General features: G+C 44.0%; 1 protein-coding gene across 4 annotated transcripts; it reads right to left on the reverse strand.

Annotated features, from left to right (window-relative positions):
- Window positions 1–16,784: 16,784 nt before the first annotated feature.
- Window positions 16,785–78,602, reverse strand: TNC (tenascin C). Of its 4 annotated transcripts, XM_090274629.1 has the most exons (28): window positions 78,013–78,602; window positions 74,084–75,493; window positions 72,540–72,803; window positions 71,447–71,562; window positions 70,582–70,738; window positions 66,920–67,189; window positions 65,995–66,180; window positions 65,665–65,754; window positions 62,250–62,513; window positions 55,890–56,162; window positions 55,068–55,340; window positions 54,194–54,466; window positions 50,884–51,156; window positions 48,292–48,564; window positions 44,033–44,308; window positions 40,696–40,968; window positions 38,846–39,118; window positions 33,956–34,078; window positions 32,717–32,860; window positions 30,535–30,654; window positions 28,745–28,888; window positions 27,882–28,012; window positions 24,564–24,696; window positions 22,841–22,992; window positions 21,966–22,062; window positions 21,079–21,240; window positions 18,665–18,828; window positions 16,785–17,515 (listed from the first exon to the last, which is right to left on the reverse strand). In XM_090274629.1, exons 1-28 carry the CDS (start codon window positions 78,467–78,469, stop codon window positions 17,405–17,407), a joined length of 6,882 nt encoding a protein of 2,293 aa, XP_090130755.1. In that variant the 5' UTR covers window positions 78,470–78,602; the 3' UTR covers window positions 16,785–17,404. The 4 variants fall into 4 exon arrangements, with proteins under 4 accessions (XP_090130755.1, XP_090130756.1, XP_090130757.1 ...); XM_090274630.1 differs by lacking the exons at window positions 40,696–40,968; window positions 44,033–44,308; XM_090274631.1 differs by lacking the exons at window positions 40,696–40,968; window positions 44,033–44,308; window positions 48,292–48,564; ... (2 more) ...; window positions 55,068–55,340; window positions 55,890–56,162.
- Between the last annotated feature and the right edge of the window lie 65,577 nt (window positions 78,603–144,179).

Raw genomic sequence — 144,179 nt, forward strand, 5'->3', positions numbered from 1 at the left:
CTTGCTGTCAAGGGAAGAAGTGATAGCGGGACATGAATTCCCACTCAGGAGGTGCGGAAGGTCAGGATTGCGGGCACCACTCATCTAGATTCTAGAATCACCCACACTTCAGAAAGAGCAGGAAATTATCTTACCAAAAGGAGGAACGTGAATTCTGGAAGGGGGATACGCCTCCGTGTCTCTCCTCCCCGCTTTCTCCTCCCACCAAGTTCTGAAGCCATCTCTCTAACTCCCAGGCCTGGTGGGTGACTTGTCAGCGCTTTCGCAGAGCTAGTATTTATTAGGCTGCCACCAGCAAATGCTCTCAGGAGAGGACTGGCAATGATTCATCTGTACTATTCCCTGTGTTTTCATCAGCCCTGCCTCTGTGTGAGGGGACAGCCCCACTGGCTCTTGTACAGCATCATCACTTTGGTTTCTCTCTACATGTTTGCTCAGAAAAAGCCCAGAGTTTGGCCTCAGTTTATTCTTGGCTTGCAGGGGAATTTCCCATCCTCCTCTGATGTTATGGGCGAAGTTGCTAGAACATTTGTTCCTTACCTGGCAGGGCAGAAGGTAAATCTGGTTTCAGCACAGATTTTTTTTTTTTTTTTAATCAAAGTCAAACTTACTAGGATCCCATTTTTTGGGACAAGAGATATAGGAAGAAGTAGCCATCATTGCTCTCTGTTTTTCAACTCTCATTCCACTGCCCCCAAATCACTGGTCTTGTCATAACTGACCACATGCTAGTCCCAGCTCTACCCTCCACCTAAATCTTATATCCCAGCCATGGTCAGGCCATCTCAAACTTATCTTGTGCACATCCACCCCATAGAACCCCAACTGTGGCTCCTAAACTCTGAGGTAATTAAAACCCACCTCTGCAAAACCACAGACTCCACCACTTACAATCCAGGTTTAACTTTGCATTCTGACTGCTGTGTGGTAGCATCTCTGAAAGTGAGTACTACTACTCTTAATGATAATAACTATATCTTGATTAGTTGAGCAACTTTGTGGGACAAACAGAAGCTCAGAGAAGTGAGAAGACTGGTCTAAGATCACATAGTATAATCGTAATAACATTTTTTAAAATAAACTTAAATTTCTCCCCTTTAGCCATGCTTTCCCTGCAGCCTCCTACCTCCTTCAGAGGACAGGTGCGTGACTTTCTAGGTAAGACCATAACCTTGCAAACTGGGCCTACAGAGAAGAAGATGACCTGCAGCCTAGAGACCCAAGGAAGAGTTAATGTCGTAGCTCGAGTATGAAGGCAGTTTTCTGTTCTTTGAATGGAGATCAGTCCTTTTCTTCAGGCCTTCAACTGATTGGATTAGGCCCACCCTCATTATGGAGGGCAATCTGCTTCACTCAAAGTCTACTAATTTAAATGTTAATCTCATTTAAAAAGCTTTTACAGCAACATGCAGACATGTTTGATCAAATATCTGGGTACCATGGCTCAGCCAAATTGACACATACATTTAACCATTTCACTAGCCTAGGGGTTTTTGAAAGAGGAAGACTGGGAGGGAAGAAAGGGAGGGGATTCAACCATCCTGTGAAGGCAGTTGACCAAGAAGAGGAAAGTACTTTAGATAAATGAAAGAAATATCAAGAACAGAAAGAGTGGTTATTGCTTCTACTCTCTGCTTGGGGAGCTGCCAGGCAGAGCTCCATCACAGAATGTCACATTAATGTCATGGGAGCTATCTCAAAATAAATGTGGCAGTGTAGCATCTATAAGGCTGAGGGAGGCTTTGAGGTTTAGCCCTCTCAGGATGCCCTAAGTTCCTGTGTGCTGTACACAGTGGGGTGCTGGGGTGAGGTATTGTTTAGAAGGTCCCTTATAGCAGGACCAAAATGGTTCTGTAGAGAAGGCAGCAGAGATAACAAACCATTTGGACTGAGGCTGAATGGATTCATAACAGCCCTCAGAAAGTTTTAGAGGTGGCGGGGCTGAGTCAGCCAGAGAGCACCTGGACTTTGCCCAAGCAGAGAAAGAGAGAGAGAAACTCAGTAGCCCTCCAGTTTCACCTGTTGTAGATTCACCTGAAGGACCAGCAGACCAGCCTGCAATTAGGTAGACGCAGGCGTTACTTCTGACACCAAAATCTAACCGGCTTTGTGTCTTGGGGCCTCAGTGTTTTGCTTCCGTTATAAGGTTGTATAAACCACACCCAGGCACCATCTTGGATTGGAGAGCAGATGGCAAGCAGGAAACCATCCTTTTGGAAACTGGACCTTTTCTTCTAGAGTGACTGAGACATTCCTAAAGGGTCTATTTAAATTATTGGCTCAAATTAAATATAAATTATATAGAACTTAGCGTCCACATTTAATCTACTAACTGGCATGGAGAACTGGATTCATTAGAGAAAGCATTACATTTCAGAGCTAATGTGTGGTTACATTTGTTCTATCAGTAAGTGGTGAATCCAGGAGGGAAAACCAGGTCTTCATTTCTTCAAAGTTTCATGCTGATTTCCAGACAGTGCCCATGTGATTAACTGACATGCTTTTTGATCCTCTACCACCATTGGCGAACTCCTACCAGCTTCAATCCTACCCTCAGACCGTGACCTTCGAACATTTACTCTTAAGGTCAGCTTAGGCCATTGATAGAAGGGCACTTTCATCATTCTTTGTACCACACATTGCTATACTTTTATTATGATAAATTTTTAAAATGCAGAAAGGGATTAAGAATAATATCACATATAATACCACTATCCAAGTTAATTTGTCGTATTTGTTTCTAGTCTTTTTTAAACATGACGGAAGTGTTACAGATAAAATTACTGTCTCTTTGCTCGTCTTCTCTAGGCCCATTTTCTTCCTGTCTTCCCCAGAAGTGGCCAGGTTCAAGAATCTGATGTGGATTCTGCTAGACCACCTAAAAAAATAGTTTTATACACATAAATGCACACATACATGAAAAATACAGCTTATTTTGCATGTGTTTTAAAATCTAATCAAATGTAGCCAACAGTATACATAATTTGATAACTGCATTTTCACTCAATGGGGTTACATGTTATAGTTTATTTGCTCTTTTATTGATGGGCAGTTAATTTTCCTCTAATTTTTACATTTATAGCCATCATTTCATTGGTCTTCTCTGTACATGTTTCCCTGAGCTTCTAAAAGAGGGAGTGCTGGCTTTTTTTTGTACTTGTGTGAGGTAGTTATCATGCTAGGGAATCTTTCCACTCCTACGCTGAATTCCCTAAGGTCAGGGGCTATGTTTTCTTCATCTCTGTATTGCCAGTGCTTGATGAAGAGTGTTGAGATAAATGAAAAGGTACATTAGTGAATTAAATGCCTTCATTCCTTCCCTGCTTTCCCAAACTAGCTTCCTCCCTCAGCCTAGTATGACGAGAGTCAAGGGAATTTCCTACCACAACTTACGATGTATATTAGCTGTATTTATCTCGTTTAATTACCACAACTTTCTGAGCTATAATGTTTTACAACTAATGGAATGAGGCTTAGAAAGGTCAAGTGAATTCCCATCATCACACATTTAGGAGTAAAGGTGGGATTTGACCGCAGGTGTGTGAAAATCCAGAGCCAAGGGCCACTCCACTCTTCTGCTACATCTCAGACAGTGGGATTTGCTAATATGGAACAGCCTGATCTTTTGCCTTCATAAACATGACATCAGCTTCGAACATTCTTTCCCCTTCAGTGAAATCTTTTTTTCCCTCAGAGTCTGGGGAAATCACCTTTGCTAATAATCCCACAGCTTTGACTTAATTAACCATATTTCTCAGGCCTTGAGTCTATACATTAGAATCCCGAAGTATTAGCAGGATGCTTTGTATCAGTGAGGTCAGTCCTATAATTCTAGAGATGGGAAAGCCAGACCAAGGAGCTGAAGATACGTGCTCAAGCTGCCATAGTGAAGCAGAAGCCCAGCTAAGCTCAGTACCAGGTCCAGGTCAGTACCAGGGCTCCTGCGAGCAGGTCTGGTGCCCTTCAATCTGGTTTTGGATTATCTGATGGGACTGGTTCTTCTCCAACAGGGAGGGAAGTTGAGTGGTGTATGGCTTTACTATCTCCCTGATTTCAGGGATAATGAAGAAGGAAACTGGCAAGACTTGGACCAGGAAGGGACATCCCAGAAACGAAGGCATGTGCATTCAGTGAAGTCTAGCTTGCATAACAGCACAAGGAAGCTCCAAGGGATGACTCTGTTGGACTGATGTCAGAGGAGAAAGCTGCCTTGACTGTAGAGGGACTGTTCTGACCAAGGTTGGCTGACTGCTGGAACAGACAACTCCATGTGCTCAGTGGAAAAACGCTAAAAAATAACTGCTTGCTCACATTACCATCCAGTGCTACCACTCGTGGGTCTGATCTCTGTTCTCTGGGGTGGTTCAGGGAGTCAGTTTCCTTCCACCTCTGATCTCTTGCCCCTCCAACATGCAGCCTTCAATGTCAGTCTCCAGGCTGGATAGGGAGCCCATTCTGAGTCAAGGTCAGTCAGGGGCAGAGCTTGGGCTAGAGCAGGCATTCCCAGCTCCATGGCCAGAGGCTGGGGTTTTTACCTACTGTCCTTCCTGTCCCTCAGCATCTCTGACCCTGTTTGCGCCTCTCTGAAATGGGAGTCACAAAGCCTGCTCTGCCCATCCTCAGCATCATGACTTCAAGCCCTGAAATATGTTTTGTAAGTGGGAACATGCCCTGCAGACTGCCCAGGCTAACCTGGAGTCCCTCCCCTACAGACCCTGAAGGTAGATGACAAGTCTGGGGACTGTTCTTCAGGAATGGAAGGATAGCTGCAATGTGACAGCATAGGACATAGTCACTGCTGCTCTGAGGCTAAGGCACAGGAAGTATCTCTCTCCAGACAGTACTGGGGAACCCAGGCTATGGGTGCACTTTGACACTGAGAATCAGTTCCTATCTCTCCCAGGCCCTTCTGCCTGCAGCCAGCAAGCCCACACCTGCAGGGTCAGTCGTTGACCTTGAATTTGAACTTGTGCTGCAGTACCGCTGAACCCTGGTAGGGTAGAAGGTTGGCCAGAGCATGGAATTTGGAATCCAATGACTCTGGATTTGAGTCTTGGTTCTGGTGCTTAGTGGGTTCACTTTCCTCCTCTATAAAATGGGGAGAATGACTTATGTGGTTGTTTTGAGAACTAAATGAGCTCATTATGAAAACTGCTTAGCAGATTGAAAATAAGCAGCACTCAGGAAAGCTGCGGTTATTTTCATGCCATATCCAATGCGCTAGAGATGACTTCTGGGCACTTACATAAGGGTTGAGTCAGAACTTCCCCTGTGGCTTCCCTGGTGGCCCCATTTTGACGAGAAGATTTTGCCTCAGTGTCCCTTTTCTGCCCATCCCGATTCCTTCCCTGAATCTTAGCCTGCTTAGCAGAGGCTCCAGGACTCCACATAGTCCCAGTGAGGCCAGATCTCCAGCCACCACTGCCTACTGAAGGTGTGGGTTGGGTGACCATCTTGAGCACCTAGGCAGTGAACTCTGAAATCTAAAGCTTTTCTGTGACTGTTCACCATCGGGGTGGTATCGATATCATGGACTTGATCTTATTGAAGCACTCCTGATTCTCACTATACGCACAGGAAGCTTCCTCTGCAGCTTATCAGGCCTAAAGCAGAGCCTGAGACAGGGACTTGGGAGGTGATCCCAGGATGCAGGAGCGAGGGCGTGGGCAGGCGGTGACAGGGACAACGGAAAGGCCACTATGTGCTATGTGTCAGGTTCTCACGGGAGCTGTGGGAATGGCATGGCCAACATGCTTCGGGGTTGTGCTGGGGAAGGAGAGGGGCCTGGGACCTTCGCCCAGTGCTCCCCTCCTTCACTGGTTGAGGGCCCCCAGGGACCTCCCTGCTCCCACTTTGGAAACGTCCCTGGGTTAGATCTGAGTGGTCTTCCCAGGCTCAGAAGAAAGTCCCGAGGCAGAGAAGTGGAGAGACTTGGAGGCCTGTGCTTGCAGGAGAATGGGTCTCCTCCAGCTGTACTGTCCTCAGAGGTGGTGACTGCTGAAGCCGTTTTACTGAGGAAGCTGTTTCCCACTTTGGATTGTGCCCTGGAGCAAATGAAAGGGCTAAGGTCCAAATGTCACCTTCTTGGAGGGGGCTTTTCTGGTGTCTTCTCTGAAGGAGCTGACCTGTGGTTACTCCATCCTATGATCTTTTGTCCCCATGACCTCTCCTCTGCAGCCTTGCCAGGGTAGCTTAAGACCTACCAGTCCATGAGTGTGTCTGAGCGTTGGGACCCAATCACATAAGACCTGCACCAGATTTGGACTGGTGTCATTGCAGAAAAAGAGTGTCAAATTCCAACACCAGTCCAGGAAAACAGGTGCCAAAGAAGTGCCAAAGCTTTGGGTGGCTACCAGGTATTGCGGTGGAAGATGTCGGAGTGAGGCACAGCAGGCAGGGTAAGCCACGAACAGAAGTTCATCAAGCAGCAGGAAGTGGGGACTCAGGAGGGGACCAGACGGTCCAGTGTGATTGCGGCAGACAATGTTAGGCTGGTGGGGGCTCTCTTGGGAGTAGACAAGATGCATATCCTCATCCCGCTTTGGCATTTTGGGGTACTTCTCTGTATTTGGTTTCCATTCCCTCATTATGGCCACACTGATGATGTCATTAAAGGCTGGGAGAAGTGACAATTTTAGTGCATACCTCAATAACGATACATTTTTATCTGGCTGCAGCCCATGCCAAAACTGACAGCAAAGGGATGTTAGGACCTAAAAGAGCCACCTTTTTGAGTCTTGATCCAAAGGGGAAGCAGCCTGCAGTGGATCCTGGGAATTCTGGAGGCTCTGGAATGAAGAACAGCTGGGAGGTACCTTCCATTGACCATAGTTTTTCCAGCCACAGGTGAGAGCAGCCACTTCTCCATCAGACCAGCTCAGCAGGACCAGCTTGTCCGAATACAGTGCAAGTCACCTTCCAGACTGGGGTCGGGAGCTGGGGCTGCAGGTTTTCCCTTCACAATGACATCACAATCCCTGTCCCAGTTCTCCACGCATTAGGTGAGGAAGAGCCAGCCCAGGGATGTGTCTGCCTTACAGTCAGAGAAAACAGTCTGTGTGCCCCTTTGCCTTATGGATCTGTTCTCCATGGACCCACTTACAACAATAACCTCTTGGCTTCCATGTTTCTATAGCCAGGTCCAGTAGTTCCTGATAGTGGACCTTTAATGGTGGAAGGAAAATTGGATTTATTCTTTATCATTCAAATCAGTGTCTGTATGGGGTGGCTGGCTCCGCTACCAGTATTTGCAGTGCATGGATTACACGGACAGCCGTCTTCCTGGTTCCCATATGATAGGGTTCTAAATAAAACATTTCATTTTAATCCTAATTGCATTAAATAAAGCACCTCCTCAATAGCGGGCTTTGAAGTTACCCAACCTTTCTGTGAGTCAGTTCCTCCTCTGTGTAATGGACATATGATAATGCTTCTGCCATAACTTTTTTGTGAGGGTTAAAGGAATTTCTACACAGGAAGCCCTTGTAACAGTGTCTGACATGTACCTGGAGCTGTTACAAGTGCTTCATGTTGTTATTTTTAGCATCACCACCCATTTAAAGATAGTGAATCTGAGGGAGGGAAGTCAGGTATTGTTTTCAAACTAGGGGAGTCCAATTTGGGAATCTATGTGCAATTTCATGTTTTTAAAGTTCTATCATCTTACCTTTCTGTAGAAAGGTTTGCCTTGGTTAATGGGTTAAACACAAAGTAAAACTGAACCAGTGGGGTGAAAAAAAGAGCAGAGAATGCTGGGAGGAACTAGAAGGAATAGATGGTGCCACAGACCTGTGCCATGATGGCTGGAGGGGTGACGAATTTGTCCTCATTCTCCTTGCATTGAAGGCAGGGAGAGAACGTATAGACAACGTGTATTTTGCTTCCTCATCGCAACATCAAGTACACATTCATTTGCAGCAATAAGCTCTTTGGGCACAGGAAGGGGGGCCTGGATGCAGTAGGGGTGCAGGAGGGGGGGTCCCTTGAGGCATAAGTCACTTTGAGTACAGTATACTGCGTCTGTATGTCCAGCTCTATGAATAAAAAGCTATTAAAGGTGTGACTTCAGTGAGTCCACTAGAAGATCTGGGGACTTTGCTTTCTGGAGCTGAAATGTCAATGAAGAAATTGTGGTGTGAACCACAAAAGACAAATACGAGCATTGGCTGCCTCTCACAGTTGGCAGAGATATACTTCAATTGTAGATTCCTTTCTTCCCTCTGCCTCCAGCTCTTCCATGGAGCAGCTAACCGAACACAACGCTCATGAATTCACATGTCTGTGCTTGTCTAAATTAACTGAGAGCATTCATCTTAGTTCTACTTATTGATCGTCCAGGCAAATGTTTACTGATCATTTACTTTGTGTGATGTATAGTTTTAGAGAGTAGAGAGGGCTCACCCCTCACTCAGCACCTATTCTATGCCAGATACTCTCTGGGACACTTTGCATACGTTATTGCATTTACTGTAATCAGGCGAGGTAGCTATTATTTCTGGTTTGTAAGTGGAAACAGTCTGATGCTCAGAGAAGTCCTGTAACTTAACCAAGGCAGCACTGCTGACTCTGGAACAGAGCCAGAGCTCGGAACCACCGAGTGATTAGTTCAATCATTGATTTAGCACGTTGCTGTCTTCCTTGCCAGGTGCTGCTGATACAGAGTTTGCTAAGAAATGATTCCTGCCCCCAACACCCCTACCCTCTGGTTGGAGAGTCAATTTCCTGACTCCATATTTAGTGGTCTTGTTATAATCATCCTCAAACCTTAGTAGTGAAGCATGTATTACACGCTGTACATAAAGCCATTTCAATTCCATTTGAATGCTCTTGGTATTTAGATGAAGTGGGAAAAGAATTAAGTGGTGACTGAGATTGGAACTGAATGATAACAGGACCTTTCTTTTTACCCTTGGAATCCCCTCTTTCTAGAGACTCCTGTACCTTCCTGAGGGAAGGTTAGAAAGTGAAATTTGGTTCCTGTAGCCCAGGAGGCAGCAAGATTCTCTGGCAGTATGTCTCCGAGGGGGCTGCAGATTTCTTTCTCTGTGAGGAGCTCACTTTGGAGAAACTAACTCACCCTACAATTTTTAGGAGGTTTAGGGTTTTGCTGACTGGCCAGGATGGCTCCTCCCCAGCACAGTTCCCTGTAGGAAAGGCTCTGTCTGGGCAGAGGAACATCAACACTTTTATTTCGCCTCCTGTCTCCCTAAGGGCTCACATTCTTCTTAAGAATAATGTCTGTGTTGCCTGGCATCTTAACTCTTTCATGATTTCCTTTCTTTTTGTTGTCTTTGCGTCTCAGGCTGGAGACTGAAAACCTGGAGCAGAAACGTTTTCGACATCTCGTATGAAACAAGTAATGGACCCAGAGGTGCAGAGCGAGTCCACTTTAGAGCTGGAAGGGACATTAATACATCAGCATCTCTTTCAATCACCAAGACCAAGGGTCTCTCCAATATCAGGTGCTCTCTGCTTCACCAAGAGCCTGGTTGTTCTGTGGATGGCTTTGGTCATTAGAAGTTCTTGTCTTACTTGAGTGCCATTTGTCCCCAGGTAGATTTCACCATTGAATCCAAGTTCTTCCTTCTGTCACCCAACAGAATAAGTCTTCTCTATTCCCTCCATGATAGACCTTCAGAGATTTTGTCCGTGCTTATTATCCCATTTTATTCTCTCCAGAAAAGTGGTATTTCTTGTCTTCTCACTATCCTGATCATGTAAGTATGTACAACTCTATTCTAAGGATAACAAATATATTACAAGTATATTAATAAGACATCTATTAATCGAGTACAACTCTGTGTGTGTGTGTCTTTCTCTTTCTCTTTTAATGGGCTTGCTTGTGACCTTGGAATCTTTCCCAATAACTTGCAGGCAGTTAGTATAAATTGACTTCTTAATGTAAAGGAATCCTAATTGTGCAGCTACTGTGTTCGAGCACTATGGACTGCAAGTAGCCCTGGAGAGGCAGTGTGAACACAGCAGAACCCTCTGTACCCTCGCGGTATTTGCAGTCTGCTCTGGAGCTACCCCTGTGTTGCACTGAATTTAAAGCTCTCCACCACCTAGGAGCTGGGCTTTCGGATGGAGATAGATGCCTTTCCCAACATGACTATGAGGCACCTGCAAGATGTCTAGGCGGAGTGTGGTCCTCAGCCTCCCCTGAGCTGAGACCACTGTGTGTCTCTCGCCCACCCCCCTTCCACACACCTGGGGCCTGCTGCGCTCTCCTCTGCTAACTGCTGAGAGGGCCTTGAGTGTGGGGAAATATAAACAGAGAGTAGCTGAATGCCGCTGGGGGTGATCCAGCCTCGTTTTATATATACCTGGAAAATGCTCTCTGAGTCTCTCTGTCCCTGTCATTTTTAGGAACCTTTTTAAAATTAGTGTATGTAAATAAAAGGCTTGGGAGATCAGCTAATTCTGCTCACCTCCCACCAGTCCTTGAGAAATGATGGTTTTCGGTAGGGTGGGGTGCTAGGGCCTCTGTCCAAAATTGGGAGGATGCTCTCCAAGAGACCGTGTGTGTAAAAAGTCCCTGGAGAAGTGGTTTTGGTTGAACATATACCACGCTCTGTCTTTTAAATGACTGATATTTATGGTGTTTTCCCCTCTAAATGTCCTGCTGGATTTCTCCCTCCTTGGCGGTAAGTCAGTCTCAGCCCAGAGCCTGTCCTAGGAGAGGCTGCTGACTGGGGCTCTCCAGAGAGCAATTCTTTTGTTGTTTCTCTAAATCACACCATTAGGTTCTGACCTGTTGAGGTAGTGATGTGGCTGAGCGGGACCTGAATTAGAATCCACACCGATGGCTCGGCAGCTTTGGGAATATTGTGTCCTCTCTGAGTTTGTGTGTTTCTGCTTAAAATGATGATCTAAGAACAGAGTTGACTCTCAAGAAATTAAATAAAAAGTAAAGGGAGGCTAATCAGGACTGCTTACCGCTCACCCCAGGCCTGGTCATGTCGTCAGTGACTATGTAATGTCTGAGCAGCGGAAGAGCAAGCTCTATTCCAGGTGCTGAGGACGTGGCAGAGAGGAAACATGTATGAAGTTCCTGTCGTCACGGAGCTTGATTCCTAGAAAACATCCACATAAGTAAGTAAACCGGTATTATATCCGGCGGAAACACGTGCTATGGAGAAAATCAGAGAAGAGCACTGGGCATCGGGCTTGTGTACTGCGTGGGTGTGTGCATGCCTTTCTGCCTGTCTGAGTGTAAACGTGGGTGCTTCTGTAGGGTGGCGAGAAGGTGACACTGGGAGGATGCCTGAAGGAAGTGGACGTGAGCCACTCCCACGTCAGGGGAAAGGCATCCCAGGTGGAGGGTCTGCAGTGGGAGAGGGCTTGCCGGGTTGGAAGGCGAGCGGGAAGGCCAGTGTGCCTAGAGCAGTGTGACAGTGGAGTCGAGGTCCCGGAAGTATGAGGGGGCAGATCGCTGAGGGCTTTGAGGCCACTGTCACACCTTGGGCTTTGCTCTAAGCCAGACAGGAAGCTCTGGAGGGGTTCAAGCAGCAGGATGACATGACTCAACTCAGCATTGGAAGAGGGTCACTCTGTAACTCTTTGGGGGTACAGACTGGCTCTAGGAGTGAGCGTTGGGACAACAGGGCCTTTGACTTTGTTTTCAGTGTTGCCCAAGCTGCTCAGGATAATCTGGGGTGGATCAGCATCTAACCAGGTTTTAGAGGTGAAGAGAAAGTAAAAGAATCGAGGGCCATTGGAACCTGTTCCTATCTCCAAGTGTGACTCACTCTGAGCTAAAGAGTTGAGCTGTAGGAAAGGCGAAGTTTTCTCTGAGGGCCCAGGCACAAGCCAAAGGATCTAGTGTAGACAGCAGGAAAGTGTGAGCTTGGCCTTCACTACCAACAGTAAAGGAGTAGAGGCAAAAGTAAATTAGTGGGGGGATGTTAATATAAGGGGACCATTAAACATGGCTCTCCTTGCCAGGACGTCCTTGCAGAATCTGAGTGGGGATTAAACATGTGCGCCAGAAACCCTGTCCCTATCCTCCCCCCGCCCCCACATTCCTATCCCCGACCCCAGTGTGGATTTGCAAGAGGTAATAAACCAGAGGGGTTTGTACAGAAGGGGAGACAAGAACAGAAGAAGCGGCTTGCCATGCCTTGGACAGAGTCTGAGCCCCTTATGGAGAGAGGGATTCCAGTGGAAGTGAAGGTGTTTCCTGAAAGTTCGGCTTAGGAGCCCAGCTGACCTTGCCTGTCCTCATCAACCCTTTCCCGAGGAGCTCAGTTAGTGTCTTCCTAAAGCCGGAGGCGACTGCCATCTGCCGGAAGAATGAAGTATTGTACCCAGACGCTCAGCTTGGGACCAAGGTCTTACAACTTCAGAGGGACAAACCTGTGTTGGAATTTTTCTCCCGGCCAGGCCCGGTCCATTTTCTCTTTTAAATCATCACACATTCTCTTCAGGGTAGGTTCCTCTTTGTTCTCATTTTTAGGAACACTCAGAAAAATTAAGCGAGTAGACCAAGATCATTCGGTAATTGTAAAACTTGGGATCCAAGCTCAGCTCTGACTACAAAAAGGCTTACTTCGAGAAGTTGCTATGACCACACCTGCTTTGCAAATTATACAGCGTTATGTGGGAACCGGCACATGGCAGGTGTCTCGTGTGTACTGAGTGCGAGAGTGGAGAGAGGAGTAGGTAGGCAGATGGTGCTCCTCTGGGCTCTGTGGCCAATGGGCTCAGAAGGCCTAGGTTTTCGTTCCTGCTCTGGCACGTCAAGGCCAAGTGAACCTGGAAGTCGTTTTACTGCTCTAAAACACATTTCTTAACCTATAACTACAAATATACTGGGGCAATGTGGTAGCTACTTATTTTCACGATGTGTTTGTGTGTGTGTTTCCTATCAAAAAACAGAATCAATTTTCCAGTCTTGGGATTAGAGCGATTATCAAGGACAGATCCCTTTTCCGCTTCCTTTCTGAGCTTCCAGTTCATTTTAGGGGCTCCCTGGGAAGGGAAAAGAATGAGGAGAGTGAGCCCTCTGCTGGCCACTGATATATCACACCCGTTTACCCCCGGCAGGGTGTGCCTTGGAGGATCCAGGTACCTACAGAGGCCAAGCGACACAGGTGGGGGGAGGTTGCTTTTCTAGTGGGCGAGGGACCCTGCAGCCCTTCCCGCTCCTGGAGTTAATGGGGCCTTGACTGTAGCTCCCCAGATCTCTAATTAGTGTGGCCTAACTGAAATGCCCTGTAGGAGTGGAGGGCCGCTCAGGAACAGGGGTGTGGACATGGAGACGCTCTCTGGATCCCCCAAATCCCGTGGTTTTTATCTTCTAAACCGCTCTTGGAGTCACATGCTCCACCTCCAGGACACCACGTTTACGCACGGCTTTTTCCCTGGACTCCTGTGCTGGCTTCCTCGTAGGCCTCTCCCATCTTGCGTCTCCTAGCCCAAACCCAAACTGTCACAAAAATATGTTAAGAAAAAACAAAACAGAGACGATCATAATATTTCCCTGCTTAGAATTCCTTAGTCACTTCCAGTTGCACTTACGCAAAAGACTCGAGTGCTTATTCTGGACCAAAGGAAACTGCGGGAGTGGGTGGCCCTGTTCCTTCTGGACCTCTGGCTTGGTTTCTGTGCAGCCTGGCAACCCGAGGCCTGTAGAGGCAGACACTCTGCCCTCTGCGTCTCCTGCCTCCTCCCCTGCTTAACTCCTCCTTATCATTTGGGTCATGATTCAAATGCCTTCCCAGCCAGGTCCCTGATGGACGTTCTCATGGTGTCTTGCACTTGCCTCCATAGCATGGTCTCAGTTTCCAGTTACCCACTGGTTTGTCTAATGCGGTGGCTGTAGTCATCCTGTCTCCAGTATGGAGGCTACACAAGGGTGGGGATGTGGTTATTTTATGCACTTAGTGCTGGGCCTACAGGGGTGCTCATTACTGACCTTGAATGGAAAGGGAAGTAAACTTGGGAGGAGAGATCCAATCAGTACAGCCCACATGGAGCTCTGAAACACTGGGGTTGGCAAGACATGGTGGGAAGGGGAGTGAGGCAAGCTGAGAAGGGGAGAAGGAGAGGTGATGGATCATAGTCCCAGAGGACGGGGGGCTGTGTGGTAGATACTGTGATGGTGGGTGTGGGCAAGCCAGCCTCCCGGGCTCCTTGGTTTACATTCCTTGCTCGAGGTTAAATAAAAGTCCCTCTGCAGGTATCCGATGGGCAAAGCCTAAATTATGTGCCTACCATCTGGCTGCCATGGAGAGGAGGAAAGAGTATTTTCTGCTTGGCTGCCATGGTGGGAGGTAGGGTCCTTGCCCAATGGGAAATGCTCCAAAACTGGAAAGGAGTTTGGCTGTTGGGAAGGCATTAGTTGACCAATGTCCGCTGCAGGGAGAGCGGCATGAATGCACAATGTAGGGTAAGGCAAGCAGGCAGTCTTGTGAATGGTACCGAGGCCGAGGTACTCACGAGAGTGGGTGTGCCCTGAGAAGAGGGCCTCTGTTTCTAGTGGTGTGGGCAGAATGGGAAAGAACCACATGGGCGAGCATGGTTCCCCAGGTCTAGCAGCAGCTGAAGAGCAGAGACTGTGCTGGGCCTGAGGGGCACGTGCAAAGAGCACTTATCTGAAACCTGATGAGGGACTTGCGTGGAGACACTATTGACTGGCCTGTACTTCTGTTATGAGGGTAACTGTCAACCCACCATGATGCTATAGAGATAGAGCTGGAAAATAAGTACCCTGACTACCCCCACCCCCAGGCAGGGAAGTGCATTGATGTAATTCACACATGTGGGCCTTGAAGGATATAATGCAGGGAGAAGGGAGGTGAGCAGAAGGGGCGGGACAAAGCGAAGACCAAACACCCTGGAAGTTAACTCTCAACGGAGAGCTACTGAGTGCTTCATGGGGGTGGGGGGTGGACGTGGGCTCGGATTCTGAGGGTGGCGTAGGATTTCAGGAGACCTTTCAGGATGGAGAAGGTTGCTTGAATGATGCCACAGAGTCAGCGACTGGACTGGAAATGGTGACCTCACGCTTTGGACCAGAACTTTTCCACCAGAGCTTGGGGTGTGTAGGCAGTTTGAAACCAGATGTGAAGCACGGAATGTCATGGCCTTGGGCCCTTCTGGGGGCACCTACAACCTTCCCAAGGCCACGATGAAAGATCCCTGTTTGATGTGACTTCTTCACCAATCAGAATTTGATTGTGTGGCTTCTGGGGAACACCTTACCAGCCTAGCTGTATCTGTCTTTCTCAAAAGGGGGTGGGACTGGAGTTCTGAGACCGCCAAGGCAGCAGGCAGGGGAGGGTTAAGCTCCCATAGGCCTGGGGAACGCAGGGCACCAGTTTGTTTGAGTTTATGGAGCAAGGCGAGTGTTGCTATGGCTGAATTGCAGACAAGTCTTATGATCTGGAACAGCAAATTGTATATATAACATGACAGTACTTATTAAAGCATGATAAACTCAGCAGCAAGGGGTCTGGCCAGAGCCATAAATTCCTCTGATCCTCACTTCTGAGCCATCACATTCCATCTGAATGAGGCCTATCAGCTCAAACAGTTTCATTAACTAAGTCAATTTGCTGAAGGTTCCTAAGGGAATGAACTGGCAATTGCTTTTCCCATCCTCCCAACACCCTTGTTTTAAAAGAGAAATGTATAATGTGTGGTTCTGACTCATATTCCCTGAGTACAGAGAGATCTGCTGTGCTCGGCAGGGAGCTCCCTCTGTAACTAGATGCATTCAGGGTGAGGCTGGGGGACACTGGACCTTCCCTTTTAGGGGGCTTTGAGTAGGGGACAAGGAGACACTTCTAACAGACATTCTTTTCAGTTCTAAGATCTGGGGATTGTAGGATCCCGATGAAGGATCCAGGTGACCTTTCTCATTCTGCAACCTATACACTGTCACCACGCCCCCCCTTTTCCTAGGGAAGGAGAGACTTTTATCAGGGGCCTGGGGAGAGCAGGGACACTGGGGCCAGAGGGCCAGAGTTTAATTATTAATTGGATAAGTAGCCACAGATAAGTCATTGCACTTCTACGAACCCCAATCCATCATATATAAGGTAATCATATGCTGTGATTGGAGAGCTGAGTTGGTTAGAGCATTGTCCTGATACGCCAATGTTGCGGGTTTGCTCCCTGGTCAGAGCACAGATAAGAATCAACCAGTGAATGAATAAATAAATGGAACAAAACATTTGACATTTCTCTCTCTCTCTCCCTTCCCTTCTCTTTTCTAAAATCAATAAATAAAATTTAAGAAGCAAGAGTATGATAACTAATGCTTATTAACACTTAATATATGCCAGGCAGCATGCGACGGGGCCTTCTATGGATAATATCCTTTGTTTTTCACAGAAACGCTTTGAATTGAAGAAGTGTGAGCATTCCCACGTCACTGAGGAGGAAACTGAGGCCTGGAGAGGTTAGGGACTGAGGGGGTGGAGGAGCCAAGATCTGAACTCAGGCGGTTCTGCTTCTGGGAATGTTAACGCTTGCATGATAACAATTCTCATCTTATTTAGGTCATAAAAGTGGTAGGAGGTTACATTAGAAAATGGGTGTAAAAACATCTTTTAAACCATTAACAGTTAGTCTTGGCAATACTGAGCAAGAAGCTGAATCTTAAGTTGTAAGCTTTTTCTGACCTTGTTCAACTTTGTCCAAAAAAGCGCTTCCCTCCCTTTCGGCCCTTGGCGTCCAGTTGACCCCTCCCCCCTTTCCTTTCCAGCGTCCCCCCTTTGTGCAAACACATTGGCATTTGTGGCATTCAAGCTCCACAATGAAAGGCAAAACAGCAGTCCGATTTAAAAGTACTTGTGCTTTTATTTAAAAAAAATACAATCAGGTACTGTCCACATGTGTTTCAGAAAGGAAAATCTCTTTAAAAAAATCCTTAGTTTTCATCATCATTATTATATTAATAACATTAATTATATCCTTAAAATGGAAACGGCATTACTTTTCTGGGTTCTGTAGTATGAAATGTAAAAAACAGGCATGGCTCCCAATGACACACATTGAATCACTGCTAACAAAAATAGTGACAATTAATTATACAGCTTTGTGTAAAATGCGGCTGGTTCTAAAACAAACTACCACTGTACAGCCCACCCCTCTTCCATTCCCAGAGCCACCCAAGAGAAGGAAAACCATTGTGCTGCTGCCCCTGGAGGAGTTTTGCTGATTCGAACAACAAAACAGAAACCTGTTGGAGACTGTTGTCTTTGGTGCGAAGGAAGGAAACGCAGAGTGCGGAGGCCACTGCTCCCGCCATTGGCCCTGATGCTCCATGGTCAATATGAACTCCTGCCAAATGCCCAGGTGTGGCTTGACGGTTGGATGGGTTGTACTGATACTTTGGTAAAATTCTTTTCTTCCTCTGGGCCCTACGCCGCTCTCACCCAGTTGTCCCTGAATTTTACGCCCGTTTGCGCCTGCCTTCGAGATTTCGGAAGTTGCTGGGTCTTACCTTCATCTCAGCAAACTGGATTGAATATTCGTGGCCCTTCCAGTGGAACCAGTTAACACCCTGCCAAAAAGAGAAGACCTCCAGATTGGTTTGCATTAGGTAAGGCGTTCATTGACCATTGCTATTTAGTTGACAGGAACGAGTTCTGGTTCAAGGTGACTTTTTGGTACTTCACAGCTGTCTCTTGACTCTGTCTATTGATCTGTGCAGTGAAGATTTTTCAAAGGGGCTGGTGGGATCTGACTCCGTTGTTTTACTTTAGTCCCAAGCCACCTGAGGTTTGGTCTGCCATCTTTAAACAAAGTGGCTGATGAAACCTGCCATCATTAGGAAGGGTGCTAAAGGAATTCAGATCCCCATTGGAGGTTACAGGGGAGCAGCTACCTGCCGGAGAGTCTATAATTCACAATATTCCTACAGAGTACTTTAACAGGGGTTGGTATGGAATGGCAGAAGGAACACAGGTGTAACTCAAATTTTGGAACCTGGCATATACGGTTAAATCTTAGTGCTCTTGCTTGAGAGATAACTTGACCAAGTTATCAAATATTTGTGGGCCTCGGTTTCAGTGTTTTTTTTTTTAAAGGTCTGATAATGCCAACCTTGAAAGGATGCTATGAAGATGAAAGAGGAAATGAATTTGTAAAGGATCTGTCACAGCAGCAGGAGCAGGGTCAGAGTTAGGACTTGGCTCCTGTCCCTCTTTGGTGCCCTTTTATATGAGCTCCTTCTTCTTCCAAAATTCATTGGGAGGATGGAAAAAGCAGTTTCCTTTTGGTGTGTAGCCTTTTTTTTTTTTTGATTTTTCAGGGAGACTGCATTACACTGTTGTGAGGGGAAAGGCAGCGAAGGTGATGCAATAATGCACAGAGTTGAAGTGCAATAGGCAATGTGATGAGATGCAGGAAACACCTGCTCTCACCCTGCTTCACTGGGGTGGCATCCACTCAATCTGCTCTCCTTTTGGGGTTCAAAGACGTTTGTCTGAGAAAAGCGTTCTATTTTGGAATGCACTTGACCAGTGGTTCCTCATGGGATCCTCAAGAGTTGACACGTGCTCTTTCTATGATTTTACCTGGCCTGCAGTGTCACTGAGGCTTCTCCTTGCTGTGCTGGGAAAAACATACCACCTACCTGAGGTTCCTGCCTCCTCGTCTCACCACCAATCAGCTTCCCAAGCCCGGTCCTGGGCCTTCACAATCCACTCACCTGACTGTGGTTATTGTCTCCGTATCTGCCCATCAGGTTGACACGGTGGCAGTTCTTATACCAGAAAGCCCCCTTGTAGGACAGAGCACAGTTGGTGATGGCTGAGTCTGTGTCCTTGTCGAAGGTGGAGAAGGACCTGCCATTGTGGTAGGCCATCGAGTCACCTGGGGGATAGAAAGTATGCACCTGAGAGATCCCAGCTGGAGTTTCCTGTGGGCTGTGAAGGGCAGAACCAAGGGCGACAGTGGAAAGGTCCTGGGGTGGGCCGGCCTTGAATATTGGACCCAGGTTTAGGATTGGATGGGCTATGAGTGTCACTCAAGGATGCATTGCTGATGGAAGCAGCCTAATGTGGTAGAAAGAAGACTATGGGTGGCTTTGGAGGATCCAGCTTCAAGTCCCCTCTCTTCCATTCCCTAGCCGTGACCTTGCACAAGTCAAGCCTGCTGCTGAACCTCAGTTTTCTCATCCATAAAATGGAACTAGCATATTGATTCTCTCTACGTCAGAGTGCTGTAGGGACCATATATGAAGGTATGTTCTAGAAAGGTAGAATGTTGAGCAAATAGTTAGGATTGTTGTTATTTTTATCATTTTTTTTGCATTCCCTTCCCATCAAGGAGCTCACTGAGTAATGTGAGAAATCTGCATTTAAGAATGCTTTCCCACAAATACAAATATTTAGGGCTATACTTAGAACCAAACCCTTCAGATATTAGAAGTCAGCAAATAGCCTGTGTAACATATAGTTATTTTTCAAAGTGTTTATGGGACTGGCTCTCCCTGATTCTTAGACAAAAAGCCCATTTATAGATAGTGCTCTTTGGGAATCTAGTATGTAATTTAACACACTGAATTTTGGGAACACTTCAGCGCCCTTTCTTTCTGTGTACCCTCACCCGTCCTCTGGTCAATGCTGTGCACAAAAATATGAAATGCCACCACGTACAAGCCTGATATTTTGGAGCGAGCTGACAGAGGGCGGAGATGCCCTTTTAAGCTGCCAAGAACATGAGCACAGCAGGTAGATGCTGATGAGCGAGATGCTCCCGGTGAGGTTGTCTTTACGGAGGGACACATCCCGGCTCATCGGCTCATGTTGGCTAGAAATAGAGAGATGGGCAGAGGCTCACTCTTCCCTGCTGCTCAGTCAGAGTCTTTGTCCGCCATGTAACTAGACCCTTTTAGCCTGAAGCCATCTCAACCAAAGTGGTATTCATTACCAGGTAATAAAATGTCAGAATTCTTTGAGGGATGCAAGAACTAAAACAATTTTCGCCCTTAGGTCTTTCTCATCTCTAAAGAGCTCTCTCTCTCCTTTGGCTGAGCCTAGCTTTTGGCAAACCTTTATCAGGAGACTTTTTGTTTCCACTATAGATGTTTTCTTGGAGGGCTCAGAGAGGCTGGATATGTACCACGGCATTTCTCTCTTCTGTTTTCATATGCATAACTGAGAGCCACCCAGAGTGGGCGTGGGTGACATGGGGTGGCCACACTCTCATACCTGACCCCCGTTGTTACCAAGAACAGCTTCTGCAGCCAGGCTTGTACCCTGGGCCCACCTGCTACAAGGTGTTTCACCTTGTGCAAATCACCACTTTTCTGAACCTTGGTTCTCTCCTCTGCGTCTTCCTGGAATGGTTTTTGTGAGCGCTAAATGGGGGTAATAGGTGGGGGATATCTGTGAAAGATGACATTCTTACCCGGCAGGCCTGAATGCATGTTTTTTCCTACTTATTTCTCCTCTAATGTGGAGCCAGAAAGCCATGCAAAGGTCATTTCCAATCAAAGAAATCTTCAAGATCTGAATTAGCTTACGGATGAGACGAGGAAGGAAAAGGCGGCTGGGGAGGGAGTGAGTCCCTGGTCAGGCTGAGGCCGGAGGACCACATGGCAGGGATGTCTTAGAAGAGATTCAAGCGGTTGGACAATAGAGTGGATTGTTTGCTACTCAACGCGCAATCCACAGACCAGCGACACCGCCCATGTGGGGCAGCATCACCGGGGAGCCTGTGAGACATGCTGACTCTCAGTCAGCAGCTGCACATTCACAGTATGCACTAGGGGGTCATATGCCCACAGTCAACTGAGAAGCACTGGCTTACATGGCTATTAAGGCCGCCGAGCGACTGTTTTTCCATCAGTCTAGAACTGATATCTAAAAATGGATAAGAAGACATGTTTTTAAGTGATGGCAGCTACAGATCAGTCCTGACTGCCCTGCTTCCCAGCCTCCTCTGTTTCAGTGACCAGAAGATCTATCTGCCCAACCCTGTTCAATAGCAGTTCTTCCAGATTAGCACCCAGTAGGGATTCACATATTTGTTGATCCGCCTTATGGATGGATTCATGAAAGAAGGGAGAATGAATGGAAGGACCGGCTGAAAACACATGCAGGCCCTGCGGTTTCCTACCCGCTGTGCCGCTGTACCCCTCCACCTTCAGCCTGTAGCGAGTCTTGGCGTCGCCCACGCTGAACCTGTCGTAGACGGCGTAGGCTGTCGTCCCGTGGTCCCGCAGGTCCACGCGGAGCTCGTACTGCCCTTGGGACGTGATTTTGTTCAGGTTGTCCAGCCCTGTGGAGGACAGGCGGGGGTTGACATCAAAGCACAAGTGACTGAGGCCGTGGCTGCTGCTCCACCGTGTCCGAGCAGCAGCTGTGTACGCTAGAGAGGGTCGTGCCTCACACAGACCTGGGCTTGCAGCTTGGTTTGCTCCTTGCTGGTGCAGCACCAGGCAAAACAGATGATGTTTCTGAGCCTCAGGTAAAATCAGGGGGACAGCTTTGCCCTGCCAACCACCCAGGGGACTGTGAAGATCAAAGGAGGTAAGGTGGCAAAAGCTCCTTTTTATAAACTCTGGGGGAAAGTGTCAGTTGTAATGTTGGCTTGAGGGGGATTTCAAATTGCAGCCCCAATGCTTACAGGATTGGCTAGATTCATGGGCAAGGTGGGGATTTTGTACCTTGGAGGGGTGCTCAGAGGTGATGGTTACACTGGGAGCCCAGGACAGAAGCAGTTACTGGTATCAGAGAGGACAGTTTCATAAACGGTTCAGTGAATGACTTAAGGCTAGGCTCATTCTTAAGGCCTGGCTGTTGGCTCTCCCTTGACCAGATTTTTATTTTTAATGACCCAGGGAATTTAAAATATTTTCCACTGAGAGGTTCAAATTCTGAGTCTGTTACCAGAACTGTTTCCTCCACGTCCATTTCTCTCGCATAGGTTACTACCGTAGGTTGGGACAGTGACAGGAAGGGCAGACATGGACTTTTGGGCACAAACATGCAGGGCTGCGTTACCGAGCCAGAATTCTTCTCTGCGGTCCCCAAACCCAGCAGCATAGGCCTTCCAGTTTCGATAGAAATCCTCACGTCCATTTTTGCGTCTCAAGAACACCTATAAACATAACCAGTGAGTCTAGGTGCACTTAAGCTATTGAAAGAGGGAGGAGGTATCTTCCTTAGAGGAAGAACACTGGACTATGGGAAAAGCCCAGTCCCCAGCTCTGCCTGTCACTAATTTGCCAGGTAACTCTGGGCAGGTGACCTCTTCTCTCTGAGCCTTGGTGTCCTCACCTGAAGAATAGGGACTAAAACTACCACTCAGCTCTGACTGGTAATGACATGTCCACGCAGTGCCATCACACGTAACAAATGCACCATCCTGGGGCAGGACGTTGGTACTGAGAGAGGCTGTGTGTGTGGGGACCAGGGTATATGGGCACTCACTGTATCATATGCTCAGTTTCATTGCCAACCTAAAACTGCTCTAAAAAATAAAGTTTATCAATTGAAAAAACATTACTCAGATTGCATGATAGGGACTGAACTAATTAATATAAAACTCTTAGCACAGTGCAGTGCTTGGTAGATAGCAGGTGCTAATTAATATACATAGTAGGTTTATGACCACTGTCATTTTTATGCATCACAGAACTGAGGATCAGATGAGATAAATTATAAGAACGTTATTTTCCTCTGTTTTTTAATCCCCAGCTTCTTTCCCATTCTTTGGTTTAACTGATAATCCCTGAACGTCTCTGTGTGACAGGCACTATCTTACAAAACCACATGCACCTTGGGGTCAGAGTGCAGGGAGAGGACCTCCACCCCTCCTGCCCCACCATGTGCCCTCTGCCCCCATCCGCCATGCCTGAAGTTTCAGTGATACTCACGATCCAACCACCGCCATCAGAGGTCATGTCACAGAAGACTTCCAGAGGCTGGGCCTTATCACTGTCCAGATAAATGGTGTAGAGGCCAGAGGTCGTGTCCCCATTCAGCATTGCTTGGGAGCAGTCCTTGGGGAATGGGTACAGGAGTCCGGCTACGGGAGAAGAGGAAAGAGTGATTGTCAGTGAAGGAAGACTGGGGTAGGAGCTTGTACATTTCAGTTCTACTATTTATTGGCTGGATGACTTACCCTTTCTGGGACAGTGTTCCCTTATAGGCAAGATGGGACAAAACCTATTTTGCAAGGGTGCAATGAGGCGTAGAGGTTTTGGCTGTAAGGGACACATCCATCTCGGTCCCTTATACTGATGGGAGCCGTCAGTGATGTCAGTGGGGGGAGGGCTAAGCCACGGTGATGGGCATGTGTGAGGTTGGCCTTGATCTACCTGGGGCAGCCAGGCAGCACCTGACAAGCACTCAGGTACTGGCCAGGAGGGCTGTGTTCCTAGCACCCTGTGGGTGGCTCGCTGAGGATCAGGGCACTCTCTTAGGCTGGATGCATCTTAGTGTCATCAGACAACTTAGAAGCCAAAGACAAGGGTTACAGTCCTGAACTTGCCACTTCCTTGCCTTAGGATGTCAGAGAAAGCATTTAACTACCCCGAGTCTGGGAATCTTGGGTGGGGGGGAAACAAGAATGCCTGGGGAATTTCCAAGTGCAATAATGTGATGCTAAAAATTAAACACATGATAGATACAGACAGTCTTGGGTCTGTGCTTAGCATGTGGCACAGGGAGTTGACGGCCAGAGCAGTTCTTTTTACTGCCCTGACTCCTCACTGTACCACCGTACTTCACCTTCCCCTTCCCCTGAGGTTGCAGCATTAGCTGTTTTCTTGTCTACTTCACAACCCTAGTCTGAGGTCATCTTTAGGGCACACTCATACTGTTGCATTCCCAGCACCTGGTGTAAGTTCAGGCAAAGAGGTCTGTTTGCCTGTGCACTTCTGTGAGCAGGTGTGTGCACCGTGACCAGAGTGAAGTGTGAAGGGCAGGTTCAAGGGTCCCCAAAGGTCAAGTCCTTCCTGCCTAGGAATAGCTGCTTCCTCTTATTCACCAGGGGAACACCTTGCGTATTTGCCACCTGCAGAAGACACTCAGTGGCAGGGTGTGGAGATGGGTCCCTGGTCCTGGAACATCTGAGCCCAAACCTGACTCTAACTCACGGGGTAGTCTTGAGCAGTTCATCGAGTCTCTGTTTCCCCACCAAAAACTGTGTGATTTTGAAGATGGACAGGCTTTGTAAATACTGACATCCTGAGAAAGAGGGGGACCCTAAGCTTAGAATGAGCCCTGAGAATGAACCACACAATGAGCTAGGAAGTCAAATACAATACAAGGACCCTCACAAAGATCTTGTGAAGAAGGGATGGTTATTAATCCCGTGGTATAGATGGCATAACTGAGGTGTGTAGAATGGCAGTGACTTTCCTGAGTCACACGGAGCAGGTGGTGGAGATGAGGATTGAATCCAGACGTTCTCACTCCTGACCCTCCTTCCCTTTCACCATGGGCCCTGTTATCCCTTGCACCCATATCCTTGGGCTTTCAGGCAGTGGCAGGGAATTGATCCTTTTTAGATCTGATAGAAAAGTTTAATGTAGCAGTCGGAGGAGAAGAGGAGGGTTGACTCAGCTCACAAAGTCTGGTCCCTGAGCTCCTTACTTGTGGTGAAGATGATCTGGACCAGCTTGCTCCTCAGGGGCCCGTTCAATGCCTGGATCTTTGCTGTGTAGTGAGTGGATGGGTTCATCTCTGCTAGGCTGTAGGAGGTGGTGTCTGGACCCACAATAACTTCCTAAGGGCAGAAGAAAGAATATGATAACTTTTGGCCACATAAATCCTCAGGATACAGATGATCCATTCATTTATCCACCAATCCAGTTTTTATTTTTTCCTTTTGTTTCCATTTATTTCTTCATTCAACAAGAATCTACTGACTCCCGATCTGTGCCAGGCTCCATGCTCACTTCTCAGATATCAGAGATGGGGTGAATGCAGCATGAGCAAAGGTCCCGGGGCCAGAAGAGGCAGAACTGATTAAAATAATGTGAAAAGGCAACAACCTACCTCACCCATCCTTGGTTGTCGGTGGGGGAGTGACAGAAGAGGTGGGAAAAGACCAGATGACAAAGGGCCTTAAATGCCATGCTATGGAATTTAAAGTTTATCATGATAAGAAATGGAGGTTCCTAAAAGCTTTATGACATGAACCCAATTTAATCTGGTAGCAAGGTGAATTACACAAAGGACAAAGGGTTTGGACTTGGAGACAATTATATCAGTCATTCCTAAATATGGCTCTTTCTCACAGCCCCCTGGGAAGCTTTAAAATAACCCAACACCTGGGCTCCATCCCAGACAGGCTGGATCATGAGGGCCAGAAATGGGGCCTGGCCAGGTGCATATTTAGGAAACTCCCCGGATGATTCTGAAGCACAGTCAGGGGATGCATACAGTGCTCAGTAGGCAGGGCATGTGAGGACCTGAGCTGAGCCAGCATGCCCTTCTTCTAGAGCAAAGGCATCCAGGGGAGGCAGGCGTGCGCAGCTGCGGTACGCGTCTACAAGCAAACGAGGCTTGCAGTCTGGGACCGGTCACTGTGCTGCTGTCCAGAGGTGGTGATCATTTTCAATTTGCAGGAAATTCCCTTCCTTTTCAAATCTTCTTCCTAGCTTCTCATGCTTGTGAAATCACCTCTTAGCAAATGCCCTTGGTGTCTGGGATTAGAATTCAATCTCCATTCCTAGCTAACTAAATACAGTAGGGCTCTCTACAACCTGCAAACCCAGCTGACTGGGTTTAGGCAGTAATGCATCAGTGTGGAGGCTCCTGGAAGGTTCTCTTCCATCCTTACAACTCGGCAGGTGGAGTTATCCTGATTTTTCCAATGGGGCTGGAGTTTCAGAGAAGCGAAGAGACTTGCTCTCATTCCATAGTTTATTGATGGGAGGGCATGGTCCCCCAACATCCTGTCCAGGACTCTTTCATCCTACACCAGACTGATTTTCTGGAGTGAGTGACAGAAAGCTGGGGATCAGACATACAGGAAAGTAAGCCAGGGTGAGTACTCGTTTAATACCAATGACCTAGTGACCTTTGCATGGCCCCCAGGTCTGGTCCTTGTGGAGGGATCAGGTACAAAGCTGGGTCCATTGAATTACTTTGGGATACAGTTACCTATAAGCTTCCTAGGCTGCTGTGCAAAGTCATTTTTTTCTAGGCAATTAGGACAGATTGAAATGAGACTCATGACTGTAGGTGAACACCAAATTCCAGACTGCCTGAGCAGGAGGGGACCTGAGAAATTGGTGGCTCCAGTGCACTCATTTCAGAGATGTGAACACTGCCACCCAGAGAAAGTAAGGGGCTTGCCTCTGTTCACACAGGGAGTTAGTACGTTATTATACCAATTCCAAGAAGGGCCACGACAGTAACTAGAAATGTGTGTCCGCTTCTGGTTAAGCATGGCAGATTGGACTTTCCAAATTATCTCTGCTGGTCTCTGATGCCCACTAAAATGAGAGTAAAAGGATATAAAGTTTAAACCCACAAAGTGAGGGACATGGCAGAGGAGACAGCCCCAGGCATGGGGTGTCATCAGAATCCTGATGGATGGCAAGCGTGCAGTGGAGTGACAATGAGGGACAGAATATGGAGAATGCTGAGGGCTGAGTGGGCAGAGCCAGTCAGAGGCTCCATGGTGAATGCTCCAGCACCCAGCAAGTTCAGGAATGAAATGCATGCGAGAGCACAGATGCCTTTGAAGGTCAGGGTGGGGCATGGCTGAACAAAAGTTTGTTTAAAAGTTCTGTGTGAGAAACAGACTTCCTAGCTCTAACAGTCTGCATGATGGCCCTTCCCTGTCCAGATGGGAGGCTGAGGTTTAGTCTCTGGAAAAGCTGAGCCAGAGAATAGTCTCTGGATCCAAACCCAGCAGGGCTAGCTGCAGGGGAGGGCGAGGCGTTACACTAGAAACAGAAGGTTTGCGCACAGTGGGGGCCCATGTGCTTTCTCCACCTAGGCTCTGGCAGCCTCGTTTGCAGGAGTCGGACGATCCTCTGGGGAGACTGAGTAGCTCAATAGAAAGGGCGTACAGAACTGATACTTGGGAGTCCCCCTAAAACTTGCTGGGTACTCGCCCCATAGTTGACAAGCCCTGTCTGTGTGATTGGAATTCCCAGTCAGCTGTTCCATTCTTGGCTCCAGACAGTGGGTGGAAGTCTCCAATATGAAAGATGGAGACCTAGACCAAACCAACAGCAGTGAAACAAAAGAGAACTTGGAAGAAACACTATACAGGTCATAGGATAAAATAACAATAACATATATTGTCATAGACAAAGAGAAGATGATGCACAAAATGCAAACAATATGCTAGAAACAGATGACCATGCAGAGAATAAGTAAGAGATCCTGGAAATATAAAGTATGATGCCTGAAACTAAAAATTTAATAACAAGTTTTAGAAGGTTAAGTTGGGAAAGTCTCACTTGTGTGATGGTTTAAAGTTATTTCAAACTAAAAAATTAAAAGAAAGTTCCTGGTAGAGAAATAAATAGTATGAATCATTCCTGTAAACAGTACTAACCGTTCATGTCATAAGAACATATTTCAAACATATGATGGAGTGATGCTGTCTGGGAGATAATGTATGTATATGTGGCAAAAATGCAGAAGAAGCCTTTGGCCTTTGCTCAATATAATATCAAAGGACCAAGAATCCAGCTCCTAAACTGTTCTCAAGTCCTATGAGCAGTGGTTCTTGACCTTGCTTGGCTGGCTACCCACACTGGAGTCTGATGAAAATGAGAGAGGCTGGAGCGTATGATTCAGCAGCATATGATCCAGTTCCTATGAATTTTTTTTTCAGCCTCAGTGGTACTGGGACAGAGAAACACACCCAGATAATTCTTCCCTACTTTGAGGATAATATAAAAGTTTCAACTCGCAGTGGAGACTTGTTTATATACTTCAAGATACCTTGACTGTACCATCCACGGATTCATACACCAAGAGGTAACCAGTGACAGATGCCCGAGGGCGTCGCCAGGTGAGGCGGGCAGTTTCCGACTGAACCTCAGTAGCAGTCAAGTCTCTAGGAGAATCGAGGTCTGGAGAAGATAAGACATTTAATAGCAAATAAGTCAGCCAGTGTAAGACAAAAAAATCCCTGACTGGGTATCAGGAGGCCTGGGTCCAAGTCCCTTTCTAACCGCTGCCCTATACCACCTTGGATGGTAAATGAGGAGATTGAGCCATATAATCTTCAAAGCCACACATCCTCGGGGCTTCATCTCATCCTAGGGGCCACGTTTTCCTGAGCCCAACATGGCTGTGATTGACCTTGGTTGGATTGGGGGAGAAAGACACAGCTGTGGGCATATTACTGATGTCCCTTGTTTCTAAACAAGAGGACAGACAGATGGATACCGATATTGGTACTCACCCCTACTGAAAGGACGCTTTCTCTATTTCCCTACTGGCTACGGTTTGTAAAAATATCTCAATGTGTAAAAACCCAACGGACATCTAGGAAAACTTGCCCGAAAAAATCTTTCCCTTACAATATTTCCCTGCCTAGATCATGGATCGTTAAGTACTGGATTTAGGGTCAGTGGGGACTGGTTTTCCACTTAAAGGCTCTTCTTTTAAAGTCGTTTTCTGGTCCACCGGGAGAACAGATCATTTCAGTTCAGAAGGAAATGGTGTGTTTCTTCAGGTCCTAATTGAGTGGGCGCTGGTGAATTTAGCTGATGCAGACGTCATCACATTGCAAGGATCTGACTTAAGAGGGAAGTGGGAGAGGTGACTGTTTAAGGTAGGGGCTCTTGGTGTCTTTGTACCTGTTGTGAACTTGGTATCGATGGTGGAGCTTTTCTGGGGCCCTTTCTCTGCAAAGATCCTCAGCGTGTACTCCGTGGCCGGCTCGAGGTTGGTCAGCATGTACTCCACCGTGTTCCCAGACACTGTTCGCGTAATTTCTGGCACTAAACATGAAACACACACACCGCGCCAGTCACCCCCGCTGGTCTGAGCCATCAGCAGACTCGGCCAACAGTGCGCACACCTCCTCCTAACACAGACCCATTCAGTGACCCTGCAGAAAATCAGATCTGATTTCTGAAATGACTCACGCCCCGTTCTCTCTCTTGAGCACTCACCTCTTTTACACAAGATTTATCATATGGAGAGTGAATTTTTCCAGGCACCGAATCAGAAGAAAGGGGAACTTGGGGTCAGGAGAATTTTCCAGATGGTTCAGGCACAGGAACCAGTTGGAGGAGAGGTACTGTAACACCTTCAAGCCTTGGGCTGCCCACACTTAATCTGTCCTAGGGCTTGTCGCCCCTCTCCTTTTTATTTATGTACATATTCTTTTATACTTTGACAAATGTTGTTAAATCATTAGGCTGGGGGACCCCCAAAATTGGGCAACCGACATACCAGAGCCTGGTTCTGCCTTTGCGAGCCCCTGGGTCAGGGCAACAGTGGAAACCAAACACCAGTGCCCAGGTGGATATGTTCCTCCCCTAATCGCTGGTGACCAGGGTGCAGTCCTGGGCAAAGTGGGATGAGCTGCCCACCCTACTACATCATCTATGAACACCCCCAGACCAAGCCCTTTCCTAGGCACCCCAAATTTTCATGATTCAGGTGAACTGTACCCTGGTCTATTGCAGGTGAGACAGCACCACCTTCTCAGGCTCGGAAGGGTCTGTGCATAGAGAATATTTGCAATGTGAAGCAGAAGAAGAATAAATGCAAACCCCTCTCCTGCTCCCCACCGCCTCCCCTGGGCTCTGTCCTCACAAGGAACTCTCTTTGGTGGGTGCTGGGTCTCAGTGAAGACATTCAGAGGTCCCAGACACAGATAAGTGTGCCTTCTCCACTACTGAACCATCAAATATAAAACTTGCATATGCTTTGAGATTAATGTAGTAACATTTTTTTCTAGAGGAGCTCATTACAAAAGTATGGGCTCATTCACTGGAAAGGAATCTTTCTCTCTTCCTTCTCTTATTTTCATTTGAGTTACTGAAACAAGTGTTTAATTTGCCAACTGCGTACATTAGCAAAGACGCCTGCAAAGATGAGGGACAATACCTTCTGATTTCTCAATCCCACTTGTGGCAACTGGCCGCCTCTGTGGCCTCTGGGAAGCCCAGGCTCCCAGCGTCCCCTGAAGTAGCCTGTTTAAGACTAAGGTTCTGAACTCCTTCTTTGTAAGAGATGAGAGCTGCTTTCTAGGGAAGATGGCTTGTGCCGGCAGGTGGAGACCCTCGCAGGAGAGGAGGAACAGGCTGAGGAGGCTCCCTTTTGTTGTTCTGTAAATAGACGACTGGACTTCCTTATTGACATAACCACCCCAGGGCAGCTCTTTCACTTGACAACATGCAGAGGCACAGGGACGGGGCCTCCCTGTCACTTGACCAGGCCCCTCCACACCACAGCCACCCAGCCCCAGCCCTTGCTCTGAGGTGGAAATTGAGAGCCACAAGGGCACTGCTGGCCGTCCAGCCTCCCCCTACATTTCTGTCATCTGTTACCAGATGTGGCCGGAGAAGGGAGAATGGGGAGAGTTCCCAGCAGAACAGACAGTCCTCACAGTGCGGAGGACGGGTCACAGCCTCACCTTTCTCCCCCGTGTAGGAGATGACGTAACGGTCGACCGGGGCGATGGCCGGCTGCCACATGGCCAAGGCTGCTGAGTCGGTGATGTTGGCTGTCACCAGGGCAGACGGGCTGTCCAGAGCTGCGAAGAGAGACAGTGATGTGTTGGGGAGATCGTCAGACCACACTGCTCCTGGATTCCCGGTTGGGGACACAGGGTCGGCTGCATGGAAGGTTTAGAGTCCTGACCTTGAAGCCAGGGTGACCTGGGTTCGAGCCAAGACTTCTTCCCTTGCTGGCCAGGTTACCTTGGGTCTCTATTTCCCCCTCCGTAAAATGGGGATACTCATTCTGTCTGGCAGTATCTTCAGTGTTACTCTGATTGTCATGTGATATTATAGGTGGAAAGATGCTGCATAAAATGGAAAGGGCTGAACACGTTACAAGGGTTCTCATTATAGCCCATGTCACTTTCCAAAGGGAAAGTACTTACAGAAACAGAGGAAACTTTGGCGTGAAGGCTGCCTGAGGCTTTTCTTGGTGTTGAGCGAGAGCTCTGGTTAGGTGGCCTGTGGATGACACGGGCCTGGGCTCTGGAGGCCGGGGGTCTGGCTCCTGCCTTGGTTTCTCTGTCTAGGGTCTGTGTGGCCTGTGTCATTTCCCTTCTTCAAACCTTACTTTCTTTAGTTGTCAAAGGGGAGCTGCTATAAGGATGAACAGACATATGTGATATGAGCTGGGGGCAGCTTCAGTAATTGTGGGTGTTATGCTAGTGTTTTGGAGTTGTAGGTATGATTTCCAAATAACTTTTTCTGAGAAAGGATGGATATTTACAGGTCTCTGGCCCATTTAACTGACCACTGCTGCTACCTAACATCGCTTTCTTAGAAACCAACTAAACGCGACTATTTTCCTCTTGCGTTCCCATTTACTACCCAATTATTTTGGGATGACAGCACTGGGAGGATGGAAGGCAGCTGTCATGAGCTCATTTTGCAGATGATGTGCCTGAACCCCAAGAGATGTGATAACTGGCCTGACAGGAGTGGCAGGTTGATTTTGGGGCCCACATTATCTCCTCCAAGTTCCTTCCTGCTTCATCATGCCTGCACAGAATCTCCTTCAACTGATGAGTTCCCCGGTAGCTTGGGAAGAAATGCATCCAGACTTTGCTGTCTGCTGCCATGGAGAATCCATGAATGAAAGATTTCTACGGGGGAAATAAGGGCCTCTGTGGCAGGGTGGACGGGACTCTGGGTTCAGATAGGATGTTTTAATTGCATCTTATAAACTCTTTGAGGCTATTAGGATATTTTAAAAATTTCTACGAGACCCATTCTTTGTACCCTTGAATGGATGAGACTGGATAATTGCTCATATATCAAAGGATAAATTGTTTAGAGACATGGCTGCCCGAGGAGAAATTTTCCAATTCATTCTCCTTCAATGCCGTTCATTATTTCCCTCTCCTTACAGTGTGCTGTCCAAATCAGGCTACGATGGGAAAATAATCCTTTATTTGAGAGGAACACAGAGTTTGGAGACTGAGCTCTGCCGAAATTTGCTTCCAGTATTTATTAGGGATAGGGCCCTGGGTCTCAGTTGTTTCCTCTGAGAAATGGGAATGACAGGGGCCATTATAATGGTTTAAATGAGAAGGGATTAGCAGTGGTACCTGGAATACCGTGGCTGCTCAGCTGAGAACAGTAAGTTTGTAACTGTCAGTGTAACACGTCTGTGTGAAGTACCCGCTTAAAAGGACTCTGGTGATGTGCGGGGACCAGGTGGGCAGGGGGAGGGGGCTGATTGCTCAGTCATCTTACATACAGATGCTTTACCGACATTGTTTCCCGCAATTCTTACCGCAGAGGAAACAGACTTTTACCCATTTCACAGAGAAGGAAGCCGGAGCCTAAGAAATGAATGGACTGCTCATGTATCTAGATGTGGTAAATCTGGGATTTCAAGCCAGGTCTGTGACTCCCACACTTGGGCTTTTTCTTCCATATGGCCCCCAGGAAATGGAGGCCCAGGATGTTTAAGGATAAAATCAGGGCTCCTTAGTGCATAAGAGGATGAGGATGCGCCCGAAATGAGGTATATGATGCTTCAAGCCCAGTCCACTTCCCACTAAGATTTCCTAGATAGAAACATGTCCCCAGCTGCTGAGTCATGAGCAATAATGCTAAAGGTAAGAATAATACCTGTGGTGAAGGTACCCGAGACAGGTTCGCTCTCCTCAAAACCCTTTGTGGCCATGATGCTGACCAGGTACTCGGCTCCAGGTAGGAGTTTCACCAGCCTGACCTGAGTCCTGGTTCCGTCCACAGTGACCTCTTGAGGTGTACCTGGAACACAGGAAAGCAACAGTGGGACTGGGGAGCCTCACTGAAATGTACTCACTGTTGTCCCAAGAAGGGGTGTATCTGATTTGGAAATGACACTTTATCCAACACCATTTTCTTGACTTCTCATTTGCTCCTGCCCTCTGGCATAAGAGACGAGGTCTTACTTTTTGCATAATGTGTTTTTCCATCCAGGCAGATGCCAAAATCCAAGCCAGGAGAGGAAAAAAACATGAAGTCACAATGTGCTAAAAATGGCAAATTTCCGTTGAGAACTGTCATGTTGTGCAAATTATATTTTATTTTCTCACAAAGAATATGGGAAGCTCACTATGTGATGTATATCTAATATATTTAACGCATTGTCTTAGGTTAGGGACATAAAGGCTCCCTTATCACCCAGGACTCTACTCTCTAAGAAAAGAAGATGGTCATAATCAAGTCTGTATTCTTACAGTTATTAAAAAGTCCAAAATTTATATTTCTTAGAATTTTAGGGCTGGGGAGGAGCTTGGACATCAGTTGATCAAACTCTGCATAGAGATGCTACAGCATTCCTCTGAAGAAATTGTCAAGCCTTCTTTCTGTACACACTTCCCCTAACAGGGAGCTCACTACCTGCCAGAATGTTTTTAGACAGATTTGACTGTGCCTCCACTGTGGTCATTTTTATTACAGTCCATCTGCTCTGAAGTAGAACTCCCAATTCCACTAAGTCACAACTTCCCATCCTTTACTGAGACAGACTTTTGGGACCCAAGGGCAAAACCTCACATATATCCAGGTCAAGACCAGCTGTTCAGATGAGTATGCTCAAAGAGAAAAGGGCAGTGGATTTTGTGCCTTCTGTCATGGTGTGAAGACAATATTGGGGATCTATTTCTCATCAATGTTTAGAATTTCAGGACTGGGAAGGGTCTTCATAAAATGACCCTCCCAGGACCATAGCACTTTACAGATGAAGTCTATCCAGATGGTCTTGAACATAAAGATGGCTGGGAGGATAGGAATTATCAGGGTCTCTTCACTATGCTACCCAAACTTTCCAGGCCCCTCCTCCCTGTGGCCTCCCCAAGTCTCCTCCCTCCTGCAACCTACCTCCTGCAATGGGCACATAGGTGACCCGGAAGCTCTCCACCTGGGCAGTGGGTGCCATCCAGCTGACCGTAGCTGAGTTTTCAGAGATGTCTGAGAAAATGATTTCTTTCGGGGAGCCCATGGCTGTCAAGGAGAAAACACAGAAGAAACCCAGAGACAGTGAACTATCTTGCTTGTCAAAGATCCTTCCTGGATTCCTCATCCAGGAAATTTCAGCCCCTAGTCTGTGTCTGAGCCAAGCCTTTAGGATGGAGAATGTGGTGGTCTGAGGTCAAGGTAATGACTTGTTCGAAAGAGCCATTCTTTCATGCAGGTTCAGGGCCCAGGGCTGGGGAGCTGCCATTCGGTTCCATTCAAGGAGAATGTTAGCACCCCAGCTGACATCTGAGGAAGTGTGGGTAAGCGGATTCTCAGCTCGAAATACACCTTCCTCTGATTCTGGATTTGTAGCATTTTTTTTTTTCCTTCAAATCTTGGCTTTCTAGTTCCTTTTATTAAATAATACCAAGGCTTGACAATTGCCTAGTTCTTTGCAATTTGTAAGGATTCTCATTTAGAAAACCCTAAGAAGAAGGTATGATCAACCATTTGACAGAGGAGTAAACAGAACATTCTTGCGGTGTGACCTTTCTGGGTCTCAAGACAGGGCACTAGAACTGAGTACAACCCCAGGATCCTGAAAATAATGTTCACATGGAAACTGACCTCAGCAAACCCATTCCCAGAACTAGATGCAGGTCCGGGGCCAGGGGAGTAACCCTGGGCCCATCACCAAAGCAAACACAGCATGGACATGGGGTCTACCTGCGGGGAAAGCCACGCCCAGGAGCCGGCTCCTGCTACAAACTCCATGTCCTTTGGCTTTCTCTTTGTATGTTTTGGCGTAGCTTTCTGCCCTCTTTAGCTGACCATGCTTAACCAGAGAATTCAGGAAACAATTTTCAGGTCTCCAGGGACCTCACTTCATCTTTTCCCCTCTCCAACCCACGTTGATCATTAAGTTTTGAAAACCACAGACCACTTTGGAGAGGGTGTTTGTTTGTTTTTTCTCTTCATTTCTATCTTTTTCTCTCCTCCTACAGCTTTCTCTTGCAACCTGGTAGCCACCCCCAGACTTTGTGGCTGCCTGGGGGTTTTGCCCTCGCCTGGGAGGGCTGTGGAAACCACACGGGCTCTGGAACCTGCAAGATTTTGGTTGTCCAAATACCATGGAGAGCCTGGGCAACCTGGGGCAGGTCCCTTCATTGCTGTGAGCCTCAGTTGCCTGCCTTCAGGAAGGAATGTTCTGAGGGTTAGCAGAACTAATGGGTATGAAGGCCTAGAGCAGTATCTGACATGTAAGAATTCAAGAAACATGATTTGCCCTTTCTTTTATTTCCCATGTGACTCTTTCTGCCATGGGCCACTGTGGATTTTGAGGTGGCCCCCAGAAAAGGTTTAGGTGAGGCCAGCTGAGGGGGAAAAACCTAGGGGTGGGGGGTCTGCAAACTTCATTGATGCAGGTCCTGGCCCATTTTAGAAGGAGTATCTTGAGGCCACAGCTTTCTGAATCCCAGTTTTGTCATCTGCAAAATGGCAGTATTATTTGCACTATCTAAGAAGCAGAGGGCTCAGCAGCCTCAGCCTTCACACACTCCTGAGAAGCAGTAGCGGTGGGATTCCAGGGTCCATGTGGGTGATATATTTGGACCACAGACCTACCTACGTGTGGAAGACTATTGGTTATTTTAGCATGTCTCCTTCTGCATGAAGAGCCTGGTTCATATGGAAAGGAGGATTGCCAAGCGTCTCTGCAGGCTCGTTGACCTAGGCCCCCAGACACAATGGCATTGCAACACTGTGCTGCGTGGTTTCAAATGCATCTCAACTGGAACTGAGCAGAGGAGTTAGGAGGTTGTTTGGCTGGAAAAGGGGGTGGGGTGGGGTAGGAGGGGGCATGTTCTGGGAATCAGGGAACGGGGCATCGATTACCCCCATTGACCTCAGGGATGCATGTCTGGGACTCCCAATGGTGACAGGTTAAGGAACCCCCAGAAGAGAATGACAAAATTATCTTACTCTGTTGCTGGATTTTGAACTATTTTGTGTCTATTCTGGGGCTCCTCCAGAGGGTACTCAGAGGCATGTAGGCATTGAACTCCCCAGGGGCAAAAGAAGCTCCTGGCAACTCTAGGCCTCCCACAGGGGCCAAGGCTATTGTGAAGAAGTGGCTCAAACCACAGAAGGGAAGAGGTGCCATTGTAAATGCAGGGAGTGACAGACAGAAGAAGCAAAAAAAAGTCACAGCCTAAGTGTCCCTCCGTAGGGAAATGGTTAAATAAATAAGGTGTATGCAATTATCTCTGAGCTCTATTAACAAGCAAGGAACACACCCACACCCAGCCACCAACGACAGTAATGTGTAGAACAGCGGGTATGTTAACCACTGTGCCACAAAAGGGCAGAAGAAGTGAATGTAGATTTATGTCCCATTCTGTCTGTTTGTATAGACTATTTCTGGACGGATACAGGAGAAAGTGGTGATATTTATTGGCTGGCTCTCGATAGAGCACCTGGATGGAAGGGACATAGCAGAACAGACACCACTCTCATCCTATTTTAGTTTTTGGATTTTGAACCAAGTGGCCCATTAAAAATAAAATTTAAATGAAATTACCCAATATTATGTTATGTTGTATCATATTATATTAAATAATAATAACGTATTAATAGCTAATTTTGTTACAACGGCAAGGGAACTCTGCTAAATACTCCGCATGTATGACCTTATTTAAACCTCATGGCTGACCTTTGAGGTAAATTCTATTTGACAGGTTAGGGGACTGAGGCTCAGAGAGAAAAGGAGACTTGCCCAAGGTCACCCAGCTGGTAGGACATCGAGCCTAAATCAGACTCCTAGGAATCCACCCAGAGACTGCAGGCTAACAACTGGGCTACACAGCCTCTAACCACCCTCTGTCACCAACCAGGGCACTCAGGGCTGGCTGCTAGTGCTCAGGGGGTAAGAGGAAAGCCTGCAGCAGCTTCATTTAAAAAAAAAAAAAAAGAAGAACAGAGAATCACAGAGGTTTACAATGGTACAAGAGAAGAAAGAGTGGAGAATGGATGAAAAAACAAAAAGGAAACTTTATAAAACAGATGACAGTTACTCTTCTGTTCTCTCTAAGTACCAGAGCATAGGCGTGCAGACAGACAGACAGACAGACACACACACACACACACACACACACCCCTCTTTGTGTACTAATGGCCCCAGAGAAAGAAATCAAAAGGGCTTCCCCAAAAGCAGGGTCTATCTTTTCTTTTCTTTTGTTCTTAAAAAAAAAATTAAAAACCCCACGATTATTCATTCTCCTTTTGGCTTTGAAACTGCAGGACCTCTAGAAAAAAAGACCCAACAAAACAAAATCAGTAATCAGAAGTAAACTTTGAAAACCACTGTTTATAAACCAAGGTCAAAATCAGGCTCTGCCTCTGATCTGCAGTTGTTTTATGGACAGCCACAGTGGGAGGAGACAAGGACCTGCGTCCCGGGTTAGTGTGCCCTTGTTAATAAGAAACAGGGTTTTTCCCCTGACTGAATCACTGCCTGGATGTCAGCATTTCCTCCACATCTACAAACATTGATTAGGATTTCTCCAGGTGGCTCATTAGGTTCTGAAACTTGACACAACAAAATACCCATCTCTGGACACAGAGGTTTTGGCTAGTGTTGTGCTCTGTGCTTGCCAGACAAGTATGTGCAGGGGTGGGCAAGAGTCGGTTGACAGTTGTTCGTATGGCAAATAATACAATAATAAATAAATAATAACACAAGAACCAACTGTGTTTCGCATACTCGCAGCTGTGAACCTATTTTTGCCCACCCTGTATGTCGTTGGGTGTCTGTCCTCCAGCATGCTCATGTTTAATAGTATTAAAATAAGCTGGCATTTGGGTTCTACCCCAAATCTGGCTGTGTTAGCTTAGGCAAATCCCTTTGCCTTTCTGGGCTCAGGTGCTTCATGCACAGACAGAAAAGGCTGGGCTGCATCATTGCTCTGGTTCCTGTACCCTCTTCCTGTGATTTTATTCTCTCCTCTGGTTCCTCTTTGAAGCAGCCATCTCTTCTAGCTAAGGCTGTATTTCTCTCAATTTTGTGAAGACACTCACCCCACCTGTTGCAGGTCTTTCCTTTTCCTTCTAAAGAGTCATCTTAGTTTCTGTATTATTATTATTATTAGCCATGTTATTAACCATTGTCCTTTATTCTCCTTGATACAACTTATACGGAAAAGGGTTTTCAGTTCCTCCTCTAGTGCCTTTTAGAGTTGCTAGAAGTATCGAATGAAATTAGTGAGCATCAGGAAGAGCAGGCCTTAACTGTGCCAGCTTCCTCTTTTTTTCCTTCCTGATCAAGGTACTGATTATTCACACACAGCACTTCATAAATACTAATTTTTATAGGTGGAGGTACTACTTCCCCATTACTCCTGGGTAATGTAGCTTGAATATTTGACCAAAGAACAAGGAAGTTTATCTCTGGAGAAAAAATGATGAGATAATAGGTAGAAGGAAAAATCTTTGGAATGAAAAAAATGCGATAATTGTAATGGTGTATTCATGACGATAATAAGTACATAAATACATCTCATTTGCCAAGCCCTTACTATGTGCCAGTCCTTTTGCTATGGGCTTTCAATGAATTATTTAATCCTCACAACACTATTAAATAAATGGCATAATACTTTGTCTAGTGACTCAACCAAATTGTCGACAGTCTCCCCATCTATAATCGAAAGAGCCAGGATCTGAAGTCTGAGTCCGAAGTTCCCATAAGTTCCTAGCCCCGTGAGAAGAAGACCCCCAAGGCGTGACTTTTCTCCATGCTCTCCTGTTTCTGTACGGTACCTGTGGTTGCTAGAGCACTGACTGGCTGAGAGCGCCTTCCACTGCTTATTCCATAGAGTTCAATGTCATATTCGGTGGCCTCTCTGAGACCTGTTATGTCCCTGGTACGTTCGGGGGCAGGGAGGGTTATTTCCAGTGGCTCAGACTGCTTTTTGGTATCTCTGATTTTGAGAACAAAACTGTCGAAGACCCCTTCATCAGCAGTCCAGGACAGACGGAAACTGTCCGGGGTGGCATCTGAAACCAGGAGGTTGTCGACCTCTGGCTCGGCTTCTAGAAGGGGAGAAAATGGTGCAAGGAGGAAAGACAACATCATTGATCGGCATGAACAATCTTCTCTCCAGCGGGATGTCAATATGCAGAGTGGTGCCCTCGCTCTCAGAGAAACAAGTGTCCTGAGATACGGAAAGTAAAATTATTAAACATGAAGGAGTCTAGCAGGCCTAGGAGAAGCAAAAGATGATGTTGACACATTTAATACAAACCAAGCGGATACTTGCATATGTGAGCTTTGTCTAAAAGCAATTCTATAAATCCACATCTGGACTCAGCATTGGCCCTCCCCTGTATTATTAAACAAGTTCAAAGCCAGTAACTTGTTTACATTTGCTCTCTGTCTTCCAGTGGCTGAGTGCCCATCCTCTGTGAGATCTTTTTCTTTTCTTTTTGAAAAAACAAATAAACCAGCATTAACGATCTGTAGAGCTGCCCATGATGATACTGCTGATTATATTTCCCTTGATCATGAGCAAAATGGCTTTTCAAATGAAATAAATGTTATGATATTCTTGCTTTTTTCTTGGAGCTGTCTTACTAAAGGAGGCTCCTACTCTTGACTGGCTTGCTTTTTTTTTTAACCATTAGATAAGTGTTAAGATGGTCGAATTGAGGCTTGGAACCTCTTGTGCTAAATACTTTGGACTCAAGGTATTATCTTGGATTGCCTGAACTAGACAAAGCTCAATGTCACCATAAATTTACAGCTGAGTTTCCCAAAGTGTATTCATAGCAAACTGTTCCTGTTTGATCTTCTTCCTTAAAAGGTATCCATTGTCCAGTAAGTTTGGGAAATACTGCCTGGGTAAGTTACTTTTGGAGAGACTCATACATATTAGGATTTTCTTTAAAGCCTTGTGGTCAAGGATCCCTTTAAACTAAGTTTAAGTCAGTGTTTCCAAAACTTATTTGAACACGTGCCTTCTTCACCTTGTAGGACCTTTGAATATTCCACAGAAGTAGTAATCTCTAGGAAGACACTGGGAAACACAGAATTTTGAATGTTAATATTGTTAATGCTCTATTTTTCTAGGAATTACTAATCTTGAGAAAATTATGGATTTAGTCTGTGTTGAAGAATATCCATGATATTAGTGATTACCAATATAATAAGTTGATAATTGGTTTTGCAATGATGAGCCCACCTGGTAAGTTTGTCAAGATCATAGTGGAAACTTTGAGATAGTAAATGCTGTAAGTTTCTGAAACATACTCATTGGTACATTTCTTCTGAGAAAGCTGAAATGTAGCTGGGGACCAGCCAGGATGCACACAGGGCAAGGTGATGCGGAGTAAACACACAAGAGCTACAGATAAGACATATTCTAAAGGATTTGGAACACCAAGTGGAAACATTTCGACCTTCTCGTTTTCTGGAGTGGGAGAAGGGGGAGTGCTCATTAGAGACGTAAGACAAGGGAGAACGTGGTGGTGGGGGGCATAAAAGAACAGGCCACATCTATGGATTAAGTAGAGAACATGGACAAGGATGTTAAAACCATAGTGTTATGGTAAATGGATTACACGGGAGGAAACCAGGAAGAGAAGAAAATGGCTCACTTGAATCAAAATACCTGTAACAATCTCAGCCCTCAAGGGCTTCGTTTGGTGCCCTTGGGTAAAGCCAGAGACCATAACCTCATAGCCAATGCCAGTTATGAGGCCTCTGAGCTCCAGCTTCCTCTGGGTTCCTGAAAGTGTGAATTCCTGGGGATCCAGCAGCTTCCCCAAATCCACCACCGTTACTAGGAAGCTGTCAAAGGCATTCTCCGATGCCATCCAGGAAACTGTGAACCCGTAGGGATTAATGTCGGAAATGGTTAGGTTTTCCAGAAGGGGCAGAGCCTCTGAAAGAAGGGAGGAGTGAAAATAACTCAGGTTAGCAGCACTGACTCTGCTGGGATAGCATAAGTCTCTACAAACACCGACAGATACCCAATCAACCATTAAATGTGTTATATTCTCAGCCAATTAGGAAGAGTTTATTAGGTGCCAGATGATGCTATTTTGTGTAAATCTCATAATAAGCCTATGAGATAGATATTATTTGCATTATATGGGCAAGAAAACTGAGCTTCAAAGAGATTAACTTGGCCAAAGTCACAAAGCTAGTATGTGACAGCAAGGCTTTTTTAAAGCAGGTTCTGACTTCAAAGGCCATGAACATGTTATGCAATTGGATATTTCGTGTTGGGTTTGGGCCCTTTCTCTACTTTCCATTGTCTTCTGGTCTTAAAGAAAATCAGCTATTTTTTTTTCCCTTCAAATATACCTCCTTTTTGGTATACTTCATATGTTTCTATTCCACTTCTTCACATTTTGAATGAAGTTGATTGGGCCAATTGGTGGCACATGTTGACAAGTTGAGCTAAAGGGAGGAAGTACGATTTTTCATGTGTCAAAATTAACAAATTATGATTATGGCCAATAAAGAATACTAATATTTGCTCATTCTTTTGCTGTGTATTTTTTTTCCTGGATAAAATTATGGGATAAGGACATGCCTGGATCTTCTATAAGTTCCGACATCATCATTTGTTCATTCATTCACCAAATATCGTATCTCAGGCACTCTTCCTTGTTAGGTGCTAAGAAGTTCTTTTCACACATTGTGATTCCCAAGAGGACTGAGCTTATAAGAGCTGAATTTCTGTCAATACATCCCTCCCCCATCACACCTAAAGAAACAGAGAGGTCAATAACTCGTCCAAGGTCACATATCTACTAGGTGGCTAGGCTGAGAGCCAACCCAGGCCATCAGATTCCAAGTTCAATGTTCTTTCCACACCCTTAGCCAACATCTAATTAGCCAACCCCATCAGTACTGGCAAGTCCCAAGGCAGAAGCAGGATTAGTGAAGGTCCAAAGCCTCCCCTCTTGCGAAACAAAACAGTAATGGTGCATGTATTTATTTTTTTGTCAGAAGGGGCTGGGGGATGGGAATTCCATCGCCAAGGCTGCTTTAGCTGCATCTAGTTTAGAACCTTCTTTTTCATCGCAGCTAAATGGAAACTTTCAAAGAGATAAATGACCATACATTAATGCCCCCAGTCTAATCCATAGGATGTAAAGAAAACTGTTTTACAAAGAAGTGTTTAGTGACTGAATGAACAAGTAAATCAATGTCCTCATCCCCTAAGCAGAGGTTTAAATTTTACTGTGGCCTGGACTTTCTATACTTATGTTGAAACACTTGGTGTTTATTTTGAGGCTTTTTTTTCCCTTTTTTTACCATGTAAAGATCTCCCCAGAATCATAACTGCATCAAAGGCAAAGATGAAATCACATGTACTGTGCAAACAGGCTTCCTTGTCTGTAAGACAAGAGTCTCAAATTCTGTTGCTGAGCTTTGTTTAGATAAGTGGCGCCTTGCTTTCATAGCTGGCTTCTTTGCCCCTCCTCACCATCAAAGCAGCGCATGCTGATGAAAAGGGGGGTGTTCAGGCTAATTAGTCAGTCAAGGGTCTGTTATTCGTAGTCCCTCATGTTCATTCCCCCCCACCCCCCCTTTTTAAAATATGCTTCTTTTAAAATACTGTCTTTTCTCCTCAAGGATTAGCTGAGACAATGCTGTCACTGCATCTAGGCTTCCCAGAACCAGTTCTTCTGATCTCCTTTTCTTCTCTCTATTCTATGGATACAAGAGCCTACAAGTCAGGGCCCGATGGTCTCTGTGGCTGGCCATTCCTGTCCTCCTGGCAAGTGAGCGTCTCATGTCATGGCTACCCAATCCCCACTAAGGAATTACCATGGTCTGGGTTTGAAATCTGTGTGAATGACTGAATTTACATTAGATAACAAGACAGAAAATATAGCCATTTTTGGATATCACATTAAAACCTGTCTAGGATTCTCTTAAAAATAATAGGAAAGTCATGATTGCATAGGTCTGTTGATTCTATCTAGGTTTACTGCTGATGTTTAAGCACACAACTTTCCTTATGGTGTTGGGAGAAAGCAGGAAGGACCCAGCAGCAACTGTAAAATGCCAGCTGAGTGCGGGGCAGTTACATTTCATCATATCCACTTTGTTTCTGGGACAAGGCTGCCAGAGGGATCTGTGGGTATCGTCTCTTCAAAATAAGGAACTTGGAGTTCAGAGCAGTTAAGAACCAGATAAGGTTAGGTAACTGAAAAGAATGTGGGCGAGGGTTAGAAGCCACTCAGCCTGATCTCACAATCCTCCAGTTCAATACTTATTAATGTATCTCATTTACAGAAATTGAGGCCCAACGGGAGTCCTGGTTTAATGTGAAAATCAGAGGGCAAAGTTGGTTCTCCTGCTTTCCAGACTAGATAGTTGGCAAACTGGCACTATCTGAAGCCTTTGCCATTGATTTAGGAGGATCTCAGGAAAGAAAATAGGAAACATTTCTTTGCATAATTCAAAGAGAAGTTAGAAGTCAAGTTTAAGAATGGGTAAGGTTAGATTAAGCTTGGAATTTATCTGCTGTCCTAGGTTGAGCCTTCTTAATCTGTTATAAAGTCAATTTTTAAAAAGTATTGTTTTAGAAGAAAAAGATAAATTCTTATATTTCTGGGGCAGGTAGTTTATAGACTGACTGCCTTCCATAGCATGATTTACGGATAAAATTCCTACTCCAGGGCATCATTGACTTACAACTCACTCTTTGGCCAGAATCTCCAAACTGTGAATCAGACAGCCTATAAAACTAAGCATAGAAATTCATGCCAGTTCTACACAACTGTTGACTACTTTGTCTCCATTTCCTACGAGTGGCTGTGGAAGATCCCTCTTTGTAGTAGAATCTACTCCCTCTCCATTTATTAGTTTATATATGGAGTGAAGACTATACTTTGGGTTTAGTTTCTCTTTAGAATGTCTATCACTTCCCCCCCTTTCCCATCTCAGAATTCTAAGCAGACGAGTGAGAACCTTTGAAAGAGTACCTGTCATGACAAAGGCAGTGAGGGGTCTGGTGGGGTCCCCAGCCCAGGTGGTCCCTGTCACACTAACGTCATAGCTAGTGTTCTCCACCAAGCCGGTGATGTGAGCATGCTGTGCGTCTCCTGAGACTGTGAATTGCAGGGGCTCATGCAACGCATGAGAGTCGCTAACATTGATAACAATCTTTGCAAAAGGCCCAGCTCGAGTGGTCCATGATACGTTGAAGCTGTCAGAAGTGACATTGCTAAGGATTAGCATGCCCAACTGCGGCTCTGGCTCTGAAGAAGAAGGAACACAGGCAGAGAGAAAGAGAGAGACATTATTAGAGGAAGCAGTGTGGATCTTTCCAGAATGTAGCCATAGAACATGAAAGTATCAATCCCTCCAAATATTTGATGGCAGGTAGTATATTAGGCTCCATTGCTTTGTCTGCAGGCATGGATTTGCATTCTTTTTAGGTGTAGACATGACCATATGCTAGTCATGTATGAAGAAAAGTAAACAAGCCATGAGAGCAGCAGGATGAATGCAAAGGGCATTAAAGGTACATTCTCTAAGGTTTGCAATGGGGCCTTAGCTCTGTAAGATGTTCAAAGAAAAGACAGCTTCCTATTGAAGCGTGTATGGTAAAAATGGAAGACTATATCTTACCCTAGAGATTAACAGAGCATGCTAGCATTTTAAAGACTGAAATGCTGGTTCCTGTAAAGAAACTTAATATTTAGCCCAGCATTTCATAAACTGATTGATCAATGGATACCCTTTATGAGGAATATTCTTTGAACATCTCAAGGACCGAGTGTGTCACTGAGCACCTTAGAAAATTTACTCTGAAATTTCCTTATTTACTCTTCTTTATATCTATAACAATTAAAGGTTAATATCTATACAAGAGAAATTCTTCATCGTATTTAGAAACCCAAATGTATATGTCATAAGAAAACTTACATCTCACCCCCAATACTGTAAATATGAACATGGCTTTCACTAAAAATTCCCTGGTGTATGCAAATGTTAAAGAAAAACTTGAAGTTGGGTATTGCATTTTTTTCTGATTAGGAAATTCACCTACTGAGTCATTTGGAAAGATGGATAATTCCACGAAGGTTAAGTTGCTCTTGTCCTTTGAAGCCTAGACAATCAGCGATGAGAGCAACTAATTTTTAAAGTCGGGGGCCTATACTGCTACTTTCAACTGGGATGTACTATATGATCTGGCTTCCTGAGTTCACATTTACCAAATAATACTACCATTAAAGTAAGTTCAACCCAGACTGTATTTTAGAGAGAGGCAACAGTCCTGGAGGGCTGAGATATGAGGATGAGGAAGCAGACTAATCCTCCCAAGGACTTAGGAGTTGTTTTGCTGAAGCTACTGTATTCGTAGGACAGAAAGGACTCATTTGGATAAACTTTAGCTGGATGATTGCACAGCATTAACTCAATGCCATAAAGTCTCTTGGGACCAAAAGGATCTGTCTCAGAAGCAGACTATAGCCCTAAATAATGGCATGGAACTTCCTACTTAGTTTGATGGTATCATTTTCAGCCACAGCAGTGGCAAATTACCTCAACCTCACAAAAGGTAAAATCCTCCAAGCGGGACTCTGTCCTGTATTTGGCTGTGGAAGCAATCTCCTGAATTAAGGATGCATATTAGGACTCTTCGCATGCTGTCAGACAGAGACCGGCAGTGCCAACACATTCACCATGCTGAATAAGACCTGGTTTCTCAAGGTCATGTTGACTGCCAGCTGTCTTCCAAAGGGTGCAGCCAAGCCGAAAAGTGAGATGCAAGGAAAAACTCAGAAAGAGAATGGTAGTTAGTGTTCTATGCAAGCTAGGCACATTTCTCTCCCACCACTTCTAACCCTTTGAAACAATTCCGTGACATGTGATCTGCTTCCAGGAAAGACAGATATTTCCTTAAAATGTTAATGCTCTGAGGATTCACCACATGCACCAAGATTTGAACAAGATGACGGATGAAAGGAGGATGCTAACCCTTTGTGACAGAGTTCAGTGGATGATAAAACATGCTTGATAGAGTAAATGCCATAAGAGAGCAGCCCGTTGGTAGGGAATACAGGCAAATGAAAGTCTCAAGGACAAGATGAGACCACTGCGTCCTCCCGTGTGGCTCTTAGGGTGTGTCTTAGGATCTTTTCTCTACACGTCAGTCGTACCACTTTAAAAATCTTTGTGGTGTGAAGGAGAATGTCACACATTCTGACCAAGGAACCAAAACTGACACGCACACACTTCTTCGAATGTGACAGAGGCAAACTTTGATTAAAAAGACCACAGGCAGATGATAATGAGAGGAACTGGGAACAATTATTCAAGATAAGATGAAAGGATAGTTTAGGAATTCAGCCAAAGCAAGTCAGGTTAACTCTATACAAATAGACAACTCCAGATGTGAATGAATATTCAGGAAAAAGAGGTTGATGTTGAAGTTCCTTAATTTGGGGTGAGATTATATATATATATATATATATATATATATATATATATATATATTTTAATCTTTAAAGCTCTGATTTGGGTGATGCTATCAAATTTGAGAAAGATCCAGAGGTTCTAGGAGGATGAAAATGGAGAGCGAGTGAATTTTTGGAATGTTCCTCAAAAGTTCAGCGGACAGTGAAGACCCCGTCATGGGAAATAACTGGTTGTTTGGACCATCAGGGTCTGAGCACGCTGCCTGTCAATCAGCCCGTGAAGGCGGGCAGTGTAATCAGAAGAAGCTTTGAGGTTGGTGATGACGGAACTGCGGGATGCCGCAGGCAAAGAACGTACCACCGTCTCCTGGAGGTGGTCGGGATTCCTAACTTCTATAAGAAAACTATCAAAGGCAGGCTCCCGAGCTTTCCATGAGATGAACACACTACCCCAGGTCACATTTGAGATAGTGAGGTGGCTAAGGAGAGGTTCAGCTACTAAAGCAAAGAGAAAAAAAAAATAGGAAAGCGTGTCAATTTAAAACACCATTATAGATTGAATATCAAAACACATTAAGACTAAATCCATAAGGTTTTAGATTTTATCCTCCGGTAAGGGAACTTGTTCTTTGTTTGAAACAGATCAGAGCCATCAGAAACAAGTATATATGGTTGACTAATTTTCTTTCCTAGGTTTTGTTAAACTTTAATGTAGCTGAGATGAGAACTACACAATGCAGGCCCTCAGACTTTTCTGCGGACCACCCTGATAACGAAGAACAAAGACAGACCCTCCCTTGACCTTGGACAACTTATAAAATAGGTCATTTTGATGCTACAATGCCCACCTTTTCCCTGAATTCCCCAGAATATGAGACGGTGAACTATAAGAAGAAATTCTCCTGTGTTTATTCCATTGGTATTTTTTTTTGTTTTTGATGTCTCACTTTACCTATCAAGAGAAGGCCCTGTCCCAAATGTGCTAAGTATGCTATTTTGAATGGTAAAGGCTCTTCTTTCTAAACTCATATGGAACACTCCCTTCTGCCACCTGCTACAGAACATCTGCCATAGTGCATATGTCACAGGGACCACAGATGTAACGTGAGAGCCACTTACTCTTCGGCTAACCAAGCTCCTTGTTTGAACACGACTATTTTATTTCTGTGTTTATCATCTACCATTTACTATTCTGGGGGCAAGACAGCATGTTCTGGTTCTTTTTCTCGTAGAGGTGGCATTAGAATTGGGGGTGTTCTGGATGGTGTTGTTCCCTTCTGCATTCATCTAATGGGAAATCTGCTCTCTCTCATTGCTCTCCTAATTGGAAAGAAAAAAAAAAAAAAGCACCAACACAATTTCATGAGTTCATCAGGATATGTGGGTAGTAGGAGGTCAAAGGCACTAGGAAGACAAAGATTCTAGGATAATAAAAAGTTTGACTTTTAAGACCTCTTTCTAAGATGTCTTTCTAACTCAGGGACAATGCTCATTATGGCTTCTAGCTTTTTTGTTGTTTTGTTACTGAAGGGAGAGAATGCTTTTCTCTGGATTCTATTTGGTGATCTGGACCAAACTGCATTTTTATGCTGCAAATGTCCTGGTCAGTGATAAGTCAGGCAAGGGGCTTAGTGGAGATCTACCGCTTGGGCCGCTGTTGGAGGAGAGCTGTGTTAGACAGTGCTCCAGCCTGCTGTTGCGGAGGGAGGAGTGACTGCACCTCGGCCTGCGCTCCAGGGGGCCAGAAGGAGTGGCTTCACCCTGCAAGGAAGACCCTGGGGAGAGAGGGCGTTAGAAATGGGAGGAGGCGTGTGTACCTGTGGTGACTGTGATATTGATGGTTTTGGTCCGGATGCTGGGGGCAAGCCCAGAGAGGTAGACAATAAAGTCATGACTAGGGCGTAGCCCTGAGATGTGGGCCGTTCGCTCAGCACCAGCAATTTTGTATTGCGTCGTGTCCAGTAACCTATTGGAATCAATAATTTCAATGGTAAAGGTCTCGAAGGCCCCATCGGTAGCTGTCCAGGAGAGATTGAAGCCCTCAGGGGTTATGTCAGAAACATTTAAGTTTCCAATTTCAGGTTCTCTGGCTGAAAAAAAAAAGGGGGGGGGGTAGGGGAGAAGAAACAAATAAATTTAAGTTAATCATTTGGTTGTAGCCGGGTAGAAAAATCTGATACCTGAGTGTTATGGCGAAATGAAAAAGTGTTATTATTGATCCATGCCAATGAGGGCGGAAAGGGGGATTTGTTAAAAGAAACACACAAAAAGGAGAGTCCGGCAATGAGATTTCCCTGCTCAGGAGCTGCCACACGGGATCAGGCCGGCCAAGGTCGGCATGTGAGTAGACGTGCTGAATGACTGTGGCTGGACCAGCTGTGCCTACGCCAGATGCCTCTGGGAGCCCCACCTCGAGGATGCTGGCCACCGGTCAAAAGATATGAATACTGGGAGCTTCCAGTCTCCTGAACTGGACTCAGGAGACTGAGATTACTTGGCTCCTTCTTGCAGGCAACCTTTGCTTTGAGGGAGCTCCCATCTATTCAAATGAAGACTAAATAATTCTGATACCAATACCCTCCCCAGATGGTACCTGTAGGCTCCTGATTTTGTAACTTGAAGGAAATTGGCCACTTGTCAGTGTAATTCTTGGTATTTTCTTTAATCTTCTGACAAGGGCCAACTGTTCTTATATTCTGTTAAAATAGTTTGTCCTCTCTTCATTGCTTTCTATGTGGGCCAAGAAGGCTAGCATTTGCATTGCCAGCCAGGAGAGCTGAGCCAGGGCAAGGCAGTCAGGCAGCCCTGTTCAGCCAAGAAATGACATTTTGCCTTGGAGATGGTCCTACCCGAGCTTTCCTGAGCAACAGGAGTAATACATGCAGAGGGCAAGCAGAAGCAGGGTTTGAAAAGCTAGTACTGTCTCTCTCTCTCTGGCAAGGAAAGAGAAGGCCACCTCATCCCAATGGATTTGGTGAAATGCAGATCAGATGGGATTATGGCCCTTCCTCTCCTCAGACTGACTCATCAGAAGCAAGAATGTTGCTCTCAGTAAAAAAAAAAAAAAAAAAAAAAGCAAAAACCCATAAAACTACTAGGAACACTTAAACCACAAGATCTGCAAGAAAGATCAGAGTGGAGGGTGATTTCCCTGCCTCTGAGAAGGGACAGTCTGTGGATGTGTGATGGAATGAGCGCCAGGTACATCCAGGGCAGCCTCAGCTGCAGTTTTGAGGCATTTTGGGGTCCCCGTTCATGCAGCGGTTGCCTGTGCTGTATGTGTATCTCAGCGAGAGTTACTTAAACGATTGAAGCTAAAAAGTGGAGCAGTGTTTTTGATAGAACCAACTAGGACACGCATGCAAGTTTAGTTGCGATGATTGTTTAAAAATAGGGCAGGTGTATGTGGAGCCGAACAACACAGTCTCTCCTGAGCTTCACGCCAATAACGGCCCATAGGAAGGTGGGCGAGGGCAAACAGTGCTGGAGGCTGCTCGCTTTCACAGGCTCCTGGGGAGACCCTGAATGCCTTGTCCCTCAGCAGAGGCATGAGTAAACTACAAGGCACTGTCCTGGGTCTGAGCTGGGAGTGTGCCAACCAAAGGCCAGCACACCACGGAGCAACTCTTGATTAAAAGAGCAAAAAGTGCATCAGAGCTCTGACATTCATAGTCTCGGACGTCCCTTGCTTCAAATGCGGCTGCGTGTACTTCTGTTAATGAATGGCTTTTTCTTTGGTACTGTCTCCAGTCATAATTGTGTGATTTGTCCCCCCTTCCCTTTTTGCTCTAGCTATTTGCTAATTTGGTGTTCTAACAATGACTCAGTAATTGAAAGAACTGCCCAGAAGAGGGTAATCCAGTTTGCTTATTTTACTCTGTGCATTTTAAAGAAATATTTGAATTAAAACATTTTTTTTTTTTAAATGCAAGAACAACAGTGCTCATACCCTTGAATGGTTTGGGATAGTAAAGTACCGTTTCTAACCTTCAGAAAGACTCTCTAAAGTAAATAATCTGTGCCCCACCAGCACTCATACATGGGAAGGGTTGGCTTTTAGTTAGTATATCCAAGCACTGGAGAGGAAAATTAAAACCTTCAGGCTGTCTTCTAAAACAGAAAGACATCATTCAATAGAGATGAGAGATGTAGTTGTAGACTCAGACAGATGAAGTCTGGGAGAGGCTGGGAGCTGAAGCTCAGAAAAGGTAACATCTGTATTATTCATTCTTGAGATAGCAAAGACATCTGGACCAAGGCACAGCCCCTAGGGAGGTCTCTGACCATGCATGACCAGCAGCTACAGGGCACATGGAAAGGATTCAGACATGAGAGAAGCTGACTCCCTGATCTCTTGGAGAGCAAGAAGGGAACCTGGAGAGAGGGCATGAACATGAAGAGGAAGGTACCTGTGGAGGCCTCGGCGGAGAGCACTGGTGTTTTAGAGCCCCGGATCACCCCATAGATGGTAACTCTATAAGGGGTGGCGGCCTTGAGGCCCGGGATGTCCACAGCCCGCAGGCTGCCGGGCACCGTGAGGTTCTGAGCTGCCTCCACCTGGTTGGCCTCCTGCACCTGAATGACAAAGTGCTCATAGGCCTGGTCAGCTGCGGTCCAGTTGAGTTTGAGGCCATCCCAGCCAACCTGGGTCACAGCTAAGTCTCCCAGCTTGGGGAGCTCCTCTGAAGAAGGATAAAGAGGTATTTGTCAGTTCTGTAAACCAAAATTGAAGAAACCAAATGTCCCACAGCCCAAGGAAGAGAGAAAGGGGTGAGAGAATTGTGTGTGTGTATGTGCGCGCGCGCGCGTGTGACGGTCATTCTTGTCTCTGGGTATTTCCAGTTAGAACTGTGGTACCTGGCCACAGCTTTTGTTCTGGAGTTGAAAATGGCTGGGGGGTGGGGGGGGAGGGGACATCTACATTGTTCATCCCTGAGACAACAATGCCAATGGGACCACCGCACAATCCACCCTGTGCGTCTCTGAGCAGGCTCAGCCAGAGCTTAAAGGACAATTGGAAAAGGCAGGATTGTGGGTCAGGACAAAGGAAGGAGTGGCTGAAAGTGCAGACTTTGGAGGCAGCTGGGCCTCGGTCAGAATTCCAGCCCCGATGTTTGCTAGCTGAGTAATGTGGGCACGTCACCATCTCACCTCTGAGCCTCTCTCTCTCCTCACCTTTAAAAGGAGCTGACAGGACCATTTCATTGGATTGTGGGATGATTAAATGATACTATTTATAAACCTCTGCATACCCTACCTGACACGTACTGAGTGTCTGGTAAGTGGCCGCCTAACAAACACGTCATTGTTTTGATGTTGTAACTGCAAAGGAACTTAATTTCTTTAATGCGGCTTTTTCCTTAATTCAGGCCAGCTTTGCCCTAATAGCACCAGGACTCATTTGCCTCCTTTTGACCATATCCTTCCACCTTCAAACATTCTGCCCGTCCATTCCCTTCTCATGAAGCCCTCAGGACAGGTAGGTTCTGGTCAGCATCAAACTTTCTTAAAGAATAAAGCCTCAGGTTTGTTGATTAGCAGAACAGTTTCTGTCAAGCTGATTGTAACATCTTGACCCAGTTAGGTTTCAGCCCCCAGACCCATGAAGGTAGAACTACCCTACTGGCCACATGCTTTCAAAATCACACAGAACAATGGCCTGGCTGACATCAGGGTCAGATGCAAAGATAAACTACTTCCTACCGTGGCCCTGACCAATCAGTAGAGCTCCCAACCTTAATTCCCTTAATTGTTCTGATTAACAATCCCCTCCTCCCATATAATCCAGTCCCTAGAAGCCATCAGGGAACCAGGTTTCAGAGCATTAGCTCATGGACTTTGTCCCATTTCCTTAAATAAACCTTTCCTTTCTTCGCTGCAGTCCCCCATTTGCGTCTTATTGAGCCTTGGTGTGCACAGGCCAACAAACCCCTTCAGTGTTTCCTGTTGCAAATTCTTGGTTATATTGGAGAGGATTCCCTGCTTCATTTGATTACTTGACCTTGAAGAGATCATCTCATTGCTGGCCACATGCTATCTGACTGGGTTTATAAAGCTTCAGGTTTGGACAAGTCTGATGTTTTCTCTCTGGACTTGTCTCAGTTTTCATTGATCAAAGATTCTGTACTGGATTCTTGGACTGGTTCTTTCCCTCCCACAGTCTCCTGCTAGCCCTTTGTGTCTGAATGAAGGATGCCTGCATCATGAAGCAAGGCCCTTTGTGTGAAGTGAGGGCCCACTTTAATTTAAAAGTGATTATTGTTTGGTAAATGGTGCAGAGCAGAACCCACTATTTATTTTTCTACAATGTATGTAAGGAATTTAATGTAGTTATTATCCCTGATTTAGAAAGTTTAGATTCAAATATGAAAAAAAAAAAAAAACACCCTGCTTCTGAGGGTTAAATGAAATCACTCAGTCTCTCTTTTTAAGGCTGAAGTAGCTGTGGATTCAAGTTAGAGATGAAAATAACTGCAGGAATTTTACTGTGAGAGTCTGAGCAAACTTTTCCATTTAGAGGGGCTGTTTTCAAATTGTGGCCCATATAGACCTGGTGCTTTTTTGGAAAAACTGGGTTGGGGCCCTGGGTCTAGGCAGCCCCCCTCCTTTCCCAGCTCACCAAGATCAGCTGGTCCTTTAGTTGTTGTAAATGGGGTTCCTTGTAAGATTTTATATGCAAAGGAGTTCTGCTGCTAAAAGCAAAAGTTTACTAACTGCAGATGTAGACCGTTAGCATCCTGCGCCCAGAATACATGTCTCAAAGGCCCCTTTCACACTTGTTCGGTTTGAAGCTATTCTGGGAAACACGGCGCAGGAACGACCTGGCCAGCTCAGGTGGATTGCAACATTACCTTTCTTATTTTTGGAATTGTGTGTAGTTTCTACTAAAGACTAAATATATCAGTTATATATGTCCAAGACAAATGATTTTTAAAATTAGATTATTTGGACGGTGTTATCCAAACAGAATATGTAGTTTAGAAAATATCATGGGCTTAAGACTCAGCATAAAAACCCTCCTACGTCCTTTTAAAGCTGTTTCTAGAAACCTCATGACCAGTGTGAAGTTTTCTATAACAGATGGAGCAGCATATTTTCAGGGGGAACAAATTGAGACGAATTGCTTTTCCTTCCCAAAAATATTGAAGTCAAATGTGGCTGTCCTTTCAGGGACATGTTCTTGCCTTGAGTGTCTGTTAGGAAGAGAGACACTTCGTAATTTTAGAAGATGACTTGATCATTTCCAAGGTTATTCTGTAGAGACCTGACCACAAGCTGGATAACTAAGGTCACTAATGATCATATGTCTCTAGAAAGTTCTGACCTTATTTTTGTGTCACAGCCCTAACATTTATGCTGTTTTTATTATGATATGTTGCTATCTAATAAATTTAGCTATTTGCTGGTCAATATTTATTAGAGGATGGGCACTTTGCTGAGCACTTCCATTATCTCATTTACTATGTACTATAATGCTCTGCAGAGGTGTTATCTCCAATTTGAAGGTGAGAAAAGCAGGCTCAGAGATGTAAAATGAAACCTCTGCCCCAAGAATATTCAACCAGTAAGGTGGAATTCTAACCCAGGCCTTCCTGATTTCAGCTCGAGTTCATGCTGCCTCTCGACAACACTGAGACAAGTTCTGCCACATGGGGAGTTTCCTCTGTTCCAAGACAGGTCGGCCAATCACATTCCCGGTCAGACAGGAGGGTCGTGTACCTGTGATGACCTCCACAGCAAGGGGTCGAGTCCTGCGGCCCCTGACCTCGCCGTGCAGGGTGATTGTGTAAGGGGTACCAGCCCTAAGGTCTGGGATCTCCAAGGAGTGCAGGCTGCTAGGAACGGTGATACTGTGAACTTCTTTGTCCTGGCCAGCCTCCTGAACCCCAATGACAAACTGCTCATAGATCCCATCTGGGGTGGTCCAGTGCAGTCTGAGTGCATCCCAGCTAACTTCGGTCACTGTGAGGTTTCCCAGGTCTGGAACCTCTTCTGCATAAGGACACAGAGTTGCTGAATTACTAGAAAAGTCAGTTGCACATAGGAATTCAGGTAAGACGGCATTTTGGTGAGTGCTGGGATGAGCTGCCCAGTGGGTGTTGATTAGAGATGCGCCATTTATTTGCAGCAGCTGTTGAGCACGCTAATAGTTGGCACTAAAGCCAGGGTTTTTCTCTTCAGCCTTTGGGAATGAAAGATAGTTCTAGAAATTGTTCACTACTTCTATTTTTGACGTACAAATGGGGCTTTGGGAAGTCTTTTGGTGCGTTCTCAAAATGAGCTCAATTTTTTTTCCACTTGCTAACTGTGCTTTCCAACTTCTTAAATATTATCACTGAAACTTGATTTGAAAGAAAAGCCACCTCTCACTTTTGTAATGAAAAAGTAGGTGGAATTTTCCATGGAACTTGCTACCATGCTACAACTAGGACTTGGCCGTATAAGGACTATGACATTTGGATGGAAGCAGGGTGATTGACAGGTTTTCCCCAAGGTGGTAGGGGCTGAACCCAGTTTAGAGCAGGGAAGGGCTTTGATCTCTCCTGAGCAGAGACAATGGGAGGAAGCAAATTAACGAATTAGTTTAGAATACCTGTCAAGACTTCAACAGAGAGAGGGGTAGTGCTGAAGTCCCCAGTGACCCCCTGGATGATGACGCTATAATGAGTGGCTGCTCTGAGCCCAGGCAGGTCCACGGCCCTCAGTCCTCCTGGGACTGTGAGGTTCTGGGCTGCCTCTCCTGAGCCAGTCTCCTGCACCTGAATAAAAAACTGCTCATAGGCCCCTTCCGGAGCACTCCAGTTGAGCTTGAGGGTGTTCCAGCCCACCTCAGACACGGTGACCTCTCCCAAACTGGGAATTTCCCCTGGAGAAGGACAAAGAACCAGTTTAATAATGAAATCACATGAGATCCAGGGACTCTATAACACAAGAACAGGCATTATGTGACTTATAAAATGTGACTTTCTTTAGATAAATATGTACCATGCAGCTTTTTAAATTTGTGAGATAGAGTGAAAAGGGTAAGGGGTAGGAAAATATTTGTTATCTTATTTCATTAAGGAATAGCCCTAACCTCCAGTAGACAAGGAGATTAGTTTTTTCCTTTTAAATAAAATGCCTTAACTCCCTTTAGCAGGAGGGAGGCTGTTTGTGAAGTTAATGGTCCCTGCCATTGGGGCTGGGTGTGTAATCCCCAGGCTGTGTTCTGCGGAACCCCAAAGGATGTCCACATGGGGTGCAGCGTGAAAGCTACCCCCGGAACCTTGCAGCCTGATGGCTCCTCATTCTTCCACATCATAGCACTATAAGTTGGGGCAGAACAAGTCCATTCAACAGCAGGTTGCATCTGATTATCCCTGGGCAGTTTCCTGTTGGGAAAGACAGAAGCTATAGACAGAAAGGTAAGAGGTACCTGTGGAGGCCTCGGCGGAGAGCACTGGTGTTCTAGAGCCCCGGATCACCCCATAGATGGTAACTCTATAAGGGGTGGTGGCTTTGAGGCCCGGGATGTCCACAGCCCGCAGGCTGCCGGGCACCGTGAGGTTCTGAGCTGCCTCCACCTGGTTGGCCTCCTGCACCTGAATGACAAAGTGCTCATAGGCCTGGTCAGCTGCGGTCCAGTTGAGTTTGAGGCCATCCCAGCCAACCTGGGTCACGGTGAGGTTTTCCAGTTCAGGGGTGTGGTCTGAATAATGACAGAGATGGGGTCAGTTAAACCATTCCTCGAAATCCATTCTTCCTGGAACCCACAAATGGCAACCTGCCTGCCAGTGCTGAAAGGCCAGGGGGTCCTGAGTGCTGTGTGTCACCGAGTGTGTCCCCCAATGTGTCCCCAAAAGGTGCAGTTGCATAAACACAACATAAACATCAATGTAACACTGATGTTGCCTTGTTGCATATTTGGGTTTGTCTTTTGGAAATGGTATTTTCCTACTGACCTGTGGCCTATGTTATCACTGCTCTAGGTTTCAGTTTTCATTCTGTAAAGTGTCTGTCATCCTAAGGGTGACACTAGAAGGAACAACCTTTGGTTACTCCTCAGATTCTTGGTCTGAGCTGTCCAGCCTTCTGTACTTTTAGAAAATTGGCTCTTCTTAGATTTCTTTCCTTTTCATGCTTCCTTCATGTCCTCTATATTATCGTCTCTCTGAGCTGGAAATTTTGTCAGTTTCCGGGGCTCAGATCAGAAGATGAGAGATAAATTAATACAGTACAAGTAAGGCCGAATTGAGCAAAGTGGTGCGTCTTTGCAAAACTGTCCCCTACCGGATAGAAAAAAAGACTAAGGCCCTGGGAAAAACAGTTAAAATGGAATGTGCCATCAGTTTCATCTCCTGAACACACACACGCAACATGCAGTAAAACTCTCTTGTCTAAATATGCCTTCAAGGTTATCATATGCCCAGGCCTGAGCTTAAATGGCGTTTGTGTGACCTCGGAAGAAAGGACTTTCTCTGGAAATGGATCCTGTAGACAACAAAGTAAGAACTGCTTTGAGTTCATTTAAAAGATCATTTCTTTCTCTATGTCTTATACTGTTTGCTAATTTCAAATGAACTCTGTGTCCATTAAGGCAGGCTTTTAACTTGAAAATCTTAGTTTGCAATTGGATTGAAGTTATCTTTTCAGAGGGAAAAATGTTTCTGTTCAAGAATCTATTTAATCCAATCTTTCCCAAGTTCTTGGGAATGTTCTTTCTAACTGTTTCAGATTGTCAAAGCAAATCTTGTTTGCTCTAGAACAGGGGTCTGCAAACTATGATCTTAGGGTCAAATCTGGTCTGCTGCCTATTTTGGTCATGGGCATGCTAACAATAGTTTTTGTATTTTTAAATGGTTGGGGGAAAATCCAAAGGAGAAGAATACTTCATAACATATGAAAATATATGAAATTAAATGGAAATATATGAAATTAAACTTATATTGGAATGTAGCCATGCTTGTTCATTGCTGTATTGCTGACGGCTGCTTAAACCATCCTTACGCCCACTGGTCCTTGTGAGGCCAGGAGCAGTGCTCCAGACATAACCATCATCCCATCGGCCTTGGGATTTCAGTGCAACTACACTCAGGAGCAAGTCCTTTGCAAGTATTCCAGCAGCCCGTTTGCATGAAAAGACATGGGACAAATCTAACTTAACCAAAACATCGAGGTTAAGGAAATTGATCCAATGGATCATTAACACTTCTTATCCAATTTTCTTCTTTTTTTTTCTCCTCCTGTCCAAACTGCTGGTCAGCAACCTATCTGACATGGATGCTTTCCTCCTTTATGTGAATCAAGTCACTCTTTCCTCTCTAGCTTTTAAAGCTCTCTCTCTAATTCTGACATAAAACATTTTTTTTTCATGAAAGAAATTTCAGGTACCAGGTTGTAAAAGATATGAGAGTGATCTAACTGGGCAGGGAGGAAGTGACTGTGGATTATCTATTAAACGGTTGCAGTAAAGATGGATGGAGAGAGGAGAGGGGACCCACAATGGAAAATATCTCTTCCTGATGAGAACCACCTTTTCTCTTTGAATCGGTGTTTTATATGCCACTGACACTATATTATGCAAGGCCCCCCACGTCCTGCTTCATCTGCTCATACAGTTGAGAGAATAATTTCACCTAATGTCATGTTTCTCAGTGAATGCTAATAATCATGGTAATGGTACTTCCACCAACATTCCTGGTTGTCCTTCCATATTTCTGTCTTTTGAAGGGGGAGGTACATAAATCAAGAAAGAGCATCAGTTAGTTTATACTTGGTGCGTAATGCCCTGACTGCTTCTGTAGTGGGTGCCCTTGGTACCCCACCCAAAACCTTTCACCAAACAAATGCTAGTCAGATAAATAAAAGGTGTATCTTCAATGAATAAAATCACTAGATAAATTAAAAGAAGAGGGAAAAGAATACTAAAAAGAGGGAGAATAATAATAATGAAAATTCAGCAGACAATAGTTGAGTTTGGGACCCAGGGATTTCCCATAATAAATGCTGACTCTAGGTTTCAACAGCAAACGATGCTCCGTGGGCTGACTGCCAGGGAAGCCCGGTATTTCTGTTGTAGATTCCATACTCAATTTCTTGGCATTTCTTTATAAAAAGGCTGTTGTCTTCTTCCAGCTGTGCACTGGCATCTACCCTCTGAACAATGTCAGTGGGCCTGGGAAATCCGAATTTTGAAATCCCATTACTGGGCCGGGGGTGGGTTGACCAGCTGGCCTGAAGGAATTACTGGCTGTGCCAACTTTAAGTCTTTAGATTCCCGACATCTTGTAGATGGTAAAGGGGTAAGCAGTTCGCTGCCTTAAAATGTGTCTCTTTGGACAATTTATTATTTTAAGCTGGTTATGTTTAAGAAACAAAATACTCAAAAAGAACCCTTGACTTTTTCCTAGCTGCTTAAACACTGAGGCCCCCAAATGCTAATGAAGCTCATGCCTTGTGCTTGCATGCGTTTAAGGCCCTGGGATGCAGCACTGGACAGAGGCAGAGTCCTTGCATTTTGGTTGGCAGGAGGAGGCAGACAATGGATAAATTAACCAATTACTGGATAATACCAGGCCAGATAAGCATCACAAAGCAGGGTAAATCAGGATGGGAGCACCATTTTATATCAGTGGCCAGAAAAGTCTGTTGAAATAACGTATGAGCTCAATGCAATGAGGAAGATGCCTCAGGAAAAATTAAGAGAAATGTGGTGCCTAGGCAGCAAGAATAACATGTGCAAAGGCCCTAAGACAGGAGCCGGCTAGGCATACTTAAGGAACAGTGAGAAGGCAAGGTGACCATGGGGACAAGTGGTGGGAGCAAGGTCAGAGGAATGGGAAGGGCCGGAATCTGTTGAGTCATGCAGCCCATGGTGGGGTCTTTGGATTTTATTGCAGGAGTGATGGGCAGCTAGGTTCTGCATCATTTTAGCTTGGTGCCACATCAAGGAAAAGGCTTGCACGTTGGCTCAATTCCACAGCCAGAGCCCTGGAGTTCCCTGGGAAAAATGCTTTGGGCAGCCAGTTCCACATCTTCCATGTAAAACCCACAGATGATGAGTGGCACTTTGAAGACTTCTTCTTTTAAGAATCAAGTGATGCAGAACTGGGAGTCCCTTTCTTCTGAAGTTGAACCTATAGCCCTTTGACATTTCAGGACTCATAGCCACATAATACATCTACCCAAGAGCTCCCACTTTTCCTGTTCCCTTTTTCTTCCCTCGGGCTCATGAAGGCCAAGGGCCTGGCCTTCTATGTCTTTACATATTCCACAACCCAGTCCTGTTGGCCTTGACGTGCCTTTCCAAAAGCTTGCTCCCATTTTAGGCCTGATGCTCAAAGACATTCTGCGCTCCTGCTGCTTTCTCTGTATCCCAGTTACAGCAAGTGGAGTGTCCTGTTTTCTGTTTACTAGATCGCAAGTTCCTCAGAACACAAACCTGTCTTCACTGACCTAGCATCCCCAGAACTTAGAACAGAGCACACTTGTAGTATATCATCGACTGTAGTAAATGCAAGAGACTTGGGAAAACAGAATTCAGGAGAAGAATAGAAACGTCCTCCTCACTTTTAATAAAACAAAGTAATTCTATGGAGAAAGCTATCGAGACATATTATGGAGACAATGGGTAAGGAACCAATAAAAGGGACTGTGCACATTTTTTCTATAATGAAGAATGTCTTTAAATATCCAACATGATTTCTTTGAAACAGTGTTAAGGAGGCATGCCTGGGAAATGAAATCATGAGCCTTTGGGATGCCAAAACCGGGCTCTCAGTCAGAGACAAAGTAGTCCCAGCCTGTGGTTCACTTGGAAGCTTTTATCTCTTTGAGCTGCTGAGGCCTGGGTTTCCCTACTGGAGATAGGAAATAATGTGGCTAGAGGGTAATATGATTGAATGGAGCTATGAAATTCTTTGATACAGCATTTGTCAAATTCAGGGAAAAGCAAAGAGAGAAACAGAGAGAGAAGAAAAAGAGGAGGAGAGAGGGGGAGAGGGACGAGGAGGAGGAGGAGGAGGAGGAGGAGGAGGAGGAGGAATTTCCTCTTTTTTGTTTTTCTGATTCTTTGTTATCCCTTAATAACGTATAACAAGCTGAAATATTCATCTCTTTACCACAGACTTAATCCTTTCTGGTCCTATTCTGCTCCTCCTTCATCTATGATTAAGTTTCCTCTCCAGAGAATCCTTGAGATCATCTCATAGCTGGGAGGGAAGCAGTTCATGCATAGCCCATAGAATTGACCACCAGAGCTCACATTAGACTCTCTGAAGAAGCTGCTGTTTGCCTGCCAAATATCTCTTCCCCCTCTCTCTTTCGTACAAACAGTGACACTTTTACATGGGCAGCAACTTGCTCAGCCAGAAGACTACCTTTCTAAGACAGCTAGAAGTGGCCAATCGAGTGTGAGTAGAAGTCATGAGTGAGGTTTCCAGAAAGACTCATCTAGTAAGTACTCCTTTTTGGTGTTGGTTTTTCCTCCTTTGTGCTGCCTAGAACACAGATGTGAAAGCTGTACTGCAGCAGCCGTATGTGGCATGGAGGTGACTTTGAGAATGGAAGCCGAAGACAGTGAAACAGGAAGAGAGAAGGAGCTGAAGTCACTGATAATTTGGAACTATCCATGAATCACCTAACTTCATACTTACTTTATGAGAGAGGAAACCAACTTTTATCTTGCTTCAGTGACTATTATTTGAGATTTATAGAATAAGCTGGTGAAGGTACTTATAAATGACAAACACTCCAAGGCATTTCCAAATTTGTCCACCATTGCAACCTCTTTTCTGTTTATGGAGAGTCAGCTGGAGCAAGCCCTCTGCCATGACACTTTCTCTGGTTGCTCCTGATTCCCCCAATCACTCCCTTTCCTTGATTGAGTTGCGTCGAACATTCTGAATATCTAGCCTTCCTCAGGATCTGTGAGCAGGAGCACATGAGTCAAAATGACAATGCCAAGTTCATGACTCACTTGTCCCTCAAATATCAGCACTATACAATGTATTCAGTGGGTTCTCAATAATAATTAAATTGAAACTACAGACTATTACTTGTCAAACCCTGAAGAATTAACGTTTTCTAACTATACATCTTTCATATTTGGGGGCCAAAGTTATATGTGCATATTTTTCATATAGGAAGAACCGATTGATTGATTGATTTTTCGTTTTAGCCACTGAGGAAATGTGGCAGCAGGTACGGTGTACAGAATGATTGGGCCAGAAGGGGCACTGAAGGTCAGATTAGCTGCCATGGGAAGACAAATTTCACCTCTTCATGACTAAGAGAAAAGAGAAGGGCACTTTGGAGGGCTCCAACGACCATATGCAAATTTGCAGGTAAACACAGAGGAAAGCAAAAGACCTGGAATAGAAACATTTAATGAGAAATAACCAAAGAACTATCATCAACATCCTGGTCATCTTGAAAAGAAATAAAATGAAAAGTAAATTAATTGTTAGGCTAAAGGGGGAGAGGGACAAGAAACAATTTGAAAGGCTGTATAATGTACAAAATTAAGTAAAAGAAAGAAGCAAAGACAAGCACACATCCTGATGCTTTAAGTTCTCCTAGGAAGAAATAGCTGAAAACCGCTATTGCTCACCCAGCAAGGGAACTTGGCTGAATCAGTGGACAAAAGGAAAAGATAAGTGGCATGCAGAGGCTTTGCGAGTAGAGAAAGTAGCAGGACTTCACATCTGGTGATCTTGTGTGAAGACGTCCTGGCTGCTGGGTCTGCAAACCTCACGGTCAACAGGGTGTCTGCAGGGAGCTCAGGGGCTGACCTCACCTGTGGATGCCTTTACCCGCGCGGCCTTGCTCCTGTGCCTGCCCTTCTCTGCTCTCAGGAGGATGGTGTGCTCCTGCCCAGGCTCCAGGCCTCTCAGGACGTAGGATATGGTGTCTCTGGGGAGCTGCACCTCCATGGGTTGGCCTGAGGGAAGGCTGTAGTTGAGGCGGTAATGGTCAAACTTGGCCAACGGTGACTTCCAGAGCAGGCTCAGGGTGGTCTCCGTTGTCTCAGAAACCCGAAGGTCTTTGGGTGCATCCATATCTGGGAGGAAGACACAGAGGTGAACCTTCTTCAGGCTGCTTCCGGGGCTGAACGTCAGCTGCCTCTGGGCTGCAGCCCCCGGTCCCTGTAGAGTGGTTGGGCAGCTCCAGGAGACTCACGTAACTGGGTCTCAGTTTCCACATTTGTAAAGGCCGCTGTGCATGACCTCGTCAGATTTATGGAAGACTGCACAGAATATCGTGGTATGCGCACACCAGGAAATGCTACTCAGTTGAAAGCATTTAGGACTTCCGGCCAAGATGGAGGCTTAGACGGACACGCTAGGTCTCCCTCTACAACTAGAGAGGAATACAACTACTTCAAAACAAAGGATAACTAGAAATTCCAGAAAATAAAACTACACGGAAGCCCAACATATGAAGTTATAAACCAGCGGTGCCATTTGGGCAGGTAAGAGTTAAAGAGGGCAGCGCTGTTTGCGGTCAGCGGCGGGGCGGCGAAAAAGCCCGGAGGCAGTCAAGCCCCTGGCAGTGCGCGACCCCAGCACTGGGGAAAACAGCCACCGCATCGCCTTGAACAGTGAGGCCCAGGGGGGCGGGAGGACGGATCCCGGTCTCCTAGCTGAATAACTGTGTGAATCCACCTTGGACCCCTGCCCCCAAAGAAAGCACCACAGGGCTGCGAAATAGGTCGCAGACAGGCGCCGGTCGCTGAATTGTGACGCCAAACGGCGCCGGTCGCTGGGTCATTACGAGTACACAGGCACTGCCCCCGACAGCCGGCCCAAGAAAACAAAACGCATCTGTCAAAATGCGGCAGACAACTATAGAAATCCCGGTGACACAGCTCACCAGACAACAGATAGAGAACCTGACAAGATGAACAGATAAGAAACCTGTCAGAGGCTCAGTTCTGGGCCATTGTTATCAGGTGGCTTACAGAATTCACAAAAGAGCAGGGAAAAGATATGAAAGAAGCGAAAAACATTCATAACGAAAGGAACAAAACCACATACGAGACAGATAGTGAGGAAAAAAAATCCAGAGTTCATTTCAACAAACTGGAATATGGAGAAGGAACAAGCAGTCAACCAATGCAGAGAGAGGAAATGGGAAGCAACAATGAGAGGATCAGAAACCTCTGGGACAGCTATAAAAGGCCCAACATAAGAATCATTGGTTTGCCAGAGAGTGAGGAAGATGAACTAGAACTTGAAAAATTGAGTGAAAATATAATAAAGGAGAACTTCCCAGACTTGGGGAAGGGAATAGACTTGCAGGTCCAGGAAGCAAGGAGAGTTCCCAAGAGACTGGACCCAGGGAGAACCACTCCAAGACACATTATAATCAAAATGTCAAAAATTAAAGATAAAGAGAGAATCTTAAAAGCAGCAAGAGAGAAGAAAAGAATTATGTACAAAGGGGTCCCAATTAGACTATCAGCAGACTTCTCAAGGGAGACCCTACAGACAAGAAGGGACTGGCAAGAAATATTCAAAGTAATGAAAATCCAAAACCTACAACCACGAATACTCTATCCAGCGAAACTGTCATTCAAAATAGAAGGACAGAGAAAGTGTTTCCAGGACAAAATAAAACTGAAAGAGTTCATTAGATCCAAACCACTGTTATATGAGATGTTAAAGGGACTGGTTTAAAAAACAGAAGCTAGGGAATTGAAACAAAGGCAAACTAAACAGGCAACGAGAGTGGAAAAGGAACTGTGGGTACGGGAAGCATATTGGGGGGAGGTCAACAGGGAGGGGGAGTGGGGAGAGGGAGGGAGATGATATAGGAATTGGGGATCATGGTAGGAGGGAATGGAATAGACGGAGAGAGGTTGGGAGGAACTGTATGCACAACTAATGGACATAATCTAAAAGGGGGGGACAACTGGAGGGAGGGGGGCCACCGGGTGGAGGGGAGCAGAGGGAAGGGAAATTGGCACAAATGTAATATTTTAATCAATAAAACACATTAAATCTGAAAAAAAAAAAAAAAAGAAAGCATTTATAAGGGACTGACTATTGATACAAGAAACAATTGGGGTGGATCTCAAGAGAATTGTGTTAAGTGAAAAAGCCAATCTCTAAAAGTTGCCTACTATAGGATTCCTTTTATGTAACATTCTTGAAATGAAAAAATTATAGAGATGAAGGACAGATTAATGATTGCCAAGGGTAAGGGACAGGGAGGGAGGTGTCATGGCTGTAAAAAAGGAAGAGAGATCCCAGTGATGGAACTATTCTGTCTTGACTGCAGTGAGGCATTCAAAAATCTACATGTGATAAAATGGCATAGAACTAAACACACACTCACAGATGAGTGCATGCAAGACTGGTGACGTCTGAATAAAACTGACAGACTGTGTCAATGTCAGTTTCTTGGTTGTGATATTGTTCTATAATTAAACAATTGTTACCACTGGGGGAAGCTGGAGGAGGGGTTCAGAGGGTCTCTCTGTATTATTTAAACAGCATGTGAATCTACAATTACCTTAAAATAAAAACATCAAAAATAATGTATAAGTGCTCAGCATTGGCTCCTGGATAATTAGGAAGTTCCCTTTTCTTCACTGTTATCTGTGGGGGTGGAGGGTGAGGTCAGGAGGAGGCTGATGGAGAGATAGAGGAAAGTGTTTTCTTTTTTTACAGATTTTATAGAGAAAAGAAAACCCTTGAAGAAAGAAGCAATGACTTCAAATCAGTTAACCACTCACCATCCTCACCCACAAGTTAGAGTCTCAGGATGCAATGGCTAAGAGCAAATTCTGACTTAACCTATGCTCAAGCCACTTCAAATTTGTATGATCAAGGTATGTAATATAAGTCAGGTGTGTTCTAAGAGAAACCCTGCAGATGTGTTTTGATTAGTCAATGGTATTAAAAAAAAAAAAAAAAAAAGAACAAGTTACAAACTTTAAGAAGTTTCTAGATTTCTTATAAAGTCTGGTTCCAATGTTTCCTACAAAGAAATCCACGGCTCCCTTTCCTGTACTGAGACAGCAGTGTCAGCGTCATTTTGGTGTGGTGTACTCATGTTACTTCTGAATGAGACATCCAGGCTAGATGACCCTAGGGGTTCCTTTCTCGCTGGGGCATCCACTTTCTTTTAAAGCAGGTTTCCTGACTCCTGAGCTCTGTGTCTGTTACTGCCAGCCCAGGGCAGGTGGGAGTCCAGGTGCGCCTCACCTGTGGCTGCGTTGATGGTGGCCGGATTGCTTTCTGTGTCCCCCTTCACAGCAGACACGCCAATCCCATATTCAGTTCCTGGCCTCAGTCCTAAGAGAGAACGTACAGGTTTAAATTCAACCTCCAAATAGGAAAGACTTTCAGAGGATTATAAAAATGCCCCTGCTTCCCCGGAGGCTATGATTTTTCAGTGTTTGGAAGAATCTACAGACTGACTCACTGACATCTAAGGGAGAGCAAGTGCTGGGAACTGTACTGTTTTCTCTCTCTGGAGGGTTGCAACATGGGGCCATGTCCTGGGGCCGGCCAGGTCCGGGATGCAGAGCTCACCCGTGAGAGTGGTCTTGGTTGTGGCTTGTTGGCTCCTCGGGACTTCGACCTCAGCGTGGTCACCTCCAGAGATGGGTGCGTACTTAATTCTGTAACTGTCGACGGCTGCCTTGCCATTCTTCCACTCCAGGGTGATGCTACTGTCTGTCTGGGAGACGCGGCGGATATTCCTGGGAGCGTCCAGCCCTGTGTGGGAGAGGAAGGGACATTTGTATTGAAAACACCAGGTGCCAGGAGAGTGGGAGTCTTAACAATTCAAGCTGGGATATGAAAGATTCTCACCATTGGAGAAAAATGACAAAATCGCCCCCGCTCACATCTCAATAGCTGATGCACAAATTCAAACAAACACTACATACTTGGCACCTTTCCCCATTATTAATGTGTGTGATACTTTAGTCATTCATGTTTTCCTCAGATTTTGTGCTTAAAAAATCTATGCAGAAACTTACAAATAAGCTCTATGAGTGTAAGAACTGGTCTGTTGAATTTATCAATGTATTTCTAATAATTCATATAGTGCTTACTGAATTCTGAAAAAACATGTACCGAAAGACTGATTGACACTTTGGTATGTTTAAAAAAAAAAGTCATAGGCTAAGAGGTTAGGAGGCATCTTTGTCATTTATGTTTTCCATATACTATATTTTATTATTAAAAATTCCGTTAAAATTTTTTACTAGAACGTTTGTCTGAGAATGTCAGACCAGCACCTTCTGTGCATGCAAATGTGTGTGTGTGTGTGTGTGTGTGTGTATTGCTTTGAAAGGTTATTTTAGATATTTTTCTTTTGAAAAATTAATCAACCAACCAGTAAAATATTTGAAAATAAAATTTAAAGGGATAAAAATTCCCTTTCTACTTTCCTGCTATAAAAGGAGCCTGGAAGAACTCCCAGCACAGAGTGGTCTGGAAGTCTCCTTACCTGTTGTGAAGGTCTCTTTGGCAGGGTTGCTGGACATGTCGACCCTGCGGGAGGTGAGGGACACCTCATACTCTGTGTCGGGCTTCAGGTTCCCGATGGAGTACTGGTTCTCATCGGGCGTGAGATCGATGGTGGTGCGGTCGCCTGGCACATCTTTGATCCCGTAGGAGAGCTCAATGCCATCGATCTCGGCCAGAGGCTTGGACCAGGTGACTAGTGCTGTGGTGTCTGTGATGTCTTTCACCTCGATCTGGCTGGGTGCGTCCAAGCCTGTGATGGGCAGAGGACAGAGCTTTTTCAGAGATCGGCAGTGGTGCCAGGGCTGAGCAGAGACAGGCGGCATCTCCATCCACCTCTGTACAGGCAGGTATATTGGCCACTCGACCTTCCTTTATCTTTCTGAGCCTCAGTTTCCTGTTAGACAAGCTATAAGCAGGGACGATGGCTGTAACCTGGTAGGGTTTGCTGTTTTTCTCAAAGTAGACAATGCTTGCAAAGCATCCGGCAGGGAGCCTGGGATAGACACGGCAGCTACGTCATAGGTGACTGGTACTCTGTTAGTATTAGCATTACTGTTTTCATAAAAATAAGTGGAAGAAACAAGATAAGGAGCTACTTCTTTAAAAAAAAATTGACTTAGTCCCTTCTGTTTTTCTAAGTAGGCAAAACTCTCTGGTTGGCTGATAATTTCTCCATTAGAACTGTGGCACCAAAAAGTGAGGCGACTGTCTGGACAGCATATGGAGTCATTTTTGATGAGAAGGATTCAGGAAAGAAAGTCTTGGCTGCCTATCTTTGTCTCCTCACCTCAGCCTCCCTCCTGCCCAGTTACGTACCTCCTGCCCTATCCACCCTTTGGTTCTGGAGTTCTGACAGCAGGCTGCTGAAGGCCCTGAGAGCAATCCATGCTGTTTCTCCCTTCCCTGGCCTGTTCCTTTGTTTCTTCCTCCCACGACTGCCTGTCCTCCATCTCAAAATCTCCTACTCATCCTTCAGAATCTCATTTATAGGTCACTTCCTAGTAAGAAGCCTTCGTTGACTTCTTTTTGCAATCAGGTAAACACATAGTCCCTCCCCAAAGTGTAAAAAGTTTCAGTTAATCAAGGTGATAAGTTCTAGAGATTTGCTGTACAATATTGCCCCTATAATTAACAATACTGTATTATATACTTAAAAACTTGTCTAGAGGGTAAATCTCATACTAAGTGTTCTTACCACAATTAAAAAGAATATTCTAATATTGTAAATTTCTTACTGTTCTGTAACAGGTTTCTATATAGTTTATTCAAAGTGTACTTATCATTCAATTTAGATCGGGTCATTCATTCATTCAGACAAAGGGACTTTGGTTTTTCTTAATTCCCAGCATAGAGTCAGGCTCCGTCATTTATGTCTCAAGTCTATTTTTTTAAATTACATAAACAGTTTTAATGCAAACACTAAAATATTCCAGGCATTCAGTAAATGCCTAAAATGAAGACTTGCTAGGCATTTAGCCCATATTTCCTTCTTTCTTCATTTTTAAAAAGTAGTTAACTTTGTGTTTTCAGTATTGGTTGAGGAAACAATATCAGCTGAAAGGAGCTTGGTTTTATAAAGGGGATGAGAAGAAGGACTAATTCATAGCTGCTTGTGAGAAACCTACAGTCTTGAGTTCCAGGTGTTGATACTATAGTCTCAGCTCGCAGATAATGAACCCATAAAACGCACACCGAAAATGATGCTCTAATTCAATAGTGAAGCTGCCTGTCCTGTGTTATTATAGGGGCTAGCAAGCCCCTCACCATACCTGTACCTACCTTAGCAGCTCTTTTGTTAAAGAAGTTGGGGCTCAGCCAAGGACACTGATCTCTCCCTAGATTTGGGACACTTCAAGAAAGAAGACTAACATTGCCCTGTGCTTTGTCATTTATGTCTTAACTCTCATAACAACTCCACAAGGAGGATACTATGAACCCATTTTCCAGATTGTGGGTCAGAGGTTTAAAGAAGTGAGCCTGCTCAGGGTCACGGGCAGCAGAGAAGCTGGAATTCAAACTCAGGACTGTTTGGGTCCAAAGCCCATGCTTTTTCTCCTCTGAATGCGAAGGCCTCTCAGAAACATTACTTTGCCCCAGATGGTTGTAATACAACCTCTATAAAGATCAGAAGAAAAGAATTAAAAATGATTTGGCACCAAAACTTTAAGGTTCTTTAAACAAAAGAAAAAGTTCAGGTAGCGGCAAAGTGAACAGGTAAATATCCGTCTCTCAATGTTGATATTTATGTGATTACGCAACATCAAATGTCAGGATGTTTGTCCTGCAGTAAGAAGAAAACAAAGCAGCCAATCCCCACATTTAGATTACAAAGAGAAAGGGCTGATGAAAGAAATGTCTTTTGTAATCTCAATGTGTCTTATCTATAGCAAATAAGCATTTACTTGATTTTTTTTATGCTTTTTGGACAATCTAATGATTTTTATTCCTGTTGGTGCCTGTCTTCTACCTACCACAGAGGGATGTTGTCAGAAGGATGGAAACACTTGCTTATAAAGGAGACAATCTTATGAATTGGCTCTGAGCTAAGCAACTTATGCAAATATTTAAATGGAAGATGTCCTTTCTTCTCATTAGTCAACATATTTAACTTTCCAACAAGCCACTGCCAAGAAGAGTCAATTCCTTAAGCAGTTGGCACATATGCTATTTTAAAAAAGATAAACAGGCTTTATCAAATGACAATAAAATAATTTTATTTATTTATTTATTTACTTACTTATTTATTAAAACTTTGCTTTCTGGTAGAACCACCCCAAATTTGGATTTTTCCCCCCCATCAAGTGATCTAGCAGTGTCAAATCCTATTCTACCCCCAAGAAGTTCTGACATCATTAGTACTGAGTGACATTTTATTTAGATTCCTGTTGAAGACAATGGAGTTAATTAACATTCTACGTAAACCAGAGCTAGTCAACGCTAGTGGTAATGGGGTTTAAGTAATAAAAAGAGACCCTGGCTTAAAATTGTGGTCCTGACAGTATCAACCATGTGGTCTTGGTTAAATGAATTTAGTTTCCCTAAGCCTCAGTTTCCATTCTTGAAAAATAAAAACATATTTGCCCTACCTCTTTCATAGGACTGGTGCTAATATTAAAGTAGATGATGTGCTAGATTGCTTGCAATGGTCTAAATTTCCCATATCTTGGTCACTTTGAAATGTCATGTTGAAGCTCCACTCCTCGAGAGATGGACCTGTTTCCCTATCCCTTTAATCAGGGCTGGCCTTGAGATTTACTTTGGCAGAAGTAATATTAGTGACAGTTTTCAACCTGGTTAGCTACTGTCAGAGCAGGGCCAGGGTAGCATCCTAGAGGCTGAGAGACCAGTAGAGCAGAAAAGCATCATCTTGGATGAGGCCATCCTGGATCAGCCAGCACCCCCAGCCCACACTGATGCATAAGTGAGCACAGGCAAGAACATAAAAACTGTCCAGTTGAGCCCAACCCCAAATCATCAGTGTGTAGAATCATCGTTTTAAGCCACTAAGATTTGGGCTTGGTTTTTACATAGCAAAAGCTCATTGATACAGTTGCTATATAAGAGGGCATGTTATTAACCAATAATGCTATGAGTTACAATCAGTTTCCTCATGATGTCGGTGATATTAAAGAGGATACTCACGGGTGGTTGTTACCCTCTTCAGGCCTGGGCCCCGAGTATTGTTTTTCACGATGTGCAGAGATATCTCATATGCTTGTCCAGGAGCCAGGCCCGTTTGCCGGTACGTCGTTTCTGGCCTCCTCAGGCTTTTGGTAATCTCTTCCTCATCTTCTTTATTCTGAAAGATAGAGGCACCTTGGTAAGACCTATAAAAGGTGCCAACCTTTTCATTTATGCAATTTATTCATTTCACATTCATTCCTCTTTTATTCTTTTTTTCTGTTCACTAAGCACTTATTAGGCATCTGATCAATTTGGTAAATGCTGAGGATACAGGAAAAATAAAGACATTTCTCAAGTGTGTTTCTCTCATAAAATTCCCTACTTACCCCTTTGACACTCGAGTCAAGTGACAGAATGTGAGAGCCAAAGCAATTCTGGAGCCATAGGCTTAATCTCTCTTTTGATAGAATAAGAAGCCAGCATTACTGAAGTTCGGTGACTATCTCATAGACATATAGCTAATTAATGGCAGAGCCTGGGCTTGAACTCAGGAACCCACTTCCCTGCCTCCCATGTACATTAGGCCCAGAGGCATTTTGAGACAGAGACCATTTTTTCTCTTCTTTTTCTCTGAGTAGAGATTTTCAAGACCATGAGAAATATTTGAAACCTAGAGATAACTTCTGTTTGTTTAGGCTCTTAGCCCTAAGTGCTATGCGTATTGACTTTTTAAAATCACTTAAAAGGTATATGCAAACACACAAGGGCCAATTAGAGCCTTTTCCCTCACCGAAAGCCAAGGAACTAGAGTTGATATAAAAGTCTACAGGGGCCCTTGACCGTTTTTTAGACTCTTGCACGCCCACTGCTTTGTGCTCCCTACCATATTCCGGAAGATGATCTCCCACGTTTCAAAAGCAATGTCCAGAGGATCCCACTCCACTTCCACAGATGTCTCCTTGATGGACTTGAATTTTAGGCCTTCAGGTGCAGGCAAGTCTGTCAGGAAGAGCACAGAGAGGCGGTAAGGATGCAGTATGTGTGGTGGATGCAACACAGCCCTGTTCCCCTGAACGCAAGGGTCTGCCACAGTCAAGGGCTGATCATCTGAGCTGGATTCTATTTAAGGGTTCTTCTGGGATGCTGTCTACTGTGAGGCAGTATGAAAATGAGTAGTAAGGCAGACCATAGGATTAATTTTTGGTTATTTCGTATGGTTAAATCTAATATAGATGCAGGCTTTGGAATCAGACCGACTTGGGCGAGAATTTAAGTTCTTCAATTACAAATTTTGTGTACTTGGGAAAGTTGCACAAAATTCCCAAGCCTCAGTTTCTTCACTTGGGAGAAGGAGATAGGCATGGCTGCCCCTTGGCAACGTTTCTGGGGCTGAGTGATATATTGCATGTAGTCTGCTGGGCATGGTTCCTGGCATGTAGCACAAGTTTAACATGGCAGCAAATGTTATTACAATTAAGAAAAAAAAAAAAAGACCACTTTCTAGCCCAACTTGCTTTTCAGGTATGAAGAAAATTATGCTGATGTTGGACTCTCACAGGAATAATTTGAACCCTAAGTGTTTCCTCTGTTAAAAAAATATATATATATATAGCAGTTAAGAGCATAAATCTGCAACCAGACTGTCAGGGTTCAAATCCCACCTCTGCCACTTATTAACTATGTGATTTGGGATAAGATGCTCAACTACAGAGTCTCAGTTTCCTCATCTGTAAAGTGGATTAACAATAGCTCCTACCCTACAGGGTTATTGTGAGTTAAATGAGTTAGTATATGAGGAGTTTCTTTAAGAAAATATTCAGTGGGCTTCACTGGATTCCAGGGTCTTAACTGGTATCAATATGAAAGGACAGCTATGGAGCTTTGGGGGCAAATCTGAGGTGATAACTCATGGAACAGTTATGCACTGGGAGAAGGGAGGGCAGTTGAGGCTGCTGAGGGCAGTTCTGCTCACTCACAAGTGGCCACCCTTGCACTGACAGGAATGCTCTTCTTATTCTCCAGGATAGCGAACACTCGGATAAAGTACTCCACGCCAGGCTCCAACTCCCGAATCATGGTGGACGTCTGGTCCCCAGGGACCCGGAACTGCATTTCCAGGCCGTTCTCATGGGTGGGTGTGTACACAACGAGGTACTCTGTGACTCGCATCTCATTCTCCCAGGCCAGGTTCACAGTCTCTTCTGTCACTTCAGTCACAATGAGGTCTTTAGGAGGAGACACTGATGGGAATAAGAAAGGACAGCTGAGGTCGGTAATGTACCCAATAAGCTCTCTCTTCCACTGGCAGTCACAGAGGCCTGAAATCCAGCTTCCATCCTCTAAAATGCAGAACTCATGAAGAAACCCTTGCTGTGACCCATCTTTAAAAGCTTTGGTGGCCATCTGTTGCCTTCAAGAGGAAGTTCCAGGTCTGCAGTGCGGCCCTGGAGGTTCTTTGTGACCTGGGTCCTCTGACTTCTCCATTCCCTGGACCCTAGTTCAGATTCAGGCCATCTGTGCAGGAGGGAGCACCCTGAGCTTAGCTCCCTGCTCTGCACTTCAAGTCACACATCCTCAGCATTGGGAAGGTATTTTGGGCTCATCTGACCCAACTGTTTCACTTTCTAGATGTGAGTGAGGTAGAGGAGCTTGTCCAGCTTAGAACATCTCATCAAATTTGGGACTCATCTCTCCCTGCCAGCCTGGGATTCTTCCCACCCAGCTTCTGGGCCGTGGCCACATTAACCACACAGCCATGTACTTATTTTTATCTACCAATAGTTTTAATCAAGGTGGCAGTTCTCCATTCTGACAATTATAATATGGGTGGATGAGAGAAGCATGAAGAAGACCCTCACTGAACATGAACATTGTCAGTCTCTGTTGTGGTCTCACGCAACCAGTGATTACTGAGCAATTACTGTATACGATGCCTTGTGCTAACTGCAGGGGTAGAGATCCTTTAAGGAGCTCACAGTCCTTGGAATCAAGGACAGCACAGAAGAGATGATTTAAGAGACAGGCCTGCCTCATAAGTGATCAGCAGTCAGTCTTTAGCTGAGTGTGCACTTAAAACAGTTTGTTTTATATAATCTCACTGCCCATTCAATTTAGCTGAATCTTTACTTCCATCCAAATAGAGAGATCTAGTGTATTACTGGTTCAATGTCAGTGGGAAGTAGGAAAGCAGGTTGATGCTTCGCAAAGGGGAGGTTATCATGTCATCTACTTCATACTGGCTACCAGGTGTTAAACTCAGTGCAGATGCGTTAGGTAGACTCAAAGATCAGCCCTGTGATATATTTGCTGTGTGCCCTTGGAGCAATTCCATGGCCTCTCTGAACTTCTTAGACTTCAAATAGGTAACCCTGTGAGAGGTGAATAATCAGGACCCCTTCAAAGAGTGTGTGTGTGTGTGTGTGTGTGTGTGTGTGTGAATATACCACTTAGGCCTCCAACACATACCAGATGTACAGTCAATCCTGGCCTTTATCTTGATAGCTTGAGCTCCGGTACTCACCCTCTGAGCAGTCTTCGCCAGTGTAGCCCTCATTGCAGATGCAGCGGCCTGCCACGCACTGCCCTAAGTTACTGCAGTCATTGGGGCAGGAGCGCTGCCCACAGTCCAGGCCCGTGAAGCCCTCGTGACAGATGCACTGGCCATCCACGCACTGGCCGCGGCCGTTACAGTCGCTGGGACACCTTCGCTCCTTGCAGTCTTTGCCCATGAAGCCTTCACGGCACACACACTGCCCGTTCACGCAGCGGCCCTGGCCATGGCAGTCACCGGGACAGGAGAGTTCCGCACAGTCCCGGCCGGTGAAGCCGTCCTCACACACGCAGCGCCCGTCCACGCAGCGGCCCCGGCGGCTGCAGTCCTTGGGGCATCGCAGATCCCGGCAGTCTTCCCCCGTGTAGCCATCGTCACAGACACACATGCCGTTCACGCAGCGGCCGTGCTGGTGGCAGTCGTTGGGACAGCTCATCTCACTGCAGTCGTAGCCTTGGAAGCCTTGTTCGCACACACACTTCCCCTTGATGCAGCGGCCCCGGCTGTTACAGTCGCCGGGGCACCGCAGCTGGCTGCAGGCCTCCCCGGTATAGCCCTCGTCACACACGCACTGCCCGTTGACGCAGTGGCCGTGGCCGCTGCAGCCGCTGGGGCATCTGAGCTCACTGCAGTCCGCTCCCGTGAAGCCATCGTCACACTCGCACTGCCCGTCGATGCAGCGGCCGTGGTTGTGACAGTCGGCGGGACACCTCTTCTCGCTGCAGTCCGCGCCGGCAAAGCCCTCGTGGCACACGCACTGCCCCGCCTCGCACCGGCCCTGGCCGTGGCAGGCCTCGGGGCAGGTGAGCTGGCCGCAGTCCTCGCCCGTGAAGCCTTCTTCACAGTAGCAGGTGCCGTTGACACAGCGGCCCCGGTCGAAGCAGTCGTTGGGGCAGATGAGCTCGCTGCAGTCGTCGCCCGTGAAGCCCTCATCGCACACACACTCGTTCTCCACGCACCGCCCGCGGTTGTGGCAGTTGTGGAGGCACAGGGGCTCCTTGCAGTCGTCGCCGGCAAAGCCGTCCTGGCACACGCACCGGCCGTCCACGCACCGGCCGTGCTCCTCGCTGCAGGGCACCGGGCAGACTTCCTGGCTGCAGTCGGCCCCAGAGTAGCCTTCAAAACAGAGGCAGACCCCATTCATGCACCTGCCCTGGTCATTGCAGTCGCTGGGACAGGCCAGCTGGCTGCAGTCCTCCCCGGTGAAGCCCTCGTCACAGATGCACTGCCCATCGAGGCACTGGCCTTGCAGGTGGCAGTTGCCCGGACATTCGGGCTCGGAACAGTTGGGGCCTTTCCAGCCAGGTTCACAAACACAGCCACATCCTTCGGTGCTGAAGTTCCCATGGCCACTGCAGAAGGGCCTGGTGTCCAGGCGGCCTGCAACAAAGAGAACAGAAGCTCTCAGCCCAGTTTCTCAGTTTCGACCCTCGAAACCCAGATTCAAATTTAGCCAGAGCACGGCTGCACCTTCAGGCCCCATCTGGCTCGAAAACAAGTTGCTTCGTGTGTGAAATCAGATGGTAGGAATTCTTAACTTGAACTTCCCGAATTTTGTACTTACATGCAAAGACAGGCAGTGTGTGCTTAGGTCTGTAGGTATGTGTGTGTTTGTGTGTTTCCATCCCTGGGGACAGGATCCATAGTTTTCGCCACATTTTCACGTAGTCCCATGACCCCAGTGGTTACAGATCACTGCCTTGTGGAATGTGTTATGAAGGACTATGTTGCTACTTTGGTGTCTCACCAAGGTCAGGCACATAAGAGATGTCCAAGAAATAATTGTTGAACTGAACCCAGTTCTGATTCTTTGACCCAATAGCTGTGCTGCATATGGGAAGGGCTTTAGACTCTTTTTGGAGCTTAGTTTCTTCATTGGTCAAGTGGGACCAATAGACCACTTCCCTGGGGTCTATCAAAGTTAAAAGGGGACATTGAGAGCTGACTGTTGTGCTCATGATGATGTTTTCTTTCAGAGTTTATTTGGGTTGACTCACATTGGCATGTGGGTTTACGTGACCAAAACTTTCTCATTTTCCATAACTGAAAGGAGGCAGCTAAGGAGTGGCTTTCTAATTCTGTCAGCACAACTTGCAATTTGGCTCTGCCCCCACAAAACGCATGAGCCTCTATCTTTCTGCCCTCTCTGTCCCGGAGGCTGCAGTGGTGAGTGGGTCTGAGGAATACGGGTCACCGCTGACATGACTTCAGCCCTTAAAGTCTATTTAATTGTCTCAGCTCCACTTACAGGAGTAATTGGCATGATCTCTGTGGAACTTAAGGAGAAGCAATAAAACTCACTCCATTTCCTCTGCATCTAAAACAGTGAAATTAACATGTTTTATCCCCTTCCTGATGGCAGGCAGAAAGGCAATTTTTTAAAAAAAGTTGTTTTGAAAAGGGAGAATCTACACCTGTGCTGTGTAGTATGGCCACTGGGCACATGTGGCTATTAAGCAGCTGGACTGTGGCTGATTCAAATTGAGATGTCCTATAAGTGTAAAGTACACATTATTCTAAAGGCTTAGTGTAGAAGCATGTGACATATCCATGAATAATTTTTATACATATTACAGGATGAAACATGGATATTTTAGTTCTATTGGGTGAAATAAAATAGATGATTCAAGTTATCCTTACCTGCTTCTTTTTTCCTTTAATTTGGCTACTAGAAAATCTCAGGTTAAATATATGGCTCACATTATATTTCTATTGGATAGCACTTCTCTAGACAATTATTTTAACACACTTTTTAGAATTCACTCTATTATATAACTCCCATCTATTTTGCCAGGGAGTTGAGAGGTGGAAGATAATCTCATTTATGCATAAAGAAAATCTTTCCCTCTCTCCCTCTCTCGCTCTCTCTCTGTCTACCTTGGAATCCTAGAGCACATATTTAGTACTCACCACTTATGGTAATTAGGTCTACTCTTAAAATAATTTGTTAGTAATTTATGGTAATTTTTTTCTGAGTGGCATAGATGTTTTCATCTCTGATTTAAAGCTGTTGAAACTCCTGCAGTTTTATCAACTTTAGGAAATAGAGATGAAGACAATTTCAAAGCAGTAACATTCTTTAAGAAGAATGCAGACAGGTATTACTGTAAGACTGTGAGTTCTGGAGACACACAGGCATGTTTAAAGCTCCAATCTCTTATTACCCTATGTGTCAGCTGGATAACTTCTTTGAGTCTCAGTTCTTACATCTGTAGAATGGGACTATTCAACCTTATCCTCAAGGGTTGTTGGGAGGATTAAATTAGATAATGAATTACAGTGCCACGTACATAAAAGGGGCTCAATATAGTTGTGATCATCCTCATTGCTGCCATTCAGCTGGAGCCTTTATTTCAATTCCCAGACTTTCTACTGTCATAGGAAGCATTGTGAGTTTGCAATACCGTAACACCAGGGTGTGAAATACTGTGGTTTAAACCCTAACTTGGCCACTTAACTGCAGAACCTCCAGGAATCTCATCCTACTTCTGGTTCTTAATTTCCCTATTTGTAGAGTGGGGGAATGGGGCTATATTGGTACCTTACAGAGTATAATCTTTGGGTCAGGAATTCCATAATGTGTGCATAGGTTTTGAGGAAGGGAATGTGTATATTTTATGGTCAAATAAGTTTTAGAAACTATTAATTAAAGTAAAATAGGTTTTTTGAAGCAAGATTTCAGAGGCCTGCAAATTCATCTGAGAAACATTTGTCGCCATGAGAATAGAGATGGTTACATTCTCTACCTTTATTTGACCATAAAATCCCTTTGTAACGAACATCTGGTGAGGCTAGTTTGCCCGGGAACGCACTTTGGGAACTACGGACAAATTCTGCCAGGCTCATCATTTCTCCCATTTGTTCAGGGGGGGGGGGCTGGGCCTATCCCCAGCTCGTACCTTCCGCAGGCTGGAGACAGCAGCCTGCTCCCATGGTGCACTGCTCCCGCAAGGAAGACACCAGGTTCTCCAGCTCCTCCAGTCTGCTCAGAAGTTCCTTGATATCAGGAGCAGCAGCACACCCACAGGCCCGGCGGGGGATGTTGATGCGGTGTGTGAAGATGATCTGGTTTTCCCTGTCTAACGTGTGCTCCTGGAAGTTCTCACTGGGCTGAAAGGGTGGGCCCAGCTCTTTCTCCCCACTGGCTGATTCTAGATCCACAGAGCACTGGGCCCCTACAGGCAGCTTGATGTTGTAGATGTGGTTGAACACCACCGGCTGATTTTCCTCCGGCAGAGTGATGTTCACCCCGCTCTGTCGCTTGTGCCGAATGACTTTCTTCAGGACCCCTCCTTCAGCCGTGAGGGCGAGCAAACCTAGGCAGATGCCCGCCAAGAGCCGAGTCACGGCCCCCATGGTGGAGGTGGATTGGGTCGGATGTTTCTCGGGTTCTAGGATCCTAGGGTGTCTCACTGTCAGGCAGAAGTGGGGACTTGGAAACACAGAGTTGAATCTGAATCAGTTGTTCTGGATCTTCTTGAAGGAATTCTCTTCTACAAGTAAATAAAGAAAAACAACAAGCTTACTCACATTTTCTGCTAATGGACTCTATTTTTTTGTTTATTTATTTATTTATTTTTAGAGAGAGGGGAAAGGAAAAAGGGAGGGAGGGAAACATCACTGTGTGGTTGCCTCTCACTCGCACCCCTAACTGGGGACCTGACGTGCAACCTAGTCATGTGCCCTGACTGGGAATCGAACCGGCGACACTTGGCTCGCAGGCCGACGCTCAATCCACTGAGCCAAAGCAGCCAGGGCTTTAATTGACTCTATTGACTATCTGCAACTGTAAATGAGTTTTTACTTCATGTCTCTTCTATTTGAAGCTCTCCTGATATTCACTCAAGAGTCACTGTCGTGCTGATACACAAGGGTCTCCAGAAGAGTAAATGGGGTTAGGTAGAAACAGAGGTTGGAGGATACAGGGCATTGTGAGGCTGTTCTTACTCTGCTGAGTTGTCTTTTTCATTTATGTCATGGCTATTCACCTGTATGGGCAGTCAGGTAACAGAGGACAGGGGAGTTGTCAAAGGAGGCTGCGAAATTATTGAGTAAAGACAGGAAGACAAGGTTAAACTTTAGGTGGTTATAATGTTGATTAAAAATGCCTTGGATGCATATGAGAATGATCTACACATGGTATGATGTCATTTATAATCCTCTTTTACTAGGAAACAGAGCTGAGTATAGTTCAAGAGAATAATTGAGAGCTATTTGTTTCTTCACAAGTTGACATTTTCCGATGCCCGTGCTATTCTTAGACTTGTACATTCTAAGGAAGTTATTTGTGTCAATTAGATGTGGTGTTTGGATTGCTTACCCTATGAAAGGTTTTCCAACTTTTGTTTTTCCAATAAGATCTTATCCCAATGATAAAATGCATCCACATGATCTCACGTCATCATCTCTTTCATGATGACAGAAAGTCACTGCAAAACCTGGAAAGGGATGGTGGCAGGGGAAATTGAACCAAGACGCATTTCTGTAAGACTGAGCAGGGGCCTGGGGTTTAGAAAGCACCAACTGTGCAGAGAATCAAGAACTTCCTATCCATACCACATCCTAATTATATTTCTATTTGATATTTCACCAGCTATCATATAATATCTACTTAGGGCTTCTACTCCTTGCTTAGAACAAAAACAATAAGGAAATAACACAAAGATAAAAGAGAAACAGAAAACGTCTTCTGAGTATGCTTTTTCATTCAGATTAGTTTCCTAAATAAGAATTGGTGGATCTGTGATGTAGGGAAGCCCACTGAATAAAAATTATGAAGAGGAGAGCCTGGCAACTTCTCTTCTCTCACACCAGCATTTGTTGGCTGGACAAATATTTATTAACTGTCTACTCTATTGCAACTGTTTTAACTCTTTGCCTTCCACAAAGTCCTTTCTTTTTCCCACCCTCTTCTCATCAATTCTTAACTTTTTTTTTTTAATGAGAAAGGACCATGGGTCAGTTTGAAATGCTTTTGGACCTTTACCCAATGCTTTTGTGTGTTGCTAAATGACTTAAATTTCCATCTAAAAAGCCATTAGAGCTGCTGGTTGGGACTCTAAGGCAATGAGTCTAGTGTAATAATGATCAGAGTACGGATTGAATGAGGATTTTTTTCACTGTGCATGTACGAGATGTGTATTGCACAGCCAAATGCTGCATTGTTTTGAGGAAGGAAATTGGATTCTTGAGAGCTGTGTATTTCCCACTGGCCCACAGTGGTCTGAGCCATGTTTTTGTTCTCTGGGAAAGACCCATCGTATCTTCAGTGTGGTAGAAAATGCCCCAGCTTTTCTACCTTAGGAAAACCTAAGACACACCTGGGTTCAGATGCCACTCACTAGCTCTATCACTTGGGGCAAGGTATTTATCCTCTCTAAACCATAACCTCATTTGTAAAATAGGGGTCAAAATTCTTCATGACGGAATAATAAATTAGTTTAGCATGGTGTCAGAACCATAGTAGGCACACATTAAAATGTAGCTGCAATTTTGTTACATTTCTAGGAACAAAACCTAGCCTGAGCCCAGGCTCATAGCCTCCTTTTGCTTAAGCCTGACCTTCTCAATGAATCCAGTCCAAAACTCAGCAGCAACTTGAATACAGAAAAAAAAAGAAGAGCTGCAGAGGTCACTAAAGGATGACAGGGTAAATCTTATGAAGATGAATGTACTAGAACTGGACATATTTACACCAGAGAGTCAAAAGGTAGGGAGCAAATAGTAACCTTTAAAAATGTCACATGCAGACCACTGCCTGGTTAATGTCCCTCTTGAGAACAGACTTAGGGAAAATGACTGTACATTTCAGTTTGAGATATTTAGGTGAGGCATGAAGGTTCATGATTTGACAGTAGGGCAATTAAAATTTGAGAATGAACAATTTATTCTACAGAGACTCTTTAAAAAGCACAAGGAGATTCTTATCCTTATATGAAGCTATCAGGCAATGGAAAGTCTCAAAAATACCTTGTGGGAGGAAGGAGTGTGGACCTGTGCTTGTTCATCCTACGGTTGAAACGGCCAGGACTGAGAGGGACAGGGTTACCATGTCTAAATCCTGTGGACACAGGAGCTGGCTTGTCCCTGTGGCCCCAAAGGACAGAACAAGTGGCGATGCGTGTGTATGTTGAGGGGGCAGGAGAGAGTTGGTCACGATGAGACAAATTTCAGCGCAACAATAGAAATGTTTTTCGAGTTGGAATTATCCAATTGAAAGGGCTTCTTTGAGAGTGTTGCAAGCTCCAAGGTGCTGGCATAGTGGTGAAGAGATAGAATAGTGGCGAAGAACCCACGTTTTGTAAACAAACTCTTGGGTGTGAGTCACTGTTCATGCACTTCCTCTTCCCTGAGTGAGGCATTATCTGCGCCTCACAGGACTGTTGTGAAAAGGGCATGAAATAACACGTGTAACGGGAATGGTATAGTCGTTGGCAGTGGCAAGAGCTCAATAAAGGGAAGCTTTGTAGTAAAAAATATTGTCTTCACTTAATATTTGTTCCAGGATTTTCTTTCTTCTAACACTTGAAACTTCTTTGGCATATGCAGATCTGCTTTTTTTTTTTTTTTTTTTAAAGCAAGGATAAGAGTTCTGCAGTGAAGTGGAGACTTCTCTTTCTCAGAATCCCAAGGCAAATATGCCCTGGGAGATTCTCTCTCTGTGTCTCTCTCTGTCTATCTACCTATATACCTATCCTTTATAGTGAGATTAAAGACAAAAGAATCTGGAGAGTCAATGTTTGCAAAGGAAGGCGGCAGGAAGAGAGACACGGTTTTTGGATGGGCTCAATACATAGATTGTTGGGGTCATATATCCAGGACGGAGTGGCTATTTCCAGGCCATGCGTGTTGCCTTGATCTGTAGCCTGTCTCAGCACATATTTCTGCTGAATGCAGAAAAATACATGTGTGGGCCAGATTTTCTTTCTATCTTTATCAAAAGAAAATTTTAGAGCCAAATGAACTGCTGTGAATTGTTTCCGTGAAACTCTTTAGGGGTTTCCTCTCCTATTAATTACTCAAAACATAATTAATTTGGAAGGAAAAAAATTAACATAAAAATTTCTCCGTGAGCGAGAAGGTTTAAGAGGAGGTAGACAACTTTGAATTCATTGGTCTAGAGCTGTGTTGTCCAATATGGTTAGCCACCAACCACAACTAGTTATTAAAATTATAATGAATTAAAATTAAATACAATAAAACATTCCATCTTCAACTGTACTACCCACCTTTCAAATGCTTAATAGGGACATGGCTGTTGTCTATAATATCAGACAGTGCAGATAAAGACCATTTCCATCATTGCAGAAGTTCTGTTGAGCACAACTGGTTTAGGGAGTTGCTGGGTGGTCTTAAGCCCAAGGTACAAATGAGGAAACTGAGGTTCAGAGAGGTCAAAGGGTCTATAAGAAAGTTACGACATTCTTCTTCTGTCTCATGAAAATAGGTGAGTACCTCAGACAGAGGTGCCAGGAGACTAGGGAGTTCTTTTCAGTAACTGACCTACACACAAGTAAGTATGTATATCACTATAATTTCCATACATGACATGTTCAAACATATCCAGGTACAAGTGAGAAATGGTTTTTATGGCTACTGTGCTCAGATCTGAAGGAACTCCACCTGGCCCTGGGTCAGCATTCTTTTCCCACATCCTACCCCAGGGATAGAAGAATTTTTTCTCTTGTCTCTCTCTGTATACCTTAAAGCCTCCAGTTCTTCAGGAGATTATTCTCCTCAAATCAAACCCAAAATAAGCTGCTCTAGAAACCACTTTGGCCTCACCTAACGTTTTGCTCTGCTCTGCCTCTCCCTTCTCTTGGGAGCTGGTAGAGCTCGTAAAGATAACTCATGATGCTTCTTCTTCTGTTGATCCTGAATGACTTTGCTCCAGAGTTTTTAAAGGAACTCAGTCCTGCAGGAGTCTAAAGCATTCTGTGGTTGAGCAGGTGGATATGGAAGGAAGAGCCTGGTCTCTGGGGAGTAATAGACCTGTGTTAGAATCCAGCTCTTTCACTTAGTAGCTGCTACCTGTGGACATTCTCTTTCCTCCTCTCAGTTTCACTAGCCTCATCTTATACACGGTTGTACATATAAGGCTTGTCCAGAAAGTATCCAGCCACGTACCATGAAAAATTGACACATTTACTGAGGAAGATACAAGACACAAGAAACACTGTACATAGGACAATGATGCATCCGTCCCCTTCAAAGTAGGCACCTCGGGACCTCACACAGTTCTCCCAGCATCTCTTCCACTGTTCAAAATACTCTGCAAAGTCCTTTGTTGGAATTGCCATCATCTGCCCCATTGTATTTTCCTGAATCTCATCGACAGTGTGAAATATTTGTCCTTTTAAAGGTGATTTTAGTTTTGGGAAAAGCCAGACATCGCAGGATGCCAAATCTGGGCTGTAGGCGGACTGAGTCATCTGGGTGATTTGATGCTTCACCGAGAAACTCCGCGGGAGAAGTGATGCATGAGTGGGCATGTTGTCATGATGAAGCTGCCAATCACCAGTTGCCCGTACTGCACCTCTGCGTAGATGAAGAAAATTGAGGTAGTACTCCTTATTAATTATTTGGCCTGAAGGGGCGTACTCATGGTGGACAACACCTTCCCAATCAAAAAACACAGTTAACATGGTCTTGATCTTGCTACAATTTTGCTGCATCTTCTTCAGGTCTGGAGAACCAGGCAACTTCTATTGGGATGACTTGGCCTTCATTTCCCGATCATTGCCATAGACCCATGAGTCATCTCTAGTTATGACCTTCTTAGGGAAATCTGTTTCATTGGTAGCAGTTTAAATCAAGTCATTAGCAATTGTAGCACGGTGTTCCTTCTGCTCTGGTAGTAGAAGCTATGGAATAAATTTTGCCATGACATGTTTCATGCCAAGATCCTACATCAGAATCTCAGACAAAGTAGTTTTTGGAATCCCCAGACCAGCTTCCAGGTCTTGCAGTGTTAGTCACTGATCTTTGTTGATTGCGGCCAGTAAATGTTCAACATTCTCAGGTGCTCTGCTTATTGCAGGCCTTCCAGAACATGGGTCACTTTCAACAGATTCTCAAACATCTTTGAAGCATCTGTGTCACACCTTTATTTGCACTGCACCCATTGCATCATCCCCAAAAGCCTTCTGAATCATCTGAGTAGTTTCCACAGAGGAATGGTCAAGTTTAACACAAAATTTGTTGCAGATTCATTGCTCCACTCTCTCAGTCATTTTGAATGTGATGGCCACACAGTACACACGCTCACTCAATGGCGTCTACTGTCCACACTGACTAGTACAGTGAAGTCATCATTGTTCACACATGTGCATTCCAGTCCACTCTCCCTGACTGCCAGGTTATGTCAATGTCGCACAAACCATTTTCATTATGTTAACAATGGCTGGACTTTTTCCAGACAGACCTCATATGTTTAGTTTATAGTTTTGTGGGAGGATGGGATGAAATGAGAAGATGTATATTAAGCCACAAACACAGTGCCTGACACACAGTAGGTACTTAATATATGGTAGCTAATAATAACAGAAGCAATAAAAATAACACAGGTCAATTAGAGAACAGATCAGAAAGGAAAGTTTGTATATAGAAGGGATGGAAGAATCAGGGATCTACATCATGACAACAACAGTAATATAATAGGTACTAAAAGGGACTGACCAACCTAAGCCTATTCAAGTTCAAAGTGCAGGAGGCTACTTTCTGTTGAGTTACTCAGGAAAGACACCTTGTAAAAGATGGACCTAAAGGATGGGTGAGATTCTAAAACATAGATGGATACAAGTGTAGCAGGAGGTGTAGGTTGAAGCCTACAAAATTCTAGAAAGAGGGAACAGCATTAGTAAAGGCAGTGGAGTTGAAATGCATGGGAAAAAGATGAAAATAATAACAGCTTCTCTTTGTGGCTGCCTGACACGGGCAAAGGTCGGGTAGCATTATGCACTACTACTGGGGTGTAAAACACATCTAGGGGAATGGAAAGGAGAGGGCTCCTGAGTCAGGAGAACCATAGTGAGGAGGGCATAAAACATCCACGTGAAGAGATGCTGCTGAACCCGTGAGCACTGCTGTGTCTCCCTAAAGCGATGTGCCTAACTGCTCACGGTGTCATCTTTTGAAAAAACATAGACTTCTGTATTTAGTCCCTTGGTTTCCAAATACCTGGCACACTTACAGTGCTATTCTCTAAAAAAATAAAATAAAATACAAGCTATATAAAAACAATGGTCTTAAAGGCTATTGGGAGGGGGGTAGGGGGTATTAAAATATTAGCACTTCATTACTGATGAAAGATAAAAATTAGTTCTTTAGTATTAGATTCTGCCATTATAGGATGATTCTCAAGATTTTGGCATTATAGATTTTTATTCAGAACATTACTCTGAGTTACTTCATTTAACAGGGAAACCACAGTCAATATTGTGGCAACTACATCCCAGGGGCTTTTTGGTTAATAAGTTTATACTTTAAGATGTCTCTTGGCTTGTTATCAACTTTTCATTTTTTTCCCCCAGTAGAACTGTTTTGGTAGCTCATTTTTTAGAAGCAGCATAGAATAAACTAAGGGTTATTTCTGGGCGCCTCACCACAGGACAAAGACCATTGCTCGCTAAAAGAATCAACAATCATTGGATTTGTTTTCTTAGTCACAGCTGGAGAATCAACAACTTCATTTTTAGATAAAGATAAAACTTCCAACAGGCTAGAATCATATTTCAGAATTAGTTACCGATAAATGCATTTTTAGTAGCTCAAAGAATATATTTATCTTGTTGATTTAGGCACATACGTGAAATATCCTAGGTCTGGGGGAACAAGGAGGATTCTCATTGCTTAGCAATTCAGATTAATTTCTTTCCACATCATTTTGGCAATGCATGAGACAGCTCACACCAAGAGGGTTTTTAAAATGCAGTCAGGTAAGCACGGAGTTGCTTACATGGGCATTCTTAAAGGTTCTAGAAATTCCTCACCTCCTGTCCTTCCCAACATTCACAATTCCTTCTTGGAATGTGTCAGGAAGAAAGGAGCCAGGAAAGAGCCTTAAGTTTGGATTTTTTTCCAAGGACATCTGATCTTTATAGTTGACTGAGTCCAGCATAACCTGCGTCTTAAAAGAATTGAGAAAACTCTGATTGCCAAGCCCATGTGTTGGAATCCCAGCACTGAAAATCATTTCTCCACTGAGGTAGCGTGGTGGCTTAATGGGTGCCCAGTTAGGACGCTAGTGGAGCCAGAAGTCTTTCCAGAGGCCTGACAATGAATTTATTTTAAAAATCATTCATTCCTGCATTTAACAGATATGAGTTGAATGAGTGCTAAGACCAGGCTGTGTGAGGTGTACTTGTTCTCAGTGAGTCCAGGAAAGGAAACAGATGTGTGAACAGATATTTATAGGGAAGAATGATAAATGCTACAATGGAAAAATATCCAAGGACATGCTATGCAATGTTTGAGAATATTTGCCCCAGAGTCAGTCAAATACTATCAGATCCTGGTTCTGCTATTTGCTATTAGTCTGAACCACATGGAACTGCCATTTTCGTAGGTAAAAATGGTCAGAGAGGGGCAACTTCATATGGCTCAATCCACAGGCTCTGTAATATTGCCTCCCTGAGCCTCAGTTTTCTTATCTGTAAAATGGCAACAGTAATATCTACCCTGCAATAAAGCTCGTTCAACTGCAAGTGAGAGAGAATGAGATTACACAAGGAGTTCTTTAGGTCGGTGCCTAATCGGAGGGAGAACTTAGTAACTGGTGTGCGTTGTCATGGTGTGAGGAATCGTGCCTTTTGTTTGGAAAAGACAGGGAAGGTTAGTCTCTGAGGGATGAGGAATTTATAAGGGGATTTTGGGGAAGCCCTAATGACCAGGGATACCCTGAAATCCTGGGAGAGGAAGGAGGCTATGGCCACAGTCCTAGTTTCTTCTAGCCTGTCTGTTCTAATTCAGTAGCAGGAAAATCCAGCCCATGAGGCTGGGTGGAGCTCTTTTCCAGGTCAGACCCTGGCCAAGCAGCAGCGCTGCTCCCGGGATGGCTGTCCCTGCCGCTCGGCCAGGGCTTTCTCCAGAATAGGCTGCCTGTGGTTTAATCTTTCAAGACATTGCTCCTGACGGGAAATGTTTGGCTCAGATTTTCAGCACTTTCCATAGACACAGAGAGACATCAGATCATACAGCAGAATCAAAATCAGACTGGAGCAGGGCTTAGAAGCAACGGGAGGTCACTGACCCCAGGAGAGGCTGATCTGGAGCACACCCCCCACCCTGACATGCTTCCAGTGCACATGGCAGACATTTCTAACCCATACCAACGTGCTTGTGTGGAGCCCGGCTTCAGAACTGGTATGAGTACAGCATGACAGGCAGCCACACCCAGTTCAGTACAGGGAGTACATACATGATGTGAAATAGCAGAACTGAACACTCAGAAAGGGCCACCAGCTAATTAGTGGTAAAGCTGATATTAAACCCATAGACCCTGACTCTTGATCAAGAAATTTAATTGAGGTTTATCTCTTTCTCCAGATCACTGAGAAAGCTTCAAAATTAAGTGCATAAGAAAGGCTCATAGTAATTCTTAGTCTGAGGTCAATTTAATGGTCCCCAGAGAGAAATATGAGCAATGAGATTGTGGAGAACATCTGTGTTAAGAGATCTCCAGATTTCTTGGTGCTGTGACATTTCTTTGATTTTCTAGCTGTCATCCATCCCTCCGTCTATCCATCCCTCCATCTGTTCATCTACCTAACTCTCCATCTTTTCAGTACATATTTATTAAATACTTACCATGATGTGCCACACCCCACATTAGGTATGAGAGATACAACTACAACAATAAAGATAGGCATTTTCTCTACAATCATAAAGCTTACAGTTTTCTCCCGAAAGCTCATAAAAGAAAACTGATTTTAAATCCACATACTGTAGATTTAATATTTGTGATATTCTTAAGGGTCACTGTAGCCTGAGAACATGGTGCATGCTCCCAAGCCAGCAGCAAGAGTTAAAATGTTAAGATGCTTTTGCGAGCTCCTTGCTGTTTACTTAGTATGTGCTGCACATTGTGCTGGGTGCTGGGGCAACTAGGCCAGTAAGGACCTGTTCTCTGATTCCAGAAATCTTAGAAACAAGAACATACGCAAGCAAGTTTCAGCAACATTTGGTGCTGGTCTGAATGCTAAGCACTTTAAACTTTCAATTTCAAATTCTCAAAAAAAAATGGTATGAGGTAGTGTCTTTATTCTCATTTTGCAGATAAGAAAATGAGGCATAAAATAATAATTAAGTAGTCTGTGCACATTCAGATATCTATTAAGTAGCAGTGTTGAGATTTGAACACAGGTTCACCTGAGTCCAAAATAAGTGCTCTGAACCATCATGCTATATGGCCTTTAGTGATGGAGGGCCAAGGAAAGGAGTTATGGTTCAAGACCAGAGCCAAGTTCTGACTATATAACTTCCAGACACCTGGCTCAAAAGAGAATACCATCAATGCCTGGAATTAGGGCCTTACGGTGACTGTATCCTGTGGGTGCTCTAGAGAGAAAACACGCTGACCAACACCTTAGACGTACTGTTACATTTCAGTTATTGGGAGAGGGTTCCAGGTGCCTTGAAGACTTCTAGGAAGCCCTTTTGTTATCTCTCAGTGGACAGATCTATCTGTCCTTCAAGATAAAGCTCAACAAATCTACTACTGGAATTTTTTTCATGTAACTCTTTCCCTCTTTTGCATTCTGAGTACTTGATCTTGTATTTTTATCATATGTCATTCTAAAAATGATTTGGGATGGCTTTATTATGGATGTGTATCTTCCTCTTTTAGAGCAAGAAGCACATTTTATCTTGTCTGTATGTTAGACGGTAAGCAGTTAGTGTGCTTACAGTTAGTCCTCACGTCGTCAGAATGCACACGGTTGTGGACTGTAACCTCCATGAAGGCAGGGCCTGCACTGAGCCATTCACCTCTCAACACCCAACACCGACCCTGTGTTTACAATACAGCGAATTCACAATATATTGATATTGAATACGATGTAGCTGAATATATTTCTTCATTTGAACTCATACATAGTAGGTGCCCATATTCATGAAATTAATGAACAAATACACTCTTATTTTCCTGATGGCCCTAGTAATAATTAATTCTTCTGTGATCTCTTTTAAAGCAAGATACATCAAGAAATTCATCAGAGCCACACTCCTGGAATTAGTTCTTTTTAAAAAATTCTCACCCAAAGACATTTTTTGTCATTGCTCTTAGAGAGGAAGGGAGGCAGGGGGATGGGTGAGGGGAGACAGAGACAGAGACAGAGACAGAGAGAAACATTTTTGTGAGAAAGGAACATTGATTGGTTGCCTCCTATATGTGCCCTGAATGGGAATTGAACTCACAACCTAGGTATGGGGCCTGTCTGGGGATCGAACCTGCAACCTTTCAGTTTGGTTTATGGGATGATGATTCCATCAACTGACAGTCTAGGGCATGGAATTAGTTCATTTTTACTCCTTTAGCTATTCGGTGACTACGTGCTATGTGCCAGACACCATAGCCAAGACAGATCAGGCTCCTTACCATGAGATTCTAGTCAACATCCCAAAGGTTCTTGAGCCCTGAGCCACAGTTCTGACAATTACTCAGGTGACCTTGGGTAAGTCACATCCCCTCTCCTATAAAATAAGCAAGTATGTGTGACTCCACTTCTAGCATCCCCTTGGCTCTGGTTACCTATGGTCCATTGTTAATTCAGCAATATTTCTGCCCAAGTTAAGTTTGGATTTTATTTTAGACCCAAGTCTAATGGCCAATACTAAGCACAACACCCACCAAATACTGAGTGTTTGTTTCTTTCTTAGCTGTTTGGCATATGTATTGGTAATGCTTCATGGCTTCCTCTCTCCATCCCCCTAAAAGAAGTTTCGTTACCAATTAAATTAAGCCTACAAATCTTAATCCATGAAATATTTCCATCCAGACACAATACAGAAAGTCATATTTGTGGTTTAGTGCACCTAAGAAAAGCTCAGATGAAATATGACTAGATCCATTGATACATTCAGACCACAAAACTGCCCTGGTATGGTCTGGTTTCAATTTTTGAAATAAAAATTCTGCAGAGCACTTGCTTTTCCTCGTCTATTTCTTGCCTAGACAGAAAAGAAAATAAAAAGTGGTCTGCCCAAGTGGCAACAATATAGGTTCCTGAAAAAATCTGGAAAAATGTTTCAAAAATAGATTTTAATTCATTTCCCAATGGAACAATGGCCTTCTGTGTTTTGGCCTTCATCTAGAATTGCGAGAGATCTAGTCAACTCTTTCACAAGTATTGGAAAGTGGGTTCTTGAGCTCTTCAGCCAAGGTTAAAAAACTAAACAGATTTATCTAGGTAGGATGGGTTAGATGGACACCTACCTAGAGATTTTCTGAAAACGGCTCTGTGACACGGTAGCCTTTTGAAGCTGTTATCAGTCACCCAGTGCTAAAGATGTAGCCTTGAAAAGATGTTGAAAAGCCTTAAAGAGACACTGTGATGGGAGAGAGAAGAAGGCAGCTTTTACAGTCAGGAAGACCTGACATTAAATTCTGTTTACCTGCCTTGGAGCCTTGAACAGAGTTCTATAACTTTTCTCAACTATGGCTTCTTCACCTGTAAAAGAGATCTCTCCAGGATTGTTGGAGACAGCGCATGGGATAATGGATTATAAAAGTCTAGAGTATTAATAATAAATGCTAACTAAATGTTAGTGTCTATTTTCCTTTTCTCTCTTTTCCCTTCTTGCCCTCCCCTATGAGGAAGCTCCACAGCATTGAATATATTTTTTAAAATAGATAACAATATTGTAGAGGTTCATGTATTGGTTAAGAGGTTAGGTTGGTTTGGGATGGCAATGAAATTTTAGTTCATGTGTTAGCTTCAGTTAGTTGATGTGGCTCCCAGAGCTGTGTTGAGAAAAACTCTTTGGCCATGTTTGGACTCCGGGGGGAAAAATGCTGTGATGGATTAGCAATGTCTGCCATGGGTACAGAAGTGCGGAGGGTTGATGTATGTGCCAAATATTTGGCATAGCAAAACTAGATAGCTTTGGCAATATTTTCCAACTCAATGTGCTGATATTCCAATGAATGGAATGCTGCTTGACTGAGGCCTCTGTCAGAGGGAGCCAGATGGAGTCATTGACAATTATAAAGGCCTGTAGGAATCAAATTCGTTAAAGTTGGATGTGTTTTGAGAAAAGCTGACTCCCGAAATGAAAATAATGCCTCTTCAGACTGGAAGTAGGAGACTGGATTTTCGGGAAAAAACTAAGACTACTCCAGTAATTGATTTGTGTGATCCCAGGCAAGGCAGACATAACTTTCATCATCTACTTTCTCTTTCTCAAAATGAGGCCATTTGAATACTACAGCAATAACTAACACTGATTGAACACCCCTGTGCCAGGAGCCGCTTTTCAGGTCTAATATAGATGATCTCATTGAATCCTCTCCCAGACCTCTGAGGGAGCTGCTTCTGTTTTTCTCAGTTTATAATTGAGGAACCTAAGGCTCACACAGCTCAAGATCATGCGTCTGGAAAGAGGGAGCAGGAACTGAATTCTGGTGGACTTACTCATGAGTCAGAGACCCCATCGGCCTTGTTGCTGTCCTTTAGTGATATTTAAGGGTGGTTTTGTGAGACCAAGTTAGGACTAACTTCAAAAGGACCCAATGGTCAGGGTCCAGAATAAATATAGGCCATGAAAGACCATTATGACTTGCAGAGAGAGCAGGAGGAGCTGCACATAAGCCTGAAATATAGAGATATTTCTAACTCTTGACTTTGATTTAATTTAGCTGTTTAAGTGGCATTTTCTAAAGTGTAATCAACAACCTGCTGACAGGTATTAATGCAAGGGAAAAAAATTTCCTAATTAAACATTCTTGGCAACTGCTATTTTAAAACCAAATGCTCTTTGAAACCAAGTAAATTACATAGCTTTTGGGGTTTTCCAGGGTCTTAAAGTGTTTGTGTTCATTGGAAATCTCTAAGAAAGGGAGAGTTTATAGAGTGTTACCCAAACTTACTTGGTTATTTTGTGTTTGAAGTATGTCACAGGATTAGATTTGATGGCACACAGTGGAGAACAACTCCTAGATCCTTTCTCTTTTCATCTCCTTATACAGGGTGGGGCAAAAGTAGGTTTGTAGTTGTTCATATGGAAAATAATACAATAACTAACAAATAATAATACAAAATAAACTCTGTGTTTTGAATATTTATAACTGTAAGCCTACTTTTGCTCCACCCTGTATATTAGACAAGAGTAATGTTATATCTATGAGTGGTCTGTGTCTAAGTGTGAAGCTTCAGGGTGGAGGCCCTCTAGCAATTTAAACTAAGATTGATGCAAACAATTTAACACTTATCCTGTGCCTGACACTTTACAAATGGCATTTAGTGGGGACACCAACTTTATGAACCAAAACTCATTATTCAATTTAAAGGACTAATATTTAAGTAATAAATATCATAGGAAAATTCAACATCATTGATGTATCTAAAGTTGTTAGATTCTTCAAATGAAAACTCTCAAAAGAATAGTGTTGGGGAGCTGGGGTGCACATGACTACTTTATTTACATTTTTAACTTGAGGAGAGGCACAAAGCCAAATGTACTGTATGGCTTGGGCAAATCTTTAAAGTCCCTGGAAATAGCTAACTCTCCTTGAATCTGGCCTGGAGAGAAAGTGAGTGAGAGAAAGATAAAGTAAGAAGTACTGGACAGGGGAGCTTGAATATCTCTCCTTCCTGGAAAATTAGGCCTCGTTCTATGTATTATCTGCCAAAAAACACCACCACCACCTATGGTTTCCAAAATTAGTCAAGGCAAGATAGCATTTCTGAGGGGCTAGACATTACAACTTTTATTTTTGAAGGAATGGATGTATAAGAATAAATAAACAAGATCCAAGATGGCAGCAGAGTAGGTAGAAGCTACGCTAACCTCCTCCCAGGAACAAACAGGAATTACAACTAAATTATAGAAAAATCATCCTGAATAACCAACTGAAGACAAGCTGGAGAGAAGCCTTATAACCAAGAACTTATAGAAGAAACCACACCACCACAGTGAGACTGGCAGAAAGTACAGAGGCACGAGTGGGCTGGCTTGGCTCCCACGGGTGGCAGCTCAAGTTCCACAGATATATTTCAGCAGCCTGTGGGGGTTCCTCTGAGAAATGTGGGGTCTAAACCTCAAGGCAGGCTCCTAAGAGTGAAGCACAAGAATGGAGAAAGGAAGCCACAGAACATCTGGCTGTGAAAAGCAACAGGGTTTCTGTCTACCAGGGAGAGATGGTTAGAGAGGCAGACACCCTCTTAAAGGGCCAATACACAAAATTGTGTTTGCAGCCACTCCCCCAGATTCTGGTGGACAGGGAAGAGTGGAATAGAGCTGTGTGGGGAGAGTCTGAGGTTAGTGGCTCAGAGGGGAGAACTGAAGGGTCAGCTGCCAGGACCCCTATCTTGAGTCATTCCCCATAATGCAGGAGCCATCTTGCCAAGGCAAAGCATACCCCTTCATGCAGCATCAGCCTGGGGGTAAGTAATAGCCCAACCACAGGAATCCCTCTTGCCCTACACTATGGAGCTTAAGGCCTTCTGAGGAGTATAGTTGGAGGCTCTTTCAGTGATTAAGCCTAATAGACAACCCATAGGCAGAGGTAGATCTCTGGGAGCTTTGAGACTTCAGTTGACTTTCCCTTAGGCACAGTACTGGTAAAAGCCAGCCTTGGTACATAGGTCAGTTCTTTAAGCATGTAACCTGACCCAGCAGAGGGATCCACAAGCTCTGGATTGCTGATAGCTCCAAGCAAGCTGCCCAGGGCCAGTCACAGGCAGTATCTGACATAGGACCACACCCAAGTCTTTGCAGATCTAGCTAATACATAGAAACAAAGACAAAGAGGCAGCCAAAATGGGAAGACAAAGAAACAGGCCCCAAATGCAAGAATAAGAGAATTCTTCAGAAGAGCTAAGTGAAATTGAGGTAAGTAATTTATCAGATACAGAGTTCAAAATAACGATTATAAGGATGCACAACAGCACGAAAAAAGACATAGAAACCATATAAAGTACCAGTCAAATAAAGAATGCAATATCTGAAAAAAATAACAAACTGGAAGGAATAAACAACAGGTTAGATGAAACAGAGTAACGAATCAGCAATTTGGAAGACAAGGTAGAAAAAAACACCCAATCAGCACAGCAAAAAGAAAAATGAATTTTAAAAATTGAGAATAGTTTAAGGGAACTTTGGGAAAACATGAAATGTAACAACATCTGCATTTTAGGGATACCAGAAAGAGAAGAGAGAGACCAAGGGATTGAGAACCTATTTGAAGAAATAATGATGAAGAACTTCCCTAACGTGGAGAAGGAAATAGACACACAAGTCCAGGAAGCATGGAGAGTCCCCCCCAAAATGGACCCAAAGAGGCTCACACCAAGACACATCATAATATGTCAAAACCTAAAGACAAAAATAGAACCTTAAAAGCCATAAGAGAAAAGCAGTTATCTACAGGAGAGCTCCCATAAGACTGTCATCTGATATCTCAACAGAAACATTTGAGGCCAGAAGTGATTGGCATGAAATATTCAAGGTGATGAAAAGCAAGGACCTACAACCAAGGCAACTTTACCCAGCAATCTTTTAAAATGGAAAGAGAAATAAAGAGCTTCCCAGATAAAAAACCCAAATGAACAAACAAAACTAGAAGAGTTTGTTATCACCAAACCAGTATTGCAACAAATGTTAATGGGCTTGAAGAAGGAGAAGGAGAAGGAAGAGAAGGAGAAGAAGAAGTAGTTAAAAAATAAAATGGTAATAAATACATATCAGTAATCTCTTCATATGTAAATGGCTTAAAGAGTTCAATCAAAACACATAGGGTAGCAGAATGGATAAGAAAAAAAAGCACTCATGCATATGTTTCTTCAAGAGACCAACCTCATAATGAAAGATACTCAGAGACTAAAAGTAAAGAGGTGGAAAAAGGTATTTCATGCACATGGAAAGGAAAAAAAGCTAAGCAATATTTATAGGCAACAAAATAGACTTTAAAACCAAGGCTATAGTAAGGGACAAAGGACAATACATAATGATAAAGGGAACAATCTGACAGAAAGCTATAACCCCAGTAAACATTTATGCACCCAACTATGTAAAAAAATCTTGACAGACATAAAGGGAAAGACTGAAAAAAATTACACTCATTGTAGGGGATTTTAACACCCCATAGACTTCAATGAATAGCTCTTCCAGACAAAATCAACAAGGGTACAGAGGCCTTAAATGACACTCTAGATCAAATGGATTTAACTGATATCTTCAGAGCATTTCATCTCAAAGTAGCAGAATATACATTCTTTTCAAGTGCACATGGGCTGTTTTCCTGATAGACCACATGTTTGGACACAAAACAAGTGTCAATAAATTTCAGAAGACTGAAATCATATCAAGCTTTTTCTGACTATAATGCTATGAAACTAGAAATCAATCACAAGAATAACACTGAAAAACACACAAAGACATGGAAGCTAATAACATGTTATTAAACAATGAATCAGTTTGCAATAAGATCAAGAAAGAAATCAAAAACTACCTTGAAACAAATGAAAATGAGAACACAACTATCCCAAATCTGGGACACAGTGAAAGCAATCCTAAGAGGGAAATTCATAGCATTACAGGCCTATCACAATAAACAAGGAAAGCTCAAATAAACAATCTAACTTTACACTTAAAAGAACTTGAAAAGAACAACAAAGCCCAAAGTGACAAACCTTTAATGAGACTTAACAAGAAACAAAAGAGAAGATTCAAATTAAAAAAATCAGAAATAAAGGAGAACAACTGACACCAAAGAAAGACAAAGGATTGTAGGAAAATATTATAAACAACTATATTCCAACAAATTGGACAATCTGGTTAAAATGGATAAATTCCTAGAAACATACAATCTTCCAAAACTAAAGCAAGAACAATCAGAATCTGAAAGAAAGATTACCCCTAGTGAAATTGAAGCAGTAATCAAAAAACTCCCAACAAACAAAAGCCCTGGATATAATGGCTTCACTGGTGAATTTTACCAAATATTACAAGAAGAACTAAAATCCTTCCTTCTCAAATGTTTCCAAAATTTTCCAGAGGAGTGAAGACTCCCAAGTTCATTTTACAAGGCCAACATTATCCTAATTACAAAATCAGATAAAGATACTACAAAAAAAGAAGAAAATTATAGGCCAATATCTCTGATAAACATAGATGCTAAAACCCTCAAACAAATATTAGCAAACTGAATACAGCAATGCATCAAAAAGATCATACACCATGATCAAGTGGAATTAATTCCAGTGATGCAGGGTTGATACAATAATTGTAAATCAATAAATGTGATACATCACATAAACAAAATGAAGGATAAAAACCACATGATCATATCAATAGATGCAGAAAAAGCATTTTATAAAATCCAGCACCGATTTATGATAAAAACTCTCAACCAAATGGGAATAGAAGGAAAATACCCATGTAATAAAGGCCATATATGACAAACCCACTGCCATCATCATACTCAATGGACAAAAACTAGAAGCATTCCCTTTAAGATCAGGAACAAGACAGAGATGTCCACTTCCACCTCTCTTAATCAACATAGCACTGGAATTTCTAGCCACTTCAATCAGACAAGAATAAGAAATAAAAGGCATCCAAATTGGAAAAGAAGAAGTAAAACTGTCTTTATTTGCAGATGACATGATACTCTAGATAGAAAACCCTAAAGATTCCACTAAAAAACTACTAGAACAGATAAATGAATTCAGTAAAGTAGAAGGATACAAAATTAATACCCAGAAATCAGTTGTATTTTTTATATGCCAATAATGACCTATCAGAAAGAGAAATTAAGAAAACAATCCCATTCACAATTGCTTCAAAAAGAATAAAATACCTAGGAATAAATTTAACCAAGAATGTAAAAGACCTATAATTAAAAAATTATAAGAAACTGAAGACAGAAACTGAAGAAGATACAAAAAGTAGAATCGTGTACCATATTCATGGATAGGGAGAAGTAACGTAATTAAAATGTACATACTACCCAATGCAATTCCTATCAATATACTGATGATACATTTCACAGCACTAGACCAAATATTCCAAAAATTTATATGGAACCACAAAAGACTCCAAATAGCAACAGCAATCTTGATAAAGAAAAACAAAGTTAGAGGAATCATGCTACCTAATATCAAACTGTACTATAAGGTCATAGTAATAAAAACAGTGTAGTTCTGACATAAAACAGACACAAGGATCAATGAAACAGAATAGAAACCCCATAAATAAACCCACACCCTTATAGTCAACTAATACTCAACAGAGGAGGCAAGCACATAGAATGGCCTAAAGATAATTTACTCAACAAATGGTGTTGGGGATATTGGACAGATACATGTGGAAAAATGAAACCAGCCCACCTTCTTATGCCACACACAAAAATAAATTCAAAAATGGATCAAAGACTTAAATGTTAGGCCTGAATCATAAAAATCCCAGAAGAAAATATGGTCAGTAAAATCTTGGACATTGCTTGTAGCAATATTTTTTCTGATAAATCTCAGGCAAGGAAAACAAAAGAAAAAACAAACAAATGGGACTACATCAAACTCCAAGGTTTTTGCACAACAAAGGAAACCATCAACAAAATAAAAAAAACAACCCACTGAATGGGAGAATGTATTGACTGATACATCTGATAAGGGGTTAATAACCAAAATTTATAAAGAACTTATAAAACTGAACAATAAAAAACAAACAATCCAATTAAAAAATGGGCAAAGGATCTGAATAGATACTTCTCCAGAGAGGACATACAGATGGCCAATAGACATATGAAAAGATGCTCAATGTCACTAATCATCAGAGAAATGCAAATTGAAACCTCACACCTGTCAGAAAGGCTATGATCAATAAATCAACAAACAACAAGTGCTGGCAAGGATATTGAGAAAGGAGAACCTTTTTGCACTGTTGGTGGCAATGCAGACTGGTGCAGCCACTGTGGAAAGCAGTATGGAGTTAACTCAAAAAATTAAGAATGGAACTGTCTTATGACCCAGCACTTCTGGGAATTTATCCAAAGAAACCTGAAACACTTAATTCAAAAAAAAAAAAAAAAAAAATGCACCCGTATGTTCACTGCAACATTATTTACAATGGCCAAGATTTGAAAGCAGCCCAAGTGTCCATCAGTAGATGAGTGGATAAAACAACTATGGGGCATTTACACAAAGGAATACCACTCAGCCATAAAAAAGAAGAAAAATTTAACTCTTTCTAACAGCATGGAAGGACCTGGAGATAACGTTATGCTAAGTGAAATAAGCCAGTCAGAGAAAGACAAATGCCATATGATTTCACTCCTATGTGAAATCTAATGAACAAACTGAACTAACAAGCAAAATATAGACAGACTCATAGACAGAGAGCAGGCTGACAGCTCTTGGGGGTGGGTTGTGGGTGGAAAGATTGAGCAAAAAGGCAAAAGAACTCATGGACACAGACAACAGGGTACTGACTGTGGGGGCGAGAAAGTGGGTGGAGGTGGGAGAGGTATAAGGGGGATAAATAGTAATGGAAAAAATACAATAAAAAGAAACTACTGAAAAGAAGAATACACAAATAAAAAAGGAAAGGGGGAAATCCCTTCAAGATAGGATCATTCAACTTAGCATATGTCAGAAAAGCCAAGAAATTTGGCCTGAGAGAGATAGTGAAGGGAAAAGTGGGATGAATCACACAAATGAATAACACTTCTAGCATTTCCTTCAGGTATATAGTTAGGCATGCCCCTGGCTGGTTTGGCTCAGTGGATTGATCGTCGGCCTGCGAGCTAAGTGTCGCTGGTTCGATCTTCCAGTCAGGGCACATCAGAGAAGGAAAAATCTGACTCCAAAAAACCTCCGCTGCCTTGCGGCATACCTCTTCAGGGGAAAGGCTAAGGGAGTAAACCCCGACAGAAAATCCGGAGCCGGAGTCCCTAAGGCGGTTTGACGTTGTAGTCAACACCGGCAACTCCTGCGGCGCACCTGAAGCCAAGCTGTATTGACTCCGTCTTTCCCTTGGACCCTTCAGCTGCGAAGAGAGGGGGGGTCTGCTGCATGGGCAACAGCAGACCCTCCATATCACCCTGCCCAGGCTCTGTAGCTTCAGCTTCACTGGAGAGGACACTCCAGCGTCATCGCAAGATGTCAATTCAACACGGGAGGAGACAGATACCGTGTCACTCCCGAGTCGGACTGCACAACCATTCTCGGCGGTGCAGATAGACTCTTAAGAAGCTACACCATCGTCTCTTGAGACGGACGGCTGCCGACGACGACGACGACGATAGTTAGGCATGGTTTTAGAGGAGGACTTACTAAATGAGTATTTTTATTTCCATCTCTTTATATGTGTAAGTATAATACCCAACTTGCTAGGTTCTGGTGGTTGAAAATTATGTATATAAATTTAGTACACTGACTGGCAGGAGTCAGTAAACTTTTTTTAGGATAACAAATATTAGGTTTCAGTCAGATTGTCTCTGTCACCACTCAATTTTCATATTGTAGAGGAAGTAGTCACAGACATGACATAAAAGAATGAGTAAGGCTGTGTTTCAATAAAACTTTATTTACAAAAATAGGCCACTACACATTATATGGTGACCGTTGCTGAAATATAGTAGTTAATAAATTTAGTATAAAACCAAATATAGATTGAACTAGACAAAAATGAAAGTAACCTTATGTTAAAAAACCTACTATATACCTGCTTTGTGCCAAGCCTTACGCTAGATGTTTATGTTATACATGCCATCATTTATCTTGTCATTTGTCATGGAAACCTGGTGAGATAGGTATTATTATGCCTATTTAGAAATTAAATTGATACCGAGGGAGGATCAGCAACTGGCTTAAAAGGCAGAGCCAGCTTTTAGATTTTTAACTATTACGCTGGGTTGACTCATCAAGCCACTTCCTGTAGTTTATATAAGGTGAAAACTTAAATCGGCACTGCTTGGTAAGATGAGAGATTAGAGCCCTAGCAGACCCCTTCACCTTGCATTTCCTAGACCTGCAGCAGTGATCTGGTGGCTGTCCACATGTCAGCACTGAACTAGTTGACCTCTGTTTTCCTCCCAGAGCCTCTGGCAGGAGCTCAAGTTTTATACACTTCCCCTTTGGAGAAGGCGCAAGCCAAGGTGTACTGTTTGCAAGTGCTTATTAGCTTCTAGGAAGATGTTGGCAAGTTTCTTTTGGCCTGAGATGGCGTTCCAGAGTCTGTCTGCTGAAGCCTGGCTGTACTCATTGATCACCTTTGCCAAAGAGACATGTTAATTAGGGTGACAGCCTGCTTGTCTCTACCTCAAGAGCTAGGTTTTCCTGCTCTGGGCACTCCTGTTTTGGTCCAGATGGTTTGTTTGGCTTATTACTGCAGGTCTAGATGAGGGAGAGCAAATTTACAGTCCTTTTAAAAATCTACAAAGCCTTGTACTCCAGTGCAGAATTTACCAGATTATATGCCAAGAGGTTTTGAGGTATATATCTTGTGGAAAAGGTGATGAATTCTTCTATCCAAAATCTCCCATTGGCTTCTCATCACATTCAGAATAAAATCCGAATTCCTAGCCACTGCCTACAGAGCCCATTCCTTATTTCATGCAAATCTCTGCTCAGATGTCACTTCCATGTCCCACCCAGCAGTCATCGCCTGTTCCCTTATGGTATTTTACATTTCTTCTTAGCAAATATCCATCTGAAATTAATTGTACTATGACTTTGGCTGCTCTTCACTGTCTACCTGCTTCCATGAATGTAAGCTCCATGAATAAAAGCTCTATGAATAAAAGGATCTTATATATCTCATTTGATACTGTATCTCCAGTCCTTAGAACTTCGTAATGAATGGACATAGGAACTATGAATTTCTAATAACAGGACACAATGTCAAGTATTCCTTGAACTCTTTTGGTCATAGACCACTTTCTAAGGTGTAGCTCAGGAGAAAGCTGCTCCGCAAGACACACTTTTGGTAACTGCTTGTCTAATGGAGTTTTATTACCAAGAACCATTTCAACAACTAGTAACGACAACAATACATTTATATTGAGCGCCAGGTTCTGTGCTAAACAGTGCACTAGCACTACACTGTTTAACAATCATAATAACTTTTTGAAGTAGCTGCCACTATTATCCTTTCGTACAGATGAGAAAAATGAGACTTCTTAGAGAAGTTAAGTAACTTGGCCAAGATCAGATAAAAGCAAACAGTAAGCTCTTGAACCCAGAACTTTCTGATGCTAAAGCCATACTTTTAGTTATTACCCAGTCATTCCTCTGGGCTTTCCCCCTGTCCTGAGATAGAGCTATCTTTGTCTGCATTCCTTTCTTGAGCCCTTTCCTTCCTTCCACTAGTTGTAGACGGACCCTTCTAAACTCCAGATTTTTCTATCTCTTGTGACTCAGCCTCAAATCCCCAGACAGGCCTCCTCTGTCCTTGGTACTGGTTTTTCAAACTCCCTACAGTGCTTGCTTTGATTCTGAGGGCCACCTCTGAAAGCAAGGACATTCCTTGAAGTCTGTGTCCTGAGATGGTTTCCTGTTCCCAGACCGTGCTGGCTTCCTCCTGTCATGTATTGTGACATCACTCTGCACGGCTGAGAGTCTAGAGGGCAAAGCAATTATGAAAACAACTTCAAGGTCTGGGCTTTCTAAATAAATTCTGATGAGGATGGGGGGATGGGGAAGTCCAAATCTGGGAACCAGCAAGGACTGCTGTCTTTGTTGAAAATTAATTTTATTCCAGTTGTATTTAATTGCAGATAAAATAATACAGGATTCTAATTTCAGGAATGTCATTGGCAGGAAGCATTGGCTTATGAGCGAACAGGCAATTCTAGAATGACGTAGTAATGATAGAGAAGTACATGGGGTGGAATGGGATGATAGTAAAGGGTCATCTCGTCTACCTGGAGAGGATGATTCCTGAGCTGAATTTTGAAAGGAGATTGTGAGTAGATGAAAGCACAGGGAAGGGCATTCTAGGAAAGAGGGCATAGCATTTGAGAGGGCATAGCATTAAGTGGTTAGTTGGTATGGAGGGAATGAATTATAGCTGAAGTATAGGTCTGTTTGAAAACTGGGAGCCAGATCATGGAAAACACTGAACATGAAGCTGAGAATTAAAATTTTTCCTGTGGCCAGAAGAGAACCATTTGAAAATCTTTAGGTTTAGGACGAATGCGACTTCTACAGCTTAAGGCTGGTGGGATGGGGGCGGGGGGCAACTGGGGAAACTGTCACAGTGATCCATCTGTGAAATGCCACAGCCTGAACAGGGTGATGATGGAGGGGATGAGGAGACAGTGATTTAGTTGTCAAAATAGAAGAGTTTATAAGATTTGGTATATGGTAGGGTAGAAAAATAACGTGGAAAGGGAGATGGAATTAATCCTAGACTTTAGTCTTCATTATATCTGCTAAGAGAGGAATGTGTTAGGGAGAAGGACAATGGACTAGTTTCAGTTTTGGTCACTTTGCATGTCATGCCTTTGAGTGAAATACATTTGAAGTCCTTGCCTTGGAAGATTGTGCCCTTGGGCGATATTCAAGAGGAGTCATGGTTCCCCAGTAAACTATAACATTTAATGCAAAACACCTGGCTTCCCCTTATAAAAGGATGGGAAACTGAAATAAGACATGGGCTTCCTTGGTGGCTGCCATATTATTGATTGCTTATAACAGAAGTGCAGGTATGTTGGACGAATTTGTCATTGATGGGAAGCTGACAGAAGTCAGTGACGTTGGAGTGTTGGAAGCAGCAGCAGGCAAACTCGGAGATGGTTCCCAATGATAAGCTTCCTGCTTTTCACATCACATGCAATTCTCTGTCCTTGAGTGTGGGATGGCCTAGTGGCTTGCTTGTAACCGACATAACATGGCTAAGGTGATGGCATGTCACTTGCACTATTCGTTCGGCAGCCGTCCGTCTCGAGAGACGATGGTGTAGCTTCTTAAGAGTCTATCTGCACCGTCAAGAATGGCTGTGCAGTCCGACTCGGGAGTGACACGGTATCTGTCTCCTCCCGTGTTGAATCGACATCTTGCGATGACGCTGGAGTGTCCTCTCCAGTGAAGCTGAAGCTACAGAGCCTGGGCAGGGTGATATGGAGGGTCTGCTGTTGCCCATGCAGCAGACCCCCCCTCTCTTCGCAGCTGAAGGGTCCAAGGGAAAGACGGAGTCAATACAGCTTGGCTTCAGGTGCGCCGCAGGAGTTGCCGGTGTTGACTACAACGTCAAACCGCCTTAGGGACTCCGGCTCCGGATTTTCTGTCGGGGTTTACTCCCTTAGCCTTTCCCCTGAAGAGGTATGCCGCAAGGCAGCGGAGGTTTTTTGGAGTCAGAGTTTTCCTTCTCTGATGTGCCCTGACTGGAAGATCGAACCAGCGACACTTAGCTCGCAGGCCGACGCTCAATCCACTGAGCCAAACCAGCCAGGGACACCACAGCACCACAACGTGGTGAAACAGGTTGCCCTGTACTGATGAATCACCAAGGCTCCACCCCTTACAACATAATAGGAGCGACAAGCCCGGGAAGCACAGAGGGTCCCGGGCGAGCTGGACCCAGAGGGGACCACACCAGGACGCATCATGATTGAGATGCCAAAGGTGAAAGATAAAGAGAAGGGCCAGCAAGAGAGATGCGGAGAGTTGCCTACAGGGGGGGTGCCTATAGGACTATCAGCTGATTTCTCAGAGACACTTTGCAGGCAGGAAGGGACTGGCAAGCGGTATTCAATGTGATGAAAGGCAACCTGCAACCAGGATTACTCTATCCAACAAAGCTATCATTTGGAATGGAAGGGCAGATGAAGTGCTTCCCAGACAAAGTAAAGCTAAAGGAGTTCATCATCATCAAGCTATTATTATATGAAATGTCAAAGGGATTTACTTAAGAAAAAGATCAAAACTGTGTGTCAGGGCAGCCCTGGTCTGAGAAATTGCCCAGAGACTGCTGTGGGAACAGATAACTGGTTTATTGAGGGACCAAAGGAAGGGGGAAGGGGGTTAAGGGAAGAGGCAATTCCCAGACTGACTCAATGGCCTGTAGGAGCAAGGGAAACAGCGGCAGAGAGGTGGGAGGGTGGGGGGGTGGAGTAACTCCCGGTCCTCTTCATGGGTTGATAGAAATCGTCAATGGCACTTCTGCAGACACCTTTTTTTATACACCTTTCGGTAAGGAGGAGTTTGCTTATTGACATATTCAGTAGGTTATTTACATCTCATTGCTTTCCCCCTCCCACACCAGCTTAGTTAACATATCGAGCTAAATCCATTAGCATTTCCTCTGGGAAAGTTTCAGTCCCTTGTCCTACATGGGAGGATATTTGGTGGACAACTAATCCTAGTGGGCAAATGGCCGCTCCCCCTGAGCCAGTAAAACTGCTCCTGCCTAAAATAATTTTCAGCAAAGGAGCTCCTCCCCCAAACTGCCAGCCTCTCCAGTGCAACCCTCTTTTTCTGACACTGAACCAGCCACAGTCCTTAAGTCAGGAACCCCATGTGGCTACCAGAGTTTACGGCCTAGGAGCTGATGTATCTGGCATAGATCCAGTAGGGTGGCTAGGTCTCTACTTAGTGACAACTACTCCTTCCCTAGAAAATCTAACTTCCCCCAGCCGGACCTCAGAAACACCTCAGAAAAGACCCCAGAATAATCCAGCCAAGGTAAAAGTTTTTGAGGTATTAGATCTCAGACAGACCTTAGAGATAGAGACTGGATATGGGGACACAAATGCTTGGGTAGAATGGGTCAAATTTACCGTTAAATCCCTGAATAAAAGCAACTGTTATGCTTGTACCACAGGGAGACCCCAGGCACAGGTCGTACCATTTCCACTAGGCTGGGACTCTGACCCCTCGGGAATGGCCTGTATGCTCGCTCTCTACCAGAATGAGAATGCATGGGGAAATGGGACTTGCAGAAGCTTGTCTCTCCTCTTTCCCTCTATAAGGAGTAATGGGACTCAATCCCTCCCTCCATACTCAGTGGGACCCATGAATTATTCTTCTTGCCTCTCTAGGTGGGAAGCGAATTCGGGTACCCCTGTGGGAGAACTCCTAACATGCACTCATACCAGAAATGCCAGCCACCTTCACAGTGGGGCCGGCAACTATATTCCCCTCCGAATCCCCAGAGCAGATGTCTGGTGGTATTGTGGGCAGAGGAGCCTCTGGAAAATCCTACCTGACAGGTGGAGTGGAACCTGTGCCCTGGTTCAATTGGCTATCCCTTTTACCCTAGCATTTCCAAAACCGATCCAGACTGCTCCTGTTAGGAAAAAGAGGTCAGTGGCGCCTGGTGGATCCTTTGATCCTCATATCTATATTGACGCCATTGGGGTCCCCAGAGGAGTTCCAAATGAGTTTAAAGCTAGAAACCAGATAGCAGCAGGGTTTGAGTCAGTGCTTTTCTGGTGGTCAACCGTTAATAAAAATGTTGATTGGATAAACTATATTTATTATAACCAGCAGAGGTTTATCAATTATAGTAGGAATGCCATAGAAGGAATCGCTCAACAATTAGATGCCACCAGTCGAGTGGCTTGGGAAAACAGGATGGCACTGGATATGATGTTGGCAGAAAAGGGAGGTGTATGTGTAATGCTCAGGGGGCAGTGTTGCACCTTTATCCCTAATAATACTGCCCCTGATGGATCTATCACTAAGGCTCTGCAGGGACTAACTACCTTAGCAAATGAGCTGGCGGAAAACTCAGGTATTGACAATCCCATAACAGGATGGTTAGAAAACTGGTTTGGCAACTGGAAAGGAATGATCTCATCAGCTCTGGTATCCCTCATAGTGGTAGCAGGCGTCCTCACAGCTTTAGGCTGCTGTATTATTCCATGCGTCAGAGGTTTGGTTCAAAGGCTAATTGAGACTGCACTAACTAAACAGATGCCAGCAACTTTTCATAATCTCCTCCTCCGAGAGACCCAAGGGAATCCTAACTATGAGGAAGAAAGTCGAGAAATCCTCCTTAGATTTGAAGGGATTAATAGAATGGTTTGAGTAGTCAATTTTCCAAAAGAGACAGGGGGGAATTGTTAGAAACAAGGACATAGTGACTCCCAAACCAGTAGCAAAGTCATTGGTAACAAAGGGCAAATGTAATTAAAGGGTCTTAAGGGCAAATGTAATTAAAGGATCTCTGGGAAGGGAGTGGACAGTATTAGCATATTCACAAATCACAATAGGGGTATTTAGATGAACGAGTTAGATTGTACCTCCTGAGTATCCGGTCATGGAGAAACGGGGAAGAAGGAGAGGGGAGGGGAAACTAGTTGCGTTAGGGCGGGGAAGCTAATCGCTCTCACCTTAGAATGGCAATTTTAGGGTGGGGAAGCTAAGACTATAAAACCAGGTTCCTTTGTCTATTTGGCGCGCACATGCTCCTGGCTGTGAGGGTGCGCCCGGCTCTGCAGACTCGTGAATAAAGGCCTCGCTTTACTGCTCAAGTCCTGTGTCCCAGTTTTTATTGTGAGCGTTTCTCACACATATAAGTTCTTTGGTTTCACCCTTTCCTGTATTCTTCTTAACTTCCCCCTGTCTATTTTGTACTAACCGATTATGCTTCTTAATCCCTGCACCATATCCCCATTTCTTCCCTTCCCCCTCCCAGCCGATAACCCTCCAAATGATCCCCATGCCTAGAATTCTGTTCCTTTTCTGGTTTGCTTAGTTCGATTTTGTTTTTATTTTTCAGATTCAGTTGCTGATACTTATGGGTTTGTTGTCATTTTAGTGTTCATAGTGTCAGACGATGTACACCTGGACTTTGGTAAATGCAACCTGGCCCTGGATTTAGCAGTTCCCAAAAGATATGTTGATGGACTGAAACTTTCCCAGAGGAAATGCTAATGGATTTAGCTCGATATGTTAACTTGCACTATTAGGCTACGCAAAATTGTGGTGTCTGTCTTGCATGCAGGCTCTCTTGCTGGCTTTGACGAAGGAAGTGCCAATGTTGGAGGAGGCCCATGTAGAAGGAAGTGGGGGTGGCCTGGGCCCACAGCAAGCAAGGAACTGAGGCCCTCAGTCCAACAACCCTGAAGGAACAGACTCCGGCCAATGGCCACATGAGTGAGCTTGGAAGCTAATCATTCCCCACTTGACTCTTCAGATAAGACCTCAATCCTGGCCAACATTGTGACTGTAGCCTCACAAGAGACCATGAGGCAGAAGAGCCATGTTAGCTGTGCTTGGAATCCTGACCTATATAAACTATAACACAATCAATGTGTGTTGTCTGAAGCCACCAGGTCCCGTGGTAATTTGTTATACAGCAGCAGATAACTAATACAGAGGGCTCCGTGGCTCCGTATGTGCCAAAGCTATTCAGAGAATAAAGCTCTGTTACTGTTTCCCTTTTGAACAATCTATTAACTCTGACACTTTTTATATTGTGTCTGGCTTCCAAGAGCAAGAGTCAAAACACGTAGGGTCCAGGCCTGACCCTGTTGCCAACTAACATGAAATCTTAGACTTTTCCTTTCTGTGAGTATCAGCTTCACCATCCTTAAAATAAAGGGAATTAAACTAAGTCACCAATTTATAAGACTTTCTTTTCTGTTGTTACAGAACTCTTTCATTAAATGACACTTCATGAGGATGCTCAGTGTACAAAACAGATAAAAGTAGAGGTGTTTTAGGTGAAATAAGGTTGAGAGGAGCCCCAGCCTAGCTTCCCATCTCTCCATGGCAGCCCCCAAATCACCTTGGGGAAGCCGTTTAAAGCCAGTGGCCAATTCCCTGGCTTACAGATTACTGATAAGCCCTTTTGGTTTCAATATTCTATGCATTTTAGGGAGTTTTTTAAACAACTCACCTATAAGTTAGGTCAGTTATTTTCAACCAGTGTACTGCAAAATAATTTTTAAACATGCCTAACTATTTAGTCAGGGGCACTGACCTCTTCTTCCTTTGATTATCAGATACAAAATGAAACAGCCAACACAATAGCTATCCCAGTGTAAGTGAATCAAAATTATACCTGTTTCTTTGATTAGACTGGAAAAAACGTAATTTTTTTGGTGTGCTGCAGAATTCTAGTAATTAGTTTATCTGTGCCGTGGGATGAAAAAGGCTGAAAATTGCTGAGCTATATCACTGTTCTGTGACACCTCTGTATAGAGCTCCCTCCGTGTGACCCCACAGCAAAAGTACCTCAGTGAACAGGCCACTTCCCGCAGGGGAAGCACTACAGGTGTATCTGCCCAAGGTCAGCCCATTTGACTTCCTGAGCCCCCCCATCAGGTGGGCTCCCTCTGTTGCATCAAACCTCCTTTTCCCTGGGTAGGAAGTCCTGACTTCCTTGTCTGGAAGCACTCACATGCTTTTGCATGACTGCAGTTCTTGTGATTTTGTATCTTGGTGCCCACACTCTGTCTGGTAGGGAGTCCGCTGTTGCTCTGGGATCTCTTGTTCAGGCTGTGGTGTGTGTCGCTTCTGCAGGGAGGTGACATGTGTCCATGTTGCACTGTACGCTCAGCCAAGTTCCCCAGTGCACTGCTACTAGCCAGGATTTATCCACACTGCTTGTAGGCTCAGAATTTTGAACAAAAATATACTGACTTGCACTCTAATTCAGTCTCCACCATCTTTTTTTTTTCTCACCACCAAGTATGGTTTTATCTCTGAAGCTATCCTGGGGGATGGAATTTGAGCTCCTATTCTTCCAAAGTATCCCTTTATCTAATAATGTCCACCGTAAGGCAAGTCTCTTATTGGTTTTACATATTTTCTCTCCTTACCAAATTACCCTTTATAAAAATGTAACTATTTTTCTAGCAAGTTGCCTACTGTCTCTAACCTCTCTTCTTATCTAAAAAATGGGAATCATACCTGAGTGCTGAGTGGCACCGTGACAAAAAGCACAATCTGGGGAGTCAGGCCTGGGGAGGAACCCCAATCTACCACTTTCTACCTCGTGCAGGTGACAGCATTTCTAGGCTTCAGGTCACTTATTGTAAAATAATACATAGTTGCTGGGAGACTCTGAGAACGAGGCACAGAAAAGTTATTCTATATATTTATAAACTTAGGAGTATCCTACTTTGTTAAAATCTATCCGGCCCATGCATATGCTGCATCAATCATAGAACACAGTTAAGAAGCAAAGCAGTGCTGGGCTATTGCTCGATTTCCTTTGGGACAGCAGAGGGTTCTTCAACAATACCCCACCCCCCCAACCCCAGGGCCTGATACCTGCCAGCAGGTGGCTGGGCTTTGGGGATAAAGAACTTCAGCAGACACAGTTCCTGCCTCACTGATGTACTTGACCTCCATGGCATGCAGTCAGGTGGAGGGGGAGCCCATCATCAATTTTGATGCAAGGGGGTCAGTGAGGAAAGCAGAGAACTGTGTGGGAACCAGGGAATGGGTGTGTAAGCCAGCCCGCAGGGGCAGGCAGCATCACTAAGGCAGCATGTGCTTACACATGAGCACCTAGGCTCCAGGTCTCAGGCTGGTAGGAGGGAGGAGGTGGGGATCAGGCTTCACGCTCCTCCAGTTCAGAGCTCAGAAGAGGAAACATATGACACTAGAAAGTATACACCATTTAATTAGTTTCCGCAGGAAGTGAAACCTGAAGGAGCAAATTGGAGATCCCAACAGCAGCCCCCCTGCTGAAGGAAACGCTAGGGGGTCTGGAAGGGAAGCTTTTGACCCTTTCTTAGCTTCACTGTGTCTAGCCCTCTCTGGTGTCAGAAGATGAATAGAATTATGGTGCTGAGCATGGCGTGCTTACCATACTGGTTATAAACACTCGCTTGGGATTTGGAACCGGCTCTGAGTTGAACTATCTGTGTGGTGTTGGGGAAGCTAATTACTTTTACAGCCTCAGGTTCCCCATGTTTAAATTGAGAGGGGCAGTTATACTGGCGTAAACAATGGTGGATAATTAAATGGCATAATGCCTGTAGACTACTCAGTAAATATTAGCCACTCTGATCATCCCCTACACCCCACCTCCAGAAGAATTTTTTGGATCCACTCATGTAGAAGTTAGTAGCAGTGGACTCACTTCGTCCAGAGTAAGAGTTGATCAGTGGTTAATTCTGAAGCAAAGCTGTCTACTCAGTGCTTACGAATTTTTATGGCTCTTGACACAGTGTGTTTGGAAAGGGTTAAAAGGCCCACTAAAGCTATTTGAGGGACGATGCCTGCATAATTAAGGGCCTGTGAATTTCAGAACATTTCAAAAATTTGAGCTAACTTGGCTTGAAATAATTATTTATCATTTTCACTAGCAAATAGACCAAAATACACAAGGAAGGGATTTTCCATTTATGATCTACTTTCCACAGGAGCATTTTCCTTTCATTCACTGATGGAGGGTCAAAGGGAGTAATTAAGTGCTGAACTAGGTTGTTGCTAAAGTCGAGGAGAGGCTGGCAGTATGAGATAAGGGAGAAAGAAACAAAAAGAATTTCTAGGTTTAAGGGCATAACTCGAAAAAAACAAAAAAGGGTCTGGTCACCAAGGTTATAATCAGATAGGAACACAGATTTTTCTCCCAGGGGAGGCCACTGCTGTTTTTGTCTTGGATGAAATTATTACCTGGAGTTTGAGGGGGGTTTCCTCCTAGGAAAGGAGATATCATCAAATGTTTCCACGTGTTAAAGGTGTTCATCCTAGCCTGGGATTAGATTCAAGGGGATTCCCGGTAATTTTCTCAAAGTGAGAAGTGATTGAACCATAACACTCTGAGGCTACAGGGAGTTTTTGGCTCAGAGCCTGCAGCCATTTCCTGATGGCCCTGGGGTGGACGGCGCCAAGGCTGAGCTCCAATTTGACTTCTCTCCCAATTAGCCGCTTTAAAACCAGGTGCTCAGCTCAGCTGGCTTTCCAAGAGGGTGCAGGTGCAGGTACAGCCCTGCTTTCCCAATCAGCTCCCACCTGTAGTTCATGGCAATATGTGTGCCAACTTTTCTGCCATGAAAATCAGCAGTAATGACCTCATCGCTACCTCTACTGTCATTCTTCTCTCTCCCGGGGCTGAAATTTGAACGTTTCTGTTTCCAGGCAGAGAAGTGCCCTACCAGGAGTTGACCTTTTCTGAGCACCAGGAAAAATGATATATGCCAGGCTATTCTGTAATATCAACAGACAGCAGTGCCAGTTGGGGGCTTCCCTATTGTCTTGGCCAATTACTGAGAGACACTGTTTAAGGCTCTGTAACAGGTAAGCCCAGCCTGACTCTAGGAGACAAGCAGCATAGTGGAAAGAATGGGAGGGTTGTAGTCGGAAGATTTGGGTTCAAAGCCAACTCTGCTCCTCACTTATGGAAAACCCTCAGATGAGTCACTTAACTTCCTTGGGCCTCTTTTTTTTTTTGGTTGTAAAATGGAGCTAGTCATTCATAACTTGCAGTGTTAGACTGTGAATTGCGAGAAGCCATAGGCAAACCCTTCTATCACACATATGACATGTAACCCTCATCGTTAACTATTTCGAGTGTGTGTTTTACCATCACAAAGGGACTGTGTATTAAGAGCCAACTAAGTGTTTGTTACCTACTTTTAGCTTTTCAAACTGACATGCCTGCAATGCGGAGGGACTTGGGCTTTAAGCTGGCTGGATCTTTTTTCCCTATGAGAAAGCAGGGCTGCAGAAACCCAGGGGCAGGGGAGAATAAGTGTGCTAAATTCTTTGTGAGCATTCGAAAGGGTAGGATTAAGAGGGATGTGTTTTTCATTCTGTCAGCTTGAATTCCCTTCCCAAATTCCATTCTGGTTATATGATCAGGCTACTGCTGTATTTATGGGTGGCCACAGTCTGGCTGGAGGGGCAGAGTTAGTCAGAAAGGAAGTTTATTCTTTCGAAAGGTAGTTCAAGAAGCAGCTGCATTCAGCAGGTACGTGGTGAAATATGCTTCTGATGTGGGGATCCGGAAGGCATGAGTCTGAAAACTGGCTCCATCCTTCAGAATCCCAGAACTCAGGAAAATTCACTTAATCTCTTTGCTTTTCAAGCTCTGTCTTTGTCCAAGAGGTATGGTGCATTTCTCAGAGACATGTGGCTATTTAGTGAGGTGATATACGCAAAGGGCCTGTGGGTTAGAAAGTAGGTTCTTCATGTTTTGGCTATTGTTATCCTGAAGTTAATTAAAATGATCATCCTTCACTTAGCGTTTTAAACTTCCTACATATAATCTTGACGACTATACTACTTGGGAAATTGCTCTGACTTCCATTAGAGGTCCTTGTCAAAGTGTGGGATTGTACCCTAAACACATACCATCTGGCTTCATGATGTTTAACTGTGTTTTGTAAGTTAAAAATTCTGTGGAAATATTCCAGAGGCTGAGGAGTGAAAGGTGAGTTTTGGATCCTCCACCCGCATTTCAGCCTAATCAGCCCCATATTTACCTGTCATATATTGGGGTTTTGCCCTCAATTTCATTTAATGGATATTTTCACTGCTAAAGAGGTTTGAAAACCACTATCTTAGAACACTTATTGGTTTTGGACAAGTCCTTTGGATAAGCAAGAAAAGCAAGAAAAGCCTCCATTTATTGAGCTCTTACTATGTTCCAGGGCCTATGTTAAGAATTTGCCATATATTATCTCATCTGAGTCATCACAAGAGCTCTATAAGATTAAGATTGTCACTCTCTGTATATGGATGACAAAGTTGGGGGTTAAAATGTCGGTAACTTCTTGGGTGTTGGGGAGACAGTTAGTGGGATATGAGATAGGGAAACTAGGTTTTTCAAACAATACATAAAAAATAAAAACTTTAACAACTGTGAAGTTTGGCGGCCCCACTTTCAATCTTTATCCAATTCACTCTGTTCAAGCAAATCAGAGACTATTCATATTGTACACCCTCTTCTACCCCAAACACCATCACCTCCCTGCAACTTACAGGGTCAGAGCATGCTCTCTTACATCTACTGCCAAGGGCTCACACACACCCTATGCCAGTACACTTTCCGCAGGTTCCTTTAGCATCGAACAAGCCTCTCCCCAGTCCTGAGCTGGGCTTGTCCTATTGCAGGACAAGGCAGAAAGCTGGCTGGAGCGGGCAGCACGTTTCATTTCTAAAGCCCATATGAGAAAACTCCATAAAAGTAGGGGGTAGGGGAAGTCCACAGAAACCTGAGAAAGAAGTATTCATTCTTCCAGTGGGGTGCTCTGTCCTGCTCTCCCTCTGGATGGAAAGCATTTCCAGAGTCCCCTGGTAGCATCGTACTTCACAGCTGACAGCTTTAGAATCTGCAGATGCCCAAACTCAAAACCTCGTGCTCTCTGAAATCAGAACCTGGCGTTTATATCCAGCCCCGGGCAGCTCCCTTCTATCCCAACCTGTGCCAACACAACCTCCTGCTCATAAAATACAGCCAAGACTCCGACCTGCCAGCCTGGTGAGACACCTCAGACCTGGCAAGATAAAATAACAGGGAGTGGGGACAGGTGGGTGAGGATCACACAAGAAACGATCCGAGGATGGCTAAGTGCTATCACTTCCAAGGTGAATGGCCCAAACTCTCAGTTATTGAGCAATCACTCATTCTCTCTTCATAAAGACACCAGAAGCTATTGTGCCCATTTTAGAGAAGTGGAAACTGAGTCTCATAGAAGTTATGTATTTTCATCAGGGTCACACGTTTGATGGTGGCGGCGGGGATACTAAAGGAATTCCCGGCTTCAAAACCTGAACTCTTAATCCCCTGCAACACCGATGAGAGAGAGGAGCCCTTGTGTTCTTTCCACTGTCAGCCAGGGGATTTAGGATTCCCATCCCCAGGAGAATTTGTTTCTCAGGGCTTTCTGTAATGAGCAGTGAGGAAGGAGAGGCGATTCTAGAAAGCTATGGGATACTGCTGGCTCTAAGCACCCCAAACATGCCCCGGTACCCAGCCCAAGGATCAGTGAAGCAAGAGGCATTCGCAGGGAGTCCCCTACCATTCGGAACAGAAGCTGGTGTCAGGCATTCTGGTCTCACAGCCTGTGGTTGTTCACCTGGCCCCAGGAGTCCCCTTCTGGCTTCTGTCCCCAGCCCTCACATCCCTTTCTACATCTGACCACAGGGTGGATGTTGTGAAATGAGGGGATAGACACAGGATGGAAATCTATAAGGTAAGCACCGCTCAGATGTAAACTTTTATTGTTCTCTGCAACAATCCCTTATCACTCTCCCCCATCCCACCCACATAAGGCTCTGAGCAAACTGCACTCTGCAAATTCGACTCTCCTAACCCCCACAAAAGTATTCACAGGTGAATCAGCTAGGCAGGGAGTTAGGCCAATGTTCTTATTTTTCCGCTGAAGAACGGCACAGATAAAAACTTTTTTTTTTCTCAAAAAGTTTCTTCCATGTGTAACTCTTCATAGAACTTGAACAAGCAGACAAAAGTCTACAAGGCCGGAAGGGAGCAAAGGGAAAACAGTCCAGGTGCACCCAGATCCCAGCGGCGCAGATAAAGTAAAAGTTCTGTGCTTATGAAAATGCAGCCCATTTGGTACTAGGAAGGCAAACAGTATATCCTAGGGGTTTCCGGTGATGGGGGTGAAACACTTACCTTTCCGGAGTTGTTAAAGACCTAGATCCTTGAATGAACCAGCTCCATGGACTCAGTACCTGGAAGTGAGCGGCAGCAGTGGGGCTCCCAGGTGCGCTGTCCCCAGAGTCACGCCACCCCGCGCTGCCTTGACGCGGAGGAGGGGCGGTGTGCGCGCGTGTCTGCGCGGGAGAGCGTGGGACAGTAGGCAGGCTGTGGCCAGTGCAGCCAGCTTTGGCTGGCTTATATAGTGAGCGCCTTCCTCTGTAATGGGACGCCTCGCCTCCAGACATCCTTTTCCACTTTTTCAGTTGGCGAATTAAAGGAACAGCCCTCCCAGCGGAGGAACAGGGTTAGCTCATGAAAGACGCTCTCACTGCCTGCTCTCTTCCAGGAAAAGAACCCATTTGCATACAATTTATGGCAAAAGGAGGAATTCCCGCTCCCCTCCCTCCTGCTCCGGACTCAGGGCAGCTGTTAGTGGTGTGTGATTTTTGCTTTGCTCCCTAAACGGATTTTCTAATTATGAGACAGAAGCCCAGGGAGGGAGACGGAGCAGGATCGGGGTGGGAGGGAGGAGAGGGGTGTCTGGCTCTGCACCTCCGCAGCCTGGAAACGTGACCGGGGCTTGCCTGGTCTCTGAGCAGCAGCTGCTCGGTGGCACCTCTGAGAAAGCAAATGAGTTCCTGGAAAGAGGAGATAAAGCCCTTCAAAAGCCTGGGGAGTTTTGGGTTTCTCTGGGCTAGCAGAGAGATAACCCAGGATTACTTCTCAGCAGGTGGGGACAGTGCAGGGAGCACAGATTGCTCCCTCTTCTCTTCTGTGAGAGACAGCCGCACATGCCCAGCTGCCTGGGGCCGCCTTGCCCTAACCCCACCCCGGCCCTACAGGGAGCAGCTTTTTGACACCGTTCACACCCTGTGCATGGTCCTGTCTTCTCAGCTGCATCTCCTGGGAGAAGTTCTCTGAGGTTTCTTCTTAATGCTGAAAGGTGTCCACCATAAAACCAAAAAAAAAAAAAAAAAAATGGTAATCTCAGGGGAGGAAAAATTTCTCTCTGCCCCCCCCCCCAGGCTTTTCTGCCTGGTTTAGGACTGAAATTGACATGAGCTGGGTTAACAGGAGAAAATAAAGTTTACTTTTGTATGTATGGGGGTTCTGGTCCCACAGATGGTCAAGCAGTGGGGGGTGTATGCCCTGCTGAACTAAGGAGAAGGGGCAGGAGTGGGGCTTCAAAAGGGAGGAAAGCAAATCACACGCAGATGGAAAAACAAATATTTGCTAAGCCCTATAGAGACAATGGGACAGAGACAGAATTTTGGTCTCCAAGCCCTGCCCCCATATTCTTCATCGATACCTCTGATGATACTGTTCATCCCGAGACCCTTTAAATTTTTTCAGGCAATTAAGGGGGAGGTAAAAAAAAAAAAAAAAAGAAAGAAAGAAAGAAAGAAAGAAAAGAAAAGAAAGAAAAAGAAAAAAGCCCCCTTCCTGAGTCTTATGTTTCTTAAAAATAATCAGCCCAAAATATTCCTCATGCCAAAGAGGAATGTTGGGTGGCAAAATCCTGCTTCCCTCCAGTAACAACTTACCCTGTGAGGCATACGCTGCACATTTGCTGCCTGCCGTGGATGGCTTCCAGGCTGTGAGTCACCTGTGCGTTTGGTGCTTAGTCTGCTTCGAGTATCCTCAGGGCACACATAGGCTGTGAGGGGGTGGGGATGAAGTGAGGACACAGCACCCATACTTGAGCTTGTCACAGCCCATTGTTTTGTGACAGTGGAGGGAAACGAGACATCATGGAACCTATAGCTGCTGTGGGCTCTCCTTTGTTAGGTCTATGTTAGGTGCTGTGCCAGGTACCTTATCCACATTATTTCATGACACCCTCCCAGCCACCATGTAGGTACAAGTGCTGTCTGACCCTTTTCACAGATGAAGAAACTGAGGTTCAGAGAAGCAATGTGACTCCCCTAAGGGAATGCATCTGGGTAGCAGTCAGATGGTGACACTGGCCTCCATAATTCTGACTGTTACAAAACAATGCCTAGGAATGCAGTAAGCTGATATTTAAATGATGTTTTCTACCCTGTGAGATTATAACACTGCCTGCATAAAAATCACTGCCATATTTGAATATGGAAGATATGTTTCTTTGTTCCATAGAGCAGATTCAAAGATCCTTGATTTTTAAAATTAACTACTACTAGTAGAAGTTTCAATTAGCCACTTATTTTAAATATTGAATTATATCATCTCCACACCTGTGATCTTGTGATGTTTTCATTGCTGTGGACCTCAGTTTCCCCATCTGACAAAAGTGGGACAGGATTATTCCTGTGGTCATGCTGGCTCCGGTATTCTAGGATTCTCTGCTTAAGTGACCGTCCCAGACAGCAAGAAAGCCCATAAATAGTCATGTCATAAAAAGAGCTCATTTGAACTTTTGAACCATTTTGGCTAATTCAAATGTTATTTGTTTTGGAAGTTTTTAATTCTGTGTTTTAGCCAAAGCATATTGCAGTAGCACAAGGCTGTGTCTTTCAACCAGTACTGAATGCCTCTTGGCTTTCTAGTGTCTATCAAGTTGACCTCCTGGATTAGGGAATAAAATATTGGAATAGTTTATATAGATATAGATCCAAGATGGTGGCAGAATAGGTGGAAGCTACACTAACTTCCTCCCAGGACCAATTGGAATTGCAACTCAATTACAGAAAAATCATCCTGAAAAACCAACTGAAGAGTAGTTGGAAAGAAGCCTGGTAACCAAGGACTTTCAGAAGAAAACACAGCACTACACTGAGACTGCTAGAGAGTGCAGAGGCATAAGAGAGCTACCTGGGTTCCCACAAAGGCAGCAGCTGAAGTCCCAGAGGCACATTTCTGGAGCCGGTGGGGGTGGGGGGTTCCCCCTGAGAAGTGTGGGGTCTAACTCCCAAACCAGGCTCCCTAGCTTGGAGTACCAGAACTGGGGAAGGAACCCACATAACATTCAGTGAGGTTTTTGTACACCAGGGAGAAATGGTTAGAGACACAGACACCCTCTTAAAGGGACAATGCACAAAATTTTTTTTGCAGCAACTCCCCTGGGCTCTGGCGGAGAGAGGGCAGAGTGGACCTGGAGGGAGAACTTGAAGAACGTTATCCTAAGTGAAATAAGCCAGTCAGAGAAAGACAAATACTGTATGATTTCACTCACATGTGGGATCTAATGAACAAACTGAACTAACAAGCAAAACAGAGACAGACTCATAGAGGGCAGACGGATCGCTCTGGGAGGTGGTTAGGGGCTGGAGGAATCAGGCAAAAAAGAAAATGGACAGGGGCAACAATGTGGTGATTTTGGGGGGTGAGGGGGTGGGTGGATGTGGAAGAGCATGCGAGGCGGATAAATGGTAATGAAAAAATACAATAAAAAATAAAAACAGTATATAAACAATGTCACATGGCACATAGACTGCATTTATGTATAATATACAATCTATATATATTTACAGTTATGTGTATTTTAAATGAGATAAGAAAGCATTTCATACAACTCGAGTGGTAAATATAGCTTCTTCTGGGAACATCCCAACCTGGACCCTGCACTCTTGGAGTATTCCGCAGTCATTGACTAGGGCCACCGACAAGGTCTTGGCCAATCACAGGGAAAACAAAGCCGATTATGACCAGGCTGGCCCCAAAGGCAGGAAGCAGGCCAATACAACAAACAAATAAGCATATAGCTAAGTATTAACAGCTACAGAAGTGTATTTCAATAAAATATGTAAGAGATGATTACCTTTATTTATGTATCTTTAAAAGAGGCTACTCGTAAAAAAGAGTCTTCTCTAAAACCTCTGTGGAATCTTAATTATACTTTGGCTTTTGAGTAAGGGGGCCCCAGACAAGGAATCCTCACTTCCATGTCTGCCTTATCGTTCAGTTCTGACCTGACCTCACCTCACCATGGAGCTTGTTAGGTTTCTTCCACAAGGAACACTGCCATGCATCACAGCATTTTGTGACTCTGCTAGGACATTCATTGCCTCTAGATGGTATAATTGTCTATGTATGTCTAGTCTTTCCTCCTCTACTCCAGGCTTCCAGAGGACAGTGACCACACCCTCTTTGTCTGTGCGTAACACAGTCTTGGGTATTGTAGAAGCTCAGTAAATGTTTATTGAATGAATGAAGTAATGGAGGAACAGGTGAATGTTTGACATGCTGTGCTTTATAATTAAATCCTTCCTTTTTACCCACAGGACATAAGAAGGAAATGAGATTATTGTACCCAACACATCCATTGCACAGATGAGAAAAGGGGGCTCAGAGAGGTGGCTTACCCAAAGCCACCATGGCTGCTTTCCATGCAGATGGTCACCACAGTCAGAACTGAGCAAGCCAATTACACTAGACAGTACAGCAAAGGATGTTTATGAGATTAATACCCATTCATCCTCCTGTTTGGCAGAGGCTGCACGCCTTGGCTTCGATCTCTTATCGTTGCATCCTTCTCAGTACTGTAAGGGCATTTTTTCCATGTAAAGAGAGCTTGTAAACACCACCCCTGCATGGAGTTCTCAGCCAAAGACTGATTTGGTTGTTGCTTGTTTGCAGTCCTCATTCATAGGTTGCTGGTGGAGGCTATGGTTTGGAGGCCAGAGGGAGTGTGGGATTCACCTGAGATGAGATCATTTCCATTTCCTTGGAGGTTTGTTAAATGTCATACATTTTTTCCCTAGATAGATCAGCCAGTGAGTGGACTGTCGGCCAGGACTAGCACTACCTGAGGAAGGTGGGTGTCCATATCCTTGAGAAGTCTGTCATCCACTTCCCACAGGACCCCTTGCTTCTCATCTCTGCTTACCCACTCCCTCACTGTTCCCAGCCTCCACCCCCGCCCCTTCTTGGCACTCACCTGGTGCTAACTCCCAGCCAAAAGTCCCATGTGACTCTACATTGGCCACAAATCTAACACAATGGGCCACTCATTAAATCAGATGCATTTTTTAGAGTCAAGCTTCCCAGTCTTTAGTCCTTTTTTTTTCTCTCCATATCTTCTCACTTTTCTTTGGACCAAAAAAAGAAAGAAAGAAAGAAAAAAAAAAACCCAAAAAACTCAAAGATGACAATGGTCATTGAATGAGTGGTAAGACACACCAGAACTTCCCTGTGTGGTGGAATAGAGGAAATTAGCTGTGTAATCCACCAATAATTAGCTTTTCTGGTTAGCATGGCAGAGTGGAAAGCAGTTTGGTTTTGAGTGGGGTCAAGTCCTGATGTTGCATCAATGTACTGTGTGGCTTTGATCAAATCGCTTCCTTCCCTGGTTCCCAGTGTCCCAGTTACCAAATGAGCAACTGTAAGGATTTTAGCAACTTAAGCATTTTAGTAAAAAATTCAGAGAAATAATTCAGAGGCCTCTGAGCCTTTGTACATTCAATACCCTGTCTTTAAAATAACCTGCCTCCCACTTCATCCACAGGGCAAATTCCTATATTATTTTTCAAGATTTACTTCAGAGTAGTTCTAAGAAAGTGTCTATGACTTTATATTCAGAGATAAGGGGCTCTCCTCCATGCTTATCCAGACTTTCATTTTTTAAAATCCTCACACTAGGATATGTTTGTTTGTTTGTTCAAATTGATTTTAGAGAGTGTTGAAGGGAGAGAGAGAGAAACATAAACTGGCTGCCTCCAATATGTACCTGAACCAGGGATCGAACCTGCAACTTAGGTATGTTCAACCTTTTGGTGTATGGGATGGCACTGCAACCAACTGAACCACCCAGCGAGGGTATCAGACTTTCATTTTTAGCACATTTCATAAACTGCCTGTTTACCTCATTAGACGGTGAACCCTTTGAGGTAGGCACTGTACCTTTTTATCTGCTTCTTCACATGCCACTTGTTAATTATTTTGAGTATCATTTCCGCATATCATGATTTTTAGAATGGCCTAGATCTATGGTAGAAGCAAACAATAAAACTTTCTTGAAATTATTTATTGGGTGACTAGAGCGTTCATCATTATCACTGATTTACTCATCCTTTTCCCCAGTGGGGCCATGAATGCTCCTTGAGGACGAGAACTGTACTTTCCATCCCAAAGCACTGGGATGTCAATTAATGTTTCCATGAAATGACTGACTGACCAACTGATTGGCTGAATGATACAAAAGGTGGAAAAGGCATAAGATAGGCACAGGCAGTTTTGGTTTAATTAGCTTGATCATTTACAAAGTGACTTGCCCTGAGAAAATCATGTCCCTTCCCTGAAACTCAGATTTCTCACTAATGAGACGGATAAAAATCCCTACCTCCAGTACCACCCTGAGTTGGTGTGAAGACCAAGTGAGATTATGGAAGAGAAAATGCTCAGTAAACTTGATGCCCTCTGCAGATTTAAAAAATAATGAACTATGAGCCCCCCTTCAAATCTCAGTTGAAAGCTCACAATTTGCATAGCTATACCGTACTTATGGAAGCAGGAGTTCCAGCTCCTATGTACAGTATTTTTGGGCTCTGCAGGGATAACAAGGGAGAGAAGGAAGCTGAGGGAACTGAGTGCACCGATTACTCTATTTACTCAAATAACCTTCATAAATTTCCTCCCCTCCATTCCTGGTATGCACAGGATGCCCTCATCTCCTTCCCCCTGGTCACACACACATGTGCTCATTGAAATGTGTATTTTCCTAAAGGGCTCTTCGTGTTGAGAGATTATTTATCTGGCAGAAACTGTAACAACTTCCTTTGAAAAGCAGAACTACATTTGCCTTTCCATTCGATAGCAGGCTCTTAGGACCCTGTTCTTCCACTGCTTTCCAAGTCTTTACATATTCTGTTTCTTCAGATGATGCTAGAAACGTCTCTCCTATTCAGAATTAGCTTGATGGTACCACTTGCCACAGAGCTAGAAGCTCCTCCAGCAAGGCCTAAAGACTAACTGGTATCACAGAGGCATGGGAAATATCCCTGGGCTGGCCTTGGTCCTGACTGGGCAGGCTTACCTCTACTCCTTCCCTACCCACAGCCTTCCAAAAGCAGGGTGGCAAATATAACACTTATAATTGCTAATAACATTACAAAGCATGAATATTATTTTAGTCCTCACACCTTAGGCTATGTCTATATTACAGGTAAGGACACTGAGGTGAGGAGAAGTCAAGAGACTTGCTTAAAGTCACAAAACCAGTACATGGTTTGACAGAAAAGTCTCCGCATGTCAAAAACTGGGCTATTTGGTTTCCACTGCAGAAACCATTTGTAAAGAGTATTATTTTATCAGCGTTATGGGGTACAATGGTATAAAAAAAAGAAGCCCATGATTTGAAACTAGACAGACCTGGGTTTAATTCCAGCAATGCCATTTATGAGTACGTGAAATATTCCAAATTCCTTCTATATAAAGAAGGTGAGGACTCTCACTTCATGGAGTTGACAGGACTGTGGTAGGTTGAATAATGACTCCCCGCCACCCCCCAATTCCTCAGAATCCATGAATACCTTATATGGCTTTTCAGATGTGATAATTTAAGGACTATGACATGAGGAGATCATCTTAGGAGCAATCACAAGTGACCTTATAAGAGGGAGGCAGGGAGATATCACTGCAGAAGAGGAGAAGGCACTGTGATTAGAAAATAGAGATCGAAGTGATGTGGCTGCAAGCCAAGGAATGCTGGCAGTTAACAGAAGTTGAAAGAGGCAAAGAACAAATTCTCCCTTGGAGTCTTCAGAAGGAAACGGCCCACTAGACAACTTGAAGTTAGCCCAATAACACCTATTTCAGATTCTTCCCTTTAGAATCATAAGAGAATAAATTTCTGTTGTTTTAAGCCACCAAGTTTGTGGCACTTTGTTATAGGAAAACTAATGCAAGAAAATAAAATGGGATGATGTCTTTGTCTTGTGTATAACAGGACCCTAAAATGGTAATTTTATCTCATTAGATTTCCAAATACCTTCTTGTTGCAGTTTCTTTAATATGACGTTTAGGTATTGGCTGGGAGACAGGGAAAGAAGGAGAAATTCGAGGGAGCTGTAACCTCCACCATTTGCCTGACAATTTTAAAGTGGTCTCTTGATTTGGGAGCTTTGCAGTGTTGAGTGATGCAGCCCAGAGAGAGGAGTAAAACTGGATTTTAACATTACATCATTATCATTCCAGAGTCAGCCTGACCCTAATAAGTGTCAGGCTTATCTGGGTAGCTGCTCATCTGTAACTCTGAGGATTCATCCATGGCACACTTTGTCAAGTGAAAAGAGCTAATTGATCATTGTGCTCACGTGAGAGATAAGAAAAAGAGGCTCGGAGCAGTTGCCTGCTTGGCCCACACATTGAAAATTGTGGTCAGCTCAGACTAAACTGCAGCTATGCTTGTTCTTGAAACAATGTTTCACATGGAGGAAGCGACTTGTCTAGATTTCTATTAAGACCTACAGAACCAGAGGAGTTTGTTGCTTAGAAAATCCTTCAAAGATCAAAATTCTTCCACTTAGAACAGACATGAAAAGGTGACAGAGAAGAGTAAGCGGACACAGGCCAGGTTCCCTCACTCCCTCCCTGCTTCTGTGCAAGATCCACAAGTCCTGTCTCTCTTTTCTGCTTTCCTTTGGTTTCCTTTTTGCTCTCTGATCTCATCAGATAGAGCTGTGGTGTCTGGGGGCCAAAGGAGCCCCCATAGTGAGCTGCCAAGCAAGTCTTTCAGACACCGTATCAGAGAACAGCCTCTGTAGGGAAGTTCAAAAGCTTTCTAAATTCTTTGGAACACCTGCCCAGGCCATGATTGGACTCAACTTGAAGATGAATGGTATAGGGGGAGTACTCTCAGTATAGATACATGACTCACTGTTTGAGGCACATGATAGATGATTTTCCCCCGTGGAAATACTTTATAAGGAAATGATGGTGAAGCCTTGATAATCCCCATGGACAGGAGGGGGTAGGGGCTAGGATGAATCAGTGAGACAGCTGCATTGTAGAAGACCAGCTGAGGGGTGCTTACTTTGAAGTATGTTCTACCAGTAACTGTAAGCTAGTATCGTATTGCCAACAAGAGATCTTCTGGGAGCCTGGTTTAATGAGCAGAAATCAGCAGGAAATGATTGCTTTTAAAAGTGGAAGCACTTCAGCTCTTTAGCAAGTTGCAATTTTGTTTGCACAGTTTATCTAATAGGTGATTAATATGAAATTGCTGATATCTGACTACACTTGACCTACAAAAATGGTAAATACATATTAATTCAACCTAGGACATTCCAAGCACTATCACCAAAGCTGTGACAAAGATAAACTCCAGACCAAACATTGGCCAAATATAAAGCAGCTTCACCCACTGTCACTTTGCAATGGAAAGACTGGCCAGACTGATGTGGGGGAGGGTCTTTGTGAAGTTCAGTGAGGTAGCCCAGTCCCATAGTTCTGGGAACCATGGTTGAACAATGGATTCCTTTCTCCCTTCTGAGATTATTCTGCTGATATTGCATGTGTAGAATCTAGGTATATTAGAAAGACACCTCTAAAAGAAATATCATAAACTGATATTGACTATCATTGTGCAGATTCAGGCTCATAGGGAGCCATGTAGATGAGCAGGAAGCGTGGGTAAGGGGACGGTGTTCCTGAGTCTACGCCTGGGCAAGTGTGTGGGCAGATGGCTGCTTCCTGAAGGGCCCTTCACAGAGGAGAGTTTTATTTCTGCCAGCAAAGGTCTCCTATAAATGATGATTGCTAGTGTTTATTGAACATTTACTGTATATTGGATTCCATAATTAGAATATTACACATACTAACTTTATTTAACCTTTATAACAAACCTATGGATAGAGACTATTGATATTATTAATCTCCAATGACGCCTGGTATCATTTGTGGGATTAGAACCCAGACCTCTTTTCATTTTGTGCAGGATCTTCTTCACTGTGTTTTCCTGAAGAGCACCGTTTACTACTTTGCTTTCCTTGTTTAATAGAGGGGGTGGGAGCAAGGAAAAGGGCATGGTAATACTTTCATTGACTAACTCTTTCACTCAACAGTGTATTTATTTCCTCATTCCATAAGTATAGATGGCATACATAGATCCTGTACTAGCAGATGTTGGGAACACAGCTGCATCTTACTATCATTATTATTGCTGGCACATAGTGAACACTCTATAGATATCGGTTTTGTGAGTGATTGAACCTAATCATCTTTCAAATGCAAGCTTGAATATGAAAAATCTGGCTCACAATTTTTCTTTTTATAAGAATCCAATTCAATTATATTCAGAATTATGGATTGTCTATGCTTGTCTGGAGCAATAAAAAGAACAACCCTGATCTTTTGTTCCTGGTTGTTAAAAGCTGTGTGAGCAGAACTAGCAGCGCTTAGATTCTGAAGCCTGGATCTGATGAGTTGGAGGATATCAGGGTGGCAATTTTGTCTGAGTTCTAAGTTGGTCAGTGCATGTCCTCTGAGTCATCAATGTCTTTACAAATATTTATTGGACTCAGACGTATATCACACCTTGGGTACTGGTAATGGGATCAAATCACAGGGATTAAAAGGTGACTCATCAGCTCTGAAGGAGTTTATAGCTTCATAGGGGAGATAGACACCGAAACAAGTAATTGCAAAACAATGTGATATGGGCTGTAGTAAAAGTCACTGTGAGAGAGGACAATGTGAGAGGGACACAGAGGGATAGAGAACCTAATTTTTCCATTGCTCAAATACTTCCAGTGTCAGGAAACTCACTATCTTAGAAGAAAATGCTGGGGGAAAAGCACATTAACATTTTATATTCACTCAGCATGTTTTAAATTAGTATCTACTATGTGCCAAGTGCTATGTCAGGTGCTAGAGAGGCAGTGAATGCAAGAGATGCAGTCCCTGGTCTCCTAGGACTTTCAGACTAATGGGTGAGACATCATTTAAAAGCATAAACACACAAATAAGCATATATCACCGACAGTGACGAGCATGATGGAAGAAGAGCCAAGGGGCTGTGAGACACTCTACATTGGTTTCCACTACCTGGTGAGTATTTACATCTCCATTTTGCTGAGGAGTTAGCTAAGGCTCTCAGTTGTAAAGTGCTTTGCCCAAAGCCACAGAGCTCATAAGCATCAGAGCTGAGATTAGAATCCAGGAGGATCCAATGTCAAGTGCATGCTTTAGATTTCAAATCCTCATTGAGGAACCTCACGGTATATTGACCACCCCATTCAGGGACAGGCAATTAGAAATGCAGTCATTAAAACACAGTCTTTCTCTTCAGCATACTCTTTACTTGATATACCTTTAACACACACCACCGATTTAGGGGTTAATTGTGTACTATCTCATGTTAATTTACAAATGGGAGTTAATTTTGTTTAAGTAATGGCGTGGAAAGCCTGATTCTTCCACACAAATCCACCCACCTTCTGTCTAGGCTGTTGTTGAATGTAGGCTCATTAAACACTCATTGGTTTAAATCATAGACTTTGACATTTGTATGGTGTTTCATACGAATTCCGAACTAATGGACTAAGATAACTCAATGGCTTTGAGTTTGGACTTTAACTCGTGCAGAAACGGGTTAAAATCCCAGCCCAGTTACTTATGAGCTGCGTGCTCCTGAGCACGATTGTTTACCTCTGTAATCCTTAGTGTCTTCATCTGTGAAATGGGGATTAGAACACCTATGTTCAGGTCTGTTAGGAGCCAGCGAGATACAGAGCTTAGTACCATGCATAGGGCGCAGAAAGTGCTAAGTAGCCGGTATTCATTATTACTTTTAGATTTTCCTCTTAATTAAACAGCATCCAAATACCCAGACAAACTACATCTCCAGCTTTTGCTTCATTTCTCAACTTAGATAGAAAGTTGGAGACTTACTGTGTTTTTTTCCCCCCCAGAATTATCTCCCCTGCCTTTAATTAAAAGGGGCCTCATTCATTTCACTTGGGGTTTATGCCAGTCATTCTCAATGATGGGGGGTGGGTGCTGATTTTGCTTCTCAGGGGGCACCTGGAAATGACTGGAATCATTTTTGGCTGTCACGACTTGGGGGGGGGGTGGCAGGTGCTACTGGCAACTAGCGGGGAGAGGCGAGGGAGGTTGTAGAATATCCTACAATGCACAGGGCAGCTCCCATAACAAAGAATCATCCAGCACAAATATGTCAGAAGTGCTGAGACAGAGAAACCCTGGTTTATATTTCCCAACAGCACACATGTAGTGCGCACACGCATGCACACACCACACACATACATGATCGCACACACATACCACCACCCTAGTCCCCCTGCCACACAGAGGGAGCAGTGTGGGTGGACCTAAGCTCGGGTGAGTTCCAGGATGATGTCATGCTGGGGGAGGCCCACACAGGTCTGCGGTGAGACACATCACACGTGGGGGATCTCACCATTTCCGTGCAGACCATCACCTTGCAGACGCCGCCGCCTCATATCCTGCTCTAGTCCCTCCTGGGAATACAGGGAAACCTCACAACAGATGGAGTTTCACTTACTCACATTCTCTGTGGTTGGATCTGCTTACTCGGACAGCAGCTTTGGCTCTGAGGGCCCACAGTTGCCTGGTGCTCTCTGGGCTGGCCTTTCCCCTTCCAGAACCCAAACTCATCTCGACACAGGGGAGGAGAGGGGTTCATTTGTAGTTCTAAGAAAGCTGAGAAATAGAAAAAAGCCAAAAGGATGTTGGTCCCATTTGCCCCCGCTGCTGTCCCCTGCTCCTCCCACCTTCCCTCCCCACAGTCAATTCTCATTTAGTTGTCCATGTCCTTGGGGCCTTTATATTAGTTCCTTGATTAGACCCTTCCCTTTCTTTCTCCCTTTCCCCCCCTCCCCCTCCCCTCTGGTCACTGTCATTCTGTTCCTTGTTTCCATGCTTTTGGTTCTATTTTGCTCATTTGTTTGTTTTGTTCATTAGTTTCCTGTATCAGGTGAGATCATATGGTATTTGTCTTTCACCACCTGGCTTATTTCACTCAGCACAATATTCTCAGGTTCCATCCATGCTGTAGCAAAAGGTAGAAGTTCGCTCATTCTTTCTGCTGTGGTATCTGCTTTTGAGGGCAGGGACTAGATGTTTCTGTGTATTTCTTGTGCTTATCATGTCAAATGGTAAGTATTCAGTAATTTTTAAAAAAGAAACATATAAATGATAGAAATCTTGAGGGTGTTTGTAATATTTCATATGAAAGAGTAAGAATAGGTACTAATTACGGAATGGTTACATCATTAATGTTCCAGTCAGGGCACATCAGAGAAGGAAAACTCTGACTCCAAAAAACCTCCACTGCCTTGCGGCATACCTCTTCAGGGGAAAGGCTAAGGGAGTAAACCCCGACAGAAAATCCGGAGCCGGAGTCCCTAAGGCGGTTTGACGTTGTAGTCAACACCGGCAACTCCTGCGGCGCACCTGAAGCCAAGCTGTATTGACTCCGTCTTTCCCTTGGACCCTTCAGCTGCAAAGAGAGGGGGGGTCTGCTGCATGGGCAACAGCAGACTCTCCATATCACCCTGCCCAGGCTCTGTAGCTTCAGCTTCACTGGAGAGGACACTCCAGCGTCATCGCAAGATGTCGATTCAACATGGGAGGAGACAGATACCGTGTCACTCCCGAGTCGGACTGCACAGCCATTCTCGGCGGTGCAGATAGACTCTTAAGAAGCTACACCATCGTCTCTCGAGACGGACGGCTGCCGACGACATCATTAATGTAGCGTGTTGTATGTATGTTTAATGACTATCATCTCACTAACTCTAAAACAGTGATGTGTAGTTTAGCATCTCCACGTGAGAGCTGATATAATGGATAGTGAGCAAAGCTTGATCACCCAAGGGTAAGAGCTACTAAGCGGCAAAGCCGAGATTCCAACCCATGTCTCACTTTCTTTGAGGTGTGGGTCTTACCCTGTAATCTAGATGCCTCTCACCAGTGAGGAGAGAGCTCGTCTTTTGCAGAAAGCATGTATAATCTAAGACCTCCCACGCACTAAGGACTGGTGGAAGGATCTACATCTTCTTTAGCAAACAGATGAAATTAGTTCCTACTGCCTCCCGTCTCTCACCTCAGCATGCTGTTGCTGCCTTTTGTCTCAAGCTGCAGTGATTACCTGTCCTCACTGTGGTCATCCTCTCAGAATCCTTGTTCTTATGGTTCTTCGATGAAGAGCGTTATGGAATAAAGCGTGGCATATGTGCAAATAGAAGGTTCATTTATTGGGGTAACAGCAATTACTGTAATAAAAAACACACAGGCACAATTTTGGTGGCATAACAGAATGGAAGGTTATATCTTGCTCACGTAAAGCCTTGCTAGGGGGTTAACTCTTCTTCAACCAGTGATACCAGAATCTTTTCATCTGATGGCTCCACCATCTTGGATTCCACAGAGACTGGGTTTACCTGCAGAAAACCAGCAGAAGCAGAGAGCAAGGAGAATTGCATGGGTAGGATTATGGACAAACATAGTAGAGACAGTCCATTGGCTAGAACCCAATTGCATAGTCACACTTTACTGCAAGGAAAGCTGGGAAATATAGTTTATCCGGGTGCCTTAGGAAGTGAGAAAATGAGTTTTATGAATAGCTTGACAGTCCCTGCCACACTGGGGATTTCTGAAGCTTGTTCTTGAATTTGGAGGAGATGGTCAGAGATTGAAGGAAGTTTTTGGTGGGTAACAGATCTGGCTGTGTTTCTCAGATCTCACCTTTTGGTTGATGACCAATTCTTTCTACCTATAGACATCCCTCCTGGTGACAATGATGCACTAGGGACAAGGTGGTGAGCAGTACTCCCCTGGTGTTGGACTAGGTCATCTAATCTGTATAATAAAAATAGAACTCGCTGGGAAGAAGACTCAGTTGGCCCCTGAGATAGATCTCTGGTCCTTGTGAATCTGTCCATATTGTAAGCATATTGATTCATTTATTTTAGAATACTATTTACAATGCTAGTCAGGAAGAATCTAAGCAGCCAGCCCCTGCTCCTGAAGTGCTTACGGTAAAGTGTGAGAAAGACAAATTATGACGATGTGCTGGAAACTAGATCTCAGTTTCTCCTTCGTAATCTATTTTTGGATAGGAAGCATAGCCACATGGAAAAGATTTGATAATGTTAACAAATGATACAATAGTAACTAGCTGAGCAGGAAGTGTTTCCTTCCACATTAAAGTGATACACTTGAGTTACACAGACCTTTGGGAAAACAGCCTTCTCATCTTATCTAAAATACCACTTCATCTTCTAATGCTCAACCCAAATGCCACCAGTTCACTCTCAATATTTAGCTCAGAATGCCTCTCTTTATTTGTATCTCTATTCCTTGATTACCCTTTTTGCCTTGGACCTTAAATAATTGCTTCTGTATGTGCCTGTCTCATAAGATTAAAAAATAAGGCGCATGACATTTATTATGAGCCTACATGTGCCAGGCACTGAGATAACTGTCTTACACATTCTATTTCATGGAATCTTCTCAAATTGACCAGGGACAGATGTTACTAGTTCCATATTAAAAATGAGTAAATAGAGACTTCTGGCCAAGAGGCATAGACAGACAGGCTGTGTCTCCCTCCACAACTAAGAAGGAATACAACTACCTCAAAACTAGGAACAACCAGAAGTTCCGGAAAATCAAACTGCATGGAAGCCCAACAAACAAAGATATACAGAAGAAATACTCATTCAGACAGGTAGGAGGGGCGGAGAGGATATGGTGTGGTGGTGGTGGCAGCGGTGGCAGAAGCAGGCCGGCAGAAACTGCAGTCACTCGTTTTTAAAAAGTCAAGAGGGACACCTGGGGAGCATTCCCAGGTCCTCTCAGGACCTCGCAACTCACAGTCCTAGCACTGGGGAAAATTAAGCCTCATTGCTTCTGACTGTGCAAACCAGTGGGGGCTGGGACAGAGGAAGAAACTGCTGGTCTCTCAGCAGAGTCCACTTGTTTAAAGGGCTCCCACCATCCTAGAGCGTCCGCAGACCCACCCACTCTGGAAACGATGGCCAGAGCAACAGCTAGAGAGGCACCAGTCCCATAGAGAAGTGGGAGAGGTGCCTGGAATAAGGGTGAGTGCTGGGCAGGTGGCATTGTTCCCTCTCGGACCCCTCCCCCACATACAGCGCCACAATGTGGCAAAACAGGTTGCCCTGTACTGATGAATCCCTAAGGCTCCACCTCTTACAATGTAACAGGAGCAACAGCTCTGCTTGGGTCGCTGAGGCAAACAAACAGGAGCCTGTCAGAATGAGGAGACAGGGAAGTATGGCCCAAAAGGGGGAATAGAACAAGGTTCCAGTGGGAGAACTAAGCAATGAGGAGATAGACAACCTAACAGAAGCAGAATTCAAAACACTGGTGCTAAAGATGCTCACAGGCTTGACAGATATGCTTGAGTATGGCAAACGCATAAGAGAAGAAGTGAAGGCTATGCTAAGTGAAACGAAGGAAAATCCACACAAAACCAATGGTGAAGGGAAGGAAACCGGGGCTCAACTCAATGATTTGGAACATAAGGAAGAAAAACAAACAAACAAAAAAAAAAAAAAACTGTCAACCAATGCATAATGAGGAAGCAAGAATTGAAAAAAAATGAAGAAAACTTCCCAAATTTTGCAAAGGAGATGGACATACAGATCTGGGAAGCACGGAGGGTCCTGGGTGAGCTGGACCCAGAGGGGACCACACCATGACACATCAGGACTGAGATGCCAAAGGTGAAAGATAAAGACAGAGTCCTGGGGGCAGCAAGAGAGAGGCAGAGAGTTGCCTACAGGTGGGTACCTATAGGACTATCAGCTGATTCTCAGAGGACACTTTGCAGGCAGGCAGGGATTGGCAAGCAGTAATCAATGTGATGAAAGGCAACCTGCAACCAGGATTACTTTATCCAGCAAAGCTATCATTTGGAATGGAAGGGCAGATGAAGTGCTTCCCAGACAAGGTGAAGCTAAAGGAGTTCATCATCACCAAGCCATTATTATATGAAATGTCAAAGGGACTTACTTAAGAAATAGAAGATCAAAACTATGAACACTAAAATGACAACAAACTCACAACTATCAACAACTGAATCTAAAAAATAAAAACAAAACCCAACTAAGCAAACCAGAATAGGAACAAAATCATAGGTAAGGGGATCATTTGGAGGGTTATCAACTGGGAGGGGGGAGGGGGAGAAATGGGGATATGGTGCAGGGACTAAGGAGCATAATCAGTCGGTACAAAAGAGACAGGGGGAAGTTAAGAATAATATAGGAAAGGGTGAAGCCAAAGAACTTATATGCACGACCCATGGACATGAACTAAGGGGGATGGGACTGGGCAGAGGGGAGCAAAGGGGAAAAATTGAAACTACTGTAACAACATAATCAATAAAATATACTTTAAAAAATGAGTAAATAAAAATTCCTAGGTGTCAAGCTCCTGGTGGGCTTTAAAAAATGTGCCTTTATTTAGCTCTGTGTACTCCAGCAGCATGACGTAATTGTTCCCTGAAAACAGTAGAAACAAAATAAGCTTTATTGAAATCTTTGGAATTCTTTTCTGCCCTACCCAAGGAATGCAATATTCATCCAAGGCTCATTTTATGTATAAGAAATAAAGTCACAGGAAAGCTCCACAGTGATTTAGCCAAGGAGCCGCAGCATTAAATATCTTGGGATTCTGCCCTGGGCATTTACTGCAGGACTTGTGTTGTTCTGTGCTCCATCATGAGAGAAAGACGGTACAGTGATGTCCATATATATTTTAGGATCAGATTTGTAAGACTTCTCCCAAAGGGCTGTGTGTCTCAATGTGGGAAGGGCCGAGGCATCTGGACCACCTTATCTTCTGTCCCTTTTCAGCTTTCTTGACCATTAGCAAGTACAATGTCTCTTTCCCTTGAAACATCTTATGAAACACAACCTTTCTTTGGGTCAATCCCTGATTCCAGAAAGTCTTCAAACATCTGCTTTTAAGTGTGTGTGTGTGTGTGTGTGTGTGTGTGTGTGTGTGTGTGTGTGTGTGTGTGTTAGGGAGAAGGAAAAGAGAGTGAGGGAATGGTTTCCACTCAATAGTCTGGGGCCCACTGTATTGGAAAATTTCCCCCACAAAAGGAAATGTTATAAGAGCTCTTCTTTTGCAGAGCTTGGAGTGGATTCCTTTCTGGGTTTGGAAAAGCTGTGTGAAAAATTCATCATGTTCTCCTACATGGCCAGGAGGCCTGTTCAGACCTTTAAAACTGCAGAGGGAGTTTGTTAGCTCTTGTTCCCTATTAGCTGGATGAATTTGTTCCCCTCTGGAAGGGAATGTAACCCCATGAAGATGATGAAGCCATCTTTACCATCCCTGGGGGAGGGAGGCTGGGGTTGGCCCTGAAGAGTTAATGACATTGTTCAAGTTTATTTAACTTCGTAATCAAACATACGGCATCTATTGTGAGAACATATTGCATCCATCGTGAGGTGAAGATAATAACAAGGCTATTTATTTATTTACTTATTTATTTAATACATATTTACTGATCACTTGTGCTTAGCACTGTTCTGGGTGGAGAGGAATTTAGATGAACTATGGGGCTTGCCCTAAAGAGGCTTATAGTGCAGAAGAGAAGACAGACAAGTTAAGTGACGATTATAGTCCAATGGGGCAGGTGCCATCATAGAGCAAGTAGAGGACCTAGACAGGTGGGAGCGGGGCTAAAGGCTTGCTAGAGAGAGCCACATCTAAACAGAACTGTGTATATGATTTAGCATCATGGAGGAAAAGGAAAGAAGGGAGCAAGGGTGGGAGATGAGAAAGAGTATATGGCACTTTAGGAATGTTAGTGGAGTGAGGGTGGGGTGCAGAGGGAATGCTGGGGGTCAGGCTGGTGGAAGGCGCAAGGCTGGCAGGTTCTCATTCAGGACCTTGTGAGCCATGTGGAGGATTTTGAACTCTTCTCCTATAAGCAGGTGAAAGGAGGCCATTCCAGGGTGTCAACAGGGCAGAGATAAGGATAGATTCATGCTTTGGAAATATCATCCTGGCTGCAGTGTGAAGCAGAGTTAAGAAGAAGGCAAACTGGAGTGAGACCAGTGAGAGGCTGTCATGGCCACTTAAACAGGAGTTGATGGTGGTTCTGGCCAGGGTGGGAGCTGAGGGGATGGAGGGAAGTGGGAAGGTTTTAGTGATATTAAAGACAAGTTTGCCAGAGTTTGGTGACTGACCAGGTGTGGGACCTGAAGTAGAGAGAAGTAGCATCCTGAATGGAGGGGTGCCCAGAGACAGAGACAGCATTCATTGAAATGGGATTGGGGGAAGAAGGAGGAGGACCTTCATTCAGACCTGGGAGTTCCAGCTCAGGAATAGAGGCAGTGGCCCCAAAAGGACTCCTTAGTGAGCCTGACTGCAGCAGGACACAGGACCCATGTTGCATTTGTCTCTCGATTTGGCCAGTGAGCACACACACCACTAACCCTATCACTTGAAACGGAGCCAAGGCGAGGCCAAATTAGTCTCTAGAGTAGCTTTCCCCGCTGGTTTGGTGTGTTTTTATTTTCACAATCCCGGACAGTAAAATAGTAATCCTGATACTTAAAGAGGGATGGTACAGTAGTTAAGCGCATACACGCCAGACTACCTGGGTTGGTAAATAAGTGTTATTGCTATATGACCTTGGGCAAGTTACTTAACCTATCTGTGACTCAGTGTCCTCATTAGTAAGTGGGGATCACAGTTCCTACTTGACAAATTTGTTGTGGAGAAAAAATGTGTAGACCCATATATAAGGGAACAGGCACCTGATAAATATCAATAAAACAAATGAATAATTCTTATCTTATTCTTTGTTCATTTTCTCTTCTCTCAGTATAAAACATTTCCTAGATGCACTGTGTGTCATGGATTCAGGGCCTTGTTTTTTCCAAAGGAGAAAAAGGAGTTGAGAGGTCAACTACGTTTTTTTTCTTTTTTTCTTAAAGAATCTATTTGTATTCAATGCTGGGTGCTGGGATAGACATTTTTCACATCTCCTAACTCATGGCCATCCAGAATAATCATCTGAAGGTTTTGTTCTAGTCACGTTTCTTCCCCTTGCTCTAAGTATCAAGTTCAAATGCCAAATGCCTCCGTAGGACTTTCAAGGTTTGTTATGACCTATCCCCAATTGGTTTATCTCCGACTCCACCCCCTAAATGCTGAATCTACCCTCTGAGTTAACCCCACTATACTTTCCATTCTTCAGCTACCATGATCATGCATGTTTCTCTGTCAAAGTGTGTGCTGTGCCTTCTGTTGGGACTGCCCCTAATTCTCACTTACTGTTCAAATAACACCACCTTTTGAAGAACTGGTTACCCCATCTTCTCTAATCTCTAGCACCTTGATAGTTTTTCTAATATAACACTTACTACAGAGTATCTTAATTATTTGCTCATGAGTTTGTCTTTCCCTTAGTAAACTACAAGATCTTCAAGAGCAGAACCTATGTCTTCTTGGCCTTGGAACTCCTAGATCCTAACCTAGAACTTGGAACAGAATGGGTGTTAAGGTAAGGCTTACTGAATGAGTCAGTGGATAAATAAACCCCACCAAAAACTGAAGTAACAGTTGGTATACAACTGCTTCACCCACCATCACCCCCTCCTTGCCTTTACCCTAGCTCAGTGAACTGCCCCAAAAGAAGAGCATCTGGAATTGACCAAGAAGAGAAGAATATCTCTAGAAATGATACAAATATTGATTGTTTTGTTTTTGTTCCCTAGATAAGACACCGATTCCAAGGCACCGGCATTGTACACTGTAATTTAAAATTGATATATATACTTTTTTTAAACTTCTCAATAAAGACCTAGGGTTTAAAAATCTTTCAGTTTTCTAATGCAAGTTAGGGCACCCTGTTACAAAGGGTAGCCTGGGTCCAGGGTTAGGAATACTGGGATGGACTGATGAGGACCAAAGCTAGTCCACTCTCAGCCCAGCTTGACAGGTAACATTTCTACTTAGGAAATGTGTCATCCTCACATCCTTTACACAGATATTTTTTATCAGCACATGGGATTCCTTTGAACAAGTATGTACCCTTTGATCTGGCCTATTGTATTTGTTGAAGAGAATTCACTGTGGAAAAATATAATGGTCTTCAGGAGTTTGCTTTTGTATTCTCCAAAGTCATCTCAGAAAAATTATATACCTTTGTAAGTTAACAAGTGGTTTTATTGTATGTTTAAATAGTTACAAAGCATGTAACTTCAAGCATATTGAAACTATAGTCATTTAAAAATAAAACTGTCTTATCACTTTAAAATGGATTTAATGAACTCTAAGTTCTATAGTGATTTAATGCCACCATTAAGAAATATATGAATAAGATTTTTCTTAACAGTTGAAAACTTACATAGTTCCTTTTTCTCATTAAATATATAGTTCCATTCTATTTCCTCCATAAGATATTATCCTAATGTAGTAATTTTTATGCTTGAAAGTCTTTTATTGATGTTATCATATTCTTCTGAAACAAAACATGCATATATATTCATATTAAAATTTCTTTAATGTTCTGTAAGTATAAAGTTTTAGCATAAAACAATTTCTGCTAAACTAAATCATCATAACTATTGTCAGTAGTCAATTGATCAATCCACTATACATTTATTATAATTTTGATAAATATTTATGACATGAAACAAAGTTTTATTGAAAATACTTCTCTGAATGAGGTATATTTTCAATTAGATCATGTATCTGTTGAGGAATATTTATTATTGCTAGCATAAGATGATATTATATAAATTCTCTGTCTAGTTTTCATTTTTTGGTTGTAAGCACTGAGAAACTCATTCACAGAAACAAATGAATGAGAAAAGAAGGACTTAACTTACCGTTTCCTCCCACGTTACTTGCCAAAAATCACACAGGGATAATCACCTCAAAAAGTATTTTTAATGATTTCTCAATTGACATTTTCATTAGGTTCCCCTTCAGTTCTGTTGTAACCAAAGCATCGGAAGTCATATGACTTGCAAAACGATCTGTTACTAGATCATTAGTCACTCACTTTCTCAACAGTTACAATAGAATTTTGAATTGTAACTTTGTTTGGTCCTGCAGAGATTTTTATACCCCAAGGGAACTCAAGATAAGTGAGTTATGGCTTCCTTTTGTAAAGTGGGAGAAATGCATTTATGAAAAGGAGACTCCTCATGCTTACATTCTTGAGAAAGAGTGCAGATAGAAATTGAGAATCTGAAAATTCCCTTAAAACTGTCTCCCAACTGGAGGCCTTTGAAAACCTTGAGTACCTCTGGGTGTTCATTTGCACTGCAAATTGAAAATGGCTATAATTAAATGGTCTCTCCAGGGAGGCAGAATGGTTGTACAGGTAATGACAATGACATAAGCCTGCAAAGCAGCCAGAAGTCAAGTTCATATTGACTTATATGGACTAGATTGTACAACTCAGAAATGGAAGAACTTCTTTTTTTTTTTATGTTGACTTCATGAATGAGCTGGGATTCAGGCAAATCCTTGAATTAATGGAAAAAGAATGTTAAATGTGGAATAAACTTCAGAGATCTTCTCACCTGGAGAAGATAAGTGTTATCTTTTATATCAATTTGGATTCATTGTTAGTCACTGCTTAGGGTTCTATAGTAAGAAAGTTTCAGAGAAGAATCATCTGGGATCTGTAGGAAAGAGCGTTGGGATTGATTAGTCATGACTATCACGGGGAAGCAGGGAAAGAAGCGGCAGAGATGTTCTCTATCTGCCATCCCTGAGTTGGTCCAAGTGCACACAACCCTGCATCACATGGACCACAGGGAGAGCCAAAGCCCAGTGAGAGCAGGAAGCTCGATCAAAATCCCACAGCTCATTAGTGGCAGGATGAGCAGAATTACTTATTTTCTTCAACATTTGGTGCTCGTTGTATATTTGATAACATTTACTACTGAAAAACCCTGGGATGTTTTTTAGAGTTGAAAGGAAGCAAATTCTGACTGTGCAAATAGAAACCGTTCTTTCTTGTAGAGAGCTTTTGGGCTCCTTCACATTTGTTCTTTGTGCTATTTGCTAAAAGAAGAAAATGGGTCATCCATTAAGAAGAGACTGAAAAACTGAAACTACTAGGAGCGTGGTCTTAGTTTCCTATTCAGATGAAGCTAAGGAAAAATCCCAGGCTAGGTAAGCGACTCATTGCTCATTTGGCGGTTGATTCTACCTCATCCTGGTCCAGGAAAACAGACCTGCAGAGCAGAGTTAGTAGAGACTTGCAGGGCTTCACCCTCTTTCATCTACCTATGGTACCCATGCGTTCCTAGCATCTTCACACCTGTAGGGCCCTACATGAGTCCTTTTGCTGTGTGAGTATTATTGAGTTTTGGTACTGGAGTAGGACTGGACAGAGGTGTCAGGAGGGGTACAGCAAGACTCATACATTGACAGAGGGGTTAACTTTACACGTAACAGGTGGATTTTAGCAGGTGTACAAAATTGTATAGTTTTTCCTTCTTTTCCTTTTGGACCTCCTTCTGTTATCTACACACATGTGCCTCATTTTCCTTTCTTCCTTCCTTCCTTCCTTCCTTCCTTTCTTTCTTTTCTTTCTTTCTTTCTTTCTTTCTTTCTTTCTTTCTTTCTTTCTTTCTTTCTTTCTTTCTTTCTTTCTTTCTTTCTCTCTTTCTTTCTTTCTCTCTTTCTCTTTCTTTCTTTTTTCTTAGCTACAGCGTAATATTCAGTTGATTCCAGACCTTTACTAGTGCAAACAGTGCTGCAGTAAAGATCCCCATGCATTCATCTTGGTGCACTTCTGAGAATTTATCTAAAGAACAAATTCCTAGAAGTGGACTGGCTTCAACAAAGCTTTCAATTCCCGCAGATACTGCCAAATGGGCTTCGAAAAAAGGTTTCATTAATTTACACTCCCAATTATGGCATATGGGAGCACTGGCTCTCCCACATTGGGCCAATTCTGGGTATTTTCAAATGCAGATTAGAGGAGAACTTGAATATAGTTTTGAATTAGACTTGAGGAATTCCTCTTGGCTACCCCAACCTGCATCCACCGAAAGCAGTACAGCGGGGTGATGGCTTACGCCACAGGCTCTGGGCAGAGGGCTGAATGCTCCTGCTTCATGGGAACTGGGGGTGTTTCTTTAGTCTGTGCCCTACTTGGCAACTGGCCCTGACAGACGTAGCCAAGGTGCAGAGCCAGCCTCTGGATGGTAGGAAAGAATGGATTGGAAACAAATTGATCTTTTCACAGCTGGCCGTTCCCTTCTTTTCCCTCAACTTGGACCCTGCACAGAACAAGGTCACTGACGTTCTGCTGCAACAAAGATGGCATTATTGAGGGCTGCCTCCTTATGAGCGGAGGTTCATTTTCCAAAAGCTGCCTCTGTAATGTCAATGATGACAAGCCTGGAGACAGCATGACTGTGAGTCTGCAGGGGTCTCCAAAGCGACAGTCCATCCTGCTGATGACCATGTACTCTTCTATTGGTGTTCACAACTTTATATAAAGGAAGTCAGATGACTCACTTCAAAAGACTTGAACCTCTTATTCATCCTTCCTGGAGGCCCATGGTCAGGGGGTGGGAGAAACTGGGATACAAAATAAAAGGAACTGTGTGAGCGAAGGTGAAATGAATCTAGGGTTTTTTTTTTCCTAGCACCATCACTCTTTTCACTCATCTACTCCTTTTTCTTTGTAGCATTCATTCCACTGGAGAGAAATCTATCTGTTCATTGCCTGCCTCCTCTATTAGAATAAAGGATCCAGGAGGGCAGGGGCATTGTTTTGCTTACGACTTTATCTTCAGTCCCTAGAGTGCCTCCTGGCACATGGCAGGTGCTTGACACATATTTGTTGAATGAATGAATGAATAAAATTATTGAGCACCTCCTGTGTTGCACAATTTTATGTATCTAATGCCATTTAATATTTAAACTTTATGAGGTATAGATATGACATTCACTTATGGGTAAGGAAATTGGGACTCAGAGATAAAAGTAACACTGCTAGAACCCCATAACTGGTAATTGGGAGAACTGAGATTTTCATTTCGACCTGACTGACCCCAAACTTATCTTCTAGAATTCTGATTTTTTTGAAGTTTAAACTCAAAAATATTAAAGACTTTTGAAAGCAGTGAAGGACATGGTGATGAAAGACATTTCCAGGTGAGCGTATGCCTTTCCACCTTTCCAAAATTTCCAGAATGTTTAGTGTTTATTAAATCCTCATTCCTTTGGGGACATGGAATAAAGCTAATTTATATGCATTTGCACACATTTTGAGATGTCTAAACTGGGTAACAAGGGGATTCTAAAAAAGCCTTGTATTCACAGTGGGTGTAAGGAAGGGCACTAATATTTAATAAAGTCATGTTCTGTGCAAAGAACCATGCTTTAAATAAACGATTTCACTTAGTTCTTACAACAGTTCCTTCCTTTCTTTCTTTTCCTTCTTTCCCCTTCCTTCCCTTCCTTCCTTCCTTCCTTCCTTCCTTCCTTCCTTCCTTCCTTCCTTCCTTCCTTCCTTCCTTCCTTTGTTCCTTCCTCTCCCTCTCCCTCTCTCTCTCTTCCTTCTTCTTAATTTCCAAACAAGAACTTGAAAGTTTAGTTTGGCTAGGTAATGCATAGTGGTAAGGCCAGCATTTGAATCAATATCTACAGGGTGTTGCAAAAAAAATGTATCCACACTTTCTTTAATAGCTGGTAACTTGCTGAATTTTGTTTGTTTGTTTGTTTTAGATTTAACTGTTGAGAAATAATGGCTGAAACCAGATTAGTTTTCAGACAAAGTGAGTTTATTTTGAAGTGCTACTGGAAGTACGAAAATGCAGGAGAAGTGCAGAGACAAGTCTGACGGTGTGGGGCGGCTTATCTGCGCGTGGATTATTCGGCCCTTTCTTTTTTGCAGATACTGTAACTGGCGCCACTTACTTGAATTTACTGCAGGAATCAGCCATGCCCCATATTCACGAGGATTTTCATGATGAGGGCTTTTATTTCCAACAAGATGGAGCGCCTCCACATTACCATCCTGATGTAAGGGCCTATCCTAATGAGAACCTGCCAAACGTATGGATCCGGCGAAGAGGTCCTGTAGATTGCCCTGTGCGTTCACCAGACCTTAACACCACTAGACTTCTTCCTTTGGGGATTTCTCAAGAATAACATTTCTGCTAAAAATCCTGAAACCATTGATGAATTATGAGTAGCCATTGAAAGAGAATGTGCCCAAACACCAAATGAAATGATTCTTGATGTTTGTGATTCCATTGCTTCGCGTCACCAGCAATGTCTAGACCAGAATGGTCAGCAGTTTGAAAACAGGTGCCAAGTATAAAAAAGTACACTTATGTAGTTTATTGTGAATGTTGAAAGGGGACTGTATGCTAATACATACAGACTTTATACTCATTAAAATTGTGGATGCGTTTTTTGCAACACCTTGTATATATCTACAGAGCCTCTTCTCTCTGTACCCGCTGGGCCACCACTGCGTGCTGAGCAGGGACGGTGGTCTCCGTTGACTAAGTACAGTCATAGGCACAGAGGTGCTGCATTAATGACCAGCTGGCAGGCTCCCAACAGCCCGGTCCTAAGCCTGTGACCCCCATGGCTCCCTGAGGTTTGGCATCATGCCAGGTATGACTTTATCCTTGAACTGTTTCTTTTGTTGCCGACCCCCTGAGGGAGCCCTGCCTCCTCCAGGAAACTCTGTGCTGGAAGGAGAGGTGTCCATAGGGTTCTGGAAGCCCACACTCAGGGCTGTGGTTTTCCCTGAGAACTGGCTGGAAGGTAACACTCTGAGATCAGTCTTTCCAGCTCCCGGCTGAAAGATCCACAAACTCCAGGCTCCCAGGAGTTTTGAGCTGTCAGTTATGATAAAAATTAGCCCAGAAGAAAAAAAATATTTTTTCCTATTTTGGGTTTCTAATCAGGACAGAATGATTTATGTACTTGTATTTTCAAGAAGTTTTTTTTTTCTTTTAATATTCTTTTGTCTCTAAGTTTATCTTATCACTTGGGTTCAGCTTGTTGCTTCTCTGAAATCTACCTTTCTTCTTCCATCTACAAAACTTCAAACACATGGCGCCAGTCAAGCTCCACGAAATGAAAAATTTTGGTGGAACTCTTTAGAAAAACATTCTATAAATTGTGTTTTGAATACAGCAAGCCCCAATTAGGTTGTAATTGCAGTATTTGTGGATGAAATTGTCCCTCTGAAAATAAAAAACAAAACAAAACAGAAATCCTAAATAAAAGGAAGAATGGACAGAAGGAAGAAAGGGAAGGAAGGAAGGACAAAAAGGAAGGAATGATGGAAAGAAAGAAAGAAAGAAAGAAAGAAAGAAAGAAAGAAGCAAAAGAGGAGAGTTTTCCCAAAGCATTCTCTTCTTTATTCATCGTTGTTCATTTAAGCAATCATTAAATATTTACTCTGCATGAGACATTGTATGAAGAACAAAGTAGCAAGCCAGGTAGACTTCCTTCCTCAGGGAGGTCGTGGACTATGATACCAGCCAACTGAGTTATATTGCTTGCAGAACTCTGCATTGCTGACCACCCTGCCCCTCAAATTCATGTTTGATAGCTTTTTCTCCCAGCATTAATGTTCTCCTCATCTTACTCCCCCAAATTTTCCTACCTATATTCTTCCCCTTCTGCTTTTTCATCATGCCCTGCTCTATATCCTAAAACATTTTTCCACCTTCTCGCCATCCAACTAATTTCTTCTTTAGGTCAAAACCTGGATGGCCCCACCCCAGGAAGCTCTCTCTTGACACCCTCTCGCCCGTTGCTTTAGTGCCTCTCCTATTCGATCTCAGGGTCTCCTCCTGCTGCAAGACTTAACATATTGTGTTATAACCCCCCGCTTCCTTGCCTATCTCTCCCACTAGACTGTAAGGTCCTGAGGACAGTGGCAAAGTTACCCTCTTCACAAGCATGTACCTAATGCATGGCCATAGTGCGTGCTCAATTATTTTTGGAACTAACACGTGACCTGGAAAACAGATAAGGCAAATTAATCTTAAGAACCTTGTAGCGGTTCTTACAATAATTAAATGAATCGCTGTTTGTAAAGTACTTAGAATAATGCCTACACCTAAAGAATGGATTCCAACTCTGTGTAATAAATGCCAGGATTAAACCTTGTAAGGGATTCTATGTGAATGAAGAGAGCCGCCCCAAAACAGCCTGAAAACCAGATGGAAGAAGGACCTAGGAAACATTTGAAAGAGTAGGTGAGTCTTGAAGGATGAAGAGGGGTTATTGAGAAGGGCACACAGGAAAAGTGTTGGGGGGATTTAACTTTCTCGTGGGGTTGAGGAGAATGGATCTGGGTGTGAGTGGGTGGGTGGCAAGAGGAGATTTGTAGATGAATTACAATTGGTCCTATGGTCCAGTGGAGAGAGTGTTGAAGGGGAAATAAGGGGACTAGAATTTGAGCCCAAACTCTGACATTAACTCTTCAAATGATCTTGTGTGGGACACTTCACTTTTTTTTTTTTACTATAGTTTTCTTACCTCTACATGCAACGTGTGCTGTGCACTAGGTGATTCCTAAGCCCCCTTTCACCTTGTACATTCAAGGAATCAGGGAAGAGTAAGAGCTCCTTAAGGGGAAAGGCCTTGTGCCGGGTGCCTGGCAAATACTACTATTGTTATTGCCCTACTTTGATACTGTTATTAATACTTCTTCTCCTAGTACTAAAATGATGGTATTTCTAGAGTTATATAATACTAGCATGATATTACTTCTGCCATTACTGCTGTATTACTATATCATTCTTACTATTATTGCTACCAATATACTACTACTGCTATTATTATTACTACATGGCCACTACTAGTATTATCCCAGCACTACTACTAATACTATACTACTGTACTATTATAGTACTGTGTTACAGTACCATTATACTACTAGTATTACCATTATTGCTTCACAAGCACTATTTCTATACTACTACTATTACTACCAGAAATAATAGCTAATGTCGATTGAGATACTACTCAATGTCATGCACTATTTTACATGCATTGACTCTTAGTCTTTCTAATAAACCTAAGAGACAGGTTCTATTATTATCGCCATTTTATGATTTAGAAAATTGAGGCTCAGAGTGGTTATGTAACTTGCTAAAGAGGCTGGAATTGAAATTCAGCTAACACGACTTCAGAGCTCTGCCTTTCCCAGGGGCTCTATAAAGGTCTGTTGGGTAACTGAATAGAAGATTGATATTGGAGAAATTTGAATTCCTCTGTTGCTTTTTCTGAACTGTTATTTTAATAAGAGTTCATAGGGAAATTATTATCTGCTGGAGATAGAAATAGGAAACATTTCCTGAATCACATTAGCTGAGAGTCTTTAGTTCAATCTACTCAACCCTTATCATCCATCATGTGTCAGGCGTTAGCTATATGA

Source organism: Furipterus horrens, unplaced genomic scaffold, assembly GCF_987537825.1.
Source record: "Furipterus horrens unplaced genomic scaffold, mFurHor1.1.pri manual_scaffold_4, whole genome shotgun sequence".
Lineage (NCBI taxonomy): Eukaryota > Metazoa > Chordata > Mammalia > Chiroptera > Furipteridae > Furipterus > Furipterus horrens.

Bases quoted from the DNA above. Each gene is read 5' to 3' on its own strand.
- TNC (XM_090274629.1), bottom strand. From the start codon at position 78,469: ATGGGGGCCGTGACTCGGCTCTTGGCGGGCATCTGCCTAGGTTTGCTC. The intron at 21,241-21,965 runs GTAACGCAGCCC...TGTCCTCCACAG, and splicing joins CAGAGAAGAATTCTGGCTCG to GGCTGGACAACCTGAACAAA. The intron at 18,829-21,078 runs GTAGGAAACCGC...TCTATCCCCCAG, and splicing joins GGGGTACAGCGGCACAGCGG to GTGACTCGATGGCCTACCAC.